At 43.0% G+C, this 122,844-nt stretch overlaps 5 protein-coding genes across 7 annotated transcripts; 3 read left to right on the top strand and 2 right to left on the bottom strand.

The window, feature by feature from the left end:
* Positions 1-14,680: 14,680 nt before the first annotated feature.
* On the bottom strand, positions 14,681-17,483 carry mrpl19 (mitochondrial ribosomal protein L19). The gene is made up of 6 exons (XM_083898921.1): positions 17,382-17,483; positions 17,040-17,157; positions 16,837-16,955; positions 15,804-15,938; positions 15,359-15,540; positions 14,681-15,258 (listed from the first exon to the last, which is right to left on the bottom strand). Exons 1-6 carry the CDS (start codon positions 17,458-17,460, stop codon positions 15,037-15,039), a joined length of 855 nt encoding a protein of 284 aa, XP_083755047.1. The 5' UTR covers positions 17,461-17,483; the 3' UTR covers positions 14,681-15,036.
* A 2,879-nt stretch (positions 17,484-20,362) lies between these two features.
* Positions 20,363-99,917, top strand: eva1aa (eva-1 homolog A, regulator of programmed cell death a; the record flags this gene model as incomplete). Of its 3 annotated transcripts, none has more annotated exons than XM_083898953.1 (8): positions 20,363-20,471; positions 41,571-41,794; positions 43,834-43,957; positions 45,947-46,099; positions 57,050-57,193; positions 94,606-94,749; positions 97,598-97,804; positions 99,529-99,917. In XM_083898953.1, the coding sequence occupies 8 exons, from the start codon at positions 20,363-20,365 to the stop codon at positions 99,915-99,917; spliced, it is 1,494 nt and encodes a 497-aa protein (XP_083755079.1). The 3 variants fall into 3 exon arrangements, with proteins under 3 accessions (XP_083755079.1, XP_083755078.1, XP_083755080.1); XM_083898952.1 differs by having other exon boundaries at positions 94,606-94,740; XM_083898954.1 differs by having other exon boundaries at positions 94,606-94,740; positions 97,694-97,804.
* Positions 99,918-102,521: 2,604 nt separating this feature from the next.
* LOC310934776 (EF-hand domain-containing protein 1-like) lies at positions 102,522-105,771 on the top strand (the record flags this gene model as incomplete). Its single annotated transcript, XM_083898573.1, has 9 exons — positions 102,522-102,587; positions 102,689-103,081; positions 103,156-103,443; positions 103,524-103,673; positions 104,484-104,658; positions 104,755-104,987; positions 105,073-105,219; positions 105,327-105,540; positions 105,641-105,771. The coding sequence occupies 9 exons, from the start codon at positions 102,522-102,524 to the stop codon at positions 105,769-105,771; spliced, it is 1,797 nt and encodes a 598-aa protein (XP_083754699.1).
* Positions 105,772-107,687: 1,916 nt separating this feature from the next.
* On the top strand, positions 107,688-112,879 carry LOC310934778 (EF-hand domain-containing protein 1-like; the record flags this gene model as incomplete). Its single annotated transcript, XM_083898575.1, has 10 exons — positions 107,688-107,753; positions 109,008-109,235; positions 109,308-109,595; positions 109,680-109,829; positions 109,913-110,090; positions 110,791-111,023; positions 111,116-111,253; positions 112,299-112,512; positions 112,616-112,759; positions 112,851-112,879. 10 exons carry the CDS (start codon positions 107,688-107,690, stop codon positions 112,877-112,879), a joined length of 1,668 nt encoding a protein of 555 aa, XP_083754701.1.
* A 1,173-nt stretch (positions 112,880-114,052) lies between these two features.
* Positions 114,053-121,239, bottom strand: tram2 (translocation associated membrane protein 2; the record flags this gene model as incomplete). The annotated part of the gene is made up of 11 exons (XM_083898446.1): positions 114,053-114,129; positions 114,233-114,390; positions 114,831-114,974; positions 115,139-115,243; positions 116,159-116,229; positions 116,387-116,471; positions 116,751-116,809; positions 116,910-117,026; positions 117,977-118,086; positions 118,317-118,392; positions 121,120-121,239. The coding sequence occupies 11 exons, from the start codon at positions 121,237-121,239 to the stop codon at positions 114,053-114,055; spliced, it is 1,122 nt and encodes a 373-aa protein (XP_083754572.1).
* Between the last annotated feature and the right edge of the window lie 1,605 nt (positions 121,240-122,844).

Raw genomic sequence — 122,844 nt, forward strand, 5'->3', positions numbered from 1 at the left:
AGGAGGAGAGGGTCACGGCCAGGTCCACTTCCAGTGTCTCCACATATACCCCCCCACCCTCACTGTTCTGGAGTGGGGCAAATCCTATAGATCCAGGGGGCACAAAACTCTACTGCTTCCCCCCCCTCCTCCTTTTTCCATACATCCTCTCGTAATGATTTGTGTGCATGTGTGTGTGTGTGTGTGTGTGTGTGCGTTAAAAAGGGGGGGTGGGGTTGGGGGTATATGGTAGGAGAGCTGGGGGCAAGTGTGAACGGCTGTGATGTATTGTCAGCCCGGGCATGATAATATACCCATGTCATTAGGGCTGGACATTGCTAACATGTGTCTGTGCATGCATGTGTGTGTGTATGTGTGTGTGTGTGTGTGTTCAGGTAGAGGTTTTAAAACAAGCTAAGTCACAGTTCAAAGGAGGCCACAGCTTGCTGGCAAAAAAAAAAAGTCTGACGCCCGCTGTGCCTGTAAAGATCGCAGAATAAAACGAGTAAAGTCAAAACGAATGAGCGTGAAAAAAAACACAGGCAGCGGATAAAGGATAAATATGTGTGTGTGTGTGTGTGTTGTGCGGGGGGTGGAGGTGGGGGTGGTGGTGCAGTAGCTGGAAGGGTGAGAAAGGTAGAAGGAGGTTTTGATGTTTGCAGCAGGGGAGCTCATCGTAACGTATCTATTGAAGTGCAGGCCTCTGTGTTTGATACAGTACATCTGTACCCCATTTCCCTCTTCTCTTCCCCCAGCTGTGCACTTTCACGTGTACAGGAACAATGAGACCCCAGACCATAAATTCTCTCACTCCCTCTCTGCCTTCTTTGCATCTATCTCCCTTAGTGTCCATGTTTCTCTCCCCACACCCAAACAAGCCTCTTTCTCCCCGATTCCCCCTCTCCCCGCTCTCCATTTTCGACTACCTCAGGTTGCAGACTAGGCCGCGGCTTCTCGTCGCCATAAAAACCCTGAATTAATTGATTTCCTCTCAGTTCCGACGTGACCTATACTCCCCCCGCCTCATCTTTCGCCTCACCCACCCCCCCCCCCCTCGCTCTTAGTGCACCCCTCAAACCGAACATCCCTCCTCCGCGATTGCCACCCTCGTAAGAACGTAAAGAGAGTGGGAAGTATCAGTTTGGCCCCCCCCCCCCCCCACGTCAGGTCCACTGGGGTCTGGGTGCGCGGTAAATGAAATATGGTAGCTGTCGCATTAGGAAATCCATTGAAGTTAATGAGGGCCGGTGTTCTCTGCAGAGCCACATCTGCAGCTGGTTAGGCGCCAACAACACCCCCCCCCAATCCAGACACTACTACGGGGACTGTGGAGTGCAACACGAGAGTAGGGGGGTTTTGATACCAGTGGGGAAATTGGACCTGGGGTATTGAGTGGTACTGGCCAGCAGTTGGCTGGGGAGAGCTGCGATGGAAGCTGAATGGCTCCGAGGTTGCGACCTTCGCGTAATTCATAATGGTGGCTGGACGGAGCATCGAGTAATGGATACGGCACTGTTATCAGGGCTATCAGCTGGCTAAGCTGTAGTAAAAACCACAGAAAACCAGCCACTCCACACCCACATGCTATTACAACATGTGGTATTGACCCATCAACTGAGATTCTCTCAGCGCGTATGATATTTCAGTAAGCATGTTTATTAGCTCTGTTTTTGGCTTCATTCAAGGTCAAACAATCGCTAACCAACTTTTTTAAAGATTTGGTAAAAGTTTGTGTTTATACTATACTAACTATAATGTGACTTTTTTGTCAAATTTTGAACGACATACCAAAGTATGACTTTTTTGTTAAATTTTGGACGACATACTAAAGTGTGACTTTTTTTGTCAAATTTTGACAACATACTAAAGTATGACTTTTTGTCACATATTGGACGACATACTAAAGTATGACTTTTTTGTCAAATTCTGACAACATACTAAAGTACGACTTTTTTTGTCAAATTTTGGACGACATACTACACTGCACTGATGTTTCATTGCTGCTTTCTTTCAATACTGTAGAAATATTCGCCTCTTGCGCAATATGGAAGAGTCAATTCAATTCAATCCACTTTTATTTGTACAGTGCCAAATCGCAAACCCAACAATTCACACAATGGGCAAACACTACAGGCATCAGTGGAGACAAAAAAAACTCCCTTTTAACAGGAAGAAATCTGAGAGACCATGCCTCGATAGGTTGGGGTGAAAGGAAACATGGGGGACAGAGGTGAGGAGGAGGGGGGGAGAAAGGACAAGAGGGAGGTGAGGTAGAGACAGAAGAAAGAGACCAGTAGGAGCAGAAACACAACAGTTGTATCAAGTTATAAGCAGCAGCGAGATACTGATATCTACTTTAATTATAGCATAATAATAATGCTGCTAAAAGTAATACTAATACCCTCTCAACTGGATCTGGATCCGGTGGCCTGTATGATGAGGACACAGAGAGAGAGAGAGAGAGAGAGGAGACAGGAAGGAAAGACACAAACTCAGGGAGAGAGAGAAAACACAAGGTTGATGGCATTATAATGAAGTCATATTCATCAGTGTTTCCTCATCAGTGGACAAATTCCTCCTCTCGCCTGCCGTTTCCGCTACTTTTTTCCTGCACAGCAATACGTGGAATTAGAAAAGGGGGCATTCCAGTCATGTGACTTCTACACGTCCTCTTCAGGTTTATAATAAAGATATCTATAGATATAAAGATATAAAAGGACTATAGTTTGTTGCAATTATGACATTTTTTATTTTAAAGGAGCCATATGTAAGAATGTGGCCAAAAACAGTTACTACATTCAAATTCAAAATACCGAGGTCTTTTAGGTTTCGTTTTCTGACGTAACTGGCAACCCGTGGTTGCCTGGCAGCTGAGACTCTACTGACTGCAATGATTGGTAGACGGCGGTAGGTGGCGCCACATGCCAAAAACATGATTTCAAAACATAAATTGTGATTTGCAGTCTGCAAAAAAAAACATTTTTATGCAAATATTTTGTCTGTACTGTTGTTGTTGGTGAGTTCAGTTTGTTATATGAACATTATTACTGAGTCTCTGTGACATATTAGGAGGATTTTATGGCCAGTTGCTTTAGATTTATTACATAATGCACCTTTAACTACAAAAAAGAAAACTGCAGTTTTTTCCCTTTAACAAAGAGAAGAAAAAACACTGGCCACACAAAAATAAAACTTTGTAGATCTATTGGAGTTTACTTCCTTTATTTGTGGAAAATTGATCAAATAAAAAGTGACCCACTTTGAAATGAATAAAACAGTGCGTAGTATGTGGACGACAGGACTCCGAATGTGCACTTCCTCCATGCGCACATGACTTCGCTTTAAGTTAAGGATGTTTTTTAAATATCGCATTTGAAGAAGTCATTGGATGTGACGTCCATATTATTTAGCAGCATTTCTCGCCTTGATTTCAAAATAAGAGGTGTCCATTTCGGGCGTTGTGGGAGTAATCACGCCGTGTCACGTCAAGAAAACAGGTCAGACAGAAACAGTCAGTGGGGTTATTTCGAGGATTTATCGCGGCGAACAACAGCCGCCTCGGATCATCAGGTGTGTGTGTGTGTGTGTGTGTGTGTGTGTGTTCTGGAGAGTGATAGAGACAACCAAACAATGAAGACAAGACAAGTAAACCTGTCCCGCGACAGAGCCGCCCGACCCACTGCACCGACAGTAGGCAAAGGAGCTTAAAGAGCAGAGGTTTGTCAACGTCCGACAGACACGACGGGGTCAAAAGTTTAATGACAGTGTGTGTGTGTGTGTGTGTGTGTGTGTGAAACAAGGCGAATGGCCAGTGTATTGGGGATGGAGACAAACGATTGCAAGCTGCCTCCAAAGGCCGGTCACAGCTCTTTGCAATCAGCCCCCGAGAGTGCTGGGACTAATGGGTCAGATTAGGGTTCTGAATCATCCGTCGAGACGTGGTTTCAAAGAGTCTCGAGCAGGCCCACATGGAGTTGTTTTTATTGTCGGGCTGTTTTTTTTTTATAATCTGCTTGATCTTGCGCATGGTAGCAGAATGGTTAAAATAATGTTTGGGAAGCTGTCACGTCCTCCAAAGTAGTTGAATTGAACAAAACAACCAGCAAATACAATCCAGTAATACTGTGATTATGGTGTATGAAGGACAGAGAATAGTATATTTTTAGTCCCTTTAATTTAATAGATTGTTTTATAATGTGTTGTCCAACAGATTTTGATCAATCTCTGTATTTAGAAATAAGGGTTCCAAAAACGGTCCTTCTACAAGGGCTGAGGTTCTACCTGGAACCGTTTGCTTCTAGAGTTCTTGGTAACACTAATGGTTCCAGTAAGAACCATTTTGATCCAGAGAACCCTTTAAAACCCCTTTCCTGAATAAAGGGTTTTAAAAGGGTTCTTGGTGGAACCCTCCAAAAGGGTTCCAAAACGGTCCTTCTACAAGGGCTGAGGTTCTACCTGGAACCGTTTGCTTCTAGGGTTCTTGGTAACAATGATGGTTTCAGTAAGAACCATTTTGATCCAGAGAACCCTTTAAAACCCCTTTCCTGAATAAAGGGTTTTAAAGGGGTTCTTGGTGGAACCCTCCATTAAGGGTTCCAAAATGGTCCTTCTACAGGGGCTGAGGTTCTACCTGGAACAGTTTGCTTCTAGGGTTCTTGGTACCACTAATGGTTTCAGTTAGAACCATTTTGATCCAGAGAACCCTTTAAAACCCCATTCCTGAATAAAGGGTTTCTTGGTGGAACCCTCTAAATGGGTTCCAAAACAGTCCTTCTACAAGGGCTGAGGTTCTACCTGGAACCGTTTGCTTCTAGGGTTCTTGGTAACACTAATGGTTCCAGTAAGAACCATTTTGATCCAGAGAACCCTTTAAAACCCCTTTCCTGAATAAAGGGTTTTAAAGGGGTTCTTGGTGGAACCCTCTAAAAGGGTTCCAGGTGGAACAACTACAACTCATCAATCGACCATTTGTGCTCAGTGTGAGGACCTGTAGATAAATAAAGTCCAAAGTATAAAAGTACATCGAGACAAAGAAAAATTCTTTTTCAAGGGTTCATGGTAACACTAATGTTTCCATTAAGAACCCTTTTAATCCAGAGAACCCTTTAAAACCAGTCACTCTTAATTTTTATAGATTGTTTTATAATGTGTTGTCCAATAGATTATGGTCAATCTCTGTATTTACGTCATTCAGCTGTACGCATGTCAGGTCTAAAGGGTAAAGATTACACATTTAATGTCACTTAAAGTCACTTAAAGAAGCTAAATGTGCGCAATAAATATTCATGGGCGTGGGTGTGCCAATCCACGGGAGAGTAAATGTGAAGAAATGGTCACTTAACCTTTGTCCAATCACAAAATAAACCGGCCACGGCAGGGGGTCAGAGCACCCACTGGGGTTGCCCTGGTCATTTGTCACCTACAGTTCAGCGCGGGGATCATCTTCACCGCGTCATCCATCTTCACCGCGCAACCGTGTGTGTGTGTTTGTGTGTGTGTGCGTTCCGTGCCATTTGTCAATAGTTCAGAGTGCATCTTCGCTCATTCGTCTTGGGCGAGTGTCTTAAGTGTGCATTCTTCGTGTCCATCTCGGGTCATTAGTGGCCAGCGGTTGTATAATGGATGAATGGGGTGGGTTTCTATCAGGACAAAATGTGAAGGGCTCTCTCATCTCGTCTTAAACAGATAAGACAACTTCGCGCGGGTTGCGTTGGATCGGGCCCTTTTGTCGTTTGAATGGAGAACAGGAGCGCGGTGACGACACGGGCTCACAATAAAACACACAACTTTAAAACTTAACTTCATTTCAAAGCCACTTATTCGGTTTTTAGGGCATGTTTGACCCGTATATAAGTCACGTAAAGGTTTAACACGTTTATTTCCACTTGCCCGTACGTAAGTCCGGCTTAAGTTTCTCCCAGATCGACAACACGTGAAAATATTCCTTTGATGTCTGAAGTTGTAGATGACGTTTTATGACTTTAACAGTTACATAACGGTCAAAACAAACCCTTTTCACAGCTACACACATACTTTCTAGCACATATCTAAGTATCCATCTGTCTATCAGAGCTATCTATTGTCCACTGTGACCTTTATCTGATAACATCAAAGGTCCACTATAGCGCATTCCTTTCCCCCTTAAGAGTAACTACTTAGGCGTGCTTAAGGCCAACGGTTAAAGGGCCCATTCACCTAAAAAAAATTTTTTTTTTTTTTACTAATTTCCAGAGATAAATGTGTTATTTCTTCATCAGACAGTGGATCTGAGATGCATGTCTCGTTCAACAACAGAGCAAGTTGGGATTGAAAAAAGTCACTTCCTATAAAGAAAATAAAAGCCCTACACTGCTTATCACTGTGTGTCTGTGTTTTATGAGTAAAAGATCAGAAAAAGGTCAAATTTGGTTGAATTTATCACACAGCAACACAGTAGCATCATAATGATGTTAAATGTATTTTTCAATGGGTGAAACTGCCCTTTAACATGGAATCCTTCATTCATCATTTAAACTAAATCTTAACTAAATTCACTGAATATTTACTCTACACTCTTAGAAATAAGGGTTCCAAAACGTTCCTTCTACAAGGGCTGAGGTTCTACCTGCTTCTGAAAAACCCTTTCCCCAAGACAGGGTTATTGGTAACTGTATAAAATATATAAAAAGCACAAAATCCTGGGCTAAATCCACTAAATTTAATGTACGGTACACTCTTAGAAATAAAAGTGCTGAGTAGAACCATATAAGGTTCTTCGGCTTGTCCTCATAGGAGAACCCTTTTATAAAGGTTCCACCAAGAACCCTTTTAAAATCCTTTATTCAGGAAAGGGGTTTTAAAGGGTTCTCTGGATCAAAACGGTTCTTACTGGAACCATTAGTGTTACCAAATACCCTTGAAAAACCATTTCTTCGGGAAAGGGTTTTTCAGAAGCAAATGGTTCCAGGTAGAACCTCAGCCCTTGTAGAAGAACCCTTTTGGAACCCTTATTTCTAAGAGTGTGAGGTACAAGCAAGATTTTCGAAAACCACGCAACTGATTTGTCAGCTGGATGTTTTTTGTTAAGTGACATCTTTTGTTTTTTAGTGTGTCAACGATACATAAGATGTGGTCTTTCTTTCATGAGGGGAAACCAGCGCCTGTAATGACTTAAAGAGGCAAGAGAGAACATTTGTGCCGCATGCAGTTCCTGTTTTGTCCTGCTGTAAAGACACAGCAGTAACAGTGGACGCCTGTGCTGTGTCATAATACGCATAATAAGAACGTTATTCTCTTCATTGTTTCGTGTCATAAATGAAATCATCTTGTGAAAAAAAACCCTGTCAATTTCAGATTTAACCCAATCAAGCACTTAAGTTTAAGTCATTACGGAGACGATGAGTAAAATCACCGGGTTCCTTGAAGGGAGAGTTTGTTTTCACTTTAACTTCACTTTAAGATGATTATTCATGACATGAAAATCTCCAAACATGTCCGCACAGGAGCTTTAAGTCGACCTCGACTGTTTACGCGCCGCGACACCGGAGTCCAGGCACCGTTTACCAGTTAGCTGCGTTAGCTGCATTAGCTCCTTTAGCACCGTTAGCACGCCTACAGTCGAACTGGAGTACAAATAACCAGCGTACCTGCGTATGTGTGCCTCTGTTTTTAAAGTTTAGTGTTACTTTAGAGCACGTGTCAAACTGTCAAACTCAATGTCATTTTATGTGGCCTGCGAGTGATTAATTGGTGTTAAAATAGGTGTATGCTGCTTTAAGGCATGCATTGACCATAAACTACATTTACCACAATGCATGGCAATTGTGTTATAGAGAGAGTGAAATAAGTAATAAATACAGAAAGTTATTGAGCAATATGTTACAGAGTAGTTACCTTTATTTTACATTATATTTACATTACATTTAGTTCCATTTATTCTGTATGACAGTTACATCTGACCCTTTGAGGGTAACCATTATGCTGATGTGGCCCTCAGTGAAACCCCTGCTTTAGAGACTCATTTTAACAATCCGGAGTCACGTAAACATGACGTCACGTGCGTTTTTTTCCGCACAGTCGTCATGTCGTGAAACGCATCATGCGTTTACGTGCGCTAACGTTTATGCCGCTAACTGCTGCTATCGCGTTAACGCGCCCAGCACTAGTAATAAAAAAACGTGCATAATCATCTGATAGCATTTTATTTTTATCAGGAGCTGGGTCAGCTCATGGATGTATAATATGAACTGGATAGAGCACCGCCCCCCTCTGCCTTGAAGACAATTTTTACATGGTGGCCACTGTGGGTACTGCAACGGAAATCCCCATAAAAGCCCAAAAAGCAATTTTCCAATTGACCGCAATAGTAAAAGAGACACCCTGTAAAAGTGTCCACAGGACACCTCGAGACATGGACACGGGCTTTTATAGATCTTGATATGGTAGTGACACTACTGCGCATGCTCTATGGGCCCCATAACCTGGAAATAAACTCGGAAGTCAAAATACTTTTTTGGCATATGCGCTGGGTGAGCAGCTTCATAGGAATGAACGGAAGCAAAGGGGCGGTGCTCTATGCAGTTCATATAATACATCCACGGGTCAGCTCTACAAAGGCCGCCATTTTGGATCACCATGTTTTCACGGTAGCCCACAATGGACAAACTAAGCATCCTTTCGAGTTTTGCTGCAATATTTTGGAAAGGAACGCTGAGGTGAAAGATCATTTCACCTCAAGATTTTTTACACACTGCTGTACCTTTAAAGTCGAGCCATTTGGCCGGGGAATCACGTAAAAAAAAAAAAAAGAAAAAAGAAGAAGAAGTCGAGCAAATGAGAAGAATGTGGGTCTAATTGCCAAATCAGCTGCTGTTTGATATGGAAAAAAAAAAAAAGTGAAATGAAAGGAACGTGGTGAGATGAAGCTTTGCAGCGCCTGAGAATCCGGCGAATGTGAGTTTGGCTTCAGATCAAGGTGAATCTGGTATGAGTGAGGGAATAAGCTATATATATGTGTGTGTGTGTGTGTGTGTGTGTGTGTGTGTGTGTGTGTGTGTGTGTGTGTGTGTGTGTGTGTGTGTGTGTGTGTGTGTGTGTGTGTGTGTGTGTGTGTGTGTAACCCTCATTAGTAAACCCCAGCCCAGCATTCACAGTATGAACACACCGCCCCTCCTCTCACTTGCAGCCTCTCGACTAAATGAGGTTAATAAACTCAAGCGTTTACTACCATCACCGACACATCCCTCCTCCTCCTCCTCCTCCTCCAGCTCTCCCTGCCTGTACCTCCACCTCTCCAGCACTCCTCCACCTCCACCTCCTCCTAAAGCCTCCCTCCCTCTTTCATCTAAGCTGAAATGCTTTCTTCCTCTTTTCTTTTTTTTTTTGTTGTCATTGTTGCGGGGCGAAAGCTCTGGGATTTCCTCCCTCTATTTCCCAGGACAGAGCTGCAATTACAGCTCAAGAGAGAAGAAGACCAGCTGTGCAGGAGTGGGGGGGGGGGGGGGGGGAACTGGGAGGCTTGCACATCAGGGAGGAGGCAAAGAAGAGGGCGCCCCTCAGAGGCCAGGGAGTGCAACTGCCACTATTTCTTTCCTCACTTCAAAGCAGGAGAGACGGACGGGGGTCACCGTGTTCTAACAGGAATAACAACCCCATCATAACGAATAATGTGCTGTGTTGTGACCTGGCTCACACACACACTGGCTGTGGCACAAACAAGTGGTGGTGATACCGAGGAAATGTGAAGAATGCATCAAACAGCCTTGGGTGCGCTTATCTGGCAGCAGCATGAGCACAGGGACATCCTGATAGAAGAAAGTACTCAGAAATATGATTGAAGAGAGCCTTAAACAGCTGTGGCAGGATGTGCATTTTAAGTCGTGGGCTATTTAGCAGCGCTGTTACACCTGCACGCTACGTTCATAGCACCGAGGTCAATCTGCACATCCTGGAATGACAGGTGACGAGGACTTTGCAGTCTTTAGGACACTGTCCAGACCGTAGACATTTCACTCATAGCCTCATTATTATACGATTGATTTTTGTATTTCCAGCTTGTTCACCACTTTGGTCAAATGAGGTTTTAAAGAAGTATATAAATAACTTGTATAACAATGTTTATGTTTTGAAATCATGGTTTGGCATGTGGCGCCACCTACCGCTGTCTACCAATCATTGCAGTCAGTAGAGTCTCAGCTGCCGAGCAACCACGGGTTGCCAGTTACGTCAGAAAAACGAAACCTAAAAGACCTCGGTATTTTGAATTTGAATGTAGTAACCGTTTTTGGCCACATTCTTACATATGGCACCTTTAACTATGCACAAATTGTTCTCCCCATGTCTGCGTGGGTTTTCTCCGGGTTTTCTAGTTTTAGATTTGGAGGTTTAGGTAAATTAGACACTCTATATTGACCATAACTGTGAGTGTGGATGGTTTGTTTGTCTCTATGTGTCCCTGTGATGGACTCGTGACCTGTCCAGGGTGTACCCCACCTTTCGCCCTACTCAAATAACTGTTCCAAATGGGTTCTTCTGCAAGGGTTGAGGTTCTACCTGGAACCATTTGCAAGGGTTCTTGGTAACACTAATGGTTCCAGTAAGAACCATTTTTGATCCAGAGAACCCTTTAAAACCCATTTCCTGAATAAAGGGTTTTAAAAGGGTTCTTACCTGGAGCCAAATAGGGTTCTCCTATGAGGACAAACCTCATATGGTTCTACTTAGCACTTTTACGTCTAAGAGTGTATGTCAGCTGAGATTAGGACTATGAATACTAGGTGGAAGGCTTTCTTCGGTGCTTTAGTTTGTGGCATTTTCATGCCAAGAAAGCGGGACGTGACATCAGACTTTTCCCACGCCTCAGGTGAGCCTGCAGAGCTTTCAGAAAGGACGACGACACTGCTGTAGGTCCGTATTACGACTGGTTCTCTTTCAACATATTTGTTTCAGAGAACTGGAGTTCATTCGTTAACTAAAAGGTAGAATAGAATAGCCGTTAGCTTTTAACACAAGATCCAAACAACGCTTTACTTAGAAACAAAGAGAGTCATGAGGAGCTGATAGCTGATTAATAATTTTTATATGAAAGCATTTGATAGTGGTTCGAATGTAAAGGACCTTCGTTTACATTTGAAAGTTACCTGGCTTACCTGTTTATACAGAATTTTTAATTCATTCATTCTTTAATGTTCTGCCAGTTGACTGGATTAGCTTCACACAACAGGGTTGAGAACTATTTCCACCTCAGGTCTGATCAAAGTGTTCCTCTCTGATCATTATGACAAAGTGGGCTGCGATATATCAAAGCCCAAGCTGTTAAAAACCTTGTGTTTTTATAACCTCATTTGTTGGAGCGATACTGTATAAGCAATGATGTCAATTTGCCACACTGTCATTTATCTAGTCCATTCTGTCCATCAGTTGTTCCTGAAACAGATGCAGATGAGGGAGGATTTATTAAAGATTTGTTTCCACCTGTAGATTAATACATATTTTTATTTAATATCACTTTTTAACACTTTGAAAAAAGCACTTGTGTGTAACTTTTGCTGGATTTCATTGTTGACGATGTTATTATTTTTGCCTCTGTTTGGTCTCCGTGAACGAAAATCATGTATGATATGTATTTGTTTGCTGCGTCCGTCAAGCAATACTATCAGACCTGACTGAGGGAGCGCTTGTGTGTGTGCACCGGCAGTGCAGGGGTGGGTGGAGCAAGAAATGTTCTCAAAATATTTTTGAGTTGCTTTACTAGCACCATGTTGCCGTTGCCTGCGTCGGTCTTGACTTTGGGCGCATTCACACCGATAGTTCGATTGCTTTGGTCTGCACCAGTCAGAAAACTGTTACAATGTAGCAACATATGCATGGAGGGAAATCTGTGGAAATCCGGGGTTATCCCGTATCATACCCATAATGCATTAAACTAGACCGTTTCGTCCCATTTGGTTTTGTTGCTTTCACACCAGAGGAACCGTAACCAAAGTAGGGCGGATAGAGCGGTCCCGCGACCACCCCTTCAGGCAGGTCTTGGACCGGTCGATTTGGTGCGCACGAAAGTACCGAGATTACACATTGGACAATTGATTTGAACTTGTTTGTATTTAAAAGTGGCACGCTGCAGTTTTAAAAGGTCAAAACCAAAGTTGCTACAAGCCCGGCACATTCACTGATGTCACTGTTAACAGTTTAATGGACGCTTTTATCTGTGCATTTTCCGGTATGCTTGGCCTCCAGTGGAAATGAACCCTTGAACCCTGTCTTGGCAGCGCTGCCAGATCCGCTCCACACAGGATCACGTTATTAAAAAAAACAACAAAAAAAAAACGACTGCGCGCGCTCCGTGGACTCGCTCGACTTCAGGCATCAGCTGCTCGCGATGTCATGTTTCTCTCCCCCCCAACAACAGCTGTCGCACTGTCAGGTTCATCTGCGCGAGTGTGTAACAAAGAGAGAGTGATGGCAGCAGGAGTCCCTGTATGTCGGGCAGGGCCCACGGGACAGTCGGGAGAAGAGCAGACGGTCGTGTTGTTTCACTGGAAACATATGGTGAAACTCAAGTGTGTAATTTACCTAGGACTACGGGTGGCCCCGGGTGGCGCGCGCGCACACACACACATACACAGTGACAGGGTGTAATTTACCTGGGGCCTATGGGTGGCCCAGTATCCCGTTGCACTTGTCACACACACACACACACACACACACACACCGAGACATCTCAAACTCTTTGCCAGAGACACGGAGAGTGAAACGAATTCTTTTTCCCAGGCCTTAAGGCAGCAGAGTAAGAAATCACACCTTGACAGAGATATTAGAGACCAACTCTATGTTCGGTGGGGTTTAGTGTGGAAAAAAAAAAAGAAAAAAATATCTCTACCTGTGGGAGTTGCCGCTCATCCTGTATCACATCCTCTCCGATTCATCAACCCTGGCTCTTTTTCAAAGCCACTTCTTAGAGAGAGAGTTGAAGGTCATGGGAGCACCAGCGAAGGGGAAGAAGAAGACAGATGAGAGGAGTATGTCCCTCCCTTGCATTCCTGCACTGACCTTCATATTCGTATTGTTGCAGTGGAACTATCATCCTCGCCCACCATGCTTTGACAGGTTATGGAGGTGGTGGTTGAACCTGAAAACGCCCCCAACACCCTGATTCCACGGCATATCCAGGTTTTCACGCGAAGGATTGACAGACAACGGCGTCCCAGACCGTTTTACAGTTGGCACTATTTGAGGTGTCTGTCTGTCTGTCAGTGAGGCGCTGATATGATAGTCTGTCGGCACATGTGTTGATGTGTTGATGTGCGTGTGTGTGGTGTTTGATCTCCTTTCCCCCAGCCAGGAGGCTTTCACTTCACAACTCCAGGTGTGGAGAAGTCAACCTAAGGGCAACGGTGAGGGGGGGGAAGGGGAGTCTGCACATACAGTCGAGAGATCACAATGTGAAGTACTTGACACACAGAAAGAAAGAGAGTGAGTGAGGAAGTATCCGTGCAGCAGTGACTCAACGTGAGTAACTCTGTGGGTTTGAAGCCCCCGGTTTACCAAACGCGGTGGCGTCACACCGTGCCGGGAATGCTTCTGAGGATTTGTTGTTCGACGGCGTGCCGTGCCGTGCCGTAGGGTAAACATTTTGGGTCGCCGCCTCCGCATGTGAACGTCAATCCGCACCCGAAAAACTGAAGTACTGAGAGTGAAAAATGAGAAGGTGAAAGGGCCAGCTGGTTCAGTGGGTAAAGCGTAATGACAACGTGCGAGCAGGACGGGCCTCTCGGTCTACTGTACACAGAAGCAGATGGAGGGTGGTTTTTTCTTTGCTGCAGGTCAAAGTCTGACTGGCCAGAGAGTAAAATAAGTGATATAAGTTGTCCTGTTCTACACGTATGGACAATTTCAGATATCAAATGTGGCCGTGAACTGCTGCTCTCTTTTCACTCCGTGCCCTTAAACGTCGTCACGAGTAATCACTTTCTTTATTCCGCCCTATCTCCGCACACAGGGAATCTGTGTGGTCCATAATGAGCACAGTAAACATCTGCTACTCCTGTATTAGAGGCCATTTTCTCTGCGTCTCATCCTGTAATATGGAGAAATTAGAGTGCAGGGGACTCATTCTGTGTGTTTATACACACACACACACACACACGAGGAGCGCAGACACAACATAAGGAATCCAAGTGTTTTTATACGACCTAACTGACGCTCTAACATACCATCTCAACACCACAATTTTCCATCCACAACAGCAAAACACTACCGGGTGTCCTTGGTTTTTTTGTTTCTCCTCAAAGTGCAGGATACAGGGGACTGTTTTATAACAGATTTACTGATTAATTAAAAATAAATTTAAAAAAAGGATCTTCATTAACTTACACCCAGAAGCTCTTTAAACCTGGCACATGTACGCGATTGATCTTTTTTTTTTTTCAAGTTTTAAACCATAAACCACCGTTAACCTGTTTGTGGTAACGGGCCTCTCATCATTTGCTCAGCTGAAACAATTCTGTATATATTATTTACCAGGAATTTCCCCTCAAAATACTGTGTACACACACACACACACACATGAAAGGCTGTTATGCAACTGCTGATGGATGCCTCTTATGTAGACAAGTGGCACCACCTAGTGTTGACTACCAGCTAAGCAGACAAAAAAACACAGACCAGTCGAAAAGAAACGTGTCATTCTTTTTTTGTTTTACATTTATTTTGTTACTGAAACCACTTAATATCTGCTAAATAACACCCGTCACATATGAAAGGGCTCATTGTACAGAATATAACAGTTTCCAAGGAAAAATTATCATTTATGCATCTTAACTGTCATTACCTTATTTTAAGAGTGAGACTTTTGGACCGTTGACTTCCTGCAGCACTGCACAATGTCATCATGATGTTGTTTTTTCGCTTACTTTGGATATTTTAGTCGTAGCCCCAGTTCCCATGATGTCTCCTCCTTATATACACGTGTGGCTGTGATGCGAGTAAACTTCCAGCAGTCTGCCACATCCATGAGAAACTCATGTTACAGTCTTTTCCCCATTCTCACGAACAACCTTTGACTTTCAGGAGCCTCTTTCCTCATTTTATCATCCCGCTCTGGACCTCCGTGAAGATCTGCTTCTCCAGCGCGGACGTGTCGTACTCCTTCAACATGTCGTACTCCCGCCAGGGTTCTGCCCATTTCTGGGCCCCCTCCATCTGCCGCGGCGTCAGGCACTTGTCGAAGCGGATGCCCTGGATGTTGAACCTGGGTCGCTCCCAGCGTTTCAGCCAGGGCTTGGGGCGCATCCTTACTTTAATCTGGTAAACGGACAGAGACGTCGACTCATTTTCACTTCTCAACATGCCGTCGTTTCATTACATCTCGTGCACATTTTAGTTCTTGAAGCCTTCGTCTCACCTTGTTGACAGGCACCGCTCCACTCGCGGACGAAGGCACAGGCTTCATATCCGGGTCCACAGTGCTGTACTCGGGCAAAGCGTCTCTCAGATACATGAGGTTGTCATCCAGCCTTTTTTCCAGCTTGAGCACCTCGACACTTTGGACGAGGGGACTATAGAGCTCATAGCACATCTCCACACCTGCACCACACACAGATATACAACATAAAAACACAACATGTGGATTGGAAAAGTAACGGTGCAAACACGTATTCATTATTACTCAATTTCAGTCATTTCAATATGCCACTTTTACCTATATCCAAATAACTTAAACAATTCTTATACATTTGTTTGTTGTGTTACTTTTGTAACAAAAAATGCAACGAAATATCTGCAATATATATATATATATATATATATATATATATAAAAGACTTAAACAGCAACTGCACAAACCTTACCTTGATTATTAATGATGTTCCTCAGGATAAACGTGGCTCCCAGCCCCTTTCCACCCCTCTGGACACAGATACCGACAAAGCGGTTTGTTTTTCCACTGGCGTTAGGGTCGGACATGTTCACCGCCAGGATACTCCCTTGAAACAAACAAAAATAACATCAATTCTAATATAAAGTGTATCTATTTGCATCTATCTGTAAAGCAAGTTGCGTCTCTCTGTCTGTGACAGGCATATCTCGCTGACCGTTAGATAAATTGCCCTAAGACTTTGGATATGGGTTGAGCATAACCCGATAATGTGCATCCTTGATTTTGAAATTTTTTGGAGGAATTTTAATTTTCACTGATTTATCATGCTGCACCAGGCAGGCGGCTGCTCATCAGCAAAAAAAAAAAGCATCTCGGAATGACTTAAAATTGACCATCATAATAGTCGGCATCGCCCTGAACAAGGATGCATTGAAAATATTTGCAAACCTCTTAAAGAATAATTTTAATGAATTTTTGAAATGCAGGAAATGATCCGTTCGCCTTGATGCACTTTGACAGAGAGCTGAGTTTCTTCTCAAAAACAAAAAGTATCTCGGAATGACTTGAAATTTACCTTCATAATAGTTGGCATCGCACTGAACAAAGATCCGTTGAAAATATTTGCAAACCTCTGCAGGAATAATTTTAATGATTTTTTGAAATTCAGGAAATGATCCATTTGCCCTGATGCACTTTGATGACTGAGCTGACTTTAACCTCAAAAACAAAAAGTATCTCGGATTGACTTGAAATTTACCATCATAATAGTCGGCATCGCCCTGAACAAGGATGCATTGAAAATATTTGCAAACCTCTTAAGGAATAATTTAAATGAATTTTTGAAATTCAGGAAATGATCCATTTGCCCTGATGCACTTTGACAGTGAACTGACTTTTTTTTTTTTTTTTTTTTTTAATGGGATACAGCAGCAGAAAATCACTCCTGCCAACTTATGTGGTGCCGTGTGTACGTAATAAAGTGGACAGTGAGTGTATTTTCTTACCTACGTAGAATTCCGGGATGTTGAGCACTTTCCTTCTTTGGACCATGTCTTTCCTCTCCAGGTAAAACTTGAAGGGGTCTGTTCTCTGTCGTGGTGGGATGAACTCTGGACTCAGAAACCTGTCAGAGACAGAAAAGAGACAACAAGTTTGTAAGCTTGACTTTACATAGAATGTTTGATATTATGATAAATTAACGCCATACTTTCTCATAATTATAGTTTTGGTTTTATCTATGATGACGGGCTTGGGTGGAGGCGTGAATTTGGTTGGCTCGCTGTCCTTCTCCGGAGCAGGACGACACACAGACGTGGACAGAAACCCTGAAAATAACAAAACATACATTAAACACACGCACATCACTCATATGTGTTAAATTACGTACACAGATACACTGGTTTTGGTCAATGTGTGTATAGAAGGACGGGTTACGCTGTTAGCTTCCTAGCTCGTGTAGCATAAACTGTACGTTGACGCTCTTGTCGCAACGTGCCGGTGAATTATAACGTTTAACAATAAGAGATGAGTGCGCTTTCATTTTACTTACGTTCATTTTGGAGCTGCAGGTTCCGTAATAACCGCAGGGAAAGTATACATTTGTCTAACCTACTAGTGCAGGCAGCCATGTCTGACCTTCTGTTGTCACATGGGGAACATGGACGGAAGCCGGTGTAGGGCAAACGTCACTGAAATGCGCTTTGTCAGACTCTGCAATGAAGCAAGTTGACCACAAGATGGCGGAAGCGTTCCGTGGTTAACACATCCGTCACTTTGTATTGAAGTTCTTTTTTTTTTTAATTTAGGTCTGTTTGGCAACACAATATTGTGATTTCATGTCAAATAATTGTTTATGATATTTATAAATTCATTTTGCATCATTCATGATTTTATTGAAAATAAATAAACACACTTTATTCTGAAATGTGTTTTAGTATTTTTCCCCAATGGATATCGGTCATGTTTTCCTTCTAGTATTTGAAATATTTGAAATTTTACATGAAGTTCGGTGTTCATTTCAAGGTACCAAGCGGAAGGAAATAAATCCAGTCCGTGCGGTCAGTGTCCGGGTTTTGCCGCTGATTTGCGGACATGGACACCTGCTTCCGGAAACAGAGGATACGCGGCGAGCGTGAGAAGCAAACCGGCGAATTTGGACTTTTTCTTTGACAACGTAAAACTTGGACGATAAATGATGCCCCGTCGTCAGAAAACCTCCTCTACTGCTGCTCCCTCATCTGCACCGGCACGAGTAAGTCGTGAATTAAGTCCACATAACACGGCATTTGAATATTCGCGCTAATGGTGAACGGATGTGAGAGTTTCCGGGGGGCGGATATTATGGTTACACCTGATGGAAAAACCGAAGGTTCCTACAGAGGAGTTCCTGCTAACATTCTGGGAACATAAATGGTGTCTTTTTCAAACTGAATAAAAATAGTTTACATGTACAAATATAAGTAGTCATCATAGATAAGTCACATAGGGTAATAAATAATGATATTCATTATTAAATGTACATTTGATACATTATTATTTTTCATTCAGAATCACTAATAACAATTAAATCAATGTCTTACTTTTATCATGTCCAAATGTAGTTTTCCAGTTGAGCCTAATTGAGTCTATTCAATCACAAAATATCAGTGTAAAGGATTCAGGTTCATTGATTCTTTTTTATATATATATTTATATAACAGATAAAAGCATAATTTAGGTGTTCTTTGTCATTTTGATGCAGCAAATGAGAAGAAATTATGTGTAACTTGTTGTTGTGCACATAAACTTGTTACTGGCTCAAAAACACTGGTGCACGACTCTTCACTTAAACACACAGCGCCCTCTAATGGACAGAGGAAATTACCTGTTGTGTCTTTGGCTGTAACTTCAGTGGACTCTTGTCAGTCTTTGCCAGATGACATCCGTTTGAAGCCTACAGGCCTTGATGATGTCATCTGATCACTTTGTTAGCAACACATCACTGTTCTATTTATTAGGAACATCACACTGACACTAATCACTTTCACCAGGGTTTTAATTTTATTTATTTATTTTAAAGTCCTGCAACTGATGACATGGACACAGTAACAGGTGCGATCAAGATTTTGAGGCAAGAGCTTCAAGTCATTGTTATTATTGTTATACAATAATAAAGCAGCTGTGTCAGCAATGTTGTTAAAGGTCATACTAATACAAAGAACATACTAAAAATAATATATAATTTACAATTGATTGTTAAAGCTTGTGTTGCACCAAACCAGTGGTCTGCTAACTGTTGCTCTATTTTCTTTTTTTCCTTTCAAAGTTTACTGCTCTTATTTTGCTCTTATTTATTGAGATCAAGGCAATAACTAAAGGTGTGTTTTAACTTTTATCTATGTCAAATCTGATATTGAAAACGAGCCACGTAATTATACCAGGCAGGTTTTCTCAAGCACGGACGACATAAAGCCAATTATTGTGTTATCTATTATCTATTATTTGAATATCTATTTCAAAGTGGGTAACTTTAAATGTTCCATACAATAAAATGGAAAGACTAGATCTACACAATTCTGTGTTTTATTCTTGGATGGGTATAAGCAGCAATAGAATGTAAACGGTGTTATTTTTGTACTTCTTAAATGTTTATAAATGCAATAAACCAGAGGCAAAAATGAACTGTTTAGTGAGTAGATGTTAAAATTAGGTCTTGACACTCTACAATGATGTTGCAATTAGTAATGTTTAGGACGAAGTGTTTGTTTTGATTCAAACAAATCATATTTATCAGGCAAAATTAATCTGTAAATAAAAATAAAAAAAACAGACAAAAAAATTCAAATAGAGAAACTAGTCATTAAAACTATAGGCACTCTTATATGTGTGATTAAATGTTGAATTTGATATTGTGATTAAATATAACCTAAAAAAAAATATACTCGTTTTGCGAGTTGAGAGCCCTGCAATAAACTAGTTCTTTCATAGCATATCTGTATATGTGTATATATATATGTATATTTATATATATATGTATATGCACGTATATATGTATATAAAGCAACCTTTATATGTCATTATTTTAATTTTATGGCTCCAGGGTGCTTTTATTTGCGTGGTTATGGAGGCAAAAATGGCTCCTTTCATAGTAAAAGTTGCACTAAACAAATGTTACATTGTAACAACTGTTGGTTTTTGAGAGCACACAGTGGAGGAGGGAGGGAGGCGTCGGTCCTCAGGTGCTGCTGCTGCTGCTGCTGCTGCTGCCTCCACTGTCTGCTCTGCACAACACGCAGTTACAAATGCAGTGTGTGTGTAAGTGAGAGAGAGAGAGGGGGGGAGCTGAGCTGATCTGAGCGCAGTGAGTCTCAGTCTCGCAGCGGTGTGGTGGTGGGAGGATGAGGGGAGACTACAGAGGTATGATGGGACCGCACATCTCCCGCATGCGACGCAGAAGCTGAACCCCCCCCAAATGCCGCTTCTTCTTCTTTATGTTGTTGTTGGACTTTCGAATGCTACGGAGGAACTCACAAACTCTGAGAGGCTTCAAGGATGTTCTTCTCAGATGGGACTCTGTCAGCCGTCAGTAGTGCGCTCCTGTTGGGAATAACGTGCCTCAGTGTGCTCTGCGATCTCACCAAAGGCTCTTCAGATTACACAGGTTGGTCACAACAGTTCGTAGTTTTTTGGACAGAAACGCAGCGTGGACGCGTCTCCATGCGCTTTAAATGCGTCTTTTTGGGTGATTTGAGGGACTATACGCGTCCTCGGGAGTGATGAATAAACGTCTTTACGCATGTGTTTTTAAACTCCTGCAGAGTAAAGGAGCTGTGATTTCAGCCTCTCAGGACAACAAGCCCGTGCCTCTGGCGTGCCGCAGCACGCACACGCGAATGTTTGCGCCACAAAAGCGACTAGAACACAACTTTTTTTTTTAACCTAACCCCCGCACTTGCGCGTATCTTTTTTTTTTTTCTTTTGCCGAGTTTAACACCGTTTTTGCAGGATGGCACACACAGGCCACTTACAAAGCAACAGGTTGCCATTTCACCAGAGAGCCATCCTGCTATTGTGAGTCCCAGCAAAGCTCATGCAACACACTTTCCCCACTACTGATGCCTTGCGAGATAAATGGAAGGATGTAGTTAATGTGTTACTCCATATAGGAAATTATATTATAGACGCTGGAATGCATGGATGCCAGTTATTTTTGGGTTGCCAATATCTGCTCTCCCTTTTTTTTTTCTGTCAAGTTACTAAAAATAAAACGAGTTATTCTGTTTTATAATAGCTCCACTGAGCATGTGCTGGGTTTAGAGCCCTGCAGGTTTTTGTTTACTGTGCCATAAAACAGGAAGGGAGCTTTGTGTCAGTGTTAATTGGCCTCTAATGGGTCTAATGGTTGAAAACAGGCAGACTAACACTGTGGGGGAAAGGTGCTAAGGAGCAGATGTATGTTAAACATGCCCTCTGTATGACTGCCGTGTTGCCTAATGAGCTGCTAAAAAGTACAGTGCTGTTAACAGGGTTGCGTGTCTGTCATTTCCATGCATGTGTGTGAGTGTGAGCTTGGGTTCTTGGTCAGGGCCATAAGTGACACATAATTAAGCAAAGAGGGGGAGATTTTAAAGATGTCTGAATCCAGGTTTTTGTTGCTTGGCTTTAGCCGTAGTTCATCTTAGACATTTGTGCAAATATTATGTCATATCGGACGAAAAATAATGAGTTTAAATCACAGCGTTGGATCAAAGTCGCTTACACCTTAATGTAGTCTTATCAAACCTTTTCTGTCTGTCACTTGTAAGCATTCAGATGAATATGAAACAAAATGTGAATTTAAAGGTGCCATATGTAAGAATGTGGCCAAAAACGGTTACTACATTCGAATTCAAAATACCGAGATTCTTTTAGGGTTCGTTTTCTAACCTAACTGGCAACCCGTGGTTGCTCTGCAGAGACTCTACTAACTGCAGTGATTGGTAGACGGCGGTAGGTGGCGCCACATGCCAAAAACACGATTTCAAAACATAAACATGATTTGCAGTCTGCAAAATATATTTTTTAATGCAAATATTTTGTCTGTACTGTTGTTGTTGGTGAGTTCAGTTTGTTATATGAACATTATTCCTGAGTCTCTTTATGACATATTAGGAGAATTTTATGTCCAGTTGCTTTAGATTTATTACATAATGCACCTTTAAATATTGTTTTACAAATGAATTTGAAGAGTTCCACCCCCAAATACTTATTTTTCTGCTAGTTTTTGCAATTTGTGATTATTAGTGTTATTGAGCATTACCACATGACACCATATAAACATAAATAACACTGTATCCTATTGCAGATATTGAACATGTTGATTTCCGTAGAAGACGGAGCGTTTAATGTTCTTATTTAGATTCATCGTCCTTCCCTGGTGGCCATAATAGTAAAAAAAAAAAAAAGTATAGGCTGTCACTGTTTTCGTGGCAGAATCAGCCCGATAAAGAGTTTGTTTGCTCGCCACTGTGCAGCGTCCTTGAGTGAAAGGGGACGGAAGCTTGAGAGAATGAGAGACGGAACTTGTCTTAAGAATACCAGAAAGAAAGAAAGTAAGAAAGACAATGACATCTTTCAGGTCTCCTCACATTCTTGACCAGCTGGAGGACTCCCTGGAGACCGGGAGGAGCCCAGTTTTTGACTGACAGGTGGTGCCAGAAGTGACAGAAGTGGTCGGGGTTTTAGATCAAACATCTGTCAAGTCAACATGGTCCAATTAGTCTCATGTGAGAATCCAGTAAAAGTGGATTTTTTTGTTTAATTTCATCGCGTTGCTATTTTTAGTCGATCTGTGTCACATCTCTCTCGCGTTTTTTTTTTTTTTGTTGTTGACAACATCGACTACAAAGGTTCCGTTTTGGGTTTCAGCGTCGGCGTCTTTCAGCCCCCCGTTCAAATGCTCAAATGGAAACAAACTCTGCTGCGGGGTAATTTAATTCCGTCTCTCTCCCTGTTATCATCGTCTATTATACAGCTGCCTTAACGGCTAATTAGAGGTGTGGAGTGAGCGTCACAACACTCGCGAGCCCCCTGGGCTCCTTCACGTCATAAGTTATTGATAAGTACTTGTTGATTTTTCATTCGTATGGAACTCATTATGTGATTGTTGTCAGAAAAATAGTGTTTCTTGAGCAACGAGAGCAATAATTTTTATTATTATCAGCTTTTCGTTTCATTTTCTCAATTTACAAAATACCATGTGTCAGATCCCGCCACAGATAGTGACTGAGTCTCACAGGTTTGTTATTGCTTTATGTCTTGTTTACTGGATGCTCTTATCAGATTATGCCGAGATTATCATTTAGGTTAATGTGTAGTTGCGAAGAAGAAGAAGAGGGAAAAAAAAGGGGAAGTGGTAAATTCTGTGTCTATGGTTCAGACGCAGTTCATTAGCTGAAATCTAGACTGTTTCTTTTAACTAACATTGAAGAAACGCCGCCCAGTTCATCAGCTGTTACCCGGCGTCCACGGGGGGAAGCCTCATTTATTCTATCCCTCTGTCATAAAACCCTGTGGGCGAAAAAACCTTATTTAACCCCAGTGAATGGGGATGTGAGGCTGTTGAGGGGCTAAGGGGTCAACTGAGGTCAACCCCTACTAACTGTGAGTGTGTGGTTACGGGGGGGGGCGTCATCCATCTCGGTCTTTGTTCGCCGCTGTCGGAGCTCATGAACACACGTCGGGTCGCAATCGGCAAGGGAAAGTTCGACAGCTTTGAGGTCATGGTTTTGTTTTTTTGATTCGGTTCAAAATGGAGTTTTTGAAGCCCATGGTGTTTGAACGAAATGTGCATTTATACCGTAGGTGGAGTCAATGAGGTTCATGAACTGATAAATCGCTTATTAAGTTAATGATTATTATAGTAAATGGAGAAGGAACAATTAACGGGAAAATAATCATATTTAATCTAAAGCTGCAGTACGTCATTTTGTTCATTTTCGTTTACGTTATTCTGCCTTTGTTTGCGCTTTGTGAACAGAAATGATATCACACTATTTTGATCCTGCGCTCTTCATATGTCAAGCAAAACTATCAGGCCTGACTGAAGAAAGATGAGATTACCCCCTGAAATGTGTATTTCCTCTTCAGTGTTTTCCTCGTAACCCAGCCTTTTTGCAGCCATTTTGCTTTAGTTACTTCCTGTGTGCAGCGCTGGAATGTTGCAGAGTGTATTTGTAACCGACAGAGGCTTAATTAGCATTCTGTCAACGTAGCCGACAATAGCTTGAATCAAAGGGACGCTATTCTGTTTTATATGTAAATTTCTCTCTGAGACAGATCAGCTGGTTGCTTCATTATGGCGAGAGCTGCATGACACTGCGGGCCTGACGCAAACACAGACAGACAAATCCGCCTTTTTTTTTGTTGCTATTAGCCTATGCGCAAGTCCTGGATTATAGGCTACCCCCCCTAACTGCCAACCCCCACACTCAACCACATCTTATCACTGAGCGCTACTTGAGGCCCCTGAAAATCTTAATCGGCTCTGATTTTGTGAGTGGCCCTGGACGAGGCGTAGCAGCAGCAGCACACACTGAACCCCATGCACCCTTCTCCAGGTCCCTTCCCTTCCCCCCAGCACTCATCAGGCCCTCTACCTCTTTCCTCACCACTGCCTCTGCTCCTCCCCAGGGCTTGCCCGATCACTGTTTCTGTGTCTGCGTTAGCGCCAGGTGAGCTCTGTCTAAACAAATCCTGCTTCCCCGCTTGTTTTGTCTACTGCGGTGTCGGCAGGCAAGCAAGGCGGACAAGCGGCGGCCTGGTATATAATGCTGCTTTTCTCTTCAAGTGAATGGAGAAAGGAAGGAGTGGGTGGTGGGTGTTTCTCTTCAAAGAATAGTTTCTGCGAATGATTGTCTGATAAAGAACTGTTCAGTGTCAAGAAAGGACGGAGATTAAAACGACAGTTTTGATTTAAATTCTTCATTTCTTCATTTTAATCCACCTGTATGCTGAGAGATGAGAGATGAATGAAAAATCTGCTTATCCAGATCAAATCCTTTCAAATTCCTCCACTGTCTAAATAAGAGGTGTCAAACTGGTCGCTCGTGGGCCACATGCCCCCCCCCCCCCCACTTGATATCAAGTTATAATAAAAACATGGCGACCCGCGACCTCACCGTCTTTTAAACCCGGCTTGTGCAGCCAAGGCACAGCTGCCAGCAGGGTGCTATAGAATAAAGACGGCATAAAATGCTAAAAATGCTTTGCTAACATTTGTCAACATTGGATTAAATTTAGTGCTGGGCGCTAGGTTAACGCACGTTAAACGCGGTTCCATGACGACTGGCCGGAAAAAGACGCGTGACGTCATGCTTGCGTGCCGCGACACCTGAGTCCAGGCACCGTTTACCAGTTAGCTCCGTTAGCTGCATTAGCGCCGTTAGCGCGCCTACAGTCGAACTGGAGCGGTCTGTTTATTAAACGAAAAAGAGCAGCGCTACAAATAACCAGCGTACCTGTGTACTGCTTATGTGTGCCTCTGTTTTTAAAGTTTAGCGTTACTTTAGAGACTCATTTTAACAATCGGGAGTCACGTAAACATGACGTAAACACGTTGACGCCATGAACGCTCCCAGCGGTAATGAAATTACATATGCAAGATTGTTTGGCCTTTTGTTGATTATTATTTATGTCGTTTTTGATATTATAGATTTATTTTGCATCATATATGTGTTTTTATTGTGACGTAAATATCATTCAATATCCAAACAAGCACTTTTACTTTGAAATTCTGTCAAATATCAGCACAAATATCTTAATTTGCGATATCATGATGGAGTATTGTGTTTTAATTTCAAGTTCTTGCTACTGAACAGTTAGTCCGGCCCCCTCTTGACCAACCTAGAAGCTCATTGGCTCCCGGTTTTCAATACAATCACAATTTAAAACACAATTAAAGATGCAGACATAAACTGGGAGGCGGATGTGAACGAGGACTGTAAATCAGCCAAACAGAAAGCCCATTAAACCCAGGGGGCACGCGCTTCATGTTACAGACAAAATAGTGTAAACCCGGGCAAAGAATTTATTGCCGACACTTGAAGCGGCCGCCCGAGCTGCGTGTGTTCTCTGACGCGCCGCGTTGATGCCGTTCATATAGAGGAGTATAAAAAGTCACTAACAAGACTTTAGGGAAAGGAAGACGGAGGGGGAAATATGAACGCGAGACGACTAAAAGAGCCTTTGGGGGCAGACGGCTCGTACGTGTAATGTAGATGACTTCTGAATGTGCGTGCCTCTGTATGTATTTATGGCGCTGTGTATGTGTGTGTGTGAGAGAGTGTGTGTAATTTAAGGTGGAAGTCAGGCTTGGCACGACTCGATAGCGTTGAAAGACATATGACCTGCTGTGTCAGTCTCTCCACCTAGATACAATAATTTGTTCATAAACAAACACACATATAAAGCAGTGACAGGCGTTGTGTTGGCGTTGAGAGACGTAATGTTCGCAACAGGAAACGACACTCGCTTCATGGCACCGTCTTAGGAAATGAAGCGATCCCCGCATTAAAAACTACAACAAACATGGACGCCTTTAAGTAAACATGTTGGGAAAAAGTCAGTTGTGTTGTTGCTTTTCATAAGAAAGCATCCCTTTTTACCTCAGATGGAAAGTCCCAAAATAAAAAGACAAAGCATTGGAGGCGACGCGTCGACGTGATTAATGTGAACAGAGCAGACGCGCTCTTATTAAAGGCGAGAGTTTTGTGTCAACCGAGTCAAGTCCTGGCATATATTATTATATTGACACACGCACACCAGACAAAAATCACTTTTTGTCCCGTTGCCAAAATATGTGTGGAGAGAGGCAACACATCCTGACTGAGGTAATGCTTATTAAATGGTTTAGATGCTGTCGGGGCAATGCTCCACTGAGTGAAGCCATGGAATGTCAGTGGTGTTATTGAAAAAGGTTGCAGCCAGGTTTTGTTGCCCAACGCGTTTTGTTATCTATCAATAAAAAGAATTCTGCCCCAATTTGTTAAGTTCACCACGGTGAATTTGATCTTTAATTTTTGTTGTTTGGTTTGGTTTGAACCTTGGAGAGTAACCAATGTTGCTTTTGTCCTACTTCTTCAGTGTGTGAGTGAAACACATTGCCGTGTCAACTCCACACTGATGTTTTTCTGGGGGGGATTTAAACCATGGTTACACCTGGAGTTTTTGAGCCTCTAAAACCCTGCTTTTGTTTTGAAAAGTCAGGGACTGAGTTTCAGGGCGCTTTCACACCAGAGCCTTTTGGTCCGCTTCAAACGGCCTAGAGTTTTTGGGCAGGTGTGAAAGCTCATCCGAACACTGGTGTGGACCAAAGTAAACCCTGGTGCGGTGCAAACGGACTATCCGGTGAACCAAAGAGAGGACGTGTGGATAGCTCGCTGCCTCGCCTGCTGCTTCTTGTGAAAAACCAATTAGGTTTGAACACCCAAGTGTTGCGCCATTGTTTGTTTTTTGTGGTGAAGATGCCGGCCAAATGGATTGGATTACCGCTTTTCGGTCCTGGCCAATCAATGAGTTGGGTTGTCTTCTTCCTCATGCTTCTTTTCCTTCTTCCCAGTCGGTGCCAAACACGCAGCTTTTTTAACATTGTGATGTTGTCCTGGCAGTTTTGGTCCGCCTACAAAAGTGTGAAAGTGAACCGAACCGAATGAAGGTGTGAAATTCCCCGCCCATTCGAACCAGGTCCTCCTGATTATCCTGGTGTGAATGCAGCCTAAAACACTTAATATAACGTAGATGCTCAAATTTGCCTGCTGTATCTAAAAAGCCTCACAACCCTTCTCAGAAACGTCTTGACCTAGAGAAGGAAAATGAGGTTCTGCATTGGAGATGAAGTTAAAAGGATAAAGAGAAGGAAGTTGAAGGCAGATCGCTGTGTGGAGAGTTTTCTCTTGAACAAGGAAGCTGTTGCGTTTTAGCCAAGTTTTAAACCTCTTTCACTTCTGTGGAAATTTAACGTATGTAATGTTTTTTATAGTTTGTGCAGCTCTTTGTTTGTGTGTGTTGTGGAGACTATGGTCATGCTTTGAATTGGAATTACAGCACCTGTTTTAAATGCTATTGGTCGCTGTTGTACATATTTTTAGTGACTTCAGAGCCCTGGGTGTATCGCAAACCTGGAAATTATGATGTCTTGTTTTGTCCTCAAACCAAAATGATTGAGTTGTAATGATTTCTTTGTTATATGAAGCAAAGAAACTAGAAAATATTCACATTTTAGAAGCTGAAAAACCTAAATGCTTGTTTTAATTATTGAAAAAAAACCACTCAAACTGACCAATCCATGATCAAAATAGTTAAATCTAATAATCATTGCAGCCTTAGTAAGGAGTTTAAGTGAATCCAAAAGTTATTTAAGTTATTTAAATTATTGATGATTCCAGTGATATGAGCAAACCTAGTGTGTGTGGTGTGTGAATGGTGTCTCAGCACTATTCTGGAAGTAAGCGTAAGAGACTTAAATGAGGTTGCCGAGGAGGAGACTCTATATCAAAACTGTAATTGAAGTGAGAGTAGGTGTCGCTTTTTCAAACAGTGTCTGTCTCGCTCCTGATTTTGGGGTGAAACACTCAAATTAAACCCAGACTGCGTTTTTTAAATTGTTAACACAGCGCTGAGAAGGAGGGTTTAACTACCAGCTAAGATGGGTGGATGTCTTAATCAAATCTTATAATCAGCAGAAAACTGCTCAAGCACTCAGCCTTTAATGCCATAATCATTATTTTTCCCCTGTGCTGTAATTCTGCCAATCCCTAAAACCACCCAAATCGTCCATTTAGACGTTGAGCTGGATGGATTTATAGTAAAAACTGTTATTGGGGTGGGAAGAAGGGGCCTAATTCTTGCCCACTTGTCTGCAAAAGACATATATGTAGACATTGCAGGTGTGTGTTTGCACTTGCCCTCTCTTGCATGAAGGAGTTGTAAAAAAAAAAAAAAAAAAAAACTCTCCAAAGAAAACATGGATGAAATGCTAATAAGATTCTTCAGTGACATCCCGGCGGTGTTGCTTCACGCAGCTGTGAGCGATTTCGCCTCGTTTCTGCCGTCTCTGTTTTGGCAACAATAAGTGCAATTTATTAAGCAGCAGCGTTCTCACCTGTCATGTTTAAACTCCTTCAGTAATGAGAGCGTTTATTTCGGAGCGTTCAGCGAGGATCAGATAAGTGCTGACGCCCGCGCGCCGCCGCCGCAGGTATGGCGGCGGCGGCGCGCGGGCGTCCATCGCCGCGCTGAAACTGTAGATAAACACACAGACAGGTTATGTCCACACACACACAACGTAACACAAATGTACATATACACCAAAACTCCTCTGCTCTTGCATCTTGAAGAATGTCAGCCACGCTTTGATGCCACTCCTCCTCCCTCCTGTCTCATTTTCTCCCTCTCTTCCTGGGTGCTGATTTATGTCTGGTTTAGGAGTCGACATGTCCGCCTTCCCTGCCCACCCCCTCCCCTCCTTTCTTGTTTCTCCATCCCTCAATCATCTACTCTATCTAGAAGGAAAGAAAGAACATTTTCTTTGAAAGCTATTAGTTTTTATTGGTTTGATTAAATGACCAGAGGAAAAGAAAGAAAGAGAGAGAGAAAGAAATGGAGGTAGAGAGGTGGGGCGTCAGAGGGCCAGTCTGAACAAGGAGGCATTGTGCAGCCCCCCAACTGTGACGGAGTGACAGTCTGCATTACAGCACGCTACAGCAGCCTGCTCCCCTAAGCACTGCTAATCTGTCGCTTTACTGGCCCCTCTAGTTGTTCAGGTAAAGGAACAAGAGAGAGCGCGAGGGTAGAGGGGTGGATTTTCCCTTTGTTTTTTCCCCATGCACACATACCGAAATGTTTCTTATCAGCTCCTTTCAAGAAAACATAGTGTCAACAGTAAAGGCCACATTATACTTCTCCGACTGCGTAATGCGTTATCCGTCTGCGTCACCACGTAGACCACTCGAGCCTTTATACTTCTGCGTCGTGGTGACGGATAGGCGCTGCAATTTCCCGCCCGATCAGTAGGGGTCGCTGCGCAAGGTTGTTGTGCTTTTGGCTACAGTGAGCAATGGCGTCCGAGTGAGAAAGACTGTTGTTGTTGAAACAGCGGCCGTTTGTCACTTTTCTGTGTCCCGGAACGCAGTTTTAAGATAATTTGAGGCGAGAAATTGGCCATTTAGAGTCTAAACATGTGCTGTGTGTGTGTTAAGATATGACGTATTTATAGTTTGGCAGCGACGAAGTCGTCGGTTTTCAGCTCCGCCCTTTGTGGACGCTCGGTGCTCACTGTGAGCCGGCACAGAGCAGCTTCGCTCGGCCTGTCCTGAGGACCAATCACAGCTCTTGCCGTCCCCGTTGTCCCTTGATGGAGTGACGGACACTTAAAAAATATTCCGTGCACCCGAAGACGACGCAGAGGCTTTTCGACAGGTTCTGCGTCGACGCAGAGGACTCTGCGTAGCCTACGCAGAGCACTTTACGCACGATACGCAGAGGACTCTGCGTAGCCTACGCAGAGCACTTTACGCACGATACGCAGAGGACTCTGCGTAGCCTACGCAGAGCACTTTACGCACGATACGCAGAGGACTCTGCGTAGCCTACGCAGAGCACTTTACGCACGAGTATAAATTGGGCTTAAGTCTTTTTGCAGCTGGATATATAAATACACTGTATCTGCGGAGATAAATAATGATAATACGTGCATTTGTATGTATGATTAAATAGCCACATTGTATCCTTTATTCCTCCAGAAGGATACGAGTTGCCTTTAGAACAACTTCTGAAGATATGGAATTAGATATTTGCAAAGAAATATGGATGTAATCATTCAAAAATATTGTATTTTATTGTTTGCGCGTATTTCTTTCCGCCATCGTCTTTTGTTCAGGGACGGACAGCCTTAGGAAGCTGCCTGCTGATTGGCTACTGAGTTTTGGAGCGATCGCTCAATAGACCGGAAGTCGTCCCAGGTTTGGAGTTGATGTCCGTCTGGAACTCGTTCCCCAAGTTTCCCCCCCGTCGACAACCGACAAAATAATTGTAAATATCTAACGGGGAACCAGTTCTGGACCTAAAGGCCCGCCCACAAAAGCTGCTTCTTAAAAAGTGTTGTTTGATTCGGCTTACATAACTAATAACATTATTTGAAACAAAGTTGGATCATATTTATACCAAATGCACCTTTAACTGTGTTCTCCTCTCCTTAGAGACCATATATTGTTTTATTATCGTGAATTACGCTGTTTTTAAAGATAAATTCAGCTCACATCGACATGACTGTGTGTGGCTATAAGGAAAATCAGAACTCAAATTAAGCCATATTTCAGTTGCATTTTGAGTGAATTTGAATGAAATAGCCATATAATACAGCGTCATAGTGAACAACACATAGCTGACTTCATTGTGCAGATGCGTTCTTCCCGCGTTGACCCCCGGTGCAACGAAAACAAACTCTGTGAGAACTCTCTGAGTGACAAGGGCAAGGTAAGCCCTCACATTTAGGCCAGGTCATTCCTGCACTCCTCTCTCTCTCGCTCAGTGTTTGTTGTAAATGGAAGGGGATCTCCCTGCTTTAAGTCCCTTTGGACATGCTGCAGATGGCTTTCTACTCCCTCAGCTCCTCAGGAGTTGTTCTACTGCTTGTTTTCACAGAGCAACAACCCCCCCAAGATAAGCTTGTTAATTCCCCCCCAAAAAGCTTTTCAGTGCCCACCCACTCCAAGCATTATTCTTAATTCTTTCACCTTTATAGATCGGTCGAGTCTTGTTAAGTTTGCACTTATGTCCTTATGAAGTGGTCCCTGCTACCTTTACTCAAACCAAGCTAGCATGACAACAAATCATTATATTTTCTGGCTGCACAGGGCGAGAGGAAGTCACAGACTGGATCATGTTCCTTAAAACTCATGTTTGACTCTGTGGTGGACATGACAAGACAGAGAAACACCGGTAGTACAGTGACCCAGACGGCCATAATTGTATTATGGTATCTTAAGCCCAGTTTGCACCAAACGGCATAGTTTGGTTCATTTTGATATATAGTGTCAGTCATTGAGCAGAGCACCAAAATACCATGTTTTTGGCACCTTTCTGCAGCTGGAAACACTGCAGGTTGTTGATTTGTGGACAGAGGAACCACCAGTGAAGCGCCTCTGGTTAAGATTCCGCCTTGCAGCCTTCTCTCAAACAAACTCTTGTCTTTCCTCTCGTGATAAACGGCCACGTTCCTCGAAGACGGAAACCTGGACGCCCTCCGCTGCCGCTCTTTGTTTGCGTTTGCATTATTTTCCTTTGTTGTGATTTATCGTTCGAGCCACATTACATTACGTTATCCAGCGTTAGCCCCGATGGGACGCAGCTGCGCAAATAGCGACATAAATTTATGTGTCCGGGCCCACACATCCCCGCTGGTGGAAACACAAGCCAGATCGGGGTGTGCGATTCCAAACCGCACTGCGGTGACTTGAATTGCACTTTTATCGCTCGGTGGAAACTAGGTTTAGCGAAGATTTAAGGTTCGTGTACGACGAGGTCAGGAGTTTTCAAACGTAGAACCCAACAAAGTGCATCGGCTTTTCTTCCAACTTTGATTCTACCACCATTTATTTATCAATGATCAGTTTCTGTGACATGTTACTGTATGAACTACACTTACACTAAACCTAACCCTACCCCTACCCCTACCCTACCCTACCCTAACCCTAACAGCAGAGGATCACCAGAGAAAGGAAATCATTCCTCTGATGACCTCTCTTTAAAAAGCTCACTCCTCTAAGCCTTAGGGCTACCACTGCCACACCCAGCAATCACTTTAGTCCAGTTTGCTGTTGTGAGAATGAGTGAAGAAGGACACATCTGTCCTTCACTTAGTGACGTTAAAGCCCACACACTGATCCATCTGTGTGGTGTCTGCGTTCAGTGATGGGGCAGTCTGGTTTCCTCCCAGCTCTTCCGAGTCGTAAAAGTGACCATTAAAATGATAGATACCTCCTCCTCTGGATCTTTCTCTACTTCTCTGTGTGTCTTGAACACTTTCTCTGTGGCGGGTGCCCTGTGGGCGTCTGGACATGGAAGCAAACAGCAGGGAGGGTGTTCCCGGAACCTCACTGCTGTCAGTCTTTCAACCCTCACCCCCCCCCCCCCCCAATCCACCACCACCACCAGTCTGTCCAACACCCCGGCAATGATAAGAAGCACACAAGACACATGTTTAGAAACTCAGAGTAAAAGCGTCCTCGCCCCCGGAGGTCGCCAGAAAAGGCACGTGCTAACAGAGGTCATGGGAGGGGTGTGAGTAGGACCAGTGTTTGGTTTGCGGGGGGGGGACTCCCTGGGGGAGACTTAGCGGCCACTGTCCAACCATGAGGCCATTTTCAAGCTGGCAGATGTTCCTTACCAATGTCACCCCCTCAGGATGAGCTTAGACACCAGACCCACAGGTTGATTTTCCTCAAAGTAAGTGTTACCAAACTGCAATAACCTGAAATATAAACCGCTTCTAAGCTGCTGGCCGTGGATTTTTATCCTTGTTTTTGTGCGTTTGCGAGAAGAGCTGTTGTTGTGTTGGTGTCGGCCTCCAGAGCATGAATTCCTCCGCCCCTGCCTGATACGCGTCTTTCATCGATTGTGACATCACTCTGTGTTGTGTTTGTGTGGCAGATAAAACTGCACAGTGTTGGCGCAAAGATCTAAGCAAACACTGTGTTATCTTTTTTGTCTAGAATTCAACACCATTCATTATATCCATTATTTATCAGTGTGAATTCTTTCATTTTGAAGTTGTGCAGGATCAGTTTTTTGCTGTCTGGTGCGGGGGGGTCTACTGGGTTACCATAATGTCAGGGTGTGGAAATCTGAGATGTTGGATAAGCATGTAGCATTAGCAACCTACCATGCTGGAGAAGGAAGTTTGTGTCCAAGCCACTGTGGCTGAAAGGCTTGGGGGGAACTTTTGATTTGCAACATAACTTCATTATTCATTGTTTTATGGCGCCATTGAAATAATGCCAGTTCTAACTTAAATGGCCGTCCGTCCATCCATCCATCGCTTTATCCTCCACATTACAGTAGGGTCATGGGGGCACTCGTGCCAATCCAAGCTGGCATAGGGTGAAAAGTAGTGTAGACCCCAGAGAGGTCGCCAGTCCATCACAGGACCACATAGAGACAAATAACCATCCACTCTCACATCCACTCGGTCCAATTTGTGTAATCCCCAAATCCGCATGTTTTTGGACTGTGCAAACTTGTGCTAGGCAAGAGCGCTAACCACTACACCAGCCGTGTGGCTCTAACTTAAATGCAGTCAATTAAAAAAAGAAAACTACATCAAGGATTCTTAAATATCTATTTTCTAACATAATGGAGCAGTCAAATTGCAGCATTTGTGAATTTGCTAACTTGCATTGTTTCATTTGACAATTTCTATAACCTACTAACCACAGACCTGACATTTGATATTGCTGTTTTTCTCTTAGCCATAACCATGTCCTTGTTCAGTTTGTTTTGTGTCTTTACAATGGAAAAGATTTAAAGGCTCGTTTGGCCTCCACTTCATGACGACTGTTCCTTTTAATTTATCACTCGTTTATCGATTCGTAATAGTGCTATCCTTCCAGAAATGCCATCGTCACACCCTTATGACCCTCATTTCCCCTCCTGTTGGTTTTATTGTTGGGTTTTAAGCGCCTGGACTATAACTTTTTAAGAGCCGGTGCCACTGCTGCGATGGGGCACATACGTCAGGGTTTGTGTGAACAAATAAATAAGCTGGAGGCCAAGGCTGGACGACGAAGAAGAAGAAGAAGTTTGTTGTTCACGTTGAGCCCATTGGAAGTTTTTGTGCCCGTGCTGTGCCACCGCTGGGTCATGTGTGAGTTTATTTGAACTTGCATCGATAAGCCATCAGACGGGGGGAGGAAAGCGGAGTGTTTGTGTTTGTGTCTCCGCTTTTAATGGCTTCAGCTGCTCTCTGTCTGCCGGCGGGGGAGGAAGGGGGAGTTTAAACGGAATCAAGAAGAGCATCACCCAAGGATGTTGATGCACACTGTGAGTAAAAAAAAGCTCACGTGGTGATTCAGAAAGAAATCCTCCTTTCTTCTTTGCTGAGCCGTAAGCTGTCAGTCACTCTGTTTGCTCTGTGATCCGCTTCCTCCGGCTGTTTTCCCCCCCCACCCATCTCTTTCACACTTTTCCCCGTTTTATAAGCTGTTGTTTGATCAGTCTTGAGGGAAGTCTTGATACCACAATGTGGAACACATGCTGGGTTCACCCCCCCGCCGTGGTGGAGAGGTGGGGAAATGTAAAGTCAGAAGAGTTAAAACCCAACGCTGGGGTTAAATCCAGTGGACCGAACCTCATGAGAGTAAGCCCCTTCAGCTGACACGCCCACCCATTCAGTTACTGTGTGTACAGTATGTTAACATGTGAAGCAGCCTTCACTGACTGCTGTCAATACAAACGTCCCCCGATTCTCACACATACTGAACTAGTAAGGTCATTTTGAACAATTATTATTGAGTAAACATTAGGGCTGCCACCATTAGTCGACTAGTCACGATTAAAATCGTCGACTACAAAGTTAGCGGTTAGCTGCTAACATTAGCGTAAACAGAGCGCTAACTTGTGGCCCTGCGATGGACCGGCGAACTGTCCAGGGTGTACCCCGCCTATCGCCCAATGTCAGCTGAGATAGGCACAGCACCCCCCGCGACCCTACAGTGGACGATAAAGCGGTAGATAATGGAAACCGCTAACATACTACTTACTCATATTGATAGCTGTAAACGTTAACGTTAGCGATGATGATTTGATTCATTAGCCCTAGCACACATATTTAATGTGCTTTAAGTAACGTTATAACAGCAGCCGATCCGTTTACTCAGCTGTTTGCACTTTATGTTTGTTGCTACAAGCATATTTCATTTAAGGTTTAAAGAACTATCATCTTAATTGTCTTTGTTTTTAGTTAGCATATAGCTTAAACACTTCGACCTGAAAGCTAATGATTGTTATGTAAGAGCAGCTGCATGCGGGTGCAATAAACTGTATGTTATTACATTCAATTTACATATGAAAAAAATAATAGTTGGTGATTAGTCGACTATCAAAATAATCGTTTGTGGCAGTCCTAATAAAACATTGTCGGTACAGGTCTAAAACGTAGAGTAATACCTAAGTTTATCACCAGGATCAGAACCGGGCGATGTCTTGATCAGATTCTTGTTGACGTTGACCAAACAAGCCAGAATTCTGAATTCTCTCGTTTAACAATAACTAAAAGGATAATTATTTATATAGGAGCTCATTGTGTTTCTTTTTTTAATGTATGGTTTGATTGAGAAAAACGTGTTTTTAGGGACTTAAGTGTCTATTCCAAAAGGCTAAGTCGCTGCATAAGTCATTGCACGAAATGTTTCGGTGCATGGCGTGCTCTGCAGCACTTTAGTGCACCACCCAGTTCGAGTGATAATCCTTCTCTGACCTATGGTAAATTGAACTGCTTATAGGCTTTTACAAAATATCTCTATGCCCTTTTTCTGTCCTGTAGTGCGATTAAGAATAAAGTAGCCTAATCCAAAACGTGACTTTAGTGGCAAAGGCTATAGCGTCTTATAAGCAGAGGAATGCAGTGTATTTTAGGAATGTGGTGTTTTTTCGCCGTTATGCTGTGAATACAGTTCTTCGTGTCCTTCGTGGCATCTCTGTGAACTCTTTTTCTTTATCGTCACGCGTTTAACGTGCCATTTAATACGACCTGTCCCATTCAGCCTCTGCATATCATGCAAAGCTCCAGTCTGAGGAGGTGAATGCAGAGCCTTTGACCGCATGTGATTTAGAGGCGGCGGTCGTTTTATCGTTTGTCATGCCGTGCTCCAGGCCCTCGTGCCGCCTCTGCGGTTTCGGAAGAGAACTAATTACAACGGGGCGTAAAGCCACCGCACTCTGGCCTTTGGAACCTCTGCTGCCACATCCTGTACGTGGTGGCTTTGCTTATGAAAGATCTCTCTCCTCTGAAACCAGTATTCCTGCACGTTTTTCCCCGCGTCCTTCACTGAAAACCAAGCTTCTTTTTAGCAATTTGAATGAACACGCTCATCGGCGTGTCTCGCTTTTCCGTGCCGTCTCCTCCTCGTCTCCGCCAGCTTCCTCTAGATTGCGGCCACAGCGCGGCCTGCGTCTTTGGAGGGAAACCTCCGCTCTTCCCCAGTAATCACTAGTTAAAGGGGAATTCCTTCCACAGCGGCGGGGCCTCCTCCGCCACATCTCATCGCATTTGATGGTTTTGATGGCTATAATTAGCCTTAAAATAACACCAATAAAAAGCCATGAAGCTGTAAATGCCTAAATACCTAATGTACCAAGATGAAACGCAACGCTGTCTTTGATTTTTGCGTCTTTCAAGGACCTCTTGGTTATCATTGGTAGAAGTGTCTTTATCTTTATTATGCATTTATGATCTGTTCAAAGACATTGCAGTTTATACAGCCTCTCGACTAGTCCTGAACTAAAGCATAGACATTTACTTTGCCTAAGAGCTCTGCTATAATCGTCTAATATTCTTGCAATATTATACATTCCTGCCTCAAGGCTTGACGAACAATAATAAAAATGAGTTAAAGGCTTAAAGCAGCTGAATAATAATCTACATTAAGCCCCGCAGTATTGTAACACTTCAGTCATACTTTGGAGCCACGGTGTAGTGTTCAATCTCCAGCCAATGAGAGCAGGCGGCATCTTTCAAAAGCAGGGAAAGCCCTGAGCGTGAATATCAGACAGGGTATCCACCTGAACTGCCTCTGGAGTCAAACCGCCCTTTCTCTCTCTCTCCGTCGTCTACTCCCACCTGCTCTCAGCTCTTGTCAGAAATACCCGTCGCACTCATTCTCAGAAGACACTGAACACCTCGGCTTAGTCCAACCATGAGCCTGAGTTAGCTCGAGCTTTCCCTCTCTCCGTCTGACCTGAAAGGAGAGACGGGTGAGGTTGCAGTGGAGGCTCTCAAGCTGGAGAACTAACCTTCATAAGTCCCTTGGTATTCAAAAACAAACAAAGAATTCCTATAAATTGGCACTTGGTATGTGACCAAGGAAGTCCGTCTGTAAGTGGCGTCTATCTGTGTCGTGTTGACACAACGCAGAGGCACCGTCACTAACCCCGTGACCCTCTCTATCGCTGGGTCAGACCCCGGGGGTCATCACGTGACCACCAATGAGGAGCTAATTACCACAAGTGCGTCTGATTTTGAGCGTCACGATAGGCCGATTGCAGCTAAAGCGTGGACATTCTCGAGTTGCACCATATGACAATAATTCACATGATGCATTCAGGTGCAGGTGTTGCTTCCCAATGCTGCTTGTGCAGAGATTGAATGGGCCTCGCAGGCCTTTCATTAGGAGTGTCGGGTTTGTACACGAACGGCATCACGACCACGGCCTCCCGCCTTTTTTAATGACCAAATAAACAAACCTGTAGACATAATAGTGCGGTGCCTTTTGTCGAGGGGGAAAGGGCACAGAGCTAGTTAAGGAAGGAGTCTGGCCCCACATGAAAAGAAACGGGGCGGAGAAGAGACGCCTGGGTGTTCTTCCAGCATTGTTCGACCATTGTTCGTCCTTCTGCCTCTGAGGGACACCTGTCATTGGCTAGGCGGTTTACACAGGTGCCCCCTAACCCTGCCTGATTCGCTGGCCTTGAAAGGAGACTTCAGTCAACAGGTAGGCTGAATGGAACAATAGTGACAATCCTGAAGAAGAAGAAGAAGAAGAAGAAGGCAAGAGAGAGAGAGTGGGAAGTGGGTGGGATGGCGAAAAGAAGAGAAATGGATTCTTTCGAAAGCACCTGAGGGTTTGTGTGAGATAATCTATTTACCTTTTACACACAGTCTCACTTTGTTGGGCGGAGGAAGGCGTATCGGTGTGTTTGTGGTGCTCAAACTCTTGCTCAAGGATCCCTCTTCCTCCTCCTCCTCCATCAGAAACTCCTCCCCTAATTGGCCCGTGTGCGAATTCAGACATCTATCTCCTCGGTCTGTTTCGGGCCTCCTTCATAACCTCAGCCAGTCGCCATGGTTACGCCACTGTACCGAGGCTCGGTTAACTGCAGGGCTGCACAAGCTCGCGGTCTCTCATGGCGATGGCGCTTGGCCAAGAACCAGCCCTAATAATGCGATACTGTTGCAGTAACGCCACACACACACACACACACACACACACACACCGGCAAGGACGTGCTCTCACCGCGTTGTTGTTTATGTTGACGTTTTGTATGGGTGCGTGTTGGTGTGTGGTCCGACTGTCAGGGGGGGGGAATGCCAGCTCCCCCCCCCCCCCCCCCTCACCTCACCCTGTGTGGAATGTGGCAAGCAGAGCAGACCTGTGTGTGAGTGAAAGAGTGATACTGTGACTTTTGGAGAGGGAGATATTAAGGCCACGCAATGAAAACAAAGAAATGAATTGGAAAAATCTTGTCAGACAGCCTTCTGTAAGTCTTGATGTCATGTTCAATCGAGTCGTACACACATAGTATACAATAATATTGTAATAGGAAATAGCTTGATAGCACACAGCTTTATTCTCCTTACAACAGGGGTCTCAAACTCAGAAGACCTGGGGGCCAATGTACAAATGCACAAAATGAATGTATTAATATCAAAAACAGACATTTATTTTAAATTACATAAATAATAGTGTGCACAACTGTAATTAAAATTCATATCAGGAGCCGTTTCGGGACCCCTGCCATTTGTGGCTCGGGCCCTAACAAGTGTATTTATATATGCAATTGAATGTTGTATATGATACATTTAATAATGGGATAATTATGACCAAATGTCGTATTATTACTGTTATAATAAACATTGCTAGCAAACATATATTCTATCACCTCGCTGGCAGCTTGTGATAGCCTGTGTTTAAAAGGTATAGGACGTCGTGGGCCATGTTTTCATTATAACATGATATTAAGTGGGGGGGCCGCATGTAATCCATTGGGGGGCTGCATGTGGCCCCCGGGCCGCCAGTTTGAGACCCCTGCCTTTAGAATAAGTTCACGCTGAATATTGGTGGTCCATGACTCTCTTTAGAGCCTGGGCTTTCATGGAAGCATTTTTAGTATATTTAGTGTTGGCATCTTTTGTATTTTTTACATATAATCCAGTGATTTTGACGTACTATATGACCGATACCAATACAGCTAGCTGCTGTGGTTGGTTTATTGTCAACATTCCCAATAATTTGGCACATGGCATGCGAAAAATCCTTAAATAAAGTTAAAATAGGACTGCATGTACACCTGTTTTCTACTAGGCCACTGGCGGTAGTTTAATAACCATCTCTATTTAGACAGAGGGTCGACCTTTTTTTTAGAGAACTGGGAATGCCTCTTGTTTCTCTTCCTCATTTTTAAAGTGTGGCCATGGCGATAAGGCCACAGTGTGTGTGTGTGTGTGCTAATGTGTGAGTTAGAGGTCACTTTGGTGCTATTTCCTCTCGCCTAACAAACACTGACCAAATAAAGGTAATTGAATCACAGTGTGTCCACTCTGTGAGCGTGTGTGAGCGCGAGCTCGTGTTGACTCTTCGTAAACGTGTTTATTGAGCACTTAGCTGGGAAACACCCGCGCTGGATTTGGCGGGTAGACTATAGCCGAGAAGTAACTTTGGACGACGAACCTTAATTCCGGGTATTAACTTGAACAATTTCAGCAAATTCTTGAAAGGGGAGACGCTCCGTACTTAAGCGATTGTTTGTCCTCTCTCCGCTGCAGCCAGCCCATAAATGCACCAGATAGAGTCGCATTATATGACAGTAGCCACTGGGATCAGCGCTCTCTCCTTTATCTACGTTCCCCTTCTCACATAGGCTGGAATGTTAATGGCGGCTTTGTGATGGGTTCAGCTCTCATGAGTGACTGACAGGCCCGACTGGCAGCTCTCAAAGACCTCTTAATGGGGAAAGTCGTCGGTGTTTTTTCGAAAGAATGAGAGCGTTTATGTCATTTCCGAGCAGCCTCTAAAGGTTAAATGGAAGTTCGCGTGGTGCTTGTTCCATTAAATGGTTTTTTAAAGGTTTCTCTTCATGCACGCTTTTTGTGTTGTTGTGGAAGTAAACATGCAAAAGGTAGAAGGACAGACACTGGACAATTTGTCCCACATTACTCTCCGGTGTATGTTTTCAATAAGTTGGACATCGTATTTCCTTGTAGTTTGCAGAACGAGAATGCTATCGAATTCTGTTTTAAATCTCTTTACAAACATCCAGTCTGAGCTGTAATAACGTTAGGCTCCCAACCTTATCCTTGGAAGGTATTTTTTAATATCAAACACAGGAGTCTATTCTACAGCCATGCCCGCGGGGCTGACGCTATCAGCTACATAAGCTAAAGCTTTACTCTCTCTGTGTTGTTCTGGTATTCTGAGCCTGGGGTGCGTCTTTTTAAATGTAAGTAGTTCTCTGTCAAGGCTTGCTGACATACTGCACTGCCAGCTGTCCATGAAAGCAAAACATTATGCAACATGAAAAGGGACAAGTAGGAGAGATTAAAATAACATCAAATGTCTCCGCACATTTATAATTGAGCCTCCGGTCGGCAATACAGAGGTAGGGTGTTGTTCTTGTCTAGAATTTAGGGATTATTTTCCGTGCATCGGCGTCTTGCAGGTTTAAGTGCTATGCATTGGTCTGTGATGGGAAGTTTCTAACGTGCGAGCTGCTTTGCCACCTTGTCTTACAGGCTACCTTTCCAAGGTGTTGAGGAACTACACCGAGCAGGCCTGCGAAGGAGACTTCCTCTCTGTTCGCTGCCCGCCGCGCACCACCATCACGGTCCAGTCGGCTTTCTACGGAAGAAGAGGCGCCTCTGATCCCCAGCGGTGCCCACAGAGCTACCAGGCCCTCCTGAGTTCTTACAGCATCCAGGAGGATGATCGATATTGTTCGGTGTCCACTGCACTTCAGGTAATTACCCGATTTGCCTTCGATCTTCTGGAATTGTGACAAATGATCTGTTTTACCACTTTCTTTCTAACACGTGCATGACCTTGCTTTGCAGCTGTAGATTCTCCTCAGAGAAAGTGCACTGTCAAAATGGTCAAATTGGCCCCCGGGGTTAAATTTGGGATGAGCACTGATTATGTAATGCTTTGTGAGGAGGTTTTCCAGCAAATTACACTCTCTAAAGAGGACGCAGGCTCGTACGTTCCCATCACACAAAGCGATTTCATGGGGTCCTTGCCTCAACGTCCTCTCCTAAATTAATACGTGGCTACATTAGGTGGCCCACTTTTTTTTAGCACCGACACAAACATCTCCCACTTTTCAGCCATTCATTCAGCCGTTTTGTTTATTCTTAGTTCCCCTGCTTTCAAGCATTAAACACCTCCCCTGTTTCCATAATCAACGTGACAGCTAGCACTGCATACAGAGAGAGCTTTGTGTTAAAGTGAGAGAATTAATGACCGACAATGATTATTTTCAATATGAATTATTTCAGATGATAAAATAGCAAAAATAAATGAGCAACATAAAATACAGATATAGTGTATGTTTGAAAGCAATTGCTGCACTTAAGCTACACGCTAACATTCAAACTGCTGTCATGCTCACAACAAAGATTCTGCCATAGAGTTAACTGTGTTCATCCATATTGATGATTGTAATGGTGATAATATTGTTTATTTTGGTTATCCAATGACAAAGAAACAGGACAACAGCAGAAAAGATGAGAAAAACGTATACAAAACATCTTAGTTTGGAATGTTAGCATGCTAACATTTGGTAATTAGCACTTCATAATGAATGTAGTTTTTGTAGTGCTATCAAACGTTAACGCGTCAACGGCGTTTAAAGGCGTCAACGTTAACGCACGGCGCGTTTCCATGGCGACTGACTGGAAAAAAAATTGAAATTAGTCTGTAAAGTAGCGGTAAACTTTAAAAACAAAGGCACACATACAGTACACAGGTACGCTGGTTATTTGCAGCGCTGCTCTTTTCGTTTAATAAACAGACCGCTCCAGTTCCACTGTAGGCGCTAAAAGGAGCTAATGCAGCTAATGGAGCTAACTGGTAAACGGTGCCTGGACTCCGGTGTCGCGGCAGGTAAACATGACGTCATATGCGTCTATTTCCGGTCAGTCGTCATGGAAACATGTCATGCGTTAACGTGCGTTAACATGCGTTAGCGCGTTATCCTTTTGCACAGCACTATTTTTTTTTTCCTTTGGTCACCCAGTGACAAAGAAACAGAACAACAACAGAAAAAGAAGAGAAAGTTTGGAATGTTAGCATGCTAACATTTGGTAATTAGTACTTTACTGCACAGCTGAGGCTGACGAGACATTTGCACTCATACTCATAATGTACGTTTTTTTGTCTTTATAATTCATCTACTTGGCACCATGAAGTGTAATAGCTAATTGTAGGAAACCAAAAGTATAACTTTAGCAATGTCAATTCCTTAAAAGTTATGTAATTCCTCTCATATTTGAAGGTGTACTCCGCAAATGTTTGACATTTTTGTCCAGTACTTGAAGCTCAAGGTAAATTCTTACATGTTTTTAGTGTTTTGCGGAAGAAAAAAATGCAAATTATGTCCCTTATTTCTTCGCAGTGCTGCCTGCTCCATGATCTGTTGTCATGAATGCTTCTTTTTTTTATTATTAAAGTTGGTATAAGTAGGATTTCAGTACAGGAGAATGTCGTGTGGAATGTGCTCACCTTGGTTACAGTAAGCTACGAGATGATGAAACTAGAGATGCAGCGAAATGCCAGGAAATGAGCGGGATTGGAGCTTTCCAGAAATGTCTTTCTCCCGTTCCCCTTTTTCCCCCTCTGACCTGCTCCTCTTCTCCACAATCCCATGGGTGTAAGCAGAGTGTTTGAAGTGGTTTTAGGTTTGCCCCGCTACTGGTCTCACATCGTTGGCTTATTGTTCTTCACCTAAAACCCCTCTTTGGTCTCCTCTCTCCGCTCTCTGTCGCTCTTTTCCCTCCGCAGAAAATGCTGGACGAGTGCCAAGACAGAAGGAGCTGTCAAGTCCTTGTCAACAGCCGCGTGTTTGGGACGGACCAGTGTCCTGGCAGCAGTAAATACCTCATTGTCTGGTACAAATGCAGACCTAGTAAGTCCCTCATCACATCGTATCCCACCAGTCTTTTCCCTTTTCCTCACACACGTGGTCAGAAAACGTCTCGTCGTTTCATACTAAAATATGCTTTGCAGCAAACCTTTGGTGTAATGGGATTATATAGTAATTTTACTCCATTTTACCCGTCAGGCGTCCCATCGTTTTTGTCTGAAATTGGCCCAAACTTGACGTGCATTCTGTATTTTTTTCTTGGAGCAAGATCCAAGAGGAAGCAACGACTAACCCCATGAACTCACTCGTCGCACACCTTACCGGTTATCAGCACTTATCAGTATAATAAAATGTCAGACTCGCCATAAACGACCATCTCCTTTGGTAATAAACCGCGGTGGTTTATTTTGAGTCGTTATTATTATCACATATTGAACTCGTTATACACCAATTTAGTAAATGTTTACATCTTTTTTGGCACCAGCTTCTAGGGGTGGGGGGAAAAAATGGATTCACATAGGAATCGCGGTTCTATTCGATTTTGAAAAACCAAACAAAACACCAGATTGTGTTACTTCTGGGAGAAAAAGGCAGCTAGCCCAAGCTTTTATTTATGCAAGTTATTTTTTTTGTACAGTAAGAAAGTTTTCATTTGTTTTGAATGAATATATGTTAACTTTTGTCTTAAGTTTGCCTTTGTGTGATCACATTATCACATTATTAACACACCTTAACGCCTTAACACACTATGCAATGTATCAATTTTTGAATTGAGAATCGTATGAATCGAGAATCTATTTTGAATCGAATCGTGAGCCGCCCAAAGATTCACATCCCTACTAGCTTCTCATCCCTCTATTTTACAAATATATCACCAGTGCTGAAATATTTAGGGTTGATTTTAGACGTAGATCACATGCACAACAGTTTTTCATTATCAAAATCGTGTTTCTTGTATTTGTTATATCACACTTACATATAAATACAGACATATTAATGTAATTAAATAATAAAGTAAGCATTATTCCATTGTTTTCCTGTTGTTGACACTGAAAAGCCAAACGCAAACACACAAATGGACTACAAATAGCATGTGTGGATTCAAACATATTGTGTTCTCAAGTAAGTATTAACAGCACCACAATGTTGTGTAGGAAACCACATAAAAATCTAAGTCCCCTTGTTCGTCGAAACAAAGATTGAGGGAATTTGCGAGGGAGATCTAATGGCAAATGACAATTTCTCCATGTCGACAACAGGCCTTCCTGCCCCTATTTCTCTGCTCAATTTAAAAGGATAAACACTTGTTCCTCCTTAAACCCTCTCCCTATGAGCCACAAAGCTAAAAGTATCACTTGAGTGGAGTCACAGCAGTGCTGCATTAATCCCACCCAGATTTCAGCCTCCATTCATGACTCGGTGCCGTGCTGCGTCGAGTTGTGCGGCAGTTCACACCAGAGTGACCAGAAGTGGGCATTAATCCACTGATCCCCTTTTTCCACAACCACTTTTTCTTCTTTCTCTTCGCCCAGCCCCCCCCCCCCCCCCGGGAGCCAATCAACAGCTCTTTGTTCACTGTCACTTAACCAATGACTTCACAGAGCAGGAGAGAATGGTCACATGGAGTGTTAGTGAGGTGCAGCGGGGCAGGTGTCAATGCCTCTGAAAAGGCGAAAGGTGTGTGCAGAACGGAGGAAGTGAAGGAGAAAGGGAAGTCGAAAACCCCCGTCTCTCACGGCCCTATCCTCTTTCTGCATTCCTGTTCCACTCCCCACATCGGACGTGTGGAAACGTCCGCTGTTGTGTTTTTGTTTGCTGGCCAGTGGAGCTGCAGTGGCTGTCACAGGTCACTGTGGCTGGATGTGTGCGAGGAATGCCAATGCATGGCACTACATGTCCACTCAGGCCTCTGTTCTCCATGCTCAGTTCACCTTTCAGCAAACCACACAGAAAGCGAATGGTTTTGTTTGTAATAAATGTGTTTTCATGATGTCTTATCCTCTCTCTCTCTCTCTTTCTCTGTATCTGCAGACGAGTATAAGAGCAAGGTGGTTTGTGAGGAGGAGAGGATGAGGCTGAGCTGCAAGCGCGGCATGCAGATCGCCATTTATTCCGCCATGTTTGGCCGCACTCAACAGGGCACGCTGGAGTGTCCGCTTTATCACCGGAGGGCGCCGTCAGTAGGTAAGGTGCACTTTACTGTACACGACAGATCATTTCAAACTCATGTCTTTACACTTGCAAAACATTTTACTCAAATTAGATGTTATTTAGCCCCTTAGATCCGTTATTTTTGGCCAGAATGTTATAGTTTCCAAATATTTCGCCACATATTTACAAGTTCAAACTTCTTCAGAGACACTTAATTACTTTTGATGGTACGTGATTTTTCCATCCAGCAAACCAGTTATGTTACTTTCTTGTAATTCTCATATAAGCAAACTTGTTAGCAGCACTCTGACTTTGTTTGTAGTGTAACATAAGAAAACAAGTGTGTAATCATATTAATTATTTATCCTCTGGGAAGCATGATTATTATCATTATTTTTAGTGCTGGGCACTAGGTTAAATCACGTTAACACATGACGCGTTTCCATGACGACTGACCGGTAAAAGACGCGCGCGACGCCATGTTTACGTGCCGCGACACCGGAGTCCGGGCACCGTTTACCAGTTAGCTCCTTTAGCTCCTTTAGCTCTTTTAGCGCCGTTAGCGTGCCTAGAGTCAAACTGGAGCCATGTGTGATGTAATTAGTGCTGGGCACTAGGTTAATGACGACGCGTTTCCATGACGACTGACCGGAGAAAGACGCGCATGACGTCATGTTTACGTGCCGCGACACCGGAGTCCGGGCACCCTTTACCAGTTAGCTCCGTTAGCTCTTTTAGCGCCGTTATCGTGCCTATAGTCAAACTGGAGCGGTCTGTTTATTAAAGGAAAAGAGCAGCGCCACAAGTAACCAGCGTACCTGTGTACTGCTTATGTATGTTTTTAAAGTTTAGCGTTACTTTAGAGACGGAGTCACGTAAACATGTCACACGCATCTTTTTCCGGTCAGTCGTCAAGGAAACGCGCCATGCGTTAACGACGTTAATTAATGCGTTAACGCACCCAGTACTAATTATTTTACATTGTCAGCGTTGATTTCAGTCTTTTTCAATTAGATTTATCTTTGTTTTGGGGTCATTATGACATGAGCTGGACGTATAAACTACTACAGGACTGCTTGGGTTTACATGAAAATTAAATGAGACGTCTCTTTGTCCCGCTATTGGTATTCTGTTATGAACATGGCAAGTGAAATTCAATCTGAGCTTTGATTTTGTGTTTTTGCTGAGACATTTTGTTCAAAATGAACATCTTATCTAAGATATTGACGGGGTTAACATCAGAACCAAGAGGTTCTTAAATTAGCGCTTCATATTTGGCTTATTAGCCTCGAGATATTGTTGTGGCTCATTTCCTGTACGCCGTGTGTGTGTTTTTTTCCCGCTCCAGAACAAAGACTTTCCCTGACACACCCATCCCTTAACGTCATCAACGCCGACACCGTCTCGCAGGATAACTGATTAATAACTTTACTTTCAAAAAAGAAATGTCACCATTTAGCATTTCTTTATCTCGCGCTGAATACCCGAGTCATATAAAACCACTGCTCGAGCTCAGGTCCACACACAGACGTGCGCACACACACACACACACACACATTGTCAGGGGAATTGTGCTGGAATGTAGATCAGATGTCTCAGTCCTCCAAAGCGCAGAATTTGGCCTGTGGAAAAGGGACAGTATTGAGTTCCCCCCCAAGTATGTATGTGTGTGTGTGTGTGTGTGTGTGTGTGTGTGTGTGTGTGTGTGTGTGTGTGTGTATACAGGATATCCAGATATACTTCAGCTCATGTTTAGGAGAATGTTAATGACTCTAACCCTGGATACATGACAAGTCTTTGTATATCTATAGCTACTGTAGAGGTGGCCCTCGCCTCGTTGCCTCATTTTATCTGCTGTTGGGCCTTTGTTTCATTAATGTATAGAAGGAAATGGATTATGAGGTAATAAGTAAATAAGTAGCCAAAGCAGGTGTAAGTTAACTGGTGCTATGATTCAAAACTCAAAGAAAAGGTTACACATGTTAGTCACCCTGGGATATGTGTGTGTGTGTGTGTGTCACCTTCTTAATGACAGCCGTGTCATACTTTTGACCCGGCAGTGTCACCTCTGTCAGTCACCGGGTAATCAGAGACGTATAGAAAGGGCAGCGTTGTTTGAGTGACATTCAAAACACATTGAAATACGGCAAAGTGCAAAGGCTGCAATTTAGGATAAATGCATCATATCTGACTCAGAGTTTATACTTTACTCTTAGTGGTTTCAGGGGTGTCAGACTAGCATAATAGCATATGAACAACAGCACTTTTTTTTAAGTTTTTTTACAAAACATCATTATGAACAATTTTCTTGAGAAAAACAAGTGCAATTTTAAAAATATCATATCATATTTACATTATGATTAATGTGATATTTACACAGATCCATCCTGGGGGCCGGATTGGACCCACTGGTGGGCTGGTTCTGGCCCACGTGCCTTACATTTGACAGCCCTGATTTAACATGTTCAATATGGGATCAATAGCTGGTCTTAAGTACTGATTCCTGAACAATATTTTTTTCTATATCAATTTTTACTAATCCATTTTTAACAAAAGATTTATTAAGATCTAGTGCTGGGCGTGTTTACACGATAACAGCGGTTAACACATGGCGCGTTTCCATGGCGACTGACCGGGAAAAGACACACTTGACGTCATGTTTACGTGAGACTCTCACGTAAACATGACGTTACGTTCAGACTCTTTTCTTTTAATAAACAGACCGTTCCAATTCGACTGTAGGCGCGCTAACGGGGCTAAACGAGCTAATGCTGCTAAAGTAGCTAACTGCGTAAACATGACGTCACGCACGTCTTTTTCCGGTCAGTCGTCATGGAAACACGTCATGCGTTAACGCGCGTTAACCTGGTGCCCAAAATATTACATCGCACATGGTCAAATTCTCCAGTTTTTGCTGCTGCGACATTCTCCTTTAATCCTCTCCACATAAAATTTGAAATTTAAGATCAAATGACAACACGTGTTTCATATTACGTGATCCAGAAGAAGTTCAATACCCAGCCTGGAGTATCTGTTGATACCACAGAAGGTTGATACCCAGCCAAAATCACAATCGTGACGTCTGTCAAAACAAGAATTGCCCAAATCTAACCCTTCTAGATAGTATTTATGTGTGTTGTGGTGCAGAATATTAGCTTTGTAGCAACCTCCGATCGGTCCTGTGCGCGTACAGGTGGACCAGGAATGTGCGACAGGTGTATGTAGCAGGAGAGACCGGGCTGGTCCGATATCTGGTTTCAGACTCGCGGATTAAATACAGGAGCCTGACCTCCCCTCATGCATTGATGGGAAAATTGACTCCACTGTTACAGTTGCACTGAGGCTGATGAGAGCTGAGGCGAGAGTGGTGTTTACTGTCAAAGAACAAAATCACATCACGTGTGTTTACGTCCACCGTACTCTCTCAGACGTACACACAACCACCCACTAACACCTCCTCGGGCTGTAGGGCTCTAGCGGTGCCCTGGTGGGATTTCCCCTCCTGTCAGCTCCGTCTTTGATGTGGCTCCCACGTCACCGGGGAGCAGGAAGTGAGAGCGTTTTGAGTGACAGCTCAGACACACACCGTTAATTATTTTTAAATGTTTGCCCCACCTCCTCCCATCTCCTTGCCCTTCTGTCCTTGCGTCGTCTCTCTCGCTCGTGTGTGTGTGTTTGCGGTTGTGCGAGTTTGACAACGGCTTTGTTTTGCACCTACACTCTTAGAAATAAAAGCGCTAAGTAGAACCATGTAAGGTTCTTCGGCTTGTCCTCATAGGAGAACCCCTTTTGAGGTTCTACCAAGAACCCTTTATTCAGGAAAGTGGTTCTCTGGATCAAAATGGTTCATACACCATTAGTGTTATCAAGAACCCTTGGAAAACCCTTTCCCGAAGAAAGGGTTTTTCAGAAGCAAATAGTTCCAGGTAGTACCTCAGCCCTTGTAGAAGGACCCCTTTGGAACCCTTATTTCTAAGAGTGTATTGTGATTTTGTGTCTCTTGAATGTGCCAGCAAGGTACACTACCGTTCAAAAGTTTGGGCTCACTTAGAAATGCCCTTATTTTTTTTTTTTTCAATGAATCTAACATTAAATGAATCAGAAATACACTCTATACATTGTTAATGTGGTAAACGACTATTCTAGCTGCAAACGTCTGGTTTTTAAGGGCATATGTACATAGGTGTATAGAGGCCCATTTCCAGCAACCATCTCTCCAGTGTTCTAATGGTACATTGTGTTTGCTAATCGCGTTAGAAGGCTATTGGATGATTAGAAAACCCTTGAAAACCCCAGCTGAAAACAGTTTTGCTGGTTCTTTAGCGAAAGCAAAGCATTATTTCTAATATTATCAATGTATTGACTATATTTTCTATTAATTTTGCAACTCTTTTGATGAATAAAAGTGTGACTTTTAATGGAAAACACAACAAAAATTGTATAGATTACCCCAAACTTGTGAACGGTAGTGTGGGTCATAGTAATCACCCAAAACAGCACCACACTGGTAAGCTCATCGCAGCCCAGAGTTGGGGGATCAACGCCTGAACTCTTGGGTGCTGTTTGCACCTGTCCAGGTGAACTTTGTCTAATTGTAGGATGGCGGTGTACGGTGGCGGCGATTTGCTCCTAACATTGTTTACCCTACAAAGAGTCACGTTACAAAGTTGTAGTCTAACACTGGCCTTCTGCCAAGTAGTGGTAAATCTATAGACGGCCGTATTAATTGACTGAAAAACAACCCTTTTTTTTGCAGAGGTTTGTTTACAAGACAACTGTATCGACTCTGAAGGAGTGTGTAAGATACAAAAACAAGTGCATTACACAGGCATGTGCGTACAAAAGCGACAACCTCTTTGATGTCGTCTAGCTCCTCGGTTATGGGTTGGGAGGTGGGAGTGGCCGAGTTGGACAGGTCTTGGCGGCGACGATGAATCCTCAAAGCGAAAAGGGGGGAAGCCTTTTCAGCCCTCCTCTCTCATCTGCCCCATTACCATCACACACACACCTCTTGACATCTAAATAGCTCCCCATGCTTGGCATGCTGGGTCTCAGGTTTTTCCCTTTTTTTTTGTCTGTGCTTTCACTTTTGAGTATGCGCTTCAAAGAAGGTCCACGTGAGATGTTTCAGACTCGGAGGATCGCAGTATGAGCACGCACCAGCTGCAGTTCAAATTTATCACTCGGCTTTTTGAAGCCACTTCCAGTTGTTCGGGAACGTGCTGCTTGGCCGTAACTCTATCTGCATCTCTTCCTAACTTTGATATATACAGAGCAGATGAGTAGCAGATATGTTTTGTACCTCAGATTTATACAAAAAAACAAATTGCACGGTTATGTGCATTTGAAAGAGTAGCCTCGTGGAAGTTTTAGGCCAAAATTTCCCAGATTGTGTGAACATGTGTGAGTTGGTGTTGACTGTTTTTATATAAAGTGCTTCTGACTCTAGGAATAACCTGCTATCGTGTTGCAAACACAGCTGAAGAAAACTGTGCCCACGCAGGGGTTTTGAGTTCTGACGGACACTTCGGCTTAAAACACACTCAAGAAGTTTCCACCAGACTTTTAATCGGAATAGTATACAAGCACTAGTGGGGAATCAACACGCCCAGCAGCTTATTCGTTTTAGCTGGTTTCTGGTTTAGCTAATTGTCCGCATGGCGACTTACAAAAGAGGAATGAGCTACATAGAATAAGTCTGGGAAAGACATTCACTCGATAGGAACAGTGGACTCGAGGAGTCAAGAGGTGGATCCATGTGCAGAAGGATATAGCGCAGGGTAGGGGGGGGGAAGGAAAGTGCTAGTACAGAAGATGCTCTTGACAGGGACGCCTCTGTTCTGGTAGCACTCAGTAGGTCATTACACCAGCGTGGAACGACACATTGAAAAGAGTCTGGATTGTCTCGTGCAGGGTGTTGGCACCGCCGGGCGACAATCCTTTGATGATCTGAGTGGCAAGGGGTAATATAAGCCCTTTCATGAGTTTAAAAGTAGTCACTGTTGTCTCAGGGCCTGTCCCAAATCAAAACCTAGCCCTAGATTTGAGCCCTTGCCCTAGATGTTGCATGGGTAGGGTGTCCCAATACTTTAGGGAGCAAGGAGAAGTGCCTATGCTCCCCTTAAAATGCCCCTCGCCACCAAGTCAGCTCTAGACCAGGCTTGCAGGCAAGGGAGTATCCCATGATGCCTTGCACACTCAGCCAGCGGTGATTTTCTGGAACAATATGGCGGCTACCGGTGCAAACGGAATATATTTGCAAATACGCCAGTAAAAAAGAAACCTGAAACGTGTTGGAATGTGTTAGTTAGATGTATATGAAATGGACTGTTAAGTTATAACTGTTAAGTTTGACGACATTCGTAAATATGCCGAGTGCTTAGCAAGAGTCTACCCATGACAGGGGTGTGTGTCCCGGTGTATACATGCAAATTTTTCGTGCTTATCCCGAAACATCCCGACTATTGCGAGCATACGGCAAATGCGTCTTCTATTTCTTTTCCGTTGATTTATGAAATGAAGATAAATCAAAATAGCCCACACAACAGGCTGGAGCTCCGTTGGAACCGGCATTTTCAAACGTGAATGAAAATGGTCCTTCGTCTGCATGGTGGTATTGCAGTTCACAGGCAATGTGTATCACCGCCATCTACTGGACGGGTGAAATCAGACACGTCGATGATGAGCGTGACGTAGGGAATGCGTTCGCTACGCTAATTTGCATACTAGTGGTTACCAATTTGCACTTCCCTCATTGAGGGGATTTTACTGTGGAGGGAACTCAGAGCAAGTGAGAGAATTGGGACTGGGCCTTATTCTTCTACATAGCGGCTTCTTCTATTATTTCCAGGAGTTGAAACTGCGTTGCATGCACGGAACGTCCGACTCTGGTCCGACTGAACACATACATGCAGTAATAATTTGAAATCTGGTTTCAGTCAAACATGTGCAATAACTCATTTTTTTTCCCCCTAACGTCATGTAAACTTACTGTAATACTTCAATTCATCATATTACAGGAAAAAAAAGGGGCCATTAGACCATTTATCGTAAACGTGGGCATGGGAGAGCGTTCTCAAATTCGTTTTAATGTCTCTCTCATAAAGCCCTTGCGTGTGCAGGTGCTTTATTCCCTCTGACAGTGAATCACTTTTTTTCTATTATGCGAAGACGTCAAATCCCACAACAATGACTTAAGCCTCCCTATCAAATTATATTTATCGCAGGTGAGTCACAGCAGAGGAGGAGATGAGCACAGGTTTTTCTTTTTTTTTTCTTTTTTTTTTTCGCCCATTGTCTTGGAAATTCCTGGGAAGTTGTGCGTGGGTAGGATTCTCCTGTAAAAGTCTCCCTGGGAAAGAGAGGTGGTTGTGTACTCACTGTGCGCGAGTGTGTGGAGCTAATGAATATTGTTGCAAAAGAACAGAACAGAAGGTCAAACCCTGTGTTATGCATACACGGCACATGTCAACATTAGTATTTGTTCAGTCTTTGGCTAAATTCCATTTCATCCCTCCGCCTTTATCACCTGTAGCCCCACCCCATCCCCACATTTAGGCACAGTGTTCCCCCCCCTCCACCGATCTCACCAAGGCTCTCATTCAAGGTCGTGGTGATCAACATAATGAGTCATTTTAGAATGACGTACTGTAAACCTCTCTGTGTCTGACCTCTGTGTTTCGTGTTTCCTGCTGTGTGTGAGTTTTGTATGTCACCTTCACCCAAAGGAAACGCCTCCCTTTCCTCACTTGTTGCTCCTTTTTGGATCACAAGCATGTCCTTGTTGGCCGTGTGTTGGATGGAGTGGTTGTTGCACAGGCCTTTCGGAGGTTAGAGGTTCCTCCTCAGTCTTTTTCCTGCTCTGTACTTGCCTGTCTGCATCAAAGTTGCTAATGAGAACCAGAGGAGGTCACATTCTGAGGAATGCTCTTTTTTTAAACTACATAGAAATGCCGTGTAGGGGGGGGCTGAGGTTGTGTGTGCATAAGCACGGACAAAGAATAAATGTGTCTCTCCATCCTCTTGTCACTAGAAGTCTCTGTCTGTCTCTGTCAGCCCCACCCATTCTTCTATGGGCCCCCTCTCTGCTCAAAGTAATCGCCCAGTCAGGAATCAAAGCAGCAGCTAATGGGGGCCTGTCTATCAGTAGGCGGTCTTGTCAGGGAGGGACAGTTTTTCTGCGCGGCGTGGCGGCTGAAAACGAGCCCTCTGGGAAGGGGAAGACAGAAGGAGAACAAATTAAAGTGCATAAGGGAGAGCAGGAGGCCATCATGCCGCAGGCATCTATGGAAATGAATAGAGATTCACACGAGGGGGACACAAAGATTCACCTGTTATATCACATTCTGACTAGAAGCTGTTGTGATTTAGAGATTTGGATCTGAGCTGTAAAACAAATATGTTTTTACTACAAGAAAGATTAGAGCTTTGTATATATATATATACGTTTATATATATATATATATATATATGTATGTATATGTGTATATATATATACACATATGTATGTGTGTATATATGTGTATATGTGTATGTATATATGTATATGTATATGTGCGTATATATATATGTATATATGTATGCGTATATATATATACGCACACACATATATACGTATATATGTCACAAGCATATATGTATATATATAAGTATGCATATGTATGTATGTGTATATGTATGTGTGTATATGTGTATATGTATATGTATGTATGTGTATATGTATGTATATATGTGTGTGTATGTACATGTATATGTATGTATATATATACATATATATATTATGCATATGTATGTATGTACATACATATATGTGTATATATATATATATATGTAGACTTAATTTTATAATCTCTGAGAAATTAGAAATCTGAATATCTGAGTCTTGTTGCTCAGATTAGTATCAATATGTTAATCTGAGCAATTTGAATTTTTCACAATTCACAAATGTATTATATTTATTATTCCATACACAGATATGCAAGTAATTGCAAAGGTAGATATAGTGACTGTGTTAAATGTGGGAACCGCGTAACCTTTGCTGTGTCTGAGTCGTCGTCCAGTTCACGCTGCTGTCTTCATTCCCTCTTCTCTTTCTCGTCTGGAATTCCACTGTGTCGTCTCCAGCTGAGAAACACCCGGGTGCTTTTTCTTTGAACTGCGCACAGAAACGACAAGATGAACTCTGTGATTTAGGTTCAACATTACTACAAAACGTATTGCAGTACAACGGGTTGTCACCCGGAGTTTTGATCGTCGATGAATAAGGTGTGTATTTAAAAAGAGTGTTGACACTGTCCGTGACCAATCGTTTGCTGTGTTTCACTTCCTGACCGGGACATTTGACCTTTGCCCTGCGCCATAATTTGTCGTGGGCCGTTGACGTGTGAGCCAGACCCTAAGCGACCCGTTTACCCTCTTTTTTTTTTTCTGATCTTTCTGTGTCTCTGTCGGGGCGGTGGGGTTGGGTGGGGGGGGGCCCACCAGGGCAGATGGTGCGAGACCCAGTGTCCACTTTCAAAGCCCTTGTCGTCTCCTTGTGTTGTTTCAAGGGGGTTAGATGGACAACAGGGGCTCGGGGAGGCATCCATGTGGAACCAAGGCACATTCACTTTCCAGAAAAAACACCACTTAGGCATTAGTGATCGTCACATCTCTCAATGTAGCCAATCTTTGCGTGCCAGAGGAGTCTTCGTCTGCCCCATTCCAAGTGGTGCGCTCTTGTTTCGTCTTGAAACTATTATATGGGGGGCATGGGGCATGTTAAACTGTCTCTATGAGCTCAATAAGGTGTGTGTGAGCACGGCAGGTCACCATATGATCTCCTTTAGTCCTGCTTTAAATGTGACAAGAGGAAGGAAGTCGGAGAGCCTCATCGGTACGTCCACTCTCCACCGAGCGGGAGAAGCTGTGGAGGAGCTGGCAAGTGCTTAGCGATGATGTATGGGCGTCCCATCCATTACTCTGTCAGGTCTCCATACACAAACACTCTCCCACCCAACCACTCTTTCATACACACACACACACACACACACATATATATGTTGTATCAGGTATCTCTTTAGACAATGTGAGGCCCCCGTAAGGTTTCTCCGTGTGGACAGAGGATCCACCGTGGGAGCTGAGGAGGGCCTTTATGGTGCGGAGTGTGTATGAGAGATGTCCCTTTTAATGTCTGCAGGATGTGTCTCTTCGTGGTGTGTGTTTGTGTGTCCATCTCTGTTGTGGCTGACAGCGCCTCATGTAGTCCTATTGTGCCCGAAGTGCTGCTTGTCCGTCAAACTCCCTTTTACGGCTAGCAAGGGAAATATTTACGCAAGGTTCATTTGAAATATCCAAGAAATTCAGACTTTTTATTCACATTGAGAACTTCTTAATAGTCTGTCTTTGTTAACTGTTGCACAGCCGTTTAGCACATGCTGTTTTTCCCTTATCTTTCGGGTCCGAGCGCACACATGAATCGCGTTTTCGATTCATGTGTGCACGGATTCCCGCGTTTGTGCGTGAAAAACGTGGATAATTTGAAGTGGCTGGGGCCAAAAAACGGACCCATAAAAAGCTTCTACTATGTCATCCGGTGTCGGGTTTAATGTACATGAACGAAATTTCATCGATGGAGACTTTCCCGTGAATCCTTCAGGAAGGCCGCTATCTTGAACGCTAACTCTGAGCTGATTTTTGCCGATTACGCACTAAAAGTTTGAATTTGTTATTGTCACTTTTGTGTACATATATATATTTTAATTTGTATTTTTATTGCTTCCTGTATATGGACTTTATATTTTATTCCATCAACTTCTCAACTGACCACAGATGGAAAATGGCTGCAATGTGACATATTTACACGTTGACGTTCGTTAACGTGCAATGGTCCCTACTCAAATTCACAAATCTAATCACAAATCTATGTGTTGCAGTGACATTTTAGTGTCAAAAACAGAAAGTAAAAATGAATATGTTATATCTGCCTCTCTCTCTCTCTCTCAGACTGCCAGTCGACTGTGGCTCTGCAGGTTCTCACGTCTCGCTGTCAGGGCAAGAAGAACTGCCTGGTCCGAGCCTCCACGAAAGAATTCGGAGATCCGTGCTACTCTGGCACCAGGAAGTATCTCAGCGTCATCTACACCTGTGGTGAGTCCTCAACAAGTCCTTTATAGGACCTTTCTTTTTGGTGCCACCAGGGGGTGGTGTTCACTAACTGATCAGCTCATCTTGAGTCTCCACCATGGTCTGTGAATCTGCAGTTCCTGGCTCTACAAGTGGTTTCTATTATATTCAGAGAATAATTATATGGGAGAGAAATGATGATGATGATGATGATATTGACCGCACCAGTGGTCAGTTCATGTTTCTTTTTAAAGGACGCTTTAAAATGAACTTTTTTAAAGCGCCTCGGCAGTGAAAAGCCTTTAATTCAGGAACACGGCTCGCTTGTTTCTGAAGGAAGTGCAGCGTTTGTGGTTTTTGTCTATTAAAGCGCGTTATTTTTAGTTTAAGATGCACCAAGTTCAAAGCTTTAAAAAAAAAAATATATATATTTTCCACTCCCAGGATGTAGCACACAAAAGAAGAAAAATTCTGGCATTGTATCTTATGTTTTGACTTCATGTCTGTGCAGATGAGGGAGAAGGATTATCTTCCTTTTTTATCTACTTCCCACCCCAGGGATAATCCTGAACTGACAAGGCTGTAATTCATTAACCTCATGCTTGGACACACACACACACACACACACACACACACACACACACTATCCAGCACCTCCAGCAACAGGGACTGATGTACACGCTCCACAGCCTGGAGCCTCTCAAAACCGGAAACACACAGAAAGCCATGTCCGCAGTGCTTTAAGATGACATTCTGTTGTATTTGGCATTTCACTCTGATATTTGACGTTATTATATGGATGATAGGGTATTTGCGGGTGTCTGCGCTCTGGCCTAAAGTCATATTTATGTCTTGAGGTACCGTAAATTCATCCAAACCAATTTCCACCGCGTGTAGATTATGCACAGTGGTGATTCATCCGAGGTTCTTATCTCTTATCTCACGCCGTTGTCCGTCCCTTTATCTTTAGTCACCATCGGCCAGCGCAGACGAGAACAAACGGAGACTTTTTTTTGCACTATCGATGGAGTCATTCGGCTCGAATCCTTGTCTGACCTCCGTTATCTGTCGCTGATAACGCGGCGTACTTTAGCGACAGCTCCGCTGCTGAGTCGGGGTCGACGAATGTGTGAGTGTTTCTCTGAGGAAAGGGGAAGGATGTGGAACTGGTGTTAATGTTCAACAGATACAGAGAAGTGTGTGTGTAAGTGTGTGTGCTGTGAGGGGGGGCAGTCGGGTGGGTTTTATTTTTTCGCTGCGGTCAGAGTCGAGCGGGAATGGATGCGAGTAAATCAGTCTCGTTGCTGCAGACATGAAGTCACTGGTAGCTCCAGGCTCCAGCAAAGTGGTAATTTTGGGGGGGATCCTCTGTCATTGGTGGTCGAGTGTGTTTTAGTATTGACCCCATTTGTTTCGGTACAGAGAGCCGAGGATGTCTGTCTGCTCATGATTGGTAGCGTTTATGTGCTTGAGTTATACGAGTGTGTGTGTGTGTGTGTGTGGCATGGTCTGTGCAATGTTTTGTTTCAGCTAAAAATGAAGGCATCTACTTACAGACTGATTGATGGCACAACTTTTAAACTCTATAATATACATATTTGAAGGGTTGTGAGGAAGGGAATTAAACGGTGTAAATAAATACTCAGTTAAATAAGTGTTAATTGGAAAAATAACTTTTTCCCCTTACGATGTGTATTATTTTAAAGCTCCCATAGAACATAAGTTCCGATTAACGCTGTTTTTTTAGTGTGTATCTGCATCATTACCTTGTTTACAAAGCCCTGAATGTTCGAAACAAACAGTGCAGCCATTGCTGAGAACAGTTCTGACTTCTGGGGGTGAGATTTCAGTCTGAAACAGCGCGACTGAGGAGAGCTTCAGCTAGGAGAGATTTCTATCGGCTCATTTACAGCAACTAGGAGGTTTTTGACCATAAAAACAAGTTAATGTATGTACGTAGACCTTCATAACTCACATATATGTGCGATAGGACCACTCTATGGGAGCTATAATAGATTTGTCATGTTAATTTTGAGATAATGTGTTACGCTTTAGGACTTTTTCTGGCATAAACACTAGTTGCGTTTCCATTAGCCTTAGAAATGCGCAAAACCTAAATATCGCAATAAAAAACTGGTATTGGAAACGATACGTTTTTCAGACGTTTCAATATAAACGTTTATCGCACACGTTGAATGGAAACACTTTTTTCCGCATTACACCAGACATGACCAGTCAGCTTCAGTAGTTCCATTGTTTTCTGTTAAACAATCATAGCAACAGCATTAGCGTTCATCGAGATCACTGCACCGAAACCAAAATCTTCCTCAAAGTAGTCTCTAGTCTTACGGGATGAGATTTAGGGGACGAGAGACTAGAATTATGACTTGTAAGAAAAAGAAAAAAACCGTCAATGGAAACATCTGCAAGTAGCTATTGTATTTTGTCGCAATTTTTGAAATATCATAAGACCAAAACGTGGTCCTAATGAGGCAGAACCTCATTTCTGAGGAAGAGGTTACATTTTAATTGTTAAAGTTAGGCTTAGGGTGTTGACTTATGGTTAATGTTGTGGATAAGACTCCTAAAAAGACTAGTGTGTGTAGAGGTGTTAACCCACTTAAAATCTTTCCGATGCTATTTTAGTGTCTTTTACTACCTGCCAACTTTAGAATAATTAGGAAACTGTTTTATAGGTCATTTTATCTGCAGGAGTGCGTATGCATAAATTGGTCTGTGGGCAGTGCACACACTGTCTGCATACACACATATGCAGACACACACACACACACTGGCAGGAGCACGTGTTTGATTCACAGTGTGATTTATAAAGCCATCAACTCTCCAGCATCTTCCTCACTCACACTAACAAAAACCGCCGCAGGGCTGGACTTTGTTCCTTAGCAATAATAACGGCAGCAAATGGTCTGAAACTTGCCATCAGTCTCGCAGCAGATCACACACACACACACCCCCACACACACACACACACACACACACACACACACACACTCTGCACAGCCGCCACTGTCAGGCATCATTTACATCCACTCCCCACGGAGGAAGTCCCCACGGTTTGTTTGTTTTCTGGGTCCAAAAACAGTAGAGGAGAGGAGTCCCAGTTCAGATTAACTACAGCTCCAAGCATTTTTTTTTTTTTACAACTCAATATTTGAAGAAGATTCAGCCCATAAATACTCCTACAGCAGTGCACGCTGTCTGTCTCGCGAATTATTCATAGCCTAAACATGGAAATATTTACCCCCGGTGCAATCATTGGTAGATTGATGAATGAGTCTGCTCGGGGGCACATTCTTCAAAAAGCCAAGTTTTCCAAGTGTGGCCCCTTTTTGAAGTTTCTCTCTTTGTAACGCTGCGTTGGTTTTTCAGAGTTTGCCATGCGTCTTTTGAAGCTGGGATGCCCCCCGTGCAACATGTATTAATCTTTATTTGACAGAAAAAAAAAGTATTATTAAAATGCATAATGTGTCTGTTAGCCGTCAGCTCCTCCAGATGTCTGAGGCTCTTCCTATTTGTCAACATCCTTCCTCTCGTGTGACTGAAGCGACACAGCCTCAGGGCGTCCTGCTTCTCCTGAGAAGTCAAAGCTTCAGACGTGATATCTAAATGTCGAGGTTTCTCTCTCTCTTTTTCCTGAACTCCCTTTTAGGGCCGTCTTAACGCCTCTTTTGAACCGTGCACACCAGACTCTTTCGGGGGGGATAAAAGTCAGTGGAAAAACCTAATGAACGGGTCTAATTGCAGGGGGAGGAAATGGATTAATTGTGGCACTTAGCCTCGTTAGCATGGGATCTGAGGTAGGTGACGGGGTCGATGGAATAGGGAGCTCAGGCGCCTCTAACTCTGGAGTTGAAATCTCAACAAAAAAAAGACCTAATGAAAGTACAATGAGACCATTATTATTGTATAAGTGTGTTTTTTTGTGTAGCTGGCCAAAGCCTTTACTCTGGATTTTGTACCCAATAACAAGCTGCTCAACTGTTGAAGTGATTTTCCATTTGTGAGCTGAATCGTTGTTTCAAAAATAACTCACCCTTTCATTGCCACTCTGGAACTTTAAAGCATGTCACATAATCGTTATTGGCAGATTAAAGGCGCCATATGTAAGAATGTGGCCAAAAACGGTTACTACATCGGTCTTTTAGGTTTCGTTTTTCTCCGCCATTGTAGCTCAGACTTATCTGGCAACCCGTGGTTGCAATGATGCACTGCCATGACTGGTAGACAGCGGTAGGTGGCGCCACATGCCAAAACATGATTTCAAAACATAAACATGATTTGCGGTCTGCACAATATTTTTTTTTAATACGAATATTTCAGCATAACTGTTGTTGTTGGTGAGTTCAGTTTGTTATACGAACATTATTCCTGAGTCTCTGTGAAGTATTAGGAGGATTTTATGGCCAGTTGTTTTAGATTTATTACATAGTGCACCTTTAAGTTTGCCTCGTTGTCATGGAATTATTATCTTGGAATAAGCAGTTGAATAACTTACAATTGATGTCTTTTGAATAACTGTATGGACATATCCACACATGATTGATATCTTTGAAAATGTTGGAAGGTAGACAGGCAAAGGCAACCAACAACATAACGTCATATTATAAAGAAGTTTTGAAGGAGTTTTGACATGCAAACTTTGGGTTTGGGTACTGCTGTGAAATATCTCTCATAGATTTTAAGGAATACTTGTAAGAAATGGCATTTAAATGATGCGTTATTCTTCTTTTATCTGACCCTTTATAGCAAGTAATGTGTATATGTAGTGTATATCACTATTATGACATTTTATGTTTAAGTATCCAGTGTCAGCTGGTCGGCATACATTTCAGTCTTGGCACTTGATGTTAATTTGTTCATTTTTAATTCAGAAAATGTCATTTATGTAAGCTCAACCTAAAATCAGACTCCAAAGCTGGCCCTGGGACTCTTTAAGATTAGGATTGGCTCATGTAAGGAGAGAATATGGTCACAGTAAGTACCCACTTTTTTGCATATTAGAATAAAGTAGATGCTGGCTGTAGATGCAGAAAATGTACTCAGAAATGTAGGGGATGTATGTGACAGAGGTGGCCAATTTAGTAACTTACTGTGGTCGAACTGAACCCTTGGCTTTGGCAGAGGTGTGGTCACTGCTGCTGTTTTTAATGGACACAGTCCGAGCGGTGGAGACTGTGGCTGACTGCACATGGCCCTGGGAGGGTGATTTAGATGTAACGGGAGGGGGAAAAAAACGGGCGGAAGATAAAGATGTAATTCAGGAGCTCGAGGCCGACGAATCGTTGCCCAATTGGTTATGCAGACGTACGCGTGGGCACATATAGGCACCGAGTGTGTGCATGCATGCACGGCGGAGATACTTGTGACCACTGCGAAGCCACGGTGCACATTCATGTCATGTCAGCAGAGGAGACTGTGGGGAAGATGTTTGTTTTGGCCCCGGTTGTGCAGAACTGAAGTCCAGCCAAGGAAGCCAGGGGCTGCTGCTGCTGGGCCCCAACATTCCCCCCTCGTAGCTCATCCTATAGTCGCAGGAAAACACACACACACACATATGCTGCATTTCGATGAAGCAACATTTTTCCCAGTATCTTTAATTGCAGGCTTCTTCATACGGGCAACATATGGCAGTTTTCAGTCCAGTAATGTCCTACTGTTTGACTTAATCTCTAACTAAACCCTAAACCACAGTCTGTTGGGTCTGCTGGCCTTATATAGTCAGTCCAGCAGCATGATTCATACCTCATATTCTTTTATGCTTCCTTTTTACTATTATTTGAATCATTTTAGTTTGATGTCGCCGCCGCCGTCTCTGAGCAGAACATAAAATAAAAGTAGTTTTTTTTAGTTGAGTTGTGGTGCCTGCAAACAGACAAACAAACGTAACCATGGGAAAATATGACAATACTTGTTCTCCATCGTCCTTCAGAAAGGTGCTGTTAACGCATGGCACATTTCCATGACGACTGACGGGAAAAAGACGCGTGTTACGTCATGTTTACGTGACTCCCGATTGTTAAAATGAGTCTAAAATAGCGCTAAATTTTAAAAACAGAGGCACAGGTATGCTGGTTATTTGTAGCGGTGCTCTTTTCCTTTAATAAACGGACCGATCCAGTTCCACTGTAGGCACGCTAACCGGCGCTAAAAGGAGCTAATGCAGCTAACCGGTAAACGGTGCCTGGACTCCGGTGCTGCGGCACGTAAACATGACGTCATTCGCGTCTTTTTTCCGGTTAATGCACGACACGTTAACCTTTTGCACAGCACTAGTTTTTAAGTGTCATTTAAGCCTAAGTTCGTTACTTTTGCTCTAACTGAACAAGAACTTTACAGTAAACTTTACTCTATTTTTCGTGGAATTTCTATCACTATCATGCCTGTGATTTCGTTCATGATGGCTGGTGGTTTTTGCACATGTCTGAACACTTATGCCATTTCAAATTCAAGAACGTGTGATTTGTTTGTGGTATACCCTGTAGTAGGCAACATCGGTATGACTTAAGTGTGAAAATGATCTAACTTCAACCTTCAAATACTGAGTAATGGCTCTTATGGATAAAGCAAATCCTTCCTAAGTAACACCTACAATACTTGGCTGTAAAACCGATTCTGACGATTGCATCATTATACAGTATGTACTGTAGCTGCAACCCCCCCCCCAACCAATTAAGTGCTTTAATAGCCTAAAACAAACCAAGAGCCTGGCAGAAGATGTCTTTTTTTTGACCGGTACACACACACACAGAGACGGAAAGGAATGAAACGGCCCCTGCGAACACTCTCCCCTGCCTCGTAACACAAGCCTGACTCTGCACAAAACCCCCGGAATAACAGCCGCCAGCTGGCACTCTCAGGAATACTGTTCTGCGAGAAAACACTGCTGCACGTGACCCCGCGTGACCTGCGTGTGTCGGCGCGGCCGCTTTTAAAAGTAGCCGTTTGCCCATATTAGGTATTGAGCGTTGCTTTTTCATCATTATTGGACAAAAGGTTTTACTGAAGTTTGGTTAAGTGTCAGGGCTAGGATGTAAAAAAAAAAAAAAGTTGGGCGTGTTCTCTGGCAGAGGGCGAGACGCAGGGCGGGGAGTTTATGGCGGGAACGCAGCGGTGCCAGGGCCATGTGCTGATGCCGGGGATTGTGGGTTCTGACGATCGCCAGCTTACATCATCGCGCATAAGCCACGCACGAAGACAGGGGGAAGAAGAAAAACAGGTTAAATCACACATTTCTAACACTTACACACTCATACATGACACATCTGGTGTTTAATACCCGGCAGATGCGATCACTGGCACTTCAGAGAAGGACTATGAGATATTCAATCGGATTAAAATCAGTCATGAACAAAGTGGATTTGGAAGAAAAAAAAAACACGGTGTTATATTTCCTTCTAAGTTTTCAAAGCCACACACACACAACCTCTACCTTTCATTGCATCTTTCTTCCCCGTTTTCCTTCTTCTGCACAACTGTAGATCATTGCTTCAAAGGAAAAGTTATTCAATTACTAAAAGTTTATAGGCTACACACACACACACATACAAAAAAAAATAATAAGTAAATGATTTCCAGTAAAAAAATATATCCAGTAAAATAACCAATAAAAATGCCTGGGATTCCTTGTCTTTCAGGGGGAAACACGCTGAAAACTCCACTGGCTGTTTATCTGGATTGTAAATAATGATGTAGCTCACCACAATTATTTTGTGACTTTATTGTGGGAACAACCCTTAGAAAAACTCCTGTAAATTACAGTACAAAGAGGAAGAAAGAAAAATAAGTTTCTCAGCATTGGACTGTGTTCTCACCACGATGGAGAAACCTGTACTTTATTTCTAAAGGTGACTGTAAAAGCCTGACAGGATGAGCTCCATCTCGGCTCAATGCACACAAAGTGCGATTTAACTCAGTTTCAACCTTTGAAGATAACCATTAAAATGGCCTGCTTACACAAACAAAAGATAAAGCACACGTGGTGATAAGCTGATTTGCCTGTTTGCCGGTTATTTATTATGCAATTAGCACACGAGTAGCAACGGAGTAGATGAATGAGGACCATTGTTTTTCCTTTTTCCCGGACGTTCTGATTTATGCTTAACTGATCTCTCTGCCCCCCCAATTAATATCCATTGTGTGAACAGTCTCATGACATTGTGGATAATCAATGTCCATCCTGTTTGTTTTGTGGAATCAGTACCGTTTTTTACTTGCACTATACGTGAATTTGTTAGCTTAAAGGAGACATATTATACCCTATTTCTCCAAGTTAACCTAGTTCCCTATAGTGTCCTCATGAACATGTCTGTGACATGCGTTGGTCAAAATACCACAAGGATGAAGCGCCACAGCAGTTCAATCAATCTGCCAAAACAGCCCTGTTCAGAACGCTCGCTTTTGAGTGCCTGTCTCTTTAAATGCAAACGAGACGCAGGAAACTACGTAAGCGTCACTGAGGCTCCAGTAGCACATTGCCGTCATATATCAAATGTATCCACTGGACAAATCCTCTGAGGCTGGAAGTTTGTGTTGAACTCTGTGCTGCTTCCTCGCCTGCACTCTCGTGTTTTTTAAGGACAAAGCGGAGCTCTGCGAGACAACAATTCCAGCAATGTGTCATTGTGACAGTCAACATCGCATGTTTTATCTCCTGTACTTAGACTGAGGAGGACCACAAAAACATGACTGAGTCATCTTTTTTCACACTTTGCCGCCTCATAAGGCCTCCAGAGTCTTAAGTATTAAAATTATTTAAAAAGTTTATTTTGCATAATATAATCATGACATGATCTATCCGCCCTGATGCACATTGACAGAAAGCTGACTACACTCTCAAAAACAAAAAGTACCTCAGAGTGACTCGAAATTTACCATCATAATAGTCGGCATCGCCCTGAACAAAAATCCGTTGAAAATATTTGCATATCTTTTAAAGAATAATTTTAATGAATTTTTGAAAATCAGGAAATGATCCATTTGCCCTGATGCACATTGACAGAAAGCTGACTACAATCTCAAAAACATAAAGTACCTCAGAATGACTCGAAATTTACCATCATAATAGGAATAATTTGTTCTCTTTTTTTTTCTAGTCTGAAATGTACTTTAAAAGTCATCTTTTAGCAGGAATAACACAATAAGTTGTTTTTTTGATTGAAGCCCTACATGTGTCTCATCCTTGAATACGCCTTAATATTAACATAATTACATGTGGCAGCGTCTCTCTGATCGTCACTGCGCTCAAAGCCACTCGTGTCCTCTGTAACTGTTCCAGCCCATAGGAACATAGGAAGCTCTTTCTAGAGCGTTGGAATGTTCTGCATTTGGCTTTAGGCTGTTTGTCTGCTTTAGAAAATGCGGGATAATCGCCGCATGTAGTGAAGTCAACACACACGTGTCCACGTGTACGCATGCTGGAATAGACGGACGCAAGCAGCGCGTACACAAACGCTCAAACATCTCCCTCTGTTCTGTGGTTTGTTATTATTATTTTTTTTGCTTGCCCTGTTTTCTCTCCCCCCCCCCCCAATGAGCAGCAACTGCCTCTTTGTTTGGCCTGCAAAGTGCAAAACAAGCAAAGCTCTGCATGAAAACTCGCTGCCAACTTTGTCAGCTTCGCAGACTCGTAAAAACTGCGCACACTACTGTTTTTTCGTGTCACTCCGTGCTCATGGCAAATAAAAAGAACAACAACATAAAAAAACACAGCGCACTGTGTGATCCGTTGTTCGTCTGTATTTAGAGTGTGTTGAATCGTGTTGGGGGAGGGTGGTGGGGTGGTTTGGGGAGTGATTGGTACTAATGCTTTCCAGTCTGTGGCTGGTTTCAGTTTCCCTCCTGTGGTGGACTCGGAAGGAGAGGGGAAAAAAGAGGGGAGAGAATATTTGTGCGTGCGTGTGTGTGTGTGTGTGGCAGGGGGTCAAAGAGAGAAATTCCCAAGGCGTCTTAAACTGAAATTGCAGCGCTACACAAAATTAAATTTAAATGCTTCTGCAGACCTGCAGATCAATGCACAGCAGAGTATTATTGGTCACTATTTGGCAGCGTTTGGAACAGCCCATAAACCCCCCCCGAATATTACGCAAATGCTTCATTAAACACACACGACATGCTGTAAAGGGACTTCCATGCCACCATCGTCCTGTGTCAAGCATGAGAGTGAGGGCTGAAAATGCAGCATTATGTTTTTGAAATGGCTGCTTAGGGATGGGTGGTTGCTGCATCTTATTAACAGCTATGTTAAAAGAGGTAATAGTCCATATAATTGGACTGATATCGGTGTTGGTGGACGCTCAAGGTTGGAAAGAGGTATTGTTATTGTAACTTATTTTATTGCAACTTCAAAATCCACACGGAAAGTAAATGAATAAATGAAACCACTCATTTTGTATTTGCTACTAGGGGCAGGAAACACAGGGTTCCGAGAAACACGATACACGAGTACACGATAACATTAACGTCATTTCTTACCCACTTTGCACGGAGCATCTGGAACAAAAACAATTCCCCCCGGGGGATAATAAAAGTATTCTGATTTTGATCACAATGCTGTGATAATCAATATACTGCAAGACAATAATACAGCGATACACCGCGATATCTGATATCTGATATCTTTATTGTCGTTATGTGAACATTGAGACATTTTGCAGGGACTCCCAGCTTGAAGGCACATATAAGAAAACTACTAAGTAACACAATAGAATACTTAAATAATACACTTGTGCAAAATATAAAACGTAAAAAAGTCATTCGGAACCCTAACCCTTTTAACGTAGCTTTCTCCACCATTATCCCACTGTAAACTCCCTCTTTTTCAGCCAAATTTATATTCATATTCGTTTGAACAGCACCACCGTAAGGGGACATGAAGTCGCGGCGCCCAGCAAGTAAAACTGGCAGGCGCTGTTGGATGGATGGATGTTTGATGGATATTTGATGGATATTTGCCCTGGCGTATCGATTATTGCACGAGGAAGGACGACGATATGTCACCAAAATCGATATTTTGACCCATTACTGCTGCTTTATATCAAATAAAATCAATTGTTATTGTTAAATCAGTTGCCCACAATTATTTTTTTTTATATATGTAGCCACAGACGGTAAAGCAAAAACAAAGAGTGTGTTGTTCGGTTTGTGTAGTTGTGCTGCTCGGCTCTATCCTGTCACTTTTACACAGTGCCCCGGGGGCAGCGTGTACCAGCTCTTCCGCACCACATCCACAGATTTCCAGTCACAGTTGGATGAAATTTTCAGGTCATTTCCTGAAGCTGCACTTGGACTTTTCTCTCCCCCCCTCTCTCTCTCTCTCTTACTCACTCATGCACACAACCATAGCCCCCTCCTCCTCCTCCTCCTCCTCCTCCTCTCTTGCCTGTTCCCTCTCTCCACCTCTATTTTTTGGACTGCTCGCTCACACAGCAGCGGGGCTGTGTAGGTAGACACTTCATGTCCCATCTCTCTCTCTCTCTCTCTCTCATACACTCCCTCCCTCTCTCTCTCTCCCTCCCTCACCACCTCACCCTCTCTCTCTCTCTCCTGCTGTCACATTCCAGTTGTCTAAAGCCGGCTTTAACTTTGTCTCTCCCCGAGAGTAGGAAGGAAGGAAGGGGAAACTAAAAGAGAAGACGTTCATTAGGAGGGCACTCACTTCTCCGGATGAGAAGAAAAAAGAAGAGGAAACTCTTCATTCTCCTTTAAAAAAAAGAAAAAAGGATATTTTTTGGGGGGGTTTTTTGTACCCTTCCCTCTCTGGTGCTTTCTTTTTTCCCTTTTTTTGGACTGTTCTCTTTAATTCTCGTCGGAGTATTCACGTGAGCGTTTGTTTTCACGGCAAAGCTGGTCCTAGATCTCCTGGTGGGACTAAGAAGAAGAAGAGGAGGAGGAGGAGGAGGTGGGAGTGTTTGACAAGACAGACGGACGCTCTCTGGGAGAAAGTTACTTCCCTGGACCCAGACGGATTTTCCATTCAGCAATGTGTGTGTAAGTGTCACCTCGTATTCTGTCCGAGCCTGCGTTTAAATCCCTCTGCTTGTAGTTTCCGTGCTTGCGCGTGTTGTTGTGACGCTGTTGCTTTCAGCTTTGGATGAGCGCCTGTGTTTAATGAGCCATAATAAGACCATGTTTTCAAGTTTAAATGCCTCATCTTTGCGTTGCCCTCAGGAAAGGAAAGGTTGAGCTCCTGTTGGTGAGGATGCGAGTGTTAAAATTGCATGTATGTGGGAAGGAATTCCCGTGAAACGTGAGGAAACAAGTGTTTCAGGAGCAGCGAGGGAGGTTTGCCAGGTTTCGAGCGACTAGGATTAGACTCTGACAGGTAACTGTGGGCGTCACGTCACGTGCGCCCACAAATGAGATCACAACTGCGATGGGCACGGCTAAAGAGATAACCTGTCAACGCCCTGTCAACGCTTGCACTTTTGATTAAAAACAGTAGTGATACTTCATTCGTCCGTCTGCGTGTTTGCTGTGCGAGTTTCTGCTGGCAGGAATATGACAGCACTCTAATATATACCGCGGTGCGGGGGCAACGAGTCGTTCATCCACGAGGCATTTCATCAAAGACGCCTGTCTAGGCTTCACGAGCAGCTGTGCACAACACCCAAACACACGTCACTCCCCTCGTAAACAGAACCTGGAAAGCCAGTGAGCTGCTGACCGGCAGACAATGGTGCAGTCAGTTCTCCAGGACTCCAAACTGGTTTAGGGTTAGGGTTAGTTTTAGAGGGTTAGGATTTGTTGTCAGTGAGTGAGGGTCAGGGTTAGGTTTAGAGGGTTGGGGTTAGGTTTAGAGGGTCAGGGTTAGGTTTAGAGAGTCAGGGTTAGGTTTAGATAGTCAGGGTTAGGTTTAGAGGGTTGGGGTTAGGTTTATAGGGTCAGGGTTAGGATTTGTTGTCAGTGAGTGAGGGTTGGGGTTAGGTTTAGAGGGTCAGAGTTAGGTTTAGAGGGTCAGGGTTAGGTTTAGATGGTCAGGGTTAGGTTTAGAGGGTTGGGGTTAGGTTTATAGGGTCAGGGTTAGGTTTAGAGGGTTAGGATTTGTTGTCCGTGAGTGAGGGTTGGGGTTAGGTTTAGATGGTTAGGTTTAGAGGGTTAGGGTTTGTTTTAGGTTTAAGGCCACATTATACTTCTCCGACTGCGTATGCGTTATCCGTCTGCGTCACCACGGAGACGCCTCGAGCATTTATACTTCTGCGTCGTGGTGACGGACACTCGCTGCAATTTCCCGCCCGATCAGTAGGGGTCGCTGCGCAAGGTTGTTGTGCTTCTGGCTACAGTGAGCAATGGCGTCCGAGAAAGAAAGAGAGAGAAAGTCTGTTGTTGTTGAAACAGTGGCCGTTTCTCACTTTTCTGTGTGACGGAACGCAGTTTTAAGATAATTTGAGGCGAGAAATTGGCCATTTAGAGTCTAAACATGTGTTGTGTGTGTTAAGATATGACGTATTTATAGTTCGGCAGCGGCGTTATCGGCGGGGATCAGCTCCGCCTCTCTCAGGACGCCCGGAGCGCACTGAGAGCCGGCACAGAGCAGCTTAGCTCGGCCTGTCCTGAGGACCAATCGCAGCTCTTGCCGTCTCCGTTGTCCCTTGACGGAGTGACGGACACTTAAAAAATATTTCGTGCACCCGGAGACGACGCAGAGGCTCTTCGACAGGTTCTGCGTCGACGCAGAGTCTCTACGTAGCCTACGCAGAGCACTTTACGCAGAAGTATAAATTGGGCTTTAGAGGGTTGGGGTTAGGGTGAGGTTTAGAGGGTTAGGGTTAGGTTTAGAGGGTCAGGGTTAGCTTTAGATGGTTAGGGTTAGGTTTAGAGGGTTAGGGTTTGTTTTAGGTTTAGAGGGTTGGGGTTGGGTTAGGGTGAGGTTTAGAGGGTTAGGGTTTGTTGTCTGTGAGTGAACGCATCCACACCTACCTCTCCCCGTCAACCAGGTCTCTCCCCTCCCACCCCCTCTAACTGACGCCTAGCTGTTCCCGTGCAGCGCCAGTCCGTAGCGCCCCGTGCCGTCCTGTCCCTCCCAAACCACAAGGGACTCTTTGTTTGTCATTTATGAATTAGTGTGCGGTTTGGGTTACGAGAAGAGAGGGGGCAGCAGGCTGCAGACTGACAGCACACGGCGAACCGGAATAAAAAAAAAAAATACCCCAGCCTTGCTCGAACACACATTGCCATTAAATGGACATAAACATATAGGCGTTTGTTTATTACTCCAGATCATCCATCTGGGGGGTGGAGATGGAGGCGGAGATCGAGATGACAGTAGACATGATTAGGATTGTCATGAATGGACTTTTCATGTTGAGCTGTGTAATCTGTGTAAATCTGTGTTTTGACCATCAGATAAGGCTCCACCTTTTGTGCTTTTGTCTTCTGTATAACTTTTGCATACTCCCTTGCTTTCATTGCTCCTTCTGCCACCTACATGCTTTCTTTTTTTTTTGCTTCCTTTCCCATCAAGTGGTTTTATTTACTTTGTCTAGTCTGAATGGAACCTGGCACTACACTAAGCTTTGGCCAGGTTCTTCAACAAGAGAAGCAAAGGCCTCTTTCCAAGCCCTTCTTTTTTTTCTTCTTCTTCTTCTCAAGTCTTGATTTGATTTTTTTATCCTTTTCGACTTAGTTCTGTTTTTGAAACTCGGCAAGCATTCCCGATGGTTTCTCTCGTGTCTTCGAGGGGTCCTTCCTTCCTTCCTTCCCTCCTTCCTTCCTTCCTGAAAGAGTCATCATCTGAGAGATATAAGTGAAGTGAAAAGGTGAGGGCATCTCTGAATAGCTAAAACAGATGTGATTCACCCCCCTCAGAAAAGCCACCTGGCATTCTTTAGCAGCGTCGTGCAGCTGCTTGAAGGGGGTGCTGCGTTACTACAACACCCATTTCCCATCCTATATTTTCCCCCCACCATAGTTCTTGCTATATCTTACGTATAACGTTAACCATGCATCTTTGGCTACAGCTTTATCCCTCGTTCTTTACATTAATGTTCTTATTGTCACTGGTATGAGCAGACCTGGTCCCTGTTGACAACTTAACTTTACATCTGCTTCCAAATATCTCGTTTTCCCTCCGCTATTGAAAGAAACGGACGTTTTAACGGACAATCTTCTTCTGGAGGAGCGGTGTGTTTTATTGTTCTTCTCATGCCAGCGTTATTGCCTGGACCCGGTTGGAGAAATGGAGGGATTTGAGGGAGCCTCATCTGCGGGGAGTTATTTATCTGCCGGGGAGATTGTGGGGATAAGTCAACTGGATCCTGGCGGAATTAAAAGGTCAAGGGGTAAAAAATGGCCGTGGTTCACATGCATGAGGGGGGATTCGCAGAACTTAACACCTGCGGATCCCAAAACACAGACATCAACTATAATCTGTGAAGGGACGAACTGTGATTGATGCGTACATCAGGATACAGTCGAGAAGCCAAGTGGAAAAGCTTCTCTCCATTATAAAAAATGATACCTGGATCTTTTAGCTTCCATGCACAGAATGGTTGTGTGCATAGTCTGAAAAAACAAACATTTGAAACCATTTACTTTCGGGAGCATGGTAATTCCATTGTATATGTATTTGTTCATCTTGTTTGATGTCGGAAAAAGACCTTGAACAGAAGAAGCATGCTGTATCCAGAAGGCCACATATGTCACCGGTTCATGTTCATGTTCATGATCAGGTCTGGGACAGACGTGGACAGTGGAAAAGTAGAACCTCTTAAAAAGTAAGAGGTCAAGTTGAAGAGTTGTTGTTGTGTCTCGGCCTCCACAGTAGTCCAGTTGTTTAAAGCAGAGCATTGCATCAGGAGGAGAGAGCAGAATAAGACCAGTGTGTTGAGCGCCGCATACCAACTGTGTGTGTTCATGTCGATGTTTTCAGCCAAAGGTGTGTTTGTTTGCTCACTCGCTTGCCTGTCGAAAGTGTCAACCGGTGTCTGCCAGTGACTGCGGGCGTAAAATGATGCCGTCGCTCGTATTTATTCATTCAACAGGTTTTTTCTTCAAACAAAACAAATTGGATGATATTTCATCTGTTTTTTTTGCTGTCATTATTCTACCTCTGTTTGGTCTTCGTGGTCTTTGGATATATGTATGCTGTGTCAGTCAGCTGGGCTCTGTCAAGCAATACTATCAGACATTACTGAGGGGGAGATAGGTGAAGGTGAGAAGCATTTATCCTGTCGAATTCCTGAACAACCTGGTTTTCTGAGCAGTAGAATTCACCTTCTGAAAGTGGATAATTTCTCGGATTTCTCAGAGAATGTCGCCATTGTCGAATCACATGTCACAGGTTACAAGTTTTTCACAAATTGAATGATATTTCACTTGTTTTTTGCTGTTATTCTACCTGTTTGGTCTTTGTGGTCTTATTCTGCGTCAGTCATCTGGGCTCTGTCAAGCAATACTATCAGACCTGACACAGGGAGAAATTGCTGAACAACCCAGTTTTCTGAGCGGTAGAATTCACCTAGTTAGTTAGCGATATTGGCCATCTCGCGCTACTCGGACAAAGTTGCCATTGTCGAATCACTTCCGCCAAGCCACACAAAATCTACATACTAGCGACATTTGCCTGTGTTTTCCGTTCGGAAGTAATATCACGGAGTAGCATGTCCTGTGTTTTTCACAGCGCTCTCTTTGCCTTCCCCTCTCCCTCCACCACTGGCTCACCCCACCTCACCCCTCATTAAACTCAATTTGTTCTGAGAGAGGCGAGGATTGCTGCGAGCTCAGAAACATGTGCCGCGTATGGGCAGAACCCGGGCGAGAGAAACTAGATTTGGAGGACGATTTAGTGGCATGGCAGGGAGAAGAAAGAGCTGTTGGCTTGAAGACGCAGGGAAACTCACAACATACATTTTTCAGAAGTGACTCATCCGTATATGTATCTGTATTCTTTGTGGATATATGAACTGTCGCCGTCGGGCAAACATGCCAAACGTTTTATGACACAACAGAATCGAGAAGGAAAACATTTTAAGCGTCTTGGCTCGGCTGACTCGGCTCGTATTAGAAGTCTGGAGACTTTCAAAAAAGCCCTAACGCTCCTCGACAACCCGCCGAGTGCTCCAATAAAGGTTGAACTGCTCTGTAACCACATCACTGCATGGGAGTCTAATGAAGACTCGGCGAAGACGCATCGAGAGGGAGGTTCCTATCTCAACATGTGTTTCAAGTCAGTTCCCTTCACGTCGGCTTCAGTCGGCGGTAAACATGTGTTTTTGGGGTTGCGCCGCCTCAGTAGTTTTTATCGCCGCTTCATTTCACGTTTTATAAATTAGCCGACATGCTTAATGATGTCTGTTGATTTTTTTTTTTACGGCCTTGGGCTCTTGAATGATGCATTAAATGAGTAGCTGCCGATGCGAGGCTCGATTTCAGCGGAGGGGAGAAACATCTGCTGTGATGTTGAGTAATATTTAATTAGGTCCGTAAGTGTTTTAGGACTGATTTTTATTTTTCTGCCTGTATCAACATTGGTTTTACGAGAAATGGCTACTGACGGTAGAACAGTTTTAATGTGATTTACTGATACATTAGCTTGTATTTGCTTTGAATTATATTGATGTAGATGAACCACATGCATGAGACCATTACTATTCTTGTTATTGAGCAGATATTTGAGTTGTGTATCCTTTAGAGTCAGGAAGTCACGTCGTCTGACGTGCTCCTGGTTTTTAGGGCCATGATAAAGATCTGGAGATTTTGGAAAAACACAGGACACAGTGCTCAAGTAAACGTGTGATGGATGGCAACCTCAAAGAGCCGGGGGGTCAGTCAAGTCACTTTATCAACGCATCGTCTGTGGAGGACGGCCTCAACTCGGGGACAATATGATCTGTGATTGCTGTTTTCAGGGCAAAAGGTTATCAAGCCTGCAGCAGCTGATGGGTCAGTCCTGTGGACCAGGCAGAGGTCAGAGGGGTTGTTTCTGGAGTAGGTGAATTTCACAGGTCACTTGTTTAAGGTGCCTCTCGGTCTTAAGTTATTAGTGACTCCTAATGAGAAAGAAGAGAAACCTGTGCCACTTTTTTAATATAGGATTTTCTGCATGTAGTATTTCTTAAGACAAAGGGATGTCAAACAATCCCGACCGAGTCTCTGGTCGTGATCGCTTTTCACCGCAAGTTTACATCCCACACTTTCTGTGTTAATGTTAAACACAGCAGCACTCGAGAGCAGTTTTATTCAACCCAGGCTTTAAAATACATAGGGATGAGCCTTGCTTTCTGCCCCACAGTACAGCACAGCACAGCGCAGTACAGTACAGCCGTCAGGCTTTTATTTAAAACTCCATCACTCTGATGTGGAGCCAGAGCCCAATGATCTACCCTCCAAAACACGGCCACAGCCTCACTCTTCCTGTTCCCTCCAACTGAGGATGAAGGAGGAGGAGAAGAAGAAAAAAAAGCGAGAGGCAAATAGTCTCTTTGGCCTTCTTTGGCATGCCTTTTTCTGCTTCTTTTCTCAGCAGGCCATCTGTTTCCTTTCTGCAACACGACACCAGCACCCAGTTGAGTTCTACTCTTGAGGCGTGTGTGTGTATGTGTGTGTGTGTGAAGTCTTGTATGGTTTATGCTATACCAATATAATTAGTTGTTGATGGTGGATGAATTGGCCCACATGCTCTCATGTGATACAAGTCGCACAAAGTGCTGTGGGAACTGCTGACTTGTGTATCATTGATTCCCATCGAGCGTTCTCAGCATCTGATGGGATGTGGTAACACACATTTTTGTGTCGGCTTATCTTAAATCACGCATATACTGTTTTAATCTTTTTCACACTTGGTGCAGTGTAAAAAAAAAACGCTGAAGAACTGAAAGGCCTGCAATTGTCAGGTCAGGTATTTTAGCTTGGTAATAATGGGAATTGTGTCAGTGCGACCGCTCCTAGTTCTTGTGAAGGCTTGAGGGGGGCAGGCTCTGTTGTGATCTTGGCTTTTCTCCACTAATAACAGTATACGATAGAGCTGGATGCATGAGCCTGGTTAATCCCTAACCTCTTCTTTCACTTGCTTTTTATAACATTCACAAAAAGGAAAGTCAAGCATTCAACTCGAGGGCCACTTCAGGAACGCTGTGCAGCACGCAATACTTAAAAAATCAAACGAGAAATGGGGAAAAATGTGACTTGCATGTCACCGACCCAAAACCAAAAGTAGCCACTGTTCTCCGCTTCCCTCAGGTCTTCACTCCATTTCCTCGTGTCCAGCTCTCCCGCTGATGGGGATTTTCCACCCCTAGGCCCACACTGAAAAGCTGGACGTTCCTCTCTGCCAGCATGTTTGTTTTTAATCGATGTGCATAATGACGTCCGTCAGCTAAAGCGAAGCCAGACCTCCAAGTTGTGTTTGTTTAGCAAGGCCGCAGAAGATCCAGGCCTCCACGGTTCTGGTTATAGCCTCGGCCAAACCAGACGGATTTTTGGGATGCTGCTTTTATGCAATCCAAGATTATGGTAGTTTGCTGTTGTCTTTGGTGACAGATGCAGTCTGTTTGGCCACTTGGAGTTACCGTCCGTATATTTTTCATGACAATGAGAAACATGCAGATCTGACGTTAGTCCGACTAAACCCAGACTTTTGTAGACATGTTAGTCTGACTAAACTCTGACTAGACTTTTTTAAATTAATGTATATTAGTCAGACTCGAATGTTCTCAAAGTTCAACTATCACACCAACAATCACTAGCCGACAGCTAGTTGTTAGCTAGTTGTTAGCTATACCCCAAACCATCTAATTCTAACAAGCTGAAAGGGGGCGTATCGCCACCGAGTGTAGTGTTAGCATACACACTTAATTCAATCATTGATTCACAGAGGTTTGTCCAGCTTTTACAACCATAAGTTGGTGTTTCTTCCAAAATCCTTGAAGCTTTGTTAGTGTACAAAACCTGCTCTCTGAAGTATAGAGTAACACAATCAACAGTACCGTTTTAACCCAACATGTATATGTTAGAGCAAAGGATAGAATAACGACAAGTGATATCTGCATGACAAAAGTTCAAATACTTTTTTTAAGAGTCTATAAAAACCCGCAGCCACATGTTCTGTTTTTTATCAATTCTCAATTCTCAATTATTATCCTTTCATTTGCCAAATAAAATCCATGCCAGCTTTAATTTGACAGTTGCCCTATAAAGGTCAGTGAGAATGAATTTCATGGGTGGTCCCCTCCTCACGACCTCATACAGTAGAATGCCTTAAAATCTGGCTCCTCTTATCTTTTGCACGTCCAACTGGAGTCACATCGCTGTTTACGTTGCTGCGTATGTGCACAAAGCACTGAAGTAAAAATGATTGCTTCCCTTAAATGAAGCATGATTTTTATAAGCTCGTGAAACTCAACAGCAAAAGATGTACTGCATTTTAAAGGAATGGTTTGACATTTTGGGGGAATGTGTTTACTCGCTTTACTTGCACATTTGGAACGAGGAGATCAACATCCTTCAAATGAAATTGGACCCAGGAGATAAGCTTAGCTTCTTAAGACAAGAAAGATGTGCAAAAATGCTAATGTAGCTTTGTCCAGAAGAGTCCAAATCTGCCTACCAGATTTGGTTACCTTCTAAATTTCACTTCTTTTGAGTTATGTATGGAATTATTTCTTGTCCAGAACCTCCTGGAGTCAAGAGTCTCTTCTTATCTGCTTGTTCTTTCCAGTTGCCATTTGTATTAGTCATGCTCTACTTAATTTACTCTATGTTCTGTAGGAAAGATACAAATACATAAATCGGTTTGTTTACATTAATATGTCTGCATTAAAGGAGCCATTGTTTACTCCTCTCCTCCCCTTCCCCGTGACATCCCTCCCACCTTTGTATCCTGCCTGCCTTGGATATAATGTTCTTGAAAGGTGTTCTGCTTAATGTGTGTGTGACTTTCAGTGTCAAGTGTTGACCCCGGTCTGTCTTATGTCAAATCTGCACTCGACCTCCTGTAGCAATGCAGTGTGTGAAAGAAAATACACAACTGGTGCAGATCACATAGCTTTGTCTTACCCTCTATGAGCCACAGTCGACCACCCGTCACAGTTTGTTTGGTACGGAGAAGATTTACTGCACTGCTCGAAAAAGTAAACGGCACAAGAGCTCGACTGGGAATTGAGAAGACGGATCGCCTCAGCTGTGACGAGGAAAAGGTTTCCTGTTGGTGGAGAGACTGTTTAGTGAACTCTTGACCCAACTTCAGTTCATGGATCACCACAGTCCATAGTCCAATTTTACCAGTTGGGTATTTTAGAGTCATTCAAGAAGGTTAAATGAGGTTTTTAGGGAGTTTTCAAGCCTGTGCTCCTTAGTCAGACTCAAAGTATCTTGCTGCATGTTGGCCCAACAGGACCTTTTTCTTGTGTTACTCTCTTCCTCCTGCTCCACACGAATCAATCCGGCCAATTAGATGACTGAGCTACTTTGTTCCTCTTAAAACTCCAGTGTGTAATCTCTATTGGCGAGGCCATGGATTATTTCTTCTTGGCGTTCCTCCTCCCTTTTACCAAGCATGTCGGGCGACGACGATGGCCTTCGCGTTTCAGAAATGATGTTCTTGTTTTTTAACGAATCAGGCTTCCACTTTCAAAATGTGAAACACATGCTCTGGCTGCTGTAAAAACAAAACGTTGGCGTTGCGAGATAGCGGCCTCCATGAAGCGTGGTCCTTCCCAAAAAGGCTTAATAAACAGTGTGAACAGGTTACACAGATCTTGGTAGTCACAAAAAGATGTGGTGGAGTGTAGAGCACAACCAAGCTGTCGTAGAATTTGTTTTAGAAACTTGATAGTGCTATCTCAGTATTTGAATCATGTGTTTCCATGCACTCACATACAGATTAATTACTTAAAGTTGTAACTCCATTAGCTGAGTTTCATCATCTAATCCCAGCCGTTGTGTTCCAGACGGCAGGGTCTCGGATGTCCCATCTGCAGGCACTTCAGCCACTGCGGCAGGTGTTTATTTTAGAGTCTGCTGTTACAGTGTCTCTGGCAACCCTTTGCTTTTATCGCTCTCCCTCTCAATGCTGGTCTGTTTTGCTCTCAACCCTGAGGATATGCACCTGCATCTGCTGTGGCTCAGGCTGTTTTAAGACCGCCTGACGGGGGGGTAAGGAGAAGACGAGGACCGGGCACAGACTGGATCTGACAGGAAATACCAGATAGTAGAGAACAGTATATTCAGTGCTACTGTATGCCAAGAAGCAAGAGGTAAAATGAAAGGAAATGTTCTCTACTCCTTTTGCTCTCTTGTCCGTCATCCCTTTCCTTTGCTCTCTTGATCACAAGCAGCTGCTCAGGAAAGTCTGTCTGAGTCTATTTTGGAGGCTGGATCTAATAATAGCCCGGAGTAGAGTATTGTCAAAAATCGCCTTTGATGCGATAGATTCAATAGCCCAGTGTGCAGCAGGGTATCAAAACATTTTGGCACCATATGTCCATTGTTTTCGAGTGTCAAAATGGGTTTGGTACGATTTGGAACCGTAAAGCCCTTGGTCTGGCTTGCGTTTCGACTTAGAAGAGTACCTTTTGCTTGGTGTCGGCGAGATACGTAGCTTGACGTTGTACCGGTGCCGGTTTATCTCGACAAGACGTCAAGTTTTGTATGAGAATAGATTTCGGCCGTTGACGAAACCCCGGTCACAAGGGAGTGCCGCTTTTCTATCAGCTGATTGCCGTAGGTCTAGCTACCATGACTCTGGTAACCCAATGGAAGGGTACCGCAAAATGAAAGGTTGGGGCCGGTTATTTTGGTACTATTCCTAACAGTTCCATGCCATTAGTCAGAAAGAATAACGAAGTAACCAGATCAAAAAACGTAGCTACCTGCATTGTTGGCAATCTCAAACAATAATCTCGCCTACTATTGTCTATTGTCGTAGTGGCAGACTAAACAAAAGGTGGAAGGTAAAATGTGTGTAAGCATTGTGGTGATACGAGCGACCCAGTGACTCATGCAAACCCAGATCTCACCATCATAATCTCTACCACCACTAATATGACCCAGCAGCCCAACACATGGATAAACATGCCTTTTTTCTAGAGTGTGATTCACTCTCACTTAGTGCTCATCTAATTACCTGGCAATAACAGGGTGTGGAGGCACCTTATATGAGCAACAAGTTCTATATCAGGCACGTGGTAACGTTTAGCCAAAATGAAAAAGCAGGCGCGATGGGAGTGCGATAGCCTGCATCAAATCATAGAGCGCGTAATGACACACAGATGCCGAAACAATCTCTGCCATGTCGGTGTATTCTCTGTCATTTTAGAAACAATGGCTTATAATCTAGTTATTTCTGGTGTGGGTAGGAGTGCGTGTAACTCCGAGGACATATCTATCCTTTGACATTTTCTGTCTCTGTTCTCGGTCGTGTTTACTCTGTGCGGTCGGATTTTCCTTCTGTAAAATAAAGTTGCGCTGAACTCCGTGAACTCGCCACTTCGGGGATTAGTGTCTGTATCTGACTGTTGGTTTCAGACAGTGTGACGAATGACGCAGTTAACTGTAAGAAATGACATTACTGCAGCCTCGACGTTCACCTGGAGAACTACTGAAGCATATTAAATCCACCAGGGAGGTAATATGCTCGTCTTTTTCCCCCCCCTGCTCCTCTCAAATACCTTCTTAAATGATGTTTGCTGACCCATTTAGCAAATCAGTCGCTGACCCTAATGAACGTCTGAAGGCTCTCTGTTGTAGGACGGACTGAAGCAGAGCCACTTGTACTTGAAAGAGTTTGTTTTCTTGCTTCACAACTGTACTAAAATACTATATTCTGAGGCTTTACTATAACCATGACCTCATCACATGACCCTTAATGCTTACCATGTGGTGGGAGTACATGTAACTGCGTGAGTTCGTGTTATTTGTGTCCTCAGTTTCCCCCTCCACACATTTCTTACATGCTTCCCGCTCTATTATTGTATGTATTGGTACTTTTAAATGTGACTCAGTTAGTCTGGACAGCAGGTGTGGATGATACCGATTCATTATTTACATTAAAGACTTCATCACGTGCTTGTAAAAACACAGCTGACTTGAAATAGCAACTGTTGTTGTGCGGATTATCTGGACCCATGTGGTCACTGCTATATGTGCGTGCAGCAACAGCTGCAGAGACGCAAGGTTTTCAGTGAACATGGTATACACTCTTAGAAGTAAAGTGAAGTGCTCAGTAGAACCATATAAGGTTCTTCGACTTGTCCTCATAGGAGAACCCTTTTTGGCTCCAGGTAGAACCTTGTTATAAAGGTTCTTCCTGGAACCCTTTTAAAACCCTTTATTCAGGAAAGGGGTTTTAAAGGGTTCTCTGGATCAAAATGATTCTTACTGAAGCCATTAGTGTTACCAAGAACCCTTGAAAAACCCTTTCTTGGGGAAAATGTTTTTCAGAAGCAAATGGTTCCAGGTAGAACCTCAGCCCTTGTAGAAGGACCCTTTTGGAACTCTTATTTCTAAGAGTGTTATCAGTTTTAAAGATGCAGAAGAAGAAGGCTGTAATTGATCTGTATGGACACATGCAGATAGGAGAGATGTATTTTAATTATTAAATGAATTAAGCTGAATGTTTTTCAACCTTTTACTTAAGGTTTATGTGCCTATGTTTTAAATAGCATATTTAAAATTAAGTCTCAATTAAACCCTACCCTACCCTAACACCCAAGCCTCAAAATGTCAGGTTTTTTTTGCTTATTTTAAGCATAAAAAGGCTAGAAAATGTCCTGTGAGAAAGTGCTTTTGACCATTTTCCAGAATAACTGTCAATATCTGGCAGTTATTTACTGTTTCCTGCATGTTAAAATAGTGTATTAACGATTTAAAATGAAGAAAAACAGTGTAGTTGCACACGAATACCAGATTTGTTGTGTTAAATTGGAAATTTATACAGTATAAAACATATGTTCAAAAACGGCCCAAAAAAATGGAACCATGTTCAGGCGTTTTTCCGACTCTTTGTTGACAAAGATGCAACAGCACGAGTCAAATCACCGTAATAACCACGTTATAACATTTTTCTGATTGCACAAACACTTGCGTAATTACGGTAACACAGTGTTCGCTTACGCTACGTGTCATGTGCGATACGCTCGGTGTTAAACGGTTAGTGAAGCATATATTTATTAGAAACTGTAGGTTTACCAGTTTAAAATAACACAATTTGCTATAGAAATATCGATGAATACAGGCAGGAACATTATATTATGCACTAATTCACTTTTATCATTATTTATCATTATTTATAATGCGTGGATTTGGCAAATACTGAGTCCTAATGACACCAATACTGTTTTCTGTACAGAGAGAGACAGTCAACAGGGAAACAAACTAATTGAATCTTGGAAACATATTACGTACCAGAGACTGAGAGGAACAATGCTCCTTTTTCTTGTTTTGTAACACGAGGGCTTTATCACGATCACAGGTCACATCACAGTAGCGTTTTGATGTAGCCACACAACAACTGAGCGTGTAAAAAGAATGTGGACTGTCAACATTCATCCAGACCTCTGTAAGTGTCACATAATAACACAACAGCGACGGTGTGTTTTGGCACACAGAGAGGTCCCAGTAGATTTGAGTGTTGAGTATCTATTTTATTAACTGCCGTCTGAGAGAGAGCAACTGTTGCTAAAGATAGCACCATTGTTTAGATCAGACCTCTGCATGTGTTTGAGCACATGCCGCTGAGTTTTTTTTTATTCCCGTGTCTAGACGAGTCTCGCGCGGCCGTCTGCTCTCGCTCTTCGTCTCTTGACTGTTTTCACAAGATACTGTCATTTAGCGACCTCAGCAGCAGCAGCAGCAGCAGCCCCTCTGACCCAATCCAAACCCCGCGTTCCGCGTTACCTCACGACTCTGATACGAAGGGAGTGGGTTTAGGCGGGCGGCGTGTTGTGATGATTCAGCGCTGGTCACATCCTTGTTGACCCAGCAGGGCATCAGATAATGATGAGGCTGCGCTGACTGCGACGGTGGACCCAGCTCTCCCACATCCAGCCGATAAAAGATGTGGAAACACAAACATAACATCCATCGGCAGCGCTTCAGCGGGCGCAATCCAGTTAGGAAGTGGGCAAAGTTGTGCTAAACTTGCATAAAAAACATCCCGCAGATCTTCACTCTTAGAAATAAAAGTGCTAAGTAAAACCATATAAGGTTCTTCGGCTTGTCCTCATAGGAGAATCCTTTTGGCCCCAGGTTCCTTTATAAAAAGGTTCCACCAAGAACCCTTTTAAAACCCTTTATTCAGGAAAAGGGTTTTAAAGGGTTCTCTGGATCAAAATGGTTCTTACTGGAACCATTAGTGTTACCGAGACCCCTTGAAAAACCCTTTCTTTGGGAAAGGGTTTTTCAGAAGCAGATGGTTCCAGGTAGAACCTCAGCCCTTGTAGAAGGACCCTTTTGGAACCCTTATTTCTAAGAGTGTAGTTTACCTATACTGTTTGGCTTTTACTTCATTCATAATTTGACTAACTTTAAGATGCGATTACATTCTTTTAAAGATTGTTTGAACAATTTAAATGTTGTGTTGTGTTGATTCCCTGATGGCCTTAGATTACCTTTAAAGGTCCAGTGTGTTTTTGTAGGGTTTATTGGCAGAAATGGGTTATTTTACCCCAAATATATATGTATTGTAGGTGTATAATGACTCTAGAATCAAGTTTTTGGGGGGTTTGGTTGCGTAGAATATGCCCTTTATATGTAGTTTAGGCAATGCCCTTGCCTTTACATGTTTCTACAACAGCCCAAATGGACAAATAAGTCATATTTTTTGAAGCCATAGATTACTATGGAAATGAAGGAGAACGGCATTGTAAAAACAGTATTGCCATTAGGTGTTGTTAAATCTTCCATACTGGATCTTTATTTGACTGATTTGGCAAAAACTTGCATCACGTGACTCTCGTGCCGTTTTTCTCCTCTTAAAGGCAACGGAAACTATTATCAGACAGTGGTTCGACCGTCTGTGAGTCTGCGTGGGGTCTGAGGAGCCAGAGCCCCCACCGGCCGAGCAATCTTCTCAATGGCTGCCGCGAGCCCTACGCTGTCAACAGAGCGTCTATTTCTGCCTCTGTGTTAATGACGCCGACTGTGTGTCCGCGGCACATGTGTGCTGTGTGTGAGCAGGGGTTTAAATAGCCAAAACAGCTGGGGTTTCAGAGCATATAACTGATGCTTGTGGTGAAGTGAGAGTGATTACATTCAGATCACATGCTGTGGCATCTGTGTGTGTGTGTGTGTGTGTGTGTGTGGGAGACACACCAGGGAGAAAAGTCTATGTTTTGCAGCTGAATGTAGGGCAGGGGGCTCAGTGAGGCAGGAAGAGGGGTTAAGCTTTTCCACTCTCTCCATCCTGAACTCTCGGTACCAAACGTCTGAACACTTTTGGAGTCAAATCACCATTAGGCCGTGTCTTATAACTCATTCACACTGGTCAAAAAACATGTTTAATCTGCGTTTTTTTTTCCCTATGGCAAATGACCCCCGGATTTTTATCTGCTTCAGCTCCAATCGACATCATTTGGAACTTAAAGGTCCCATATTATACCCTGTTTCTCCAAATTAACCTAGTTCCCTGGTGTCCTAATGAACATGTCTGTGACATGCTTTGGTCAAAATACCACAAGGATGAAGCACCACAGCAGTTCAATCACCCTGCCAAAACAGCCCTGTTCACAACGCTCTGTTTAGTAGTATCTCTTTAAGTCCACCTTAAAGGACCACCTTAAAAAAAAAGTTAAACGAAACTTATGGGACAGGAAATGACATCAGCCACAGAGGCTACTGGGAGCTAACAGCAGTTAGCATTTGGAAAAGTGATCATTTGCAGGCTCTAGCAGGCACATTGCCGTCATATATAACATGTATCCACTGGACAGATAAATCCTCTGAGGCTGGAAGTTTGTGTAGCACTCTGTGCTGCACTGTGGAGACAAGAATATAGAACGTTTGGCGGACTTTCCGGTTTTCGGATACAGTTGCCCTCACCAGCGCTCTCGCGTGTTTTAAGGACAAAGCGGAGCTCCGCGAGACAACAATTCCAGGAATTTAGCGCATTGTATCGTAACAATGAGCGCGGAAGTCAACATGGCGTTTTCACTCCTGTACTTAGACTGAGGAGGACCACAAAAACATGAGTGAGTCATCTTTTTTCACACTTTGGCAACTGATAGGGCCTCCAGAGTCACAAATATAAGGATTTAAAATGATTAAAAAGTTGATTTTGCATAATATGCGACCTTTAAAACACAGGTTAACACCATTAATGACACTTTTCACTTACATTTTTAATGTATTTCATGAACTGAATCATCTAAACAACTGATTTAAAGAGATGTAAGAGAGTAACCACCGTAACATTATCACCAAGGGCTATGGTGGTGGTTGTGGTGGTGTTTTTTTATCTTCCATGATGTATTTTCCACCACGTCTGTGATAAATTAATATAAAATTGCGGTTTCACTCCAATTTAAAACTCCTGGGGACCTGTTTTGTATTCTAAAAACATTTGCCTGCGTAGACTACAGCAAACAGACTTTGGAATCAGACTTGATTGCTGCCAAACATGGGTTTTTCTCGCCTCCACAATCTACACCGAGTGGATAAATTGAGACGACTGTCGAACATCTGAGCCAAAAGAACAAAGCTTAAGTGTTCCTGGATCTCCTCTTTGTCTCTCTGTCTCTCTCTTTCCTTGTTTCTTCTAAGTTTTTGGTGAAGGTTTCCCGGGCCGTGCCTGCTTCTTATTAGCATAGTTACAAGCAGTCGCTGCAGTGAAAGCTCTGGTTTTGGGCCTTAGATCAGCTCCAGAAGAGTCTCCGGGTGGATTAAAAGTCTCGCCGAGGGGACACTTTGATGGCGACGCGTCGCCAAACTGGTAACGTTTCCAGCTGAAAGTTCAGTGTTTGTCTCCAGAAAAAGGCAAATAGATGAATTCATAGAACTGATTTCTTCAGTTTGTCCTTTAAAAAAACCATGTGTTTGATATTTGCCTGTTCTCGCACATGAAGACGGTTGAAGTAGGCAAACTCAGACGCTGTATTTTTTACCAACGTGTTCCATGTCTGGTGCATTATCGAGTGAAGTGAACGTAAAATACGATCGAATTATTGTCATTGCACATTGGATGTAATCTTTTAAATAGTAGTTTAACCCTTTAATGCCAAGTGTGTCGCAGACGGCTTGTTTGCATTACCGTAATTACGCGACGGTTTGTGCTATCGGGAAAATTACAACAGTTTCTGAAAGCAAAGAAGGTGTACTTTAAGGATTGTGGTTATTACGGTAATGTCAAATTAGCATCTTTGTCACCAGAGAGGATATAGTTGGAAAAACGACTCTACATAGTTACACTTTCCAAATTGAAAATTTAACTCGCAAAATCTGGCGTTCCTGTGCAACTACAGTGTTTTCCTTCATTAAAATACACTATTTTAACATGTCGTAAACTGTAAATAACTGCCAGATATTGAAAGTTATTCTGGAAAACTGACATTTTCTGGCCCTTTTATGGTTAAAATAAGCAAGAACTGCAGTTATGGCTCAGTTTTTCTAAATTGAACTGAACTGTTCTGAATAATCGGGTAAATTAGATGCAGTTTAATGGGCTAAAACTTGCAAATCCATGCTGTAACTCTTGGTGTCAACACACACACACACACACACTTATTCATAACTTAACCTAATAAAGCAGTGGAGTGCGACAGATTGCCTACTCTTGACATAAAAATGGAGCCGCACCAGGGAAAAAGCCCCTCGGCTCACGCCGCCGGCCCCTTGATGCGAGTTCACGTTACCCGACCTTAACCCGGTGTGTACACAAGACAAGAAAGAGTGTGTTAGCCGTGCCCTCTGACACACACACACACACACACACACACACACATACTCAGTCATTCACAAAAACACACACTTGCATGTTACCATTAGTGTTCACAGAGCAGAGGAAAAAGATAAACATGACTCATAATCCTGTCCTTACACACCGTGTTCTTCTCTTCAAAAACAATACGCCGACAAAGAACTGCATTCCAGTGTTTGCATGTGAGGTTGTCAAAAGGACACACACACACACACACACACACACACACACACATTTGAAGCTCAGTCATCTGCTGTCACCTGGATGCTGTTAAGAGTGTTAAGATTGGGGGGGGTTGGAGGAGAGAAATAAGGGAGGCAGAGGAGGAATGCAATCTCGACACCTTGGCCTCCTCCACTATTCGTCTTAGCAGCTGCTCTGCGAGAATGTCATTAGCTAAGTGAAAAATAAAGTGAGTGGAAAGAGCTTTTTCGGACGTGAAGTGTGCTGACGTCTGCGTGCCTGTCAGTGTGGGAAGCAGTGAAATAACAACAATAATAACGATAATAATCTTTTAGCGAGTGTTAAAGCTGTTTTCAGACGTGCACTGAACTCTGGAGAATCTCTGGAGACGGTGTTGAGGAGATGTGTCACTTTCTTTTCCCCCCATCAGTCAAGTTTTTCATTTCTCTTACTTGTGGTTACTCCACTTTGAACTTTGTCAGTCTATGATGTCTCCTCAAGTAAGGAAAATGGCGAAATCCGCAGATATGTTCATATCTTTTCCCCCTGTGCTGTAGAAACCCGAAATACCCCCAAACGCTGCTTTTCTAATGTCTTATTACCTTGTTTGTGCACTCAGGAGGACGATCACAGCTGAACAATTCAACATCATATGTCTTTCATTACTTTGTGATGGTATATTGAGTGGATTTTAAGGCCAGGCCTTTGCTGGACCAATTACTTCCAATGAAGTAATGAAAATGGTTCTTACTGGAACCGTTAGTGTTACCAAGAACCCTTTCTTCAGCTTCTTTCAGAAGCAAATGGTTCCAGGTAGAACCTCAGCCCTTGTAGAAGAACCCTTTTGGAACCCTTATTTGTAAGAGTGTAGTGTAGAGGGAGCTGTATGAGTGAATACAAACAGGGGTCTGCAACCTGTGGTTCGTCAATGCCTCTGCAGTGGCTCCCTGTAGCTTTGAAAAAAAAATGTATCTTTATTTTATTTCTTTGAGTGAATACTTTTAATGTTTAATGTTTCATCCACTAAATCTTTGGATCCACATAATTATGTTTCCTCAATTATGAACTCTATAAAGTCCAAATAAGAGGTAAAAACAGTAATAAGATATCAACAGTTTTTCTTTTTCTACTTTTTTTAGATTTTATAAATGCAAAAAAAATATGGTTTTATACATATAGTATATATAACACTTTATACATGATGTTATCTTCATTTTATGGATCAAATAGGTTTTGCAGCTTGTATTTGGGTGGAGAAGCAGAAGTCGCTCTAGAGATTCTCCTGCCAGCTCCAGAGTAAAATCTATGGTGAATATCCAAGTGTCAGAATGCAGCAGAATGTAAAAAATTCCATAGGATCAGCAGCGAGTCAATAAGCTTGTGTCAAGCCTCCTGAATACCCAAGCCAGTCTGGATCCACCCTCTTTGCCTCTGCAGAGTCTCACTCAATGTTATGATGCATCCATTATATGTGAACATCAAACTCCTGGAGCATGGCCCAACCCAAACCTTTCAAACATTGTGTGCGTCCAGTGAATGTTGGGCATTCAATAGCATCGAGTGGGAAAAAGGGAAGTGAACTCTTTGACCCTGCACATGTGCACGTCCATGTTTCCCCTTTTTTTTTACATTTCTACATTTTCTTTTCTGTAAATGATTCCCACAAGAGTTATGTATTTGTCATCTCTGCAGCGTCGTTATCCCCCTCTTTATAACACGTGGATTTACACTAAAAGTGTCTGTTACACACTTTAGAAATAATACTTTAGATTAAAGCGGGCCATGCATTAAAGAGAGAGCCTGAAAACTATACCTGAAACTGTTTAGTTCCCAGCAGCTCCCCTGTGTGCACTCATAAATATATTCCTATTTTTTGGCCCAGGTCCGATCTCATCTCAGATTTAGCATGGTTTAATATTTCATTATATCCCTTCTGGCTTAGAGAGCTTTGTCACAACAGACACACAGACTGTGGCTCAGTGAAAACAAAGCAGAGCTCTGCCAGTGTAAACACAGGCTTTTGTTATGGTTCACCTTTTTCCCGCCTCAAACCTCTCCATCCAGAGTCTGTGAGCGGCACAAACGCTGGACTGAGCTGAGATATTTTTGTTGCGAGGACTCATTTGCGTTACATTTATGTGAGCGTTGTCATTATAATGCAGACGGTGGAGTGTGATTTATGTGCTCGGTTTCTCTCCCTCGCACTCTTTTTTCTCTCTTTTTTTTTTTTTTTTTTCTTTACTGGTTTTGGTTTTTTATTGCTTGGCTTTGCTTAAAGTGTGGTCTGTGGCCATTTTGCTTTGAGAGGTTTGAACTTTTTGACAATTATTTTTAGTCGAGAGCGGCGGGAAATTTACTATACGGCAACGACTGCCGCTAACAGAGGACGTTCATATTCAGATAGAGCAGATAATGCACATTATTAGTATTATTATTAAGTATTAGTTAGGGCTGGAACGATTGCTCGATTAATAGTCAACTGTTTTGATCATCGATTATTCAGTTTGAGTGATTTCCAACGAATTAAAACCAGTTTCTGTGATTTTTCAGCTTCTTTAATGTGATTATTTTTTAGGTTTCTTTGCTCATATAACAAAGAAATCACTAAAACTGAGTCATTTGACATTTTACGGACCAAACGATTAATCAAGTATGAAAATGATCTTTAGTTGCAGCCCTACGATAAATTGAACAATAGTGAGTGGAACCTTAATTAATATTAATAATGAATGACGTTAAACCTGTTGTATGAGTTAAAGTTGCTAAGATACTTCATAAGACCAACGTTCAGTCTTATATAAAGTACCTGAAATGGATACTTACAAGTAAAAGTACATGTATCTTACCAGAAGTCACTTTTTTAATAATATTACTCAAGTACATTTACTGTACTTAAGTATCAAAAGTAATTTTCTTATATAAAATGTACTCAAGTTTTTAAGTAAAAGTGTTTTTAAAAAAAAGTGAGGAATAAGTGTTGAGCCATGGTGGCTCAGTGGTAGGGTTGTGGGTTCAATTCCCACAAGATTCCATTTCTGGCTCTGTTACTCTACACTTTTAGAAATAAGGGTTCTTCTACAAGGGCTGAGGTTCTACCTGGAACTATTGGAACCATCTGGGTAACCAAGTGTTCTTGGGTAACACGAATGGTTCCAGTAAGAACCATTTTGATCCAGAGAACCCTTTAAATCCCCTTTCTTGAATAAAGGATTTTAAAAGGGTTCTTGGTGGAACCTTTATAAAAAAAAGGTTCTACCTGGAACCAAAAAGGGTTCTCCTATGAGGACAAGCCGAAGAACCTTATATGGTTCTACTTAGCACTTTTATTTCTAAGAGTGTGGAGGCTCAGTGGTAGGACGAGTTGTCTTTCAACTGGAGGGTTGTGGGTTCAATACCTGGCTCTGCTAGTCTTTATGTGTCCTTGAGCAAGACTTCAAGACTAGAAAATGTCTATATAAATACAGACCATAATACCAACTTAGAGGAAACGTAGTATATAAGTTGCTAGAAATTTAAATCACAAAGTGAAGTACAGATACGTGAAATACTCAAGTACAAGAAAGTATTTGTACTTTGTTACGTTACAACGCTGCAGTTACGTCATTCCAATCCAAATGCCAAAGAACACAGAATTTGACATAAAAACAACAAAGCTGGTGGAGCCTTGAGACTTTTTTATACTCGCTATTGATGCATGTGCAGCTCGTGTGTGTGTGTGCGTGCATATGTATGTTCTGAAGCTGGGTAAGTGTGTGTGTGTGTGTGTGTGTGTGTGTGTGTGTGTGTGTGTGTGTGTGTGTGTGTGTGTGTGTGTGTGTGTGTGTGTGTGTGTGTGTGTGTGTGTGTGTGTGTGTGTGTGTGTGTGTGTGTGTGTGTGTGTGTCACATCACGGTGCCGCTCAGCTGTGACCCTGGGCCACATGTGCACTCAATTAGGCCCAATCAGAATAAGGCTGTAATCAGGGCGTGGCAGTGTGTGTGTGTGTGTGGGGGGGGGGGGGTACTATGGTACTATAAGGACCTACGATTAGTGTGTCAGTGTGATGAGGAAGGACATGGAGACGGCGGTGGCTGCCTTCAATTTCTTCATATCACCCCTTTATCATAATATGTGAGAGCGCTGTGTTTATTTAGGTTTTTGCCGACCAGACATGAATAAACTGGCCTTTCAAACACTTGATATATCTATATTTATTTATTTTTTACCTCATTAGGTGACAGATTGGTGCGGTCGGCCACATGAGATGATGCAATTATAGAACATCAGTATTTCAATGTGAATAAAGTACACAGATTGGAATAAAGACCAGGGATCATTTACTAGCTTCTACTACACTCTTAGAAATAAGGGTTCCAAAAGTGTTCTTCTACAAGGGTTGAGGTTCTACATGGACCCATTTGCTTCTGAAAAACCCTTTCCCCAAAGAAAGGGTTTTTCAAGGGTTCTTGGTAACACTAATGGTTGCAGTAAGAACCATTTTGATCCAGAGAACCCTTTAAAACCCCTTTCCTGAATAAAGGGTTTTAAAAGAAGCAAAGAAAGCATCAGAAGTGTTCCTCTGCTGTTTAGTTTGCTCTGTTTAGCTGAAGTTAGAGAGTTCACGCATCAGTTAATGAATCTCTTTAATCCTAACACGAGTGAGTGAATGATTCAACGACCGTTGGCAGCATCTCATTAAAAATCAAATATGTTGTACTTTAATCTACTGCTGTGTTCAGACCTGAAGAGGAAGCTTCTGTGGTGAGAGTTTGACTTTTATTGACTGAAGAAAAAATACTTTATATTGAGTGTGATGTCACTTTTGTGTAAGTACTGAAATCAGATTGACCGTACACATGCTTTTTTTGCCTTTAATCCAGTTACAAGAGTCTTTGTTTGGATACTTTTCTTCCATTTTTTGTCTTTTTATTGGTGGAAATCACAATGGCTACAAGCTGAGATATGTATTTTTACTTTTTTATCAAAATATCTTGAGCAAAGATACTACTGTGATATTGTCCAGTCTGTATGTGAGAACAAGACTGAACAATATAAGTGTATGCACACTAAGGAAAAAATATTCATTGATTTTTAGTAGTGCTGTCAAACATTAACGGCGTCAACCTTGACGCATGGCGTGTTTCCATGACAACTGACCGGAAAAAGGCACGCGTGACGTCATGTTTACGTGACTCCCGATTGTTAAAATGAGTCTCTAAAGTGACCCTAAACTTTTAAAAACAGAGGCACACATTATTTTCCGTTTAATAAACAGTCCGCTCCAGTTCGACTGTAGGCGCGCTAATGGCGCTAAAAGGAGCTAATGCAGCTAACGGAGCTAACTGGTAAACGGTGCCTGGACCCCGGTGTCGCGGCACGTAAACATGACGTCGTGCACGTCTTTTTCCCCGTCAGTCGTCATGGAAACGTGTCGTGCGTTAGCGTTAATGTCATGTTAATCTTTTGCACAGCACTCATTCTTAGCAATTCATTGATCTGCATTGCAAATTTGCTTAATATTACTCATTTATGCACGTTTACACACTTTTGTTGCTCAAACTTTTATGTTTTTCAACCATAAGTTTATTGGACAAAGTTGACTTATTTGATTGCATGTTTAAAATATTTAGTTTATGTATTTTTTTTTTTTTTTTTTAAATACTTAAGTACACTGCGGGGCAGGCACATCATTGCAAATTGGAGCGACGGCATCAGATGGAGGAAAGAAACCTGGCCGCTGGCTGCCGTGATTTCTAGAGATTTTACTACAGAGACTACTACAGAGAAAAACAATATCTGACAACCCCGTACATGAGACTGCAACAGTCTCTACGGTCTAAGTTCCCTCATTATTGCTCCTAATTGGAAATCTCTTTCTTGTAATGTGTCCAAAACATTAGTCGTGCTGTATCCAGTGGAGAGAGGAGGAGGAGGAGGAGGAGGAGGGTGAGCTCTGTCAGCTCTGCTCTGCTTCTTCCTGCACTTTGATTGGTTCTTGGACCTCGGCCAGAGTCTGTCTCTGGAAATTTGATCAGCGAGTTTAAACAAACGGTCCGTGTTTTCTTTGCTGTTTTTTGTTTTAACCTCAAATCACAAGTCACAATTTCACTATATTAGAATGTGTGTGTGTGTGTGTGTGTGTGTGTGTGTGTGTGTGTGTGTGTGTGTGTGTGTGTGTGTGTGTGTGTGTGTGTGTGTGTGTGTGTGTGTGTGTGTGTGTGTGTGTGTGTGTGTGTGTGTGTGTGTGTGTGTGTGTGTGTGTGTGTGTGTGTGTGTGTGTGTGTGTGTGTGTGTGTGTGTGTGTGATGTCAGCAGAAACAGGATTCTTCCTCACGGTGAATCCGTTTGTCCAAAGACAGACGAACTGGACACTCACTGTTATGTGTTGAACTGCAAAATCGCACACGGCTAACACACACACACACACACAGAGTGACTGGAGCGTAGCCCGGCCTCCGAAAAACCACATGTGAGCAGGCAGGAATGTGAAGCCCACTGCACTGTGGGTTTGTGTCTGGGGGGAAACGAGTCTCTCGGCCTCCTCCGTGACTCACAGGACGCTGCAAGGTTTTTTTTGGAGTTTTGTACGAAGTGGGGGCAACAACAGCAGCAGCAGCGAAGGGTTTTCGGGAATCAAGAGAGCGAGTTCAGGAGAAGTGTGTGTGTGTGGGGATCGCGGCCGTGTGACGCAGCCTTCTTCAGAACCTCCTGACGCTCTGCTGCTGTCGTATTTATAGAGAATAACAAGACTCAGCTTTATGGGAAAACAGCTGTATCATTTCATCAGTGTCACAATGAGGAAGGTCAACAGGTCACTCTAATTTTATAGTTGGGAAAAAAAAAAAAAGATAATCCAATGTACCTGCATGGGATTAATGATGTATTCTGATCCGGATTTGGATTCTATGTTGCGTTGAGTTTGTTTGTATGAATATACAGCAACAAACCAATATTTGTCATTTTACAGTCGAAACGAGCATCTTCGGCTCCAAGAAGTTGGTTTTTCCCACTCTTTTTTTACACGTGATCGAATTTATTAGCAGAGAAATCAGATAAACTGATTAATTCTGGGCTTTTTTTTTATTATCATACTGGTGCTAAACCAGTTCTCGTAGTGGAAAATAAGTACTTGAGCTTGTACTCGACAGACCTGAGAGAGAGCTGAAAGTACAGGAACCATGTGATCACAGAGTTTCAATACCCAAGTTGCTTTCTTTTTTCAGAATGCAGTCTTAACTCACAAAATCCACCTTTCCACCTAGGATACACACTCATAAATGCATAATAAACCGCATATAATCCTGCCTTATCATTATTTTTGGTCAGGTTTTAACTCTTTCTGTTCTTTGTCTCCATCTTTCCCCAAACCCCGCCTCCTCCTTTTGCTGCCCCTCTTCATCTCCTCCTGAAGTCCCGAAGAAGTTGCTCCAGGAGCAGGGCCCCAGACCACCGGTGTTCTCCTCACCCCCAAACGCCCATGACCCCAACATAGTGGGAGACGGCCCTCCGGAGGGGAGCTCGGTCAAAAGCCCCGACGTCGTTCCAGGTGAGCAAAACAACAAATACGACCATAAGTTTACTCTCTCTTTCTTTCTTTATTTATTTATTTCACACACACACACACACACACTCACAGCCTCCCATGGAGAGCAGTTAACACCGAGCAGCCGCGGAGGCATCAAGAGCAACAGTGGGGTCAGGTCTCAAGCTCCAGCGCTTAAATGTATATACGTTTAATGTCACACAGGTTTAACAGATCCCACATGTATCTGAGTGGAGCCACTGGTCTGCGCCGTTTTATGCTCATGGCTCTTAAAAATATATATACGGTTCCAAAAAGAGCAAATAATTGCACTTACAGTCTGTTATAACGTCAAAGTCCCAGAGAGAGAGAGAGAAGATGGAGCATGATCAACTGCATGAAAAGAGTGAAAGCAACAGGAGGAAACTTTAAACAAAGCTTTTATTCATGAGGGACGGTGGCCAGCGTCCAGCACGCTAATGACGCTCTTCAGCTAGCTGCGCTGTACTAATGAGGAGGAGGAGAAACAATAAAAAAAAAAGACGAGTCACGACCGCGGGGACGATGAGTGCTTCACTTCATCGTGCAGAGTTTCGGAAAAACACTTCACCCTCAGCTTATCCGGAAAAAACCTGTTCCCATCGATGATGTAGTGATACGGGGAGGAGAGGTATGAAGGCGGAACGAGGCGCCGTTCGCGGCGTGACGTTAGCAAAACAAAAATAATCGTGTTAGTGTTCGTGAAAGCAGACTTTTAAAATGCACATTAACGTCCTCAAAGTTCACCAACACACCCACAAAATGGCTTTTGACCTGGAAATGTTAGAAGTTGAGACAACAGCGAGAAGACATGCTAACAACTAACCACTAGCTAAACCAGCTAACCCACTCATCTTCTACCGCTTTATCCTCCACATTAGGGTCGCTGCCCAGCTAACATTTGGGGGTCAAAAGGCAGGGGTACAGGTCGCCAGTCCATCACAAGTAGCCACTTAGAGACAAACAAACATCCACTCTTTCACCTATATACAGTCGGTGTCCAATTTTTAGCATCATCCCCAAATCTTCATATTTTGGACTGTGGGAGGAAACATGGTGGGATAAAGCTGTGAAAATATCCTTAAGAGCCTTTTGTTAAGAAAACTGGAGAACCTGTAGAGAGAACATGCAAACTAAATGCAGAAAGGCTCACAAACCCGAGTCTTCTTGTGGCAAAGGCAATGTGCTAACCCCTACACCAACCGTGTGGCCCTTAATCTGGTAACTGCCTCATAAAAAAGAAGCTTAAAGGGGGTACATTGGGGCAAACACACTTTTAATTCAGTAAAACGATTCGCCATTAGAGCTAGAGGGCCGTTTCACCTGTTTTTCCCCACTTGGTCGGGTTAGCGCTAGCTGTTAGCTCGGGCTGCTGTGTTTTTGTGACGGTTTTTCCCGATCTTTTACTCATAAAACTGGTTATAAAAAAGAAGCTTAAAGGGGGTACATCGGGACAAACGCACTTTTAATTCAATAAATTGATTCCCCATTAGTGCTAGAGGGCTGTTTCACCCATTTTTTCCCACTTGGTTGGGTTAGCATTAGCTGTTAGCTGTTAGCTGGGGCTGCTGTGTTTTTGTGCGTTTTTTTTCCTGATCTTTTACTCATAAAACTTGTTATAATTGACCGAAACACAGTGAAGAGCAGTGTAGGGGCTTTTATTTTCTTTGAATGAGGTCAACTTTTTGTCAGTTTTATTCATTTTTCTCAATCCCAACTTCCTCTGTTGTTGTGGGAATGACGCATGTCATGGCATGACGATCAAATAACACATTTATCTGTATATACAAATAAGTATAAAAAAAAAAAAACTGAAGTGGCCCCTTTAATACTCCAGTCTCTCCATGCATTGTGTTTTCTCCTGACTCGTATTTTTCCTGAGTGTGTGTGTGTGTGTGTTAAAACGACGTCTTGTGGCTGATGTTGTGCACCACAGCAGTTGGTCCAGGTGGTAGCAGTTACCTCCTCAGTGAGCAATTCCAGTCTAAACTGCATTTATCAGATAAAGACGGGGCCTGACACACCTTTTTGGAGACGCTGCAATTAGAGGTCACTGGTGTGTGTGCGTGACAATTCAGCCAAAACGTTGCATACCTGCACTGACGGAGGAAAATCAAGAATAGAAATATGACTACACACACACACACACACACACACACATCCTGCTCCGCATTTAGCCCCGCGTTAGCTTTAGGGTTGTTTTTCCCCCTGTGAGCCATCGCTCATTCATGGAGATACAGTTACTGCGGTTTCTCCGTCTCTCACCTAAACAACAGTGTCTCGACAACTGGAGGGCGATCGTCACAACAACAAAAAAAAAAACTAAATTAAATCACTCTGTGTCATCTGAACTCTCTCTTTCTCTTCAAAAAAAAAAAAACACAACGCAAGTCGGCGAGTAAACACCGAAAGACGTCATGGTGTGGTGCAAATCCGCAGGGCGAATAAAAAAAAAGACTTGTTCCCAGCTATAAATAGATTGTTTTTTTGGGAAATTTTTCCCATGTGGTTTCTGCGTTTCTTGACGATGAATTGGACAGAAGCGGATGTTGTTGCGATGTCTTCTGAATCACCGTAGACGTACATACATATGTGTGTGTGATGCATCGTGTTTTTACAGAACTGTATCTCCTGAAATCAAAAACCGCTGTGGATTAGTCACAAAGGCGATGGTAGTCACAGTTCCTCAGAGCCGGTAGCAGCGTTGTCATCGTCTGACTGTACACGCTGCGCACAACTGTGTCATCGACTGCGGTCGTACACATTTTTATTTACGATCATTAATCTGTTCCAGATTAAATCTGCCTTGTGCCAGTAAACTAAAGCCTTCTGTCGCTTTCAGATAAGAAGAAGATTCGGGAGACGAACCCCAACGACGAGAAGTCTTCAGAAGCAGAGAGAGGTGGAGGAGGAGGAGGAGGAGGTGGAGAAAAAGGAGGAGAAGGTCTTCTGAGGCCTCGAGGCATTAATCCCATCATCAACTCCACCCCTGGCTCCAACAACATGGCGCTTATCAGCAACGCACTGGCGGCCTACAACTACATATCAGGTCAGAGAAACGCGTCACACTCAGGAGTTACACGTGTGGGTGTTTTTTTGAAGCGCGATTTCCCGAGTTATTGACGCGTGAAAACTGCGAGAGCTGTCAGGTGCGCAAGCTGCCTGCAGGGGGACACGAGGGGGGGGAAAAACAGGTTTAAGCCAATTAACACAAAAAATCTGACCTAAAATAATCCAAGTGAGCTCAAGTGAGGACACGATTTCCATAGTTCTTCACCCACTGCTGCCTCTGCCAGAGAGTTTAAATGTGCTTTTTTTGTCACTTTGAAATTCTTCATTTTTATTCACTTAAGTCTAAAAACACTGATTTTCCTTAATGGACTTTGGTGCTAGAGAGTGAGTATTGGGGAAAAAAAGGCTGTTATAATCAGCACATCAGTACATACATACATCATATGCTGCTTTGCCAGTGAAATTAGAGACAGTGGGATTGAGATTGTACATGGTTTCATGTGCTGTGTGTGTGTGTGTGTGTGTGTGTGTGTGTGTGTGTGTGTGTGTGTGTGTGTGTGTGTGTGTGTGTGTGTGTGTGTGTGTGTGTGTGTGTGTGTGTGTGTGTGTGTGTGTGTGTGTGTGTGTGTGTGTGTGTGTGGGGTACGGCGATTTAATTTGGGTAAAATCCACTGTTTTCCTTTCTCCCGCGGGGGCTGAGGGGATGGTGAATGTGGGCTCCAGGAATGCAGATGTGGAGCAAGATAATGACCACACACACACACATTCACCTGCAGCAGACACTGGAAGATTTTTTGGGGGTATTTCCTGTTCTCAAACCACCTCTATGACTTAAATATAAAGTTTGGTAACACACATAAGTCGCATACTCGCCCTTTATTAGTAGTCATTAAGCACGTATTGACACCTTATTATACCTCTTTTACAAGTATTAGTATAGTACTTAGTATAAGTGCTGTGCAATAGGTTAACGCGCGTTAATGCACGACACGTTTCCATGACGACTTTCCATAACGTTTCCATACGACCAGAAAAATGTGCCGCGACACCAGAGTCCAGGCACCGTTTACCAGTTAGCTCCGTTAGCTGCATTAGCTCCTTTTAGCGCTGTTAGCGCACTAACTGTCGAACTGGAGCAGTCTGTTTATGAAACGAAAAACAGCAGCGCTACAAATATCCAGCTGTACCGGTGTACTGCGTATGTGTGCCTCTGTTTTTAAAAGTTTAGCGTTACTTTAGAGACTCATTTTAACAATCGGGACATCACGCGCGTCATTTTCAGGGTCAGTCGCCATGGAAAAGCATTGTGCGTTAACGTTGACGCTGTTAAACACCATTGACGCCGTTAAACACTGTTGATGCGTTAACGTTTGACAGCACTAGCTAGTATGCTACTTATAGTAGCACCTAGTTAAAGGTGACTATGTGTTCCCTAACCTAAAGTTCATGCATACTAAAATTCCTTAAACACACGTCAAATAAGTATAAAATTAATTATTAGGCTATACATTAAGTGTACTTAGGCTGTAGTATTTACTCAGCTTTGTACAGTGTGACCTTTAACTGTGACCTTTTGTCAGAAAGTTGCTTCATAGTGAGATTATGATGACGTCGTAGTGAATGGGAGCAACCATTGAAAGCCCTGAGAGAACTTTATGATATAGTAGTGCATGTATGCATGAAAACAAGCATGGTTTACGGTAACTAAAACAAAAAAAGACACAAGTATGACCTTAACCTCGTCTCTCCCTCTGCTTACAGACCACCAAGAGCGCGCGGCGCTCTTCTTCGTCTGCGGCGTGTGCCTGGGCCTCTTCCTCACGCTGTTCGCGCTCGTCGTCCAGATCTCGTGCCGCACCGACTGCCAGCCCCGCAGCAAGCAGCCGCCGCCGCCGGGCAAGAAGCGGCCGCGCGCCGCCGACTCGTCGTCCGACTCCAGCGACTCCGACTCGGACTGGGACACCACGTCGGACCTGTCGGCGCGGCGCCACCGGCGCTTCGAGCGCACGCTCAACATGAACGTGTTCACGTCGGCGGAGGAGCTGGAGAGGGCGCAGCGGCTCGAGGAGAGGGAGCGGATCATCCGGGAGATCTGGATGAACGGGCAGCCGGACATCCCCGGCACGCGGAGCCTCAATCGATATTACTGAGGAGGAAGTTGTGACATTGTGAAAAAAACGCACTTGTGTTGGAACAGCGACGACGAGGCCTGAGGAGCACGGACGCAACGTTGGACTCGAGAGGTGAAGTTGTTGAGAAGCCTTTGGCGAAGAACGCCGGTCGGCGTATTCCTTCGGGTGTCGTAAGCTACGTCCCATTTAGTAAGCGAATAAGCTTTCTGCGCGGTTAGCTCACTTCTGCTGTTAGCTGGAACGCGCTCGCCTCGCTGCCCACGCCGTGACCTCAGCAGGGCCTTGGGGGTTTATGGGTGAGGACAACGTGAGGACTCGAGAAGGGTCTGTTCTTTTTGACTTAAGGGCAGCTCGCACGGAGACCATGATGACACTTCCTCCAGTATTTGGACTTAAACAGAGGGGGGCAGCAGAGAGCAGCAAAACTGGACGATATCAGACAATCTTTCCTGCCTTTGGAACTTTATAATGAAACCAAATCTTTTTTGTTTTGTTTTTGGGGGGGGAGGGGGATTCATCTCAACCTGTATGAAATATATTTTATAATATTTAATAGTTTATTGATATTTTTGGTTGTTGTTGTCCTCAAGTTTGGTCGCGATGCTATTTTTTTTATACGTAGCGAAAGAAAAAAGGTTGTCCGGGCACCTCAGGGATGCAATCCTAGTGTTTCTGCGTTTCTGTTGGCTTTGATGTTTATATACGAAGAGGATGAGTCAGCATTTTTTTTTTTTAGACAAAGAGAAAGAAAATTTAAATATATCATATAAAGAGCCTCAAAGAGGATTCGGTGATTTTTAACCTTATTTTTGATACGTTACGTTTAATCCACAGTGCAGTGCCTTTTTCTTTAGCTATGGAGTCACTGTTTTTCGAGAGTGCAGCTGGTTTTATCACTCATTACGTAGAAAAATCCCCCCTTTTTTTAAAACATTGCTTGTCAAAAATTGCACTTGCTGGGTCATCAAACGGACAAGATTGTGCCAGTTTACGTGTGAATACGTTGGGGAAAATCCTGGATCTCGAGAGGAATCGGGAACTTAAGCTCCTTTTGATAAATATCCGTCTTTTACCGAGATACCAGTGCTTAACAGACGCTCGTGGCGCTCACGGGGGCCGTCTGAAGAAGGAACGAGCGCCGCAAACTGTATTCACGCAAAAAATCCTTTGCTCCTCTTCAATCACACTGCCAGTTTTAAAGATATAAGCTATTGTCGATCCAGGTCTGCTTCTGGATTCAAGCATAGAGATGATTATAGTTTTCATTAAAGAAAAAAACCAAAAACAAAAAGCTTGGTATTTTTAACTGAGAGTTTTAACTGAGAATACACAGGGACATATTTAGGGTCATCCACGATACTCTTAAAAGTGTTTTATTGGTTTTAACAGTTTTTTTTCCCGTTTGTGTTTAAATGGAACGGAATTGTGCCGATTTAGCTGGTAAAGTGAGACCAAAATATGACACCTGTGCATGGAATAAACTGTTCAAAATAACCCTATGTGGTCTTTAATTTCACTTTTTCTTCATTAAAGGTGCCATATGTAAGAATGTGGCCATAAACGGTTACTACATTCAAATTCAAAATACCGAGGTCTTTTAGGTTTCATTTTTTTCTGACGTAACTGGCAACCCGTGGTTGCTCGACAGCTGAGACTCTACTGACAGGTAGAAGGCGGTAGGTGGCGCCACATGCCAAAACATGACTTAAAATTATAAACATGATTTGCAGTCTGCAAAAAAAAAAATTTCAAAGCAAATATTTTGGCTGTACTGTTGTTGTTGTTATATGAACATTATTCCTGAGTCTCTGTGACATATTAGGAGGATTTTATGTCCAGTTGCTTTAGATTTATCACATAATGCACCTTTAAGTTGTGTTTTGCCGCCTTATTTGCAACAGTTTGCGTTCATAATGTCACTTAACTGCTTCTTTATTAGTCCATTATTATTCTTCATCCAGTAGTAAAGCGAGGCAGTTACAACAGATTTATTGGCATTGCCCGCCCTCTGGTGGCAATTTAAGGGCACTACAGTTTGTGTGCGGAGAAGTGATCTTATCTTTGGTTGTAGCTGGCATTTGCTCGATTTAGTTCATGTGAAAGTTAAGTCCAATTCTTCATCGTTGTTACACAGCTTTTCCAGTCACTGACTCCTCTGGGATTGAACCAGCAACCTTCCAGTTAGGAGCAGAATTCCTTTCCTCCTGGCCATGGGCTGTACCTTTATGCAGCCTTTCATATCGGTTGATTTTAACTTTTTTCTCCACAATTTTCCCCATTGGAAATGAGTGCAAGGCATGTCCAGATTAAGAATAGTAAAGGGCAGCGCTGAACCTCTCAGTGTGCAGCATCAGAGCCTCAGAATGCTAACCAGATTTCACCTTCTTCTTCCTCAGGTTTACCTTGTCTTGTCACCTTCATCTCGTGCCTTTGATGTGCGTTACATCATTTTTTGTGTCGTCGTTATTGCTCTGTTTATAGCGAACAACCTCGAGCTAACAGATTTCTTTGTGAACCCTGACACTTGTGGCACACACACACACACACACACGTACGCTCTGTAGGTGTCAACTCCCTATTGAACACCCACCAACCTTCCAACAAAGGGAGGAAGAAAAAAAAATGTCTTGGAACAAGAACAACTTCGGATTACCGTTTTTACCGGGAAACTCTTTTCGTGATATAACGGTAACGTTAAATCCTGTTTTGAAACGTTAGAATGTTGTTGATTTGAACCACGTGAATAACCTCGTGAATGATCTCTCCCCCCCCCCCTCCCCCCCCCGCAGAAAGCACATTTCCATCGTCCGCAGACCTTGGTCTACCAGGATGGCTTTAATCTGGCCCATCACCCCACTGTTGGCATCGGAGGAGAACCCCTTTTACTGGAGCAGTACATCACGCACGGGGAGATCGACGTGGACTTTGACTCGCTGCGCGTCGACGAGCTCGCCGTGGATTTGTCGTCCTTCCATCGGCCGCAGACCCTGGTTTACAGGGACGGCTTGAACGTCGCCCATCGTCCGCCTTTCCGTGGAGGAGTCAAACCCATTTTGTCCAAGAGGTCGGGCCCGCGGGAATATGAGTTTTCCTTTACGCCCCCGAATAGTAGACCTCCACATGAGTCTTTTGCCCGGGGCTTGTCCGAAGATTACACCCCAGGGTACATCAACAACGACAAGGTAGGGGATTTCTGAGGCCTTTTCTTGTCCAATTCTTTCGTGTCATCGTTCACCGTTCCTTTTTTTCCTTGCAGGTGTTGCGTTTCTTCGCATATTTTAAGGAGGATTGCCAGTACTCGGCCAAAGAGGTGTACTGCGTGCGCCCTGTGGTCCTCTACTACTACCTGCTGGACAACACCATGGAGATGTTTGAGCCGACGGTGACCAACTCCGGGATGCTCCAGGGCAAGAGGATCAAGCGGCACCGCTTCCCCAAGAACGAGCAGGGCGATCACTACGTGTGGAAAGACCTCAACCTGGGCATCGACCTGGAGGTGTACGGGGTCATGTACCACATCACGCAGTGCGATGCTTTCACGGAGGTACGACTGTGAAACTGTGTTTGTGATTTCAGCGTGTTGACGTGTTCTTGACATGAATTCTTGTTCGTTATCATGCACAGAAATTCCTGGAGTGTGAAGGCGTTACTTTGAACGACCCCGAGCTGATGCCAGTCGACCCGTACACCAAACGGCGGGAATTCCACCCGCCGTGCCACACGACGCCCTCGTGCTTCGACCGCCGGGGCAAATTCCTCGCAATGGAAGGCAAGGTAAATACAGAGAAAGGGTGTTCCTTTTGTTTTCGTACCTTTTTTCGACGTCTTTAGACACACCGCCCGGAGATCTGGCAGGACACCCGCGGCGCTAACAACTTTCCTTTTTACTTGCTCGACTGTACGATCGTAGCTGGCCTCCCGCATTCAGCTGTTGCATTTTTACGAAGGCCATCTTGTTCCTGGATGACTCCCAGCTTCTTCTGGATCTCGTCCTCCGACCAGATACTGATCAGGGGGACCGTATCTATGTTCCCCGGGTCCTATGTTCCCCGCTTTGTATGTGACCGGGGAACATAGGACCCTTTCTCTAAAAAAGGGTTCTATGTTCCCCGCTGTTCACCCAAAAGGACCCGGGGAACATAGGACCCTTACCCTAACCCTTTACCCTGGAGCTCCACACCCAGGCTTCCACAAAGTGGGGAACATAGGACCCTTTTTTTTAAAAAAGGCCCGATGCTCCCCAATCGGGGAACATAGGACCCGGGGAACATAGGACCCGGGGAACATAGGTACGACCCCCTGATGGGGGCACTTGGTTTCGGAGGTGCACCACGTACAGCGTCCAAGCGCCCTCCTTCACCCCCGCTTTTTGTTTTTCCGGAACAAAAGTTCCCGCGGTATATGCTAATTAGCGCGCGCTATATGCTAATCGCCTAAACCCTGACCTCCCGCTGTCGCGAGCCAGACGCACTGTCTTTATACGCATTTTTAAGTCGTCAAGGACTCCCGATGCGTTGTCGGGCGACCACTTCGCAGTTGTCGGGAGAAAATTCTAAGTCTGTTTTTTCGTGGGTGTTTTCGAAGGTGCTGCAGTTCTTCGCCATGTGGGAAATCACCGAAGAAGGAAACGTGCCCGTGCTCATCAAGTATTACCTCGTGGACGACTCGGTGGAGATCAGGGAGATCCCGGCGCACAGCACCATGAGGGACGCCTGTCAGTACTTTCGCAGACAGAGGATGTACAAGAAACTCAAAGAGAGTAAGTAACTCGGGGAATATCGCGTTTTTGAAGCTTTTGAATTTAATTGATTTGGAGCTGGATCCGTGTTTACAAATCGTCTCGTTTCTTTTGCAGAGCCGTTCCCGCGCTGTGTGCTGGAGGTGTCGGACGAGGACGTGGAAGAGTATTACACGCCCGTGGATTTCCAGCTGGGTAAAAGGATAACGCTGTGGAGCAAACACTTCTTCCTGTACGACTGCAACGCCTTCACGCGAGAATATTACCTCTACAACTACCCTCACATGAACATGACGCCCTTTGAGATGCCGATGGCGGAGATCAAGGAGGTGCATCCGGACAGGAAGAAGGTGAGGGGGAAAAAAACAATGGAATGCAAATTTACTTTAAATATTTGTATTCTCCTTGTTCTCACTTGTCTGTGTTGCTTTACAGTTGCCGGAGATTCCTCCGTACAACGGCTACGGCTCGCTTGAAGATTCCCTCCAGAACTGTTTGTGTCTGATTCCCAAACCTCCCAGAAAGAACGTGTTAAAGATGCTGGAGAACGACCACAAAGTGTTGAACTACAGCGCCAGACTGGTGAGATAATAATAATAATAATAATAACAATAACAGAATATTAATAAATGTGATGTTTCTAATCCAGAGCGTTAATCTTTAAACCTTTTTAATCCAACATTATCCAGCAATCGCAGTATCTGGAAGACCACGGACGCTGCTTCCTCGTGTCCTACCACCTGTCCACTGACACCATCTCTATTTATGAATGGCCCATTCCCAACTCCGGCATCATCTCTGGCAAGTTCCTCAAAAAGACGCGAATCCTCAAGCCGGACTCCACGATGGAAAACCCCCAGTATTACTCGCCTGCAGATTTTGCGATTGGAGCCACGGTGGAAGGTGAGCTTCACGGCAGACGTTATTTACCGTATTTAGTCAGAGTTCAGCACAACTAACGTCTACTTTCTTTCTTTCTCTCTTCCCCTTTTGTCTGTAATAGTTTTTAGCCACCGCTTCTTGTTGACCAACGCTGCCCGCTTCGTGCTCACGTACCTGGAGTCCATGGCCAGTGAGATTCCCGTTCGCACGTTGGATTCGTTGCGTCAGAAGATGGGAAACCAGACGATTTAGCTGTTTCAATTTAGCTATTTTAGAAACGTTCTGCCGGTAGGTGTCACTTCCGTAAGTTGTTGATGTGTGATTTGTCCTTATATTCTGTTGAGGCACCAGAGGACGCGTGGACTTTTGAACGGCGTACAATGGGAAGCTGCTGTTGCTCACTGTGTCCACTGTGTGGTGCTAGAGAGAAGGTGGACAACCTGCATCACCCCCTGACAATTTCATGAAAATATGCGCATTTCCGGGCAGACGACGCCGACTCCTCACCGATCGAAATCGCACGAAATCCTCTAAACCCGCGGTTGCCATGGTGACAAATGTACAGATCAAAGGCAGACGAGGGTTTGGCCTCTGTCTCCATTCATCTTCAGTTGTGTTCAGTTATGGAAAAGAAAAGGAGAATAATATTATTATTCGGCCTTCACAATTTAATTTGTGCCCTAAATATACTATTTATTATATATAAAATATAAAGGACTTTCCCAAACTACTACAATACTGAGTGACAAAATATAAAACATGCACCACTTTATGTTGGACACTGTCTTCTTACTTATGTAAATAGGCAAATAAATCAAACCGAAATCGTCTTCTAGCGTCCCAGGGTTGATCTTGTGCTCAAATCATAAGGAGATTATATATATAAAACATATATATAATAATTATATAGTATGTTTGTTTTCATTCACAGTTTTGCAAGAAAAGAAAGTTTTAACTCACAGCACAAATGTTCTTCTACCGTCTACAACAACAAACGAGGCAATAATCAGAGATAGCAGACTTCATCCCCATTCACGCAAAACAAGCCTCTGGCGGCCTCTGCTGGTCATATTGGCAAGTGCAAGTGTGGAAGCACAAACATACTCACGGACAAACAGAGCCACTAAAAACAATACAAAGAATTAATAATGTAAGAAAATATTCCATTATGTATTGACTTATTTTGGGCAGCCCGTGATCAGGCAGCTTGTGGACCTGAATGAAGGTTGCTGGTTCGAGTCCCTGCCAGGTCAAGAGCTTGGGTAAGAACCCCTGAGCAAGGCGTTCAGTGTAGTATAGTCTCATATTGTAGCGTCCATTTTCTTCTTCAATAAGTTTGGGAAACAAGAGATGTCTTTCTATGAATATGCAGAACATTTAGTGAGATCTGGATAAAAGAGTCTGTGATGTGGTAAAGTTGTCTCTCTCCTGTGTCTCTAAGGCTCGAGGAGACAAATATCAGAGATGTGGACGAACAGACGACGGGACAAACACGCCCAGGACACTGAGCCTCAACTGATTTACTAAGATGTTAAATCATCATTGATTCAGCTGCACGAGGAAAAGACTCCACAGATTCAACTGTGAACTCTGTTTAAACGTGAATGGGATTAAACTGCGTCAGTGTCTGTTTGAATGAGACCATAATGGGACTCTTGTGCATGGATTAAATTATTGTTTGAAACATGATGTCTTTTTAAAAATCATATTTTTATTGTATTTATTCACTTCATTTATGCAGTTAATGGATAAATGAGGTGATTATAACTCACAAACTCGTACTATAATGCATTGCCCTCGCTCAGTGTGATTTGTTGTTGTTGCCTGACCCCTGGTGGTCAATATGTGGCACTACTGTTTGAATAAATTGTACATAAACTGACACAAATAACGAGTTCATATTATTTTTTTAAAGATTATCATTGGATTGAATCACTTAATATTTCATTTGGTTTTATTTTAATTCTTTATTTTTATTCACTTAATTGGTTTATTTGCTTTTTGCTGTTGTGCCGTTTCCATGGAGACGGTAAACGTACCGCGGTGCTTCTGTCGCGTAGGGTTTCACAGCTCGAGCTGAAACACTTCAACTTAATATAAATACAATATATATATAAAAAAAACCATAAAATAAAATAAATACAAGACGCAAAAGTGGAGTGTGAGTTATGTCTTGGAACCGGAACTGTCACGGATTACCGTTTTTGCCAGGGAACACTTTTCGGGACGCAACGGTGAGTATTTGTTAATTGTTGTAAACATTCCTATGAAAGAATTTAGATCTTTTCAGCGGGTTTTATGTTATATGGATTTAAAAAAGAACATATATTATCATCAGTAGCCTCTTGTATTTGACAAATAATACTAGTCTTTTAAAAAAAAAAATTAGATTTATTCATATTTCTTAGATTTTGTCGAAACTGTATGAACTCCCCACACGCGAGATATTTTAGGAATCTAAGTAAAGACCCACAACTGTCACAAAACTGAAGAAAACATCATAAATAATCATTTTCTCAATAAAGATGAAAAAATAATAATTGAAATGATACCATTCTGTTCATAAATGGAAGATTCTGTGCTGTGTTTACAAAAAACAACATTTATCACTTTCAAAAATCTGAGTCAGAGTCAGTTTGGTTGAATCTACAAATTAAAATTTATCCAGAAAGATAAATTACTGCACAAAAAAGCTAAGAATACGTACATTATAGAAGTTGAACTTAGTGTATATACAATATCTGTGCAGGATATGGGAAGAAAACCATCTACATACGGCACAGAATAAGACAAAAATCTACAGTTTTGTCTTATTCTGCCGAACCAGTCTATTCAAATGGCGGTGCGTGGACCACATGTGGCCCATAACCAACCTCTTAGTGGCCCAACCTGTGGCTCCACCAGAAACACTGAGAAGTAACTAGTTTTCCCTCAAAGATTCCTACAGTAGGTTGGATAGCAGTGTTTGTTCTTTTGTATTCTGTTAAAGACACTTTGAGATGATTCTGGGTCGTATAAAGACGTATATTTATCTTATTTCAAATGCTAATACTTAATAGTCAGTTTTAGACTGACATTATGTAATAAATCTAAAGCAACTGGCCATAAAATCCTCCTAATATGTCACAGAGACTCAGGAATAATGTTCATATAACAAACTGAACTCACCAACAACAACAGTACAGACAAAATATTTGCATTAAAAACAAATATTTTGCAGACTGCAAATTATGTTTATGTTTTGAAATCATGTTTTTGGCATGTGGCGCCACCTACCGCCGAGTAGAGTCTCAGCTGCCGAGCAACCACGGGTTGCCAGTTACGTCAGAAAACGAAACCTAAAAGACCTCAGTGTTTTGAATTTGAATGTAGTAACCGTTTTTGGCCACATTCTTACATATGGCACCTTTAAGTCTCTGTTTTAGTGCATCTCCACAGATATTAGTAAAGTGTCAGTATTGCAGGCTCACGGCGTTCCTCCCCTGCAGAAGTCCTCCTTCCATCGGCCGCAGACACTGAGCTACAGATGTGGCTACGCTCTGCCTCGTCGCCCCACCGTCGGCATCGGACAGGACCCTCTTCTGTCGGAGCAGCTGATCCAGCAGCAGGAGAGCGAGTTGACCTTTGAGTCGCCCGATATTTGGCCCACGCGGGGCTCCTTCGACAAGGGCCTCTCTGAAGAATTCGTCCCAGCCTACGTGGCCTTTGACAAGAAGGTAGGTCAAGAAGAAGATCTGATGGTTTGTCATGTCTCCTCGACCGCTCACCATCCCTTTTGTTTCTTCTAGGTGTTGCGCTTCTTCGCGTACTTCCAGGAGGATAACTTGAGTTCCCCTGAAGAGACGTACCGCGTCCGGCCCGTCATCATCTACTACTACCTGGAGGATGACAGCATGTGCATCTTCGAGCCCGCGGTGAAGAACTCCGGGATCCCACAGGGGAAGCTGCTGAAGCGGCATCGCTTTCCCAAGAACGAGCGTGGAGATCATTACCTGTGGAAGGACCTCAACGTTGGCATGGACCTGCAGGTGTACGGCGTCAAGTACCACATCACGCAGTGTGATGCTTTCACTGAGGTACACGTTTATGTCTTTCTCTTTCAGTATTATCATCAAAATGTGGATATTTTTAATGGCAGGTGTTTAAATTCCTCTATCTAGGACTTCATGGAGAGTCAAGGCATCCTTTTGAAGGACCCCGAGCAGATGCCAGCAGATCCTTACATCAATCATCGTGAGAACCCTCTGCCCTGCGCCACAAAACCACCTGAAAGCGACAGCATGCGACAGTTTCTCACCATGGACCGCAAGGTGAATAATACAAATCCACAACTCCTAATCTTTGTTTTGTGCGATCAACAGAGACGAAGAGTAACATTTTACTCCACGGTCAGGTGCTGCGTTTCTTTGCTCTGTGGGACGACGACGACGGGGAAACTAAGCCGGTGACCGTCCAGTTCTACCTGGTGGACAACACGGTGGAGGTCAGGGAGGTCCACAAGCCCAACAGTGGTCGGGATCCTTTCCCGATCCTGATGCGCAGACAGAGGCTGCACAAGACACTCAAGCCCAGTAAGAGTCTCAAAACTTAAACTGTGGTGGGACTTACCAAACTGTATCTACAGAGTTTGTATGAAGAAGAAATTGTGAGTAAGTAACGGAGGGATTGAGAATTTAAAGTGCAGTGTGGACATTTTGTGGCGACAGAGGGCTCATTAATACTTAATACCATTAATAATTAGCCCCCAAAAAGGTTCTAATTTAGAAATGATACAAAAGATGCAAATAAAACAGTCAAATACAATACAGAGTGAACTAAAATAGGAAAAGTCCAGAGTAAAAAAAAACACTATATAAGTGAAATTAAAGGTGCCATTTGTAAGAATGTGGCCAAAAACGGTTACTACACTGAAATGAAAAATACCAACGTCTTTTAAGTTTCATTTTCTCCGCCATTGTAGCTCAGACATAACTGGCAACTCGTGGTTGCTCGGCAGCTGAGACTCTACTGGCTGCAATGATTGGTAGACGCATGGTAGGTGGCGCCACATGCCAAAACATGATTTCAAAACATAAACATAATTTGCAGTCTCCTAAATATTTTTTTTAATGCAAATATTTTGTCTGTACTGTTGTGTTGGTGAGTTCAGTTTGTTATATGAACATTATTCCTGAGTCTCTGTGACATATTAGGAGGATTTTACGGCCAGTTGCTTTAGATTTATTACATAATGCACCTTTAATTATTATTCCTGCACTTCTTTCTTGTCAGAGGCCTTCCCCAGCTGTGTGCTGGAGCTCTCCACAGAGGACGTGCATGAGTTTTACTCCCCCAAAGACTTCCAGCTGGGTCAAAAACTGACTCTGCTCAGCCGTCGCTTCTTACTCTACGACTGCGACGGCTTCACTAAAGAGTATTTCCTCAGCCATCACCCTGACGTGGAAATGAAAGCCACTGAAATACCAATAAACAAGGTGGAGGACGTGCACCGGGACAGGAAGAAGGTAAGAAACTAGGAGGAACTATGGATGCTTGCTTTGTATTGTAAAATCACAATTTCTTATATTATTCTATATGTGATTCAAAGCGGCCACAGATTCCTCCGTACAACGGCTACGGCTCACTTGAAGATTCCCTCCAGAACTGTTTGTCTCTGATTCCCAAACCTCCCAGAAAGAATGTGTTGAAGATGCTGGAGAACGACCACAAAGTGCTGCGCTACGGTGCCATACTGGTGAGATAATAACACAGAAACAACATCTTTGTCCATGTCAGCGCCTCTGCTCGCATTCAACCGTGACCCACAGTGACCCACAGTGACCCACAGTGACCCACAGAGCGGAAAAATTATAATGAAGACGCAGGAAACGTGTTTTTATCGATCCGTAACAGTAAAAACTGAGATTATACGACAACTCATACAGGATACACAACCTTTCTTACAAGTTGTAGATAGTTATAAAACTTTATAACTATGTTCTCCCACTTACCTATCATGTTAACTTGTACACCACATGGGATGATATATAATTATATTATAAAAGGGAATCACGGTGCATATCCTTTGTCATAGCAATCGAAAACTACAGTTCTTTTAAACTAATGTAAAGTGCCACAAGAGTTGGGAGCAGCATCAGAAGCCATATTCTTGTTTTCCACTGTTACATATTCACTGAAAAAACTATATATCATATAAGCAATTTAAATAATAAACAAACACATGAAAAAAAATCTTATCAAAATATCAGGTATGTTGTGTTTTAGAGCCATTTTAGAGTCATTTTAGAGTTTATTGTTTTACTCTCATTGTTGTTAATTAATTGATTGATTAATTAATGAATTAATTAATTCATTCATTCATTAATACTGTTTTTATTGTAGTTTCTTGTTGTTAAGTGTCCTTGAGTGTTGGAAAGGGGCATATAAATAAAATGATTTTTATTATTATTTTATGATGAAAAACAGAAAATGTACATTTTGTTTTATTATTATTATTATTATTATTGTTATTATTGTCATTATTATTCATAATAACAATAATTACAATAATAAAACAAATTGTACATTTTCTGTTAGAGATCTGCTATTGCTAACCCTTAGCCTTTTTAAAATAATTTCCCCAAACTTTATAGCTACGTAATGTTTGCGCTCTACACTTTTATTGTTTTATTTTTGTCTTGCTCCATTTTTATTTGACTATTTTTTATTTATATAATAATAAAGAAAAAAAAACACTTGTTAAACAAACACTATTGACCTATGACCCTCACGACCTCCAGGACTCCCAGAATCCCGAAGACGAGGGCCGACGTTTCATCCTGTCCTATCACCTCTCCAACGACATGATCTCCATTTATGAAAAACCCTCTCGCAACTCTGGCATCCTCGCTGGCAAATTCCTGGAGAAGACTCGCGTCCCCAAGCCGGGCTCTACCGCGGAAACTCCCCAGCTCTACTCGCCTGTAGATTTAGTAATCGGAGCCACAGTGGAAGGTGAGATCCACAGTGGCCTCAATTTGTTTGTTTGTTTTGTTTTCCTGTGTCGGCATCAATATCACTGTCAACTTACTCGTCTTTCTCGCGTTTGTTGCCGTAGTTTTTAGCCACCGCTTTGTGTTGACTGAAGCTGCACCGTACGTGCTCTCGTACTTGGAGTCCATCTCGAGTCAGATCCCTTCTCAGACGCTGGAGTCAATGCGGCAGAAGCTGGGAGTGGAGACGGGCGATGACCAGCAACCAGGTGATTTAAAACGCATCAGCATAGTCATCTAAATAAATGTTTAGACAATACAAATCAAATTAAGCCCAAACTTCTCTTTTTTTTAATTTAGGTGGTGAAGTCGCAGAGCTGTCGTCGTGACGACGGACGAAGTCTCACAGGAATGTGAATTAAAGCTGCTAAAGAACACATTTTGACACAATAAATAAAAACTGAATATTCTACACCTTTAATTTAATTTGTCTAATTGAACATGTCAAATATACACATTGTAGGTGTGGTTAAATTTAAAATATCTATTTTATTTATATAAAAAAGTACATTGGCTACTTTAAACGAAAAATAAAATATGCACACATACAGTTAGGTTTGATATTGAAAATCAAGTACATTTTCTCTTTTTGCCCCCACCGCATTTTAGATTACAGTATGTTTATAAATAATATCTAACATCATTTACATTGTTCCTCGCTATAAAAAAAAAGCTAATGTTTCCAGTAGAAATGTGTGCAGTGTAAACACAAACTATACACTTATTTCAGAAAATTGCATTATTTAATAAAGTAATTAACAAAAACAGTTAAAAAGGAAAAGAAAAGAGACATGGAATGGGCATGCTACAGTATAATGTCCAACATACATACTTGATAGATACATATCTGTGAAGTGACCAGTGACAATCGTAGGGTTTGTTGGTTTTGTTAGACGTGAATCATCATCATCACGAGAAGAAGAAGTCTAAGGTGAACACTATTGTTTGGCCTGAATCCCTTTTTCTCACGTGGTTGAAAAAAAATAAAATTAAAAAAAAAGCGGGAAAATGCTAAGGCCAGCGTACAGTAAGCTCTTATTGTTCATCATCTGTAACATTTCTCTCTCTTTTTTTTTTATTCTTCTTCTTCCTCCAACGGATCAGAGTCGAGAACGAGCAGAGTCGGACAACGCTACAAACAAATACAGTACTTTAAAGTGTGAGGAGGAGCCACGGACACATTCGACACCGACAATGGTGTTCCATAGGAATGGGATAGCTGTGTGTGTGTGTGTGTGGGGGGGGGGGGGGGGGTGGTGTATAAAAATACTGATATGATGAGAAGAGTAAATGTCTGTCGGGCTCAGGATTTTGGATTTCATTTTGTCCAGCATTCGAAGTCTAAATCTGCAGCGACCGAGTCCCTTTTAAGCATCTGAAGACATTGTCAACCAGAGGGCCCCCTGGTGGCCAGTTGGTGGCCACTGTTGTCCCCCACCCCCCCGTTAGGCTTAAGCCTGGGTTAAGGCCACTTGGTTCAGGTTCAGTCTTGTGCGTCCTCTTTAGGGTGATTTGAGTTTCTTGGTCCGAGGAGAGGCTCCGTTCTCCGCTTTAAGAACTCCGTTTTCGTGGTGACCAACTGACGGAGGGAGAGGAGGGAGTGAGGTTAGACGTCAGAGCAAATACTGGAGCAAATCTCTCGGGGAGTATTAGGAAACACAGCGGTGGTCGATTCTACTCACGCGAGTCTCTCTTAAGTGTCCGTAGGGGCTGTTTAGGCGCCGTCTTCTTGCGGACGGCCTGTTCGTGTCTGAATTCCCGCCAACGCCTGAGCTGGAAGCGGATAAACTTCCATAGAAGCCAAGATTGGGTCAAACAGACCAACAGTAGAACAGTCATCCTGAAGGAGGAGAAGACAAGAAGATTACTGCAGCTGTGTGTCAGGAATGTGGCTTACTGAAACGATAATTTGAATCAAGGTCTAAAGGATCATTCTTTTTAACATTTCTCAGGGTTTTACAGTAACTAAACATAGCATAAGTGTCCGACAGTTTGGTTGACAGGCGTCAAACTTGGCAGTTGACTTAATAATGGCAACAGGGTGAGCTGTGCCGACTTTGGTTGTGATTGGATAAGAAATGCCAGAGAAACGGTTAGAAATGTGAACCAAAACGAGCCACTTCTGCCCCAATCTCGCATGAAAGAACACACCAGTGTGTGCAGTGCCCACTATTTTGTTGTCTATCCAATAAAAGATTGTTAAAATAGCTGCATAAAGTAATAACTGTGCCACATAAATCAACCATTATAAACAAATGTGTATATGTTTTGTTTTTTTACCTAATCAGTAAAGTGTTGAAGTTTCCCATCTCTAAGTCCAGGCCCTGGTTCTCGGTGCGAGCTAAACCAAACCCGACAGCCAGGAACATTAGGGTCAGAGTGGCCATCCGTGTGAACACGAAGCCGATCGCCCACAAGTCGAACCTGAAGCACAAGACGCCGAGAAGTTAAGGCAGCAATAAAATGTGTTGTTATGGGTCATAAAGGGTGAAAACGTGATGCAGAGAGTTTAGTTTCAATGAAACGTCAACAGTGCACAGGTCAAGGAGGCTATTCTGAGCCGTTAAACGAGTCGTAAAATGACTTACATTTTCTGATGATTCTCATCAGTGAAGTAGAAAAGTCTGGCAATGTGGAAGCCCAGCTCTGATAGATACTGGAGGAAGAGGAGAACCACGCCTACACGACTCAAACTACACAAGAAAGACAACAAAAAGGATTCAGACACAGAAGGAACTACGTTTAAGGCTAAGGCTGTAATCCAACTAAGACAACTGCGGAGGAGAAAATCTGTATTTTGGCCGTGTACGTCTGACCAAGCCTCTGTAGGTGGCGTTGTATCTCTCTATTTGACCTTTACGTCACAGAAAAACAAACTACGAATCTCGTGTGTGTTTACATGACATTAAAAACAACAAATTATTGTCTTGGTCTGACTAAAAGTCTGACTATACATACTGTGGCTCTGTATGTTAATCGGTTGGCGTGTTGTCCGAATCGGCGCCGTATGATACAGTACTGCAGTTTACACGTCATCTCCTTCTACTTCTCAGCCGAAGAACGCGGAGGAAATTTTGGTGAGAACACCGAGTCCGACTCCAGTCCGACTAAGCGTACACATGCAGGAGTAATCGGACTATGAATCGCATTGTCCACGTATGTTAGTCAGACTAAGACTAGCTTGATTTTAGTGACGTGTTTACATGACGGAGGAAATTTTGGTGAGAACACCAAGTCCGACTCAAGTCCGACTCAAGTCCGACTCAAGTCCGACTCAAGTCCGACTCAAGTCCGACTCAAGTCCGACTCAAGTCCGACTCAAGTCCGACTCAGCATACACATGCAAGAGTAATCGGACTATGAATCGTATTGTCCAGGTATCTTAGTCTGACTAATACTAGCTCGATTTTAGTGATGTATGACAAAAATAAATAATAATATCGTCTTAGTCTGACTAAAATCAGACTTTTAACATGCACGTAAACAGACACAAGATTTTCAGTCAATTCTGGTTATCGTGACAATGGCTAAACAAGTGTAGAAATATTTGTACTTTATCATAAAGGTGTAGAGGTTTCATGTGTTCATTGTTGTTGCCGGACACTTACTTTAACAAATAGGCTGCAGAGATGTGCAGCAGATAGAGGCAGATGTACTGCAACTGGCGAGGCATCTCTTCCTGAAAAACAACAAGAACAAAAATATTGCGTTTTTAAAACCCTGGTACCTTTTGTTCTTTCATTTTCCATCTCTGTCTCACACACACACACAAACACACTTTTGTCTTATCACACACACTCCTGAACTCCTCCTGTTCCCAGGGCCTTTGTACTGACCTTGCGTACTTTCTGGAAGTAGAGCTCTGGCAAGGCATGGAGCCAGTAAGCCAACTGAGTGAGGTAGAAAAACTTCACTTGAAACCTGCAGCACAGAGAAAGAGAGAGAGAGAGAGAGAGAGGCAGGGAGGGAGAAGGGTGAGAAAAGTGGTGCCATTATCATCTCTGTCATTGACTATGTGTCCAATAATCCAAACAAAGAAGGCATTGCTTTAAAAGCAGCTCCACTGAGCCTGAGAGTGTTCACTCGAGAGGTTCTGACCCTTTGTACGGTGTGATTCTCTTATATTTAAAATATACTTTAAATACCTTTAAGGTCACGTAAATGGTTAATATTCCACCACATTTATATTATCTGACATACCTGAGGTGTGCGTGGGGATAATTCTCCCACAGGCTGCTGGGATGCAGGAGATATCCTTCCTGTGTGAGAGGAAATTAAAACACACGATTAGTGCTGTCACAGTGCGATAAGAAAAATAAGAAAATATAAATATATGCCACAGTTAAAATCATAACTCACTGTTATGAGAATGTAAAAACTCCAAACACTGGAAACCAGGTGAAACACACACAGCTGACCCGACTCATTGAACTTGGTATTCTTGCTTTTGGAGAGGTGAAGTCGCCGGTTGACTTTCTGCAGCGACACAAAAACAACAACGATTTAGTTTAATAATAGACAAGTCATTGTCATACGCACGAGGAAGAGTCACAAATAACTGGGACGAGAAAAGACAAGCGGGGCGCTATTTATGGCCCGTCGCTGAAGAACTATTCCTTTGGGGACTCTTTTTTGGAAATTGCGGTAATGAAGCTAAAATAAAATCCCCCCCGAGCTCGTTCTCTCCTCGCTGGCCTATTTCTAAACGGTGACACGAGGTTGGATCAAATGCTAAGCTCTGTCTTTCTGCTTCTGTCTCCACATCTGCAGCCACAGTTGAACACATCCGGCTCACATCCTGGTTTATATAGCACCGTGCAACGGTAAACAGAGCAGACACTTTGAATATTTCAAGTATTTTTCTTGTTTTATCACTTGAAAATAATGTCTTTGTGCACTTAAAAGTGCATTATGTAATAAATAAATGTTTTAAATTCATGTTTTGGCATGTGGCGCCACCTACCGCCGTCTACCAATCATTGCAGTCAGTAGAGTCTCAGCTGCCGAGCAAGCGCGGGTTGCCAGTTATGTCTGAGCTACAATGGCGGAGAAAACAAAACCTAAAAGACCTCGGTATTTTGAATTTGAGTGTAGTAACCGTTTTTGGCCACATTCTTACATATGGCGCCTTTAATTCTTCCTTTTTGCAACAAAAGAAGTCAAGATGCTGCTTTATTTATTATTTTAGGTAAGACTTATTGGAAATAACTGATTGACTGATTTTGCACAAACTACATGAGAAGCAGAGATCTTAGTGTTTGTTTTCAATGATAAAATAATATTTACGTGGCTTTTATATGATCATTTGCTTTCCAGGAAACTTTTTTTTTTTGGAATGACAGTGTCTGTCTGTCTTGTACTGACCTTTGACCCCCCGCCCCCCTCCCTCCCCATGCTTTGTACCACAGTGCTTATAATGTACTCACATCCAAGAGGTACTCCTGCACGACCGCGTGGAGTATGATGGCGATGAAGAAATAGAAGAGGACGGTGGCGCCGTCTTTCCATCCGTAATGATACAGCGTCACCTCTCCCTCTAAACACACAAATCGGAGGTGCGACAAACACAGAGCGCACACAGAGCATGTTTACATTTTAAAAAGACGTGTTTGACTTCCTGGAGCAGCAACAAGTTGTTTTTCTTTAATCGTCACACTTCAGTCACAGAGTGTGGGGGGAAAAAACAGCAGAAGTGAAACTGTGGGTGTGCAAAATAAATAGGTCAGACTGAATTAAAATATGAGCGATCATCGTTCCGCCGCATACCTGGTGACGTAGTCGTAGATAGCGTGGTGACGTTGTACTGGGGCTGAATGAACAGTATGGCCGTCTTGGCTGTTGCCTGGAAATGAGACGAAAAGTTGCAGTTAGCACGTTTGTGAATCACCGAGACGCGGATGCGCGAGTGTGTGCGACAGGTGTCGGATTCAAGCTTTGCAGAACCGTTCAGAGTCGATCGTCCTCTGGCATTGTAATTGGCCACTGGAAGCTGAACTCCCTCGGGGTGTTTTCCACGGAGAAATATGTCAGCATGATAAGGCGTGTATCAACCTGGGATTTGAAGGCTGTGGCTGTGACTGACACATTTTATGTCAAATGTCGCCACAAGAATGCACGAGATGCAGCTTTTGTCCAGACCGCTTTGGCCTGTGACCTCTCTGGCCTGTGACCTCTCTTCAATGTACAGTGTACGCTCATGTCAACCTGTGGGCGCTGTTTGCATACGTGAGTGCACGTCAGTGAACTGTGACCACATCTGCCAAAGTACAGATTTCACATTTAGAGGCTTGAGAAGTTTCCAAAAGGAAACAATAATACTTTGTTGTTGCTTAATAATTATATTGGCTGTAGTAGAGAAATATTTGAGCTCTTGAAGAAACAACTCCTCTTTCATAGATACATTTGTGATTAACAACCACTGTGTCAAAACCACTTAGTGGGGAAAAAAAACAACAACAACAACAACGGCAACACAAACACCGTCAAATTTGCCTCGATCCGTGAAACCGCAAGAGTTCAAAAAAACTGAACAGCGAAGCATCTGTCTGCTTTTAACAGATGGCCTTCACATCACATCACCCACGATCCCTGGCTCCTCTTCTCTCCTCTCACTCCCTGTGCATTTTAGAATTGACTTTTAAGCGTTTTTAAAAAGATACCAAGGGAATGCCCTCTAGCCACACACTTGTCATTCAGTAAACAACTGTGCACACTGAACGACAACAAAAGTGCAACAGTAAATAGTAAAAGTGATCACAAATCACTTTTTAGAGCTAGTTTTACAGACTTGCCCTTATGTAATATTGTCTTATTATCTCTTTCTAATCATGTGATGTATTGCTATTTCGTGCGAGCCGTTTCCTTGTTTTCATTTCCATTTTCATGACTCGAGCGTTAGTGTCCTTTTTTTTTTTTTTTATTCGTCTGACAGGACACTTTGTAAACTTCTATACAAGTTGTGTAGATATAAATCAGTGTGGTAAAGTAACAAAGCACTCACGCAAGTCATATTTTGACTCGACCACAACCATCTTTGTTACTCGCTGCGACCACATAAAATCAGAAGAAGAAGCTGCTTTACACTATATTTTTGCCATTCACCCATTCCCAGGCTACAACATGGGCTTAAGTGTCTTGCTCAAGGGCACATATAGCCAGGAATTGAACCCACAACCTTCCAGTTGAAAGACAACTTGCCAAACCACTGCGCTACCATAGCTAAATAATACCATAAATAAACTCACTTTTTTTATATATACTTTTAGTAAAAAGTACCTTTTATACGAGAAAAAATACTTTTGATACTTAAGTAGAGTTAATGTCATATGCTTAAAGACTTTTATGTAAGTAATATTATGAAAAAGTGACTTCAACTTCTACCAAAGTCATTTTCTGGTAAGATACTTTTTAATAATAGAAGAATGATCTCTGATGGGTTGCCAGGTCTGTGTCACCTGTTACCAGTTCACGGATGACCTGTGGAAACCAAAATCTTCATTTCAACACCAGCTGCAGGACGACTCTTCTCTCTTGTTTTTCCCACATAACCGAGAAAAATAAAGGAAATCCCCTGATTATAATTTTTTTTTTTTTTTTTAACTCGGGCAGCTGTGCGACCACAACCAGTGAGAACAACCGGACTGAAACTGTGCTGCGGTCTGGGAGTAGTCCAGTCCTCGCTTGTGTTCACACATGTACTCAGCAAAAGAAACACCTGAGTAATTCAGACACCCAGGGTGTCCGCAGTGAAAGCCCTCCGGGTCTGAACACACAGTTTACAGAGAAGCTAAGCTCACAGCAGCAGCAGCAGCAGCAGCAACGGCTCAGAGATTGAGACGTGGCAGTTAACTATGAAAGTCCAGCTAGCGACAAAAACCTCACACCACTTCCGCCCCAATCCTGTCAAAATAAGATATCAATACGGCGGACGTGCTGTGTAAATGCCGGCGCAGCAACAACGAAGCTTTTAATTTGAATTCCCCCGAACGGTCCGTTTTCTGTCTAAATTGTCTCTACGTGGTTTCTGGAAGCAAAAAAAAAAAAAGAAACGTTGCAGCGCTTTTGACTTTTAATGGAAACTGGAGCAGGACATTACAAAGAGCACAAAACAGGTGATTTTGGGGAGTGAAATACAGTTTTCTTGAAGTAGTTGCGAATGTCTCTGTCGACTGACGAGTGTTTTATGCCCTCATTGAACCCTCAATTCAAGAAAGTCATCCTGCAATGAAAGTCTTAATGGCAAAGTTACCGACGAGTTTTAAGCTAGCGATATAAATGCAGTGCACAACCTGGTGCTTCCGTCTAAATCAGTCGTAGTTAGCTTTGGAGCAGTCACCGTTTAAACTTGTTAACTTGACAACAAACGGTGACACGAAGCTCAAAGGCAGCTCAACGGTTTACATTTACAAAGCTAAAACAAATAGTAAATGAAAGGGAGAAGACGATAAACAAAAAAGTGCGTATGAGTGAATGAAATGAGGTGACGTCGAGAAGTTTCATCTTTGTCATCTTTAAAACAGCTGAGTGAGGAGACGAGGGGGGAAAAGGAAAAAAGACGAGTTCACCTCACCTCAAACATCAATCCAATCAAAATGAAAATGACAAAACTGAAGACGATGTCGGCATGGTTCTGAATTAAGAACTCTTGGCTGAAGAAAGGGTAGCTCTTGTTTCTGCGGCGAAATGCCATGTCAGTCCGCCGCCGTTTTTCCCTGCTATTTTATAAATCACAATTTTTTCTGACTACGAAGTTCAGGAGTTAACTTTCTCGCTCGGGTGCGCATGCGCGCCCCTCTTAAAGGGCGAGTCCATTCTTTGAGGAAACCGACTCTGCAAAGGTTCACCTTTTTTTTTGTCGGAGATGGGAAACCCCTCTACAGCAGGGGCGAGTCGAGGATATTCTTTTTGAGGGGGGGCCAAAAGGGGTCCAACCACTGTGCGAAATACAGGGGGGTCTAGGGGGCCTTTTTTAACATTCGAGACCCCCTCCCCTGAAAGCCTCAAAGGCAAAATTTGAAGGGGGTCCAAACATGTTTTTTTCCTAAAGATTTTTGTAATTTTAGTTTTACACATATGATCTACATGCATAATATAATTTGCATGATTTCTTATCCTTTATAAAATATAAATTATTTTATTTGTAATTTTGTATTTAACTGTTTTAATGAATTGCTTCCCATATGGTACTGTGGAAAAGCCCACATCTGATAGGGAAGATAGCCAATATTGCAGGATGGCACCTGGTGTGGTGAAACAGTATTGCGCAACAAATGGGAAATGGGACCCCCCCCCCCCGCCCCCCCATTATTAATGGGTATTTCACACACCGGGTCCAACATATTAACTTTATAAATACAGAAAAAATAGTCTTTGCAAATCCTATGAAATAACTAAAGTAAACACATTTTGTGCTATCAGGCAAGTATTGCATCACTAAATCGTCAAACTAGCAATTTTGAAGGTCCCAAACCCAAAATAACCCGTGTCTATGCAGCCTGGTTGACATTAAGTAATAACAAAGCCCATATCTTTAAAAAAAACCTATTTATCAGAGTAGTATATAGTTCGACAAACGCACTTTGCATTACTTAATATTACTTTACTCAATTAATTGTGTGTTTGTGTACAACTACAGTGTTTTGGTCCATTTTAAATTGTTAATACACCATTTTAACATGCAGTAAATTGTAAAAATGGGCAAAAGCCATTTCCTGGCCCTGTTAAAGGGTTAAATATGCACATCAAGTCTTATTTTTTTTTAATTAATTACTCATCATTGGCATTTACAGTTCACTGGTGATCATTTCCACCCGTGTTATAGTGACATTGATTAAAAGATCAAATAGAATCCCTTAGTGAAACCACTTATCTTGCGACTGTTAAAGACAGAAAACGTCAGTAGATTCGCTCAAAGTTAGCTGAGGTCATCCTTCGTCCTTCCACGAAATTTAATGGTAATCAGTTTTGTCATTTTTGTGAAATCTTGCTAAGAATCAGACAAACGTCAACCAAGCAAATAACCTCCTTGGCAGAGGTAATAATAACAAACACATCTATTCCAGTCAACCCAATATGTAGGCTATTTATTGCTTTTATAAAGCCACCAGTGGCCTTGCACTTCACAGTTGAAAATGTCATGTAGGCAGTCATGTAGGTAAGAGAGAAAAAAACCCCAGAATCATTTCACTGCTTTGTGCATTTCATCCCTTAAACAGAACAAAGATGAATTCACTCTTTAGAAACAGCAAACAGCATCTTTTTTACACATCAGTTTTACAATAAACATTTGAATTCA

The sequence above is a fragment of the Microchirus variegatus genome, assembly GCF_963457635.1.
Source record: "Microchirus variegatus genome assembly, chromosome: 12".
In the NCBI taxonomy this organism is placed as follows: Eukaryota; Metazoa; Chordata; class Actinopteri; order Pleuronectiformes; family Soleidae; genus Microchirus; species Microchirus variegatus.

Excerpts from the sequence above, each read along its gene's own strand:
- mrpl19 (XM_083898921.1), bottom strand. The coding sequence starts at position 17,460 with ATGGCTGCCTGCACTAGTAGGTTAGACAAATGTATACTTTCCCTGCGG. Across the intron at positions 16,956-17,039 it reads AAAACTATAATTATGAGAAA|GTTTCTGAGTCCAGAGTTCA; the intron begins GTATGGCGTTAA and ends TGTCTCTGACAG. Across the intron at positions 15,541-15,803 it reads GAACATCATTAATAATCAAG|GTGTGGAGATGTGCTATGAG; the intron begins GTAAGGTTTGTG and ends TGTGTGGTGCAG.